This window comes from Trifolium pratense, linkage group LG3, assembly GCF_020283565.1.
Source record: "Trifolium pratense cultivar HEN17-A07 linkage group LG3, ARS_RC_1.1, whole genome shotgun sequence".
Taxonomy (NCBI): domain Eukaryota; kingdom Viridiplantae; phylum Streptophyta; class Magnoliopsida; order Fabales; family Fabaceae; genus Trifolium; species Trifolium pratense.
The window spans coordinates 49122386-49226703 of record NC_060061.1 but is presented as its reverse complement, the minus strand read 5'-3'; the positions used below and the strand labels follow the sequence as shown (position 1 = coordinate 49226703).

Sequence of the window (104318 nt, the reverse complement as noted above, 5' to 3'; positions counted from 1 at the left end):
GCCTATAATAATTTGCAATTTCAATATTAGATAAGTATCGAGATACAACAATACATTGTTATTTTTAGTCAAAAAATAAAATAAAATACATTGTTATTTAGTATCCAAATTAAAAAAATAAAATCCTTTTCTATTATAGTAATAATATGAGATAGTTGTAGCCTTTCCATTACAACATGACTCCAACATAATTGAATTGCCTCCAACCTTCTTCAAAAAGAATAAAATCGACTTGCATCTGTCCACAAATTCTTCGCCATACTTGTGGCGAGAAACTGCAAGTAAAAAATACATGATTGATGTCTTCAACCTCTAAAAAGCAAAAGACACAACACATTATATTTCATGTGTGTTAACATTGATCCCATTATAGCTAAAGCCACTTTTTTTGAAGATCTTTGAAAGCTCCCACCAAGTTGATATCAATATCAGCAAAAGGCATTCGATTTTGAATAAAAAATATAAGAGTATTATAAAATTGAGTTGGCACACGTAAACCCACTTAAAATTATAAAGTGAGTACCTTAAAATTCTACCATTGCTGAGTCATTATTTTAATTTTAATTATTTAAAATAAAACAAACAAAATACATAAATTTTTTATCTTCTTCATCATCTCTACACATGATTATTCATCACAAAAACCAAATACTTCAACCAAAAAACCCAGAAATCCACAAATATATATATATATATATATATATACACATCAACAACATGTTCAAACATTATCCTTAAATATTTGTCAACAACATGAATCTTATCTTTATTCTCCCGTAAATATAACAACATTTGTAAACAAGTTTTTCAACCTAAGCACTTTTCTTTTGTTTCTTCTTTTCCTTCCATTCTTTGATATTAGCAGCTATCTTTGCCTTCACCCTTTTCTCAAATCCAGGATATGGTTCATATCCAATGGTTGATTGGAGGATCTACAAAACAAAATTAATATCGTCAACGTTGTTTCAATTCCAAAAGAAACCACTCCAGAGACGAAAAACGCAAACAATGAACACGTAATAGTATTTGATAAACAAAGTTCGGCCAAAGCAGCTGCAGTTCTTTTGTATTACAATTTTAAGCTTGGGGTTTATAGCGTATAACTTGTATTTAAATACTACAGTCTAAATTACAACATTATCCTTGAACCATTTATTTATCAGTAACTATGAGAGATACCTAACAAGAGCACTATAAGAAACAGATGATTACCTCAAGAACCACGAAGAAAGGAGCCATCAGAAAAGCTTGAGCAAGGTTGTCCAATAGAGCTGGTGCACGTTTCTGATAGAAAAATGCTACTATAAGATAAATGAATTCTGAAAATCTATGAATTATTATGCTTTTCAATGATGGAACAATCATTTACCTCAAACACTCCATGACCAATAAATTGTCCTGTCCAACAAAACAACTGAGCAGCTAACACAACCTGAAAGATCATATTCATATATAATTTAGTCAACATGCCTTTCCATATGCCTCATGGCATTCTTAAAGATTAAAGACATTGATGCTTAAAGGGAAGAACTAATCCACTTAATTAGCACCTAACACTTAACATGACTACATTGGTAATAATTATAAATGATGTAATAATTAAATGTAAGATTATGTGTTAGTGTCGTGTTGAGTCCTGACACGTGTCAGACATCAGACATGCCTTTAATCTGAGGTGTCAGTGCAGCATTGCTACATATCTTAGAACCCTATAACACCCAAATCCCTAGCAGATAGTAACAATCTTCAGGGTTGCTGAACTAAGTTCAACACTTATAAATTCCATCTATTCCTATCAGATAGAAAAAGTGAACTTAAAATGATTTTTTCTATCTAATGATCCAACTATTCAACAAAATATTGAAACAAAAAGAAAAAGGAATTCACATTATGATTCTACCCCATAATACTGGAATATCGCTTCTTAACACAATTTTCTTACTGACAGATTTCACAAATATGCACAAGAGTTACCAACATCAACATGTAACTATTAATGATTGAAGCAAACAGCTGAGACTAAAAAGTAACAACAACGATGATCGATGAACTATAGAAGCATTGACATCAACACCATATTAATTAAACATAGGAACAATGGCAGACTTGAATCATAGCAGGGATCAACTAAAAGTTTAAAACAAATTGTGGGAAGCAGCATTTTGGTATTCAAAATTGTAAGATTCAGATGATGTTCCTCAACTTTGTTAAATTAACAATTTATTACCTCAAAATCGGACCCTTCAACAAAATATATCTTTAAAAACTAATAGGGAATAGCTCCCAATACAGATTTGAACTCTGGTTCGTCGTATAAGGAATAGCTCTTTCCACAAAACTCAAACCAGTCGATATCAGCAAGATTTCTTATTTTATATAACAATTGTGTGTTTCTTGAAATTGTATATAGGATGGCCAAGGTAAAAAATGTAATAATAATCTATGTTACAACTAACAACTCTCTAATTACACAACTTAAAAGTAAATTTATAACTATCATATACTCAATCATAATGGGATCAGATAAAAAACATAGTATTCTATGAAGCACCAACACCTGACACGACACAAGCACGTCGACACTGCTAATATAAAAAACTTAGGACACCGACACCGCTACATGTGCATTTAAGTTGAGTAAGTTATTTCATTAAAAAAATTAAAACAATATACAATAGTATTTGACCTTTATTAATCCATCTACTATCGAAAAATTGAAATATTGTATTCAAAATGTAATCTCTTTAATCCCTTGATCAACATTATTGTTTCGACACATCTTTAATCCTATGTCTAAGGAGAGTAGAAGTTAAGAAACTTGTCAGACATGTGTTGTACGAGTAGACGTCTTATAGGTGTCGGATATCGATCCAAGGAGTGTTGGAGTAAAGGGAAAATTTTTTTTTTTGACACCTGCCTGATTTATCCTACTGAGTGTTGGACACTACGACACGCCTAATGAGTAATCATAAAGGTGTCGGTGCTTCATAATTAATACAACCTCCAAACATGAGTTACACGTTACAAAAAAATGTGTGATGTACAACAAGCATGAGTTTAACACAGTTACTAGCTGTCATCGTACTTCATTATCAGCATATGCAATTGTACCTACCTAACATTATTATTGTACTTTTTTTAATGTTGAAAAACAGTTCCAAAATTTATCATCATCATCATAAGAAAGAAACACAAACCGAAAGGTTCAGAAAACAGCCAGACACATTTCACATTAATCTCTAAATAATTGGAATTAATTAGCTGAAAATCACTAATTAGAAAGAAAAAAATTGTATGCATATGTAATTGTACATCACTTTTTAACTGTACTATATTTATAGTAAACAAAAATTGTACTTTTTTATCTGATGTTGGCAAAAACTGTACTATATTTATAGTAAACAAAAACTGTCAAATACCTCCTAAAATTTTAAAATTCGTCAAATATCCCTGAAATTTAGTAAAAAGTCAATAAAATTGCCCTGGCGTGGACTCTGACTGGTAGTGCCAGTATAAGGGACAATTTGATTGACTTTTTAAAATTTCAAGTATTTGCCTATTTCCAAATTTCTTCAGAAATATTTGAGGAATTTTAAAATTTTAGGGGTATTTGACAGTTTACTAATTGGCAAACATTTCCAAATTTAGCTTATAAGAAACAAATCAAAGGTTCAGAAAAAGTCAAATTAAGTTTCACAACAATCACGTTAACCTCAACATAACTAAAATTAATTAACTAAAAATCACTAATTAAAAACCAAATTTCATTACCAGCTAGAAAAATAAATATCAGAACTATATAAAATAAATAAATAATGAAAGTACCTTCCAAGCGATATCGTAGCCGATGAAATTAGCTACGAAACTTGAAGAAACCCAACAAATCAAAGTAAGAACCGCAGCAAAAGAACCGGATTTAAAATCCAAAGCAGCATAGAAAAGACCGTAGAAAACAGCCAAAACAAAACCAAAGTTGAAAACAAGAACAGATGGAACAAAATTAAGGAGTGTTTGGGAAGGTGAAAAAATAGGAGGTGTAAAATAGAGAAAAAGAAGTGCTGTGAAGAGAATTGGCCAAACAAAGATTATATGAATTATTATGTTTGTAGGGTTGCTATGATAAGCACCGTAGAAAGAAAAGTGCTTTTCCAGATCTAATAAACCCATTTCTTTTTTTTTTTTAAGTGAAGCAAAGTTTTTCTATAATGTTGTTATTTTTTTTGTGTGTATTGTTTTTGTGAACATTTATTTATTTATATACTATTTGATTCATTCATATGGCATGTGATGATGTAGTCATTTTTGCACACGTATTTCTAACAAAATTTAATGAATTCAAACCGTGTCAAAGTTTTCTACTGTTTTGTTTTTTTGGTAAAAATAGTAAATAAGTTTGTTTTTTGGAAAAAGTTTTAGGAGAGTACATCCTAATCTATTATTGTCAAAGTTTTAGTACATCTTAATCCATTAAGAAATTATTATACTGCTATATAAATTTATTGTTGACATAAAATTTATTGCTTTTTTTTAGAAATAAAATTTATTGCTTTTTAAAAATAGTATTTGTTTATTTTTTATGATAAGAAAATAATAATTGTTAAATTATTGGCAAGGAATTATATTTGTTAAGTATTAATTTTAGTTGAACTGTATATTATATTTTTTTAATAATAAAATCATTAAAAATATATTTTATTAATGTTTTCATAATGTAATAATTCATTTTAAAGATATTATCATTTTTATCAATTCATTATTTGGAAATGGTTATAACTCTCTAGTAGTGAAGTATTTGTATCGTAAAGCCAATAAATGTGAAGAGGTGTTAGTGAATTTGAGTTGTTTTATGAATGGAGACATTGTTTTTTATTAGAGATTTGTCCAAGTCAAGTTAGTCACTTGTTAGCACCTTCTGTTATAGAGGTTGAGATCCCTCGGTCGATTTTGGTGCAGTTTTCTTTTTTGAACTTAGACCCTCTATATAATAAGAAGTGAAATTTTATTAAAATATTCATATAAAAAAATTTATTAAGAAAATAAATATTTTATTTAAAGAAGACCTCATATGGACTAAAAAATCCCTCTCTGAATGGTTTGGAAGATTTACAAAGGCAATTGTTTGCTTGGGCTATAAGAAAAGCCAAGGATATTACACTTTGTTCTTCAAACATTCATAGGGAGGAAAATTGACTGTACTTTCAACGGAAAGACAACTACTCAAAGAGAAGATATCAGTTGAGTTTGAGATGAAAGACATTAAACTACTCAAGTTTTTCTTGGGAATTGAGGTTGCATACTCAAAGTAATGAATTTTTATCTCTTCGAGAAAGTATCTACTCGATCTTTTGTAAGAAACAAGCAAGCTTGGATGCAAACCTGCGAGTGTTCCTTTTGAACAAAATCACAAGATGAGCTACGAGGAGGAAAGTGCCAAAGTTGACAAGGTTCGGTATCAAAGGCTAGTTGGAAATTTGATTTACTTGACACACACTAGGCTAGATTTGGCGTATGCAATCAATATGGTGAGTCGATTCATGCACGATTTAAGAGTGAGACACTTACAAGTTGTAAACAATGTTCTACAATATCTCAAACCCACTCCAGATAGACGACTCTGGTTTAAAACCGGTGGAAGCCTAACTATGGAGGTTCAGTGAGTGATGGAAGATCTACTTTACACTTTAGTACCTTCTTGTGTGGGAACATTGTTGCGCGGAGGAGCAAGAAGCAAAATGTAGTTGCTCGATCAAATGCTAAGACAATAAATTTGTGAACTATTATGAATGAAACTTGTGCTAGAAGATTTAAAGATAAAGTATGAAGCCATATGAAGTTGTTTTGTGACAATAAATCAGCCATCATTACATTATTATTGAAATGCATTAAAACTTTTTTTCTACTGCAAATATATCAAATTTTGCTTTTGGTACTTAATATTTTGTGTCAAACCCTGCATATATTGATTTATGTTTCTGTTTCCAGAGGAATGATCTACAACAATAACATTTATAAACAAGTTTTTCAACCTAAGAAATTTTCTTTTGTCCCTTGTTCTGCCATTCTTTGATGTTAGCTTCTATCCTTGCCTTCACCTTTGTCTGAAATCCAGGATATGGTTCATATCCAATGGTTGATTGAAGGATCTACAAAACAAATCAATATAGTTTATCTAGTTTCAATTTTGAAAGAAACAAGTTCAGTTCAGAGCACAATGACAAACAAATTACCTCGAGAATCACTAAGAAAGGTTCGATTACAAGAACATGAGCAAGGTTTTCCAATACTGGTGCATGTTTCTGACAGAAAAAATGATACAACATAAATGAAATGTGAAAATCTATGCTTCATGTTTTGAATGTGTCAATGCATCATGCTAGTCAGTGATGGAACAATCATTTACCTCCTCAAACGCCGCATGTCCAATAGACCCTCCAATTAAACCAATCAACTGAGTAGCCAACACAACCTGTAAGATTATAGTCATAATTTAAGTCACCATTCTTTACAAAATATAACTACACACTAGCTCTATCCCTTGTTATAAACAAACATTGCATTTATCTAACAACCAATAAGGATAAGCTACATAAGTAGATTAGTATGTGATATCCACAAACTAACGTTTAGTTCACATGTAAATCTACATATGTGCCTTGTTATGATTGGTTGGGTAAATGCCCTCAATTATGTTCACCGCATAACCAAACAAGTGCAAATTGTTAACCCTCCAATTTTTAACAAAAGAGAATATGTATAAGTTCAACGGACAGGTCTAACAAAAAATCTGACTCTTCCAATATCTCAAATTAGTCATTGTCTCTATCTAAAGTTTCTCAATTTGGTCTTTGTGTGAACATCTGGTTCACTTAATGTCAAATAATTTTCTATCTTTATCCACTTCCTATCAAAATATCAAAATAGTCCCTAACATTTTCTACTTGCTCTCACATTATTCCATGTCTTTACGAATTTTTTTTTATCAAATAGTCACTGATTTAAATTGATCATAGACTACACCTATGTTTTTGGTTTCACAGTGCATGCATCAGAATCACGGTGATTCACATTAGCTTCAGCAAAATCACGGTGAATTACCGTGATTCTTGCATATCTACCGTGATACCAAACATAGACTACGTGCCACTTCAACTGTGTTGTGTGATGTTATTGTCCACATGACACTAACATTCCACCTAACACATTTAATAGTTTTAGAAAACACAGAATGACCAAATTGAGAAACGTTTAGTATTGAAAGAGATCTAATTAAAAGCATGTTACAAATTTAGTGGTATACTAAAAAAATTGTTCATCCCAAATTAGATGATACTTTTTTCTCACAAACATACAATTAAAAATAAGAAATATATGTAAATTAACAAAAGTACCTTCCAAGCGAGTTCGAAGCCAAGTGAATTAGCGACGAAACTAGAAGAAACCCAACCAAGAAAAATGAAAACAGCTACAAAAGAACCAGCTTTAATATCCAAAGCAGCGTAAAAGAGAGCATAGAAAAGTGTAACAATGAAACCAAGATTGAAAACAAAAACAGGGTGTATAAAATTAAGGAGTGTTTGGGAAGGTGTGAAAATAGGAGGTGTGAAATAAAGAATAATAAGAGAAGTTAAAAAGAGAGGCAAAATAATGATTATATGAATTGCTACGTTTAATGGGTTTGTATGATAAGTTCTGTAGAATGCAAAGTGCTTTTCCAGATCTATTAGACCCATTGTTTTGTCACACGATGATGTTTTTTTTTTTGTTTTGTAGTGTGGACAAAATGATGATTATGTGTTTTTATATTGATTGATTGGTTGAATGAGATTTAGAATGCTTACTCGTATTTGGTTTGGTTTTGATGTTTATTTTTGGTTAGGTTTGGACATTTATTATATTTCAATTAAATCCTATTTATTGAAGGAAAAAACGTATGAGTTATCTTATCTTATTTATAATAAAGTCATTTATATTTTTGTCAAAAAATAAATAAAAATAAAGTCATTTATAATGTGTTCAATTTAATTTTTTTTTGGTCGAGTAGCCTATTGACTAGAAATTACACCCTTAAAGTGGATAAGTGGGATGACCGGAATTCGAATCCTAACCCTTGCATATATAATGCAATGTCGCTACCAACTGACTTAAATAATGAGACTTTTAGCTTTACACTTGATGACAACAATGGAAAAGTGAAGGTAGATCACTTTATAGGTGAGATGATGACGAAGTCAATGTCTTAAAGGTTTGAGTAAAAATATGGTATTCAACTCACGTGTATGGTTGTTCTTGGTCCAAGGTGGATGATCTTCTAGTCTCTGCCTCATGACCTTGTACTGAAAGTAATCTTGACCAAATGTGTTTAATCAGTGTGTCTGCCGTGGTAACGACGATATAAGGGCCCGTTTGGTGCGCAGGATAGCATAGTGACAAGATAGGATATAAAACAGGATAAGGATAGGATAAGATAACAGCAGGATAACAGTTATACTCAGTTATCATATCCTGTGTTTGGTGCACACATGATAACAAATATGATAACTATTATATTTTGTTTTTAATACATACTTGCTCATAATAATATGATAAGATATATAACATATTTAATTGACAAAATTACTCTTGTAAAACAATTGTTATTTTTTTAAAATTATTTTGTAATACTTTAAATTTTATAAATAAAAAATATAAATAAGTAATCAAATAACTTTATATAATTTAAAATAAAAATCATGAGAAAATAATCAAGTTTAATTTTTTATATGAATCATGATCAAATAAATAACTCAATAATATATACATGTTAGATAAGCCAAATAAATATATGATATATCTCATACGTAAATAATAAAACTACTATTGCAAAAGAATTATATTTAATTTTTTATAAAATTTAAATTAATATCCCTATTTGTCAATTTTTTAATAATAATTTTACTTTAAAATATTGTAATTTTAGTAAAATTTTGATTTTTTAGAATATATAAATTACAAAATTACCCCTGTGAAAAAATCACATATATATTTAAAAATTAATTATTTAATTATTTATATTTTATTAATTTTATTTTATGTATTTTAAAATATATTTTATAAAATAAACCAGTAGTTTTTTTTTCTTATCCTATCCTGCTGGTAACCCAGCTCAAATTCAGGATAAGAATTATAACTAGAGAGACATGATAGGATAAGCTTCAGGATTAACTTATCATATCCTGCTGTATCACCAAACACTGGATTGCGGCAGGATATGATACAGTTATCCTATCTTGTCTCTTATCCTGTGCACCAAACGGGCCCTAAGTGTATATGAGTGAAAAAGTATCTCCTAAGGGAGATATTATATTTGAATATAATGACTCATGTGAGAGGTTGTTGTATAGCAAGTGTGATGTTAGAAGTCTCATGTTGTTTGAAAAAATGAAGATCGAATATTTTATAAGTGAGATGACCCATAAATATAATGTTTTTAACCTAACAGCGGTATATAAAAGTGGTCAAGCTTCTAACAAAGGTAGCCACAAGAAATTGTTGGGGCGAGTATGATATGAGTTAAATACCTACAAACATAATATCTTCAAATTTTTTATAAATATTTAATGTCATAATTATTTGTACAGTTGTTTTTGGCCTAACGTGGATAATCCTCCTAACTCTCCTCATGATCCTAATAATTTTGTGGCAACACAATCATCAATATAGCTCATAACATAATTCAATTTGATCCCTAACAGAACATATTGAGATACACCAACATCAAAGAGAAAAGTTGGGTAATGAATTGATGACTGTATTCCTTCTTTTTTTGGTTACATGACTGTACTGTATTCCTTCTTATGTGCAAACAAAGTGTTTACCAACAAATTGTGCTAACAGTGTGTATTATATGGAGCAATTTTGTCAAATTCTGCTAACCTTGAGATTAGCACACCAAAAGTGACTTTATTTATAAGTAGACTCCTCATGTCAACATAAATAATAAATTTTGAGGCAACTTTCTGAATTGGACATTTGGGCTAACCAAACCCATTATAATGTCTATTAGGGCCGGTTTGGTGCACAGGATAAGATACATGATAGGATAATTGTATCATATCTTGTCTCAATCCAGTGTTTGGTGACACAGCATGATATGATAAGTTAATCCTGAAGCTTATCCTATCCTGTTTCTCTAGTTAAAATCCTTATCCTGAATTTGAGCTGGGTTACCAGCAGGATAGGATAAGAAAAAAAATCGTTGATTTATTCTATAAAATATATTTTAAAATAAAAAACTAAAAATTAATAAAATAATTTGATAGTAAATTAATAATAAAATAATTTTTATATATATATATATATATATATATATATATATATATATATATATATATATATATATATATATATATATATATATATATATATATATATGTGTGTGTGTGATTTTCTCATAAGGGTAATTTTGTAATTTATATAATCTAAAACATCAAAATTCTCCTAAAATTACAATATTTTAAAGTAAAATAATTATTCAAAAAATTGCAAAATAGGAATATTAATTTAAATTTAACAACAACTTAAATATAATTCTTTTGCAATGGTAGTTTTATTATTTACATATGAGATATATCATATATTTATTTAGCTTATCTAACATGTATAATTGAGTTGTTTATTTGATCATGATTCATATAAAAAAAACTTAATTTGTTTATTTTCTCATGATTTGTATTTAAAATTTAAAGTTATTTGATTACTTATTTATATTTTTATTTATAAAATTCAAAGTATTACAATATAATTTTTAAAAAATAACAATTGTTTTACAAGGGTAATTTTGTCATTTAAATATGTTATGTATCTTATCATATTAGTATGAACAAGTATGTATTAAAAATATGATATAATAGTTATCATGTTTGTTATCCTGTGTGCACCAAACACAGGATAGGATAACTGAGGATAACTGTTATCCTGCTGATATCCTATCCTATCACTATCTTGTTGTATATCCTATACTGCGCACCAAACGGGCCCTTAAGATATACTTCATTCTTGACCTCACATTCATCAGAATTATCTGCCAACTTGAGTTTTTCATCCCTCAAAATACTACTATTATTGTGAGATTCTCTATCCATCATGTCGGAGATCATTTATGTTGAGCTTAAAATTTTATGGGTCCTCTCACTTATAAAGTATTCAACCTAAAACTTTTCAAAAAAATGTGAGACTTAACTTACCTCACACTTGTCGTAATACATCATACATAATGTTCATGTTTGTTTGCAACAATTATATTCCTTTAATTTTTTACTCCACCCAATTTATCTCCTATTTTTCATCAAAATAAAAGTGTAAGGTATATCAATGTTATCAATGACAATACAACAAATTGATATAGTCTCACTCTCATGTAAATCATTATGTTTCTGTTTCCAGAGGAGTGATCTATAATAACAACAACATTTGTAAACAATTTTTTCAACCTAAGAACTTTTCTTTTGTTTCTTGTCTTGCCATTCTTTGATGTTAGCTTCTATCCTTGCCTTCACCTTTGTCTGAAATCCAGGATATGGTTCATATCCAATGGTTGATTGAAGGATCTACAAATAAATAAAAAAAATCATTATAGTTTACCTTGTTTCAATGTTGAAAGTAACCAGTTCATAGCATGATGACACACAAATTACCTCAAGAATCACGAAGAAAGGACCCATTAGAAGAGCTTGAGCAAGGTTGTCCAATAGAGCCGGTGCACGTTTCTAACAGAAAAAGAAAAATGATAGAAAAAAAAATGAAATGTCAAAATCTATGCTTCATGTTTTGATTTTTGAATGTGTGTATGCATCATGTTTTTCAGTGATGGAACAATCATTTACCTCAAATGCACCATGGCCAATAAACTGACCAATCCAACCAGTCAACTGAGCAACCAACACAACCTGAAAGATTATAGTGATATAATTTAAGTTTAAGGTTTTTTTTTTTTTTTTTTTTTTTTTTTTTTTTTAATGTGTCCCAAATTCATTTCCCATTTTTCAAACGCCTCTTTGTTAAATTTAAAAGGCGAGACTTCAATTCTCAAAGTTCAAATTACATTAACTTTTTTTTTATAAGATGAAATTACATTCATTAGTTTCTAAAAACTATTTCGCAATTACATTCATTAATTTATTTATGATAATATATATTGAATGAGGGCGTGCTTGTGTGTGACTATGTGTGTGGGGACATGAACATATTTATATTGGGGTCAATGGATCAAATTATGTCATTATTAGTTAGTTGCAAGAAAATGAAAGAGGCTGACCCCAATGTACTATGTGTAGATCCGTGTTTAGGATGATCTCCCGAACTCTCCTCATAATCAACGATGTTTTCTCACAAGAGTACGATTTAAAATCATCAAATATATATATTAATATATTAATTGCATTCACTAATTTATGATAATATACATACACATATACACCATATAAATTGAATGAGGGTGTGCTTGTGTGAGACTATGTGTGTGGAAACATGAACATATTTACATTGTGGTGGATGAATCAAATTATGTCATTATTAGTTGAAAAAAATGCGAAAGAAGTGGGGTCACCTGACCCCAATATATTGTGTGTAGATACGTGTTTGGGATGATTTTTCGAACTCTTCTCATGATCCAACTTTGTTTTCTCACAAATATATGATTTAAAATGAAATACATTAATATATTAATTAATAAAGTACCTTCCAAGCGAGTTCGAAGCCAAGGAAATTAGCGACGAAACTAGAAGAAACCCAGCAAAGAAAAGTGATGACAGCTACAAAAGAACCAGCTTTAATATCCAAAGCAGCATAGAAGAGACCATAGAAAACGGTAGAAATGAAACCAAGGTTGAAAACAAAGACAGGGTGTATATAATTAAGGAGTGTTTGGGAGGGAATGAAAATAGGAGGGGTGAAGTAAAGCAAAATAAGAGCAGTGAAAAGGAGAGGCCAAACAAAGAGGATATGGATTGCTACGTTTGTTGGGTTGCTATGATAAGCTCCATAGAATGCAAAGTGCTTTTCTAGATCTAATAGCCCCATTTTTTTGTTTTGTATTGTATATGGACAAAATGATTATATGCTTATATTGATTGATAATAAGATGCAAAATGCTTGAGTTGAATTTAATTCAATATTAGTAATATTGTATATTGGTTGTTAAGTTGCTTATCAGAACGCACGTTTTGTTTCTTTCAAGGTTTGGGAGAAGATGCTTATGCATTGACTTTGAGCATATAGTCATTTCCATCTCAGATATCTATTACATATTAGGTACCAAAATGAGAATCATACGTTAGACAAGAATCGAACCCCTAGCTGCTTATTTACGGGGTTTAAATCTCTCGCCACTTGAATCAATCCATCACTACTTTTAAGCTAAGCTATGAGTAAAAAATAAACTTAATAGGATTGATAAGTGTGATGTTAATTACTAACATGACATCTAGAAAAGATGTATTTGAATTAGGTTTAGCTGGTGCCCATATAGCTTAATGAAGGTTAGTCGAACTAAAGACAACCGAATACAAGTGGAACAAATATTCCTTAGGTTAGTTATGTGAAGTTCATGAGTGCCAGAATCAATCAAAAGTAGGTGGAATCGAAAATTCAGGGTCGATGGACACAATTCATGCTTTTCGTAACCACTTAAAATCAAAAGGATGGCATAATTTGAAGTTGTTAGTTGAATTATCGGTTAACTTTCAAGTTCAACAACAAATTCGACACACCTCCTATAACAAACATTACAGAAAAGTTCAGTCTGTCACAAATAATTGGCATATGCACTTTATGCACGGGACGCATCTCAATTGATCAACTTAGAAATTCAACCAAATTAAATAATTAAAGTGTGATAATAGTGAAATAAGAACAAACGAAAACAATTAGAAGCGTAAAGACTATAGGAACAAAAAAAATATAGACGAAGATTTAAAACAACCAAAACAAGGTGTTTGACATGGTGGTACTCAAGGACAAAACTTACGTATAGTATCACAAGTGTTGTTGGTACTGTTCCCCAATCAAATTACAACAAGTGTCTTGCTGTATCCAAGTCACATGCCAGTCAGTTTCTATTTTCAAGGAAAACAAAACAAATGAATGATACACCCCAATTTGGGGGGTGAGCGGCCATGAAAAGCGATTGCAGAGACCGAAAACCTCACACCGTTAGTCTGTTATCATCTAGGAAAGAGCAATACAACTACTTTTTACGATGGTGGCAGTGGCAAGGTTATAAAACATATTCATGGTGACAGTGTGGTTATAAACGTGATTTGAGAGAATGGTGTGAGAGTGTGAGACCAAATTGCACACATTATAGTTGTTTAATGAGTTGAGATTCACGATGATTTCTGTGAAAAGTTGGTCTGTAGCAGAATTGGAAGAGAATTCATTGGATTCACTAATGTTTGCTGTTTCTCTATTTCAAATAAGTCAATAAAAATCGAGAAAACAGAGCCGCTTCGTTAAAACAGAGCCGCTTGGAAAGTGACGTGACACGTGTTATAATTTAATTGGGAACAGTACCAACAGCACCTACGGTACTGGACCTAAGTTTTGTCCGGTACTCAATTTAACCCTTAACCACAAATGAACATCATGTTAATTTCTTCTTCGTTTTGAATTACGGAAAGGCGCTCACCATAATCCCATAAATTCAATACTAGAAGATCTTCAAGAATTAAGATTAATCAAGGTAAAATAAGCAGACAATTGAACTTATAACATAAAATAACTTCAATGCAACATTTAGTTTATGTTTTTCGTGCCCCACAATTGAGTTAATGAAGCCACTAATACAATCATTTAAATACCAATTTCATTCAATCAAATAACATCATATTCAAAAAGAGAAGACAAAGAATTATGAAATTCACTATGAACAAATCAAATAGAACAAGATTTCATAAATTAAACATCAATAATGTCTACATCCAATGATTGATTAAGAAAGTTAGCCCCTTATTGAGACAAGAGAACTCATGGAAAACAAGGTTACAAAAGAAATAACGAGATAGAAAACTTAAAGATGAAGCAAACAAGTGAGAAAGCTCTCAAATTCTTCTAATTTTTCTCCCATTTTTTGTCTGTCTTGGAACCTATGTATACCCCTGGTTCAAATCGGCCAACCCTCTTTTCTCTAACCCAAAGCATGCCCGTCTGAGTGCTTCAAACAGCCACAAATTTTGCTCAATTTGGCTCACTAATGAGAGTTATAGCCCATTAAGTGAGGAGAACGACTCAGAAACTTGAGGGGGAGGTCTGTTTCAGCTATAGATTTAAGTCGAATCTGACGAAGCTTGTGAGACCCAAAATTATAGTCATTTATCTTAAATTTACATGGGCACAAAGATATAAAAATCTAATATTTGTAGCTCTATATATGCTTTGTTGAAGACACAAAGGTCAAGATGAGAAAAAAATTCAAAAATTAATAAGGAATTTCATTCGTCATCACTGTCAGACACAACTGTCATTCGCCGATGAGTGGTTGGCTTTTTCCTAGGAGGAGAGTCTTCATCAGATTCAAACCCCCTACTTTTGCCTTTACCTTTTGAATTATTACTCTTTGGCTTCAATTCCTGCAGGTAAACATCGAAATAGTATTGAAACCATAATAATATTAATTGATAATAACTTATAACATTAGCGCATGCCTGTAGGTGGCAACCTAACAGACGTTTACAAGAAAAATAAAACAAAGGATAGTGTTAGGATACCAATAGAGTGAATAGAGACAAGCAATACCGACACAAAGTTTAATAAGGAACTAGCAAACTCAAATGAACATGGAAATGCTAAAAGTAATATTCAAGGATTAAATTAGAGTCTAACTCCTCCTAGAGCACATGGCTGAAAGATGGTCCTTTGTCACTCTACCAAAAATAAAGAAAACCGTTGCCTCTCCTATTCGGATATAACCACACTCCGTAATATCAGCTTATCAATAACATAAAGAGATTTCACTAAGGGAACAATTCACTTTAGAGGGCAAAGTAATCTCAATAAAAGATGAAAAAATCAACAGTTGATAATAGGCAATTCTTAAGAAATCATGGATGTGTTAATATATCAACCGTTGATTTTCACATCAAAGGTTAAGATATCTTTCCTCTTGGAAAATAAGAAAAATGTCATATAATATCTTGTAACTATACTCATAGGACAGGTTTCTAACCATACTCTCTAAAAAAAATTAAACCTGATGACCTAACTTAAACCAACCCGAATGTGATCGGGTTGGTTCGGGTTAGTCACCCATTTTCTGAAATCCATAGCAATCAAATTTGATTGGTTTGGATCCGATTAAGGGCAATGGTGCACTGACAGGAAGTAAATTGAAAATAACTAGAAATAGCGACATGGAATCTAACGTCAAAGACAACTATTTTATAACAGAATATTCAGTACCTCCCCTTCTTCCTCATCCGAAGCATCATTAGCTTGAGCCGGTTCTTCATAATCTTCTTCATCGTCCTCATACTCTGGCTCACTGTCCTCAACCCTCTTACGAGGCCTTTCTTCTTCCTCGTCATCCTCAGTTTCATACTCAGACTCCTCTCTCTCGTCATCTGAGTAACCGATTGAGTGCCGTGAGGATTTTGCTGGTGGAAAAGATGACTTGCGAGGGATGCCCTTTGGTCCTTGTGACTAGAATTCCAGATAATAACCCTCATTAATGTTAATGCAAACATAATCATCAACATGCACAATTTCTAGAGACAAAATAAAAATACCTTCTTAGCGTTCATAATCCGTTTCTCGGCTCGGGCTTCTGCTTCCAAATCGTCCTTAAAGTTACGCTGTGTACGACGAGAGTCATAATATTCTGCTTCATCATCCTGAATAAAGGGAGCATTGAAAAATAATGGAATTGACACGGTATAAGTTGGCAGATACGCTTAGAGAATATTGCCGCAAATACATAATAACATCTAAAAGACAAACAGTTTCTCCAGGAAACAATTCATAAATCTATCTACCTCGTCCAAAGCATCCTCTAAAAACCCAGGAGAAAGTTGACGCCTCCTATCAGTTGGAGCATATTTCCGATTCACCTTTTCACGCTTACGGTTAAGAAGTACGTTAGCCCTGATAGTCTGACTTTCAGCCTGAAAATGATAGGGAAATTGGATTATTATATTTGAGACATAATACAGGTATGTGACTAATTGGTATTTGGTATGATTGATTATACCTTTTCCTTTTCCTCTTTTTCCCTCTCAGGATCAATGTCTGTAACACAGTTTTTAACTTTATAAACCTTCCTTTGCCTTGAGTCAACAATAGCCGTCAACAACCGATGAGAATTCGATGACAAGGAAGATGGCATAAATCTCATTTTCTTATTTAGCCTTCCTTGTGATTGCAGGATTCCCTGTAAGCAAGTACACATAGTCCATTGAGGGGAAACAGTAAATCATCGAGCACGTTATGAGAATAATGAAATTCACCTTTCCATGTCTAAGGAAAAGATGTGCTTGATCATGCTGGGCATCCTGCACTGATATGTCAAGAACTTCATTCCCAATTAATAACTGAAGGCTGCCATCAGACCACCTTACAAAGCGAGCATTACTTTCAACCTGATCATGCACAATATTTTTTTACTACAAAATAAGTGATGTAGCACAACTGAAATAATTCTTCCCTTAAAAGGTTGAAAAACAATTAACAATAAATAAGAACTCATGAACTCAATTTGCCAACACTCTTAGTCAAAAACAGTAATGCAAAAGAATACATATTGCACATTCCATAGGTAAACTTTCTGCACCCTATAAACAGTAATATATTAAACGTCATTTCATTACTAGGCTATTTGTTATCTCAAACTATATAAGTCAAACCATTAACAGATATTTAAAGTTAAATGCACTATCTAAATATGATTCATGATAAGACATTATAACATTATCTGATCCATGTAATTGACCCAGCTTAAGGGGAAAAGGTTTAAGTTGTTGTCTACTAGTCCAACATGTGTGGAGAAGACCCACCGGTAAGTAAGGTAGACAGGATGGAAAATAGACCATTAGCAAAAGGAAGAGGAATACAAAAAATGGGTGACTGTAGTAGCATGCAAAACAAACTACGATAGTACAATTACTTACAGATGTTGTGCCATCAGGATTTGTGACTTTCCTCCAACGTACAATATTGTTCTCCAAGCGTATGCGTTTCTTGTTTCCAAATTCATCAGTTACAAAGGTATCCTCTTCTTCATATGCTTTAGGATCAAATGGTTTTGGATCGACACCCATGATATTGGAAACTTTAATCATGTTCATCTGCCACAAAAATGAGGGACGGTTACAGGAATGCATATCATATTATAAATGTGTTCTATTTGTAGTTAGGTTCCAATAGAGTGACGCTACCATATGTCAAAATCTATTCAACCTAATCTTTTTTATTGTAATCCAAATTTTGTTCAATTATCATTCACCAAACATAACATCAGAGATTTACCAAAAAACTTCCCTAAAAGATATATTGATGTTCCTTTAAACATTTCAAAATCCAGACATTCACTGGTCCAAATGCTAATTTTAACAAACAAAAAATGTTAAGTATGCAAAATAAGACTAGAAACTAAATGTAGTAACCAGTCTCATTTAAAATAAAATAAAAACAAAATGATGGCCTCTCACACAAGGCAGACCTTATCAGGAAGAGCAGGTGGCGGACGTAATGGAATCTCTAACTCCAACGGTGGCCCAAGTGGCTTCTCTTTAATTTTCATCTCAATGTTGTCCTCCCCTGATTCATATTGATGATCTTCATCAGCAAGTATATCCTCTGGTCTCAGGCTCTTCCCATAACTCCCTTCTTCCTCCTCCGCAGGATATCTCTACAACAGGAAATCAATTGGATGATTAATTAATTACTAAAATTTGAACAATTTAGAGATAAATGAAATACATGTCACTATTGACACCTTAAAACTCACATTTGAATCTTGTTCATTGTCCTGCTGAACTGGATAAGCCATATCCTCTTCTTCTTCATCATCAAAATCACCAAATACATCACGAATTTCTGGGGCAGAATGCACACCAAGAGTGTGATCTTTGTCATCTCTGGGTGACCCACTATATATTTTTTTCAAAAACAATACAATTTCTCAGTCTCAATGTCGCACAAATTTATACAAAAAAAATATGAAGCTAAATCTTGGGTCAACAATAATTTTCTCTATTCCATTTGATCCTCTAATTTACGATAACTTTTAAAAACAAGCCTATCAACACAAACAATATAAAACAGAACAGCACAGCCAACACATCCTATAAATCATACTCAGACGCAGATAATACACATTACAAATCTATACTACTAATAAAACCCAGCTCAATTAACTACCACGTAGCCATGCTGTCTCACCATCATCTTATCTTCTTCTATACCACTCGTCAATTTTATTGTCGATTTTTTCCACGTCAACAGTGCTTGCGCGGGTTCTCTCAATAACATAACAATATAGGGCACACTATTTTTTACACCCTCCTTTTAGCCACTACACCAATACGTTCCATATATTTATTTCTAGAATACCCGGTATTGTATTTGTAGCAAAAACACCAATACCGAAAACAACACCCAACAAAATATTTCATCACAAATGCAAAAGAATTAACAAGGGGTCCATTCGGATTGGCTTATTTTTGAGCTTATGCAAATAAACAAACTTTTACGTATTATTCATAAGCTTGTCAAGGTAGTTTGTGAAAAAACAGCTTATGAAGATACAATTTTCGCTAGTAAAAACTTATGAATTAACATAAAAGTTTATTTATTTGCATAAGCTATTTTTCATTAAGCTCGAAAATAAGTTAATCTAAACGGGCCCAAGGTTACCCTAGCAATTGAAAAATATTCAACACTACATAAACAAAGAGTACTAAAATCATAATAAAAATATAATCACACACAGCAAAAGATAAAATACCTTATACTTCTTCTAGCTGCATCAACTTCTTCTTCATCATCATTTTCATTGAATTGATTATCCTCAGATCCACTTTCAACAACATCTCTACGCTTACTGGTAACAACTCTCTGACTATAATCATCTTTGGCATCACTATCTGTATCCCTAGCTTCACTTTCTTCTCCTCTTTGATCACCACCCTCAACTTCAACCTCTTGAGAAATCTGTTCCCTCTCTCCTTCACTCTCTACTTCTTCTACCTCTCCTTGCCCTTCAACTTCTCCTTCTCCTTCCTCACCTTCTTGCCCTAACCCTCCTTCTCCTTCATCCTGCAATAATAAAGTACAAAAATACAAAAATTAGGTTTTTAAATTGTGAAATTATGAAATTAGGGTAGATCAAGTGAAATTTAAAGGAGAATTTGAATTTGGGAATAGAAATTGTGAATTTGTAATTGAATTAGGATGATGAATTCTTACGGAATTGAGTTGAGCGTTAGATTCATGCTCGGATTCGACTTCGACTTCTTCCTCTTCCTCTTCCTCAGATTGATCTCCGAAGAGATTCTGCATCATCTCGTGTCGCTTTTCTTCTCCTCCCATTGTTCTGCGATCTCTGTTTCTCTGTTTGGGTGGGAAAAGGAGGGGTTTTTCGCAGCGCTTTGAGCAAAGAATATGTTTTTGTTCCTTTCAAAGAGAAAACATATTATTAATATGGATTAGGAGATAACTATATTAGTGATTAAACGAGTTAATTAATTTTTTTTATTTGGTAATTGATTAAAAGAATTAATGATTAGCATAGTTTTAACTTTTTCACCTTACACAATTTTTTTTTACACCTTACACAATTTTTTTTTCTTCACTATATAGATTAGGAGATTTTGCAAAAAAAAAAAAAATAGATTAGGAGTTTTTTTTATTACATATATAGATTTGGAGATAGTATATTTTAGGTGGTCATCTAATATTTAATCTTTTTTTATTTTATTTTTTTGACTAAATCTATTTTTTTATTACATATATATAGATTAGGAGAATTTTATTGGCCCATTTATATTTGAAGAAAACTTAGGTCAAATACCATACATTTTTTTGGTCATGTTCTCCACTTAAAATTTGATACATCAATAATATTTTTCATGTCAGTTTTAACAAATTGTTCTCCACTTAAATAAGATGTTGATGTGTCAAATTTGTAAATTTACGAGTTGACACATAACACGTCTTTTTTTTGTTACATTACAAGAATGGATATATATGTTATTGAGGAAAAAATGAAATCATAAAACAATATTAGTGATAAGTTTTTTATACCTCGATCGTCATTAATAAAAGTGTAAATACAAATAGCACTTCAAATCTACTATTGTACAAATACTACTTCAATAAAATACTTTATACATTATATGATTGAGAGATTGTGTCTCGTATGTATACACAATAAAAAATCTGTTATACTGCTCAATTAGTTTGAGCTAAGAGTTATAGGTGGTAAGGTGTAAAAGGCCTTGAATACTAGTTCCAATTGAAGCAGAAAAACACTAACATTAACAACTAATTACTAATTAATTTTCTCGCTGTTTTTTTTTTAAAAAATCTAGCATAATAAAATTGATCGACATTGAAGGAGTATATTTGTAAATGAGGACACATTGGTCATTTATACAATACCGCGCAAATCCATTTTGTTGGAGGCACATACATGAAGGGTGGTTCTTCATTCTACTCTTATCCACTCTATCCCATATATGTATAAGGACCAGTAATATCAACTCCTTTTCAATTAAGCACTTATTTTCAAAACCATGGCCGAAGCTATAATTGGTTTTACTGTTTTCAATTCACATATTCATAGTTCATGTCTTCAAACAAAAAGATTTGAAGTGAATCCATCTTCAAGATTGGTAAAGTAGTTCTTAAAATTTTCATCTCTTGAGATTCACTTGCTATAGTTTCAAAGCTGAAAAATGAAGGTGCATATATGTTTTTCTTTTGCAGCCTAAGCACACTTCAAACTCTACCCTTTTTCACAGGTCACTGCAGGTAAGCTTTTGAACTAAGGGTTAGCAGTTATCATCTCTATAGTACTAATGTTTTTGATCAAATTCGAAGGCGTATCTGATGTCTGACACATATTGTCAGTATTCGACACATGTGACTATATTCAATTAATTCAATTTTCCAAATTGTTATCAGTATCGCAATGACCGTATCTGTGTTGTATCTGGTATTTGTGTTGATGCTTCATAGAATATTATCTGTGTGGCATTAGCAAAAACCATGTTTAGTTTAAATTTTAATGATCATTTGTATTTGTAACTAAGGTCTTAGATGGCAAGACAAAAAGAGCATCTTTGTGTAAAGTAAATGGTTTACCAGATATTCCACTGATGGCAATTCTAGTAGAACAATTGGAAGGACAAAGAGATCTTATAACTGAGAAAACAATTTGGCATCTTAGTGATCAACAAATAAAAAATGTTTGTAAGTGGCACATAACATATTATAGTCCTTTGTCAAATTTTTTTTTTTAATGTTTTGTTGTTACCCTTATGATTTTAAATTTGATTTCTTATTGCAGATGCTTGGTACATAATGTTCACCGTTTGGGGAGTCTTATTCTTTGGTTCCATGAAGGTAAAAACCACTTTACCTGTCCTCACCCGCTAACTTAGCTCAGTGATAGGGACATCACATTATTCATGCAGAAATCGGCATTCGAATCCCGAACACCCCATTTTACCTTCTATTCATGTGTGGTCATTGTGGATAGATATAAATTCAATTTTTTATATGATTTTGTTATGGTGTATATTGGTGAATGAAGTTTGAACATGTTTGATGTATGATTTAGGACCCATATTACGATTCAGACACATATAGAGAAGATGGAGGAGATGGCACTGGAAACTGGATATATGAGAAGGTATTTCTTTTTCATATTACTTTATTTTTTATGCACTACCAAATGCATCAAATAGGGGAGCAAAAATCAAACTCTGTATACATATAATAATTGTTTTTACACATTGCTCACACATAAAAATTACACTATTAAAAGATGGATTTTCTAGTAAGAATTACACTATTTTTTGTTTTTACGAAAAGAATTACACTATTAAAAAAGAGAGAAATGATTTCATGACCCAAATGAGATATTCTGAAAAAACTTTGGGAAGAAGAAGAACAACAACAACTTTTATTTTTTTATACAGATGAGGGCTAAAGCCCAATAAGAACAACAATTTCATATTTCAATTTCCGGTATTTTTTTGTTCCACATGGATGTAATCAACACTAATTACTTCTATAATAGAGTCGAAATTAAGGAGGAACATTTTAAATTGTGTCTATTTTTATGGTTATGCAGCAAGAGGTATTGGAAGCAGAGGCCAGAGAAGCTCTGTGGAGAGAGGAGTTGATTGAAGAAATAGAACAAAAAGTTGGAGGGTTGAGAGAAATTGAAGAAGCAGCAAAGAAGGAGGAGGAACTTGTTAAATGATTTCTTTTACTATAATAATGCATGCATACCTTTGATTCCAACATTAACCAAATAATCCTTCATTAATATGTATATAATAACTAGACCACATAGTTGGATTGGATCCCTCATTATTATGATTTTCTACGGTAACTGAATTTTGTTTTGTTCATTAATCGGTTTTTTATAGTAGAGAAAGAGGGTCGAGCCCAAAAAGAAAAAACTATATGTTTACACGAACGTTTCTAGGTATGCAAGTTTGGGAAATGTCATCCAATGTACATTAATCAATTTTTTAACTTCTATTAACTAGATCACGAGAGTAAATTCTTATGCTTCAAATGTACATTAAACCAGATCATATATAACTTTATAAGCCAATAGATTGGTTATTCAACCACAATTGTTTTAGAAACATGTGATTTTTTATGTCGACTCCTCGCTACCAATTATATTTGTAACATCTTCCCACAAACTAACATATCCTTGTGGAAACCTTCAAAGAGGAAATTGAAAAGAGGTTTCTTATGTACGAAAAGTCTGATATAACTATGTTGTTGGCAAACCTTAATTCAATAAAGTACGTATAAGGATAAGCTGCAGATACAATGCCTCAAAAAGAACAACAACATAAATAATTTAAACCAGGTAACAATAGTTGTTTCTTTTGTGGAACTAATTAAAGGGTATGTAAAGAAGCATTACTTTAACTGTCAAACATAGGATGCTAAGAGAATATACGTTTCTTAATTTAGTTTGATTTGAGGTTAATTTGACTTTGGTCCATAGACACACATGTTGGATATATTTCGGTGTCACAACTCATAATTCGGTATTAAGCTTGAGGTTTCCAAGGTTATGTAAATAGTGCGGGTGAAATCATGTAATAAAAAAAAAATGTCCAGACACCTCGCCAGATTTCCTAGTGCGGAAAAAAAAATAATCCAATGCAATCCAAGAAGATTTGGATTATATATTCGCTCAACAATAATATAAAATCGATGACATGTTTACTACATTAAATTGTACACCATCAATAGAAGCACAATGGTGAAGCTAAAAAACTAAAGGATAAAATTCATTAAAAAAAAAACAAGAAAACTAGCAGATTCATAGTACTACCTTCATGGTAGAAGACGGCAAAAGAAAATGAGAAAGCCTTAAGACCGCGTCTTAAGGCTTTCTCATTTTCTTTTGCCGTCTTCTACCATGAAGGTAGTACTATGAATCTGCTAGTTTTCTTGTTTTTTTTTAATGAATTTTCTCCTTTTGTTTTTTAACTTCACCATTGTGCTTTGATTGATGGTGTACAATTTAATGTAGTAAACATGTCATCGATTTTATATTATTGTTGAGCGAAAAATTCAAATCTTCTTGGATCACATTGGATTATTTACTTCTTTTTTTCGTACTAGGAAATCTTGCTAGGTGTTCGTACTTTTTTTTTAGATTGAGGTTAAGATCGAATTATATTACATGTTTTCACACCCCACAATTTTGCATAGTCTTAAAAATCATGTAATTTTATGTAAAAAAAACATGTAATTTTACAATAAGGAAAGCATTTATAAAGAGAAATGATAAATTGACATCATTGTTTGAACAACATTTGCGACAACACATAGAGAGAGAAAAACCAAGAGAAACAGAAAAAACAAAGTCACTTTACTAATGATGTTCAAATATCGGTACTCTACTGATAATAATCACAAGTTTAAGATATGTGAGAAAAAGATTCAATTACGGTTCACATTAAAGAGGAGAACGTACATAAGTTCTTGAAGATCACAAAGTTTAAGATAGATTTGGACTCCATCGGCCCCTAAGGATATAACTAATCAAGTGAATCACAACTTTTAAAATTATAACATATGTATGTAAAATTCAACAAAAGAACATAGGAGAGAGAAGCAGAAATAAAAATTACCTCCACAATTTTTTTGTAGCTCAAAATCTTCACGACTTATTGGTTCATGTGTGAAATCTAACATTGATGATCAATATGAGATCAATAGAACGTAAAAAGAGAATTAAGTTGATGTAAATATAAAGAACAACAAAGGTAGGTTGTGGGGTTATACATATTGAATAAAAAAAGATGTGGAACTAATTAAAGGGTATTTAAAGAAGCATTAATTTAACTGTCAAACATAGGATGCTAAGAGAATATACGTTTCTTAATTTAGTTTGTTTTGAGGTTAATTTTACTTTGGTCCATAGACACTCATGTTGGATATATTTCGGTGTCACAACTCACAATTCAGTATTAAGCTTGAGGTTTCCAAGGTTATGTAAATAGTGCGGGTGAAATCATGTAATAAAAAAAAAGTCCAGACACCTCGCCAGATTTCCTAGTGCGGAAAAAAAAATAATCCAATGCAATCCAAGAAGATTTGGATTATATATTCGCTCAACAATAATATAAAATTGATGACATATCTACCACATTATTACAACATCAATCAAAGCACAATGGTGAAGTTAAAAAACAAAAGGAAAATTTCATTAAAAAAAAAGAAGAAGAAAAACTAGGAGATTCATAGTACTACCTTCATGGTAGAAGACGGCAAAAGAGAATGAGAAAGCCTTAAGATCTTAAGGCTTTCTCATTCTCTTTTGCCGTCTTCTACCATGAAGGTAGTACTATGAATCTGCTAGTTTTTCTTGTTTTTTTTAATGAATTTTCTCCTTTAGTTTTTTAGCTTCACCATTGTGCTTCTATTGATGGTGTACAATTTAATGTAGTAAACATGTCATCGATTTTATATTATTGTTGAGCGAAAAATTCAAATCTTCTTGGATCACATTGAATTATTTACTTCTTTTTTTCGTACTAGGAAATCTTGCTAGGTGTTCGTACTTTTTTTTTAGATTGAGGTTAAGATCGAATTATATTACATGTTTTCACACCCCACAATTTTGCATAGTCTTAAAAATCATGTAATTTTATGTAAAAAATAAAAAGAAGTAATTTTACAATAAAGAAAGCATTTATAAAGAGAAATGATAAATTGACATCATTGTTTGAACAACATTTGCGACAACACATAGAGAGAGTTGGAGTTTTTGTTTTTTGAAAAAAAAAAACTTAAAAAAAACCAAGAGAAAGAGAAAAAACAAAGTCACTTTACTAATGATGTCCAATTGTTATAAAAAAAATTGATGTTCAAATATCGGTACTCTACTGATAATAATCACAAGTTTAAGATATGTGAGAAGAAGATTCAATTACGGTTCACATTAAAGAGGAGAACGTACATAAGTTCTTGAAGATCACCAAGTTTAAGATAGAATTGGACTCCATCGGCCCCTAAGGATATAAATAATCAAGTGAATCACAACTTTTAAAATTATAACATATGTATGTAAAATTCAACAAAAGAACATAGGAGAGAGAAACAGAAATAAAAATTACCTCCACAATTTTTTGTAGCACCAAATCTTCACGGCTTATTGGTTCATGTGTGAAATCAAACATCGATGATCAATATGAGATCAATAGAACGTAAAAAGAGAATTAAGTTGATGTAAATATAAAGAACAACAAAGGTAGGTTGTGGGGTTATGCATATTGAATAAAAAAAAGAGTGTGAAAGTGAGTGAGAATTGATAAGAGGTGGCTTCTCTTTTTATAGGTGTAAGTGTTGTAGTGTTACTCCCTCGAGTACTTAACACAGAAGGAAGTTCACTTTTTAGATACATTGAAATATCAATGTATTTAGTCTATATCAAAGACCGGATACATTAATATTTCAATGTATTTAAAAAATGAACTTCTTTTTATATTAAGGACTAAAGGGAGTATAAGATAGTGGTTGTGGTTGGTATACATTAATTATTAAGGTATTATTTTATTCAAATTATTACTATAATAATATATAGTATTAAATTTGAATTTAGTCAAAGAAAGAGAATTATTAAAAAGGAAGTTAATCAAAAAATAATATAAAATATAAAATTGGTCAAAGTATTAAATATGAACTTTTTTTTGGTACAATGAACATATTTATTTTATATCTTTTGTTTATAATTTATGATATCAAATTATTTTATGGAAAAATTTGATAACAATATTATACTATTTTTAAATAGAAATTACTATATATTTATTATATAATATCTCTGACTTCCTTATTAAACTCTAAAGTTTGACTGAGAAGTGAGAACTCCATGTAAATAACAACAAGGTATGGTTTTTTCTTTTTTTATTTCATTTAAATATATCCTCAGTGCTTTATATTAAATCACTTATCATTGATATTTTTTTTTAGTTTACGATGAGCTGGGAATCGAATCCAGAACCTATAGCGTACTACCAAAATCCCTCATCAATAGACCAAATATAGTGAATTCTTATCATTGATATTTTAATAATTATCATTGATTCTTATCATTGATATTCCTAGAGAGTTTTCTTCTTGTTGTTTCAAAAAGGGGTGGTTTTGGGTTGTTCTTTGACCCGGAATCACCCATGTGCATCTGTTTTCCTCAGCTTTAATCTAAATAAGTGGTTTTCACACATATTAGAGTTCTCTTGTTTTATTTTGTGATTTCTTTGCCTCAGTGCGTCTCGTCTTCGTGCGGTGTTTGTTTCTTTCTTGTTTTTTATGGTGTTCGTTTGGTTCAGATTGACAGATCTACTTTGATCAACTACAGATTCAATCAATGACAAGGTAATCAACGATGAAGATCCAAAGACATGAATATTTTGATAACTTTTATTTTGTCACATTATTTGTAGGTCTGAGTATGCCGTTTTATGCTATTAACTTGATGATGTGAGTTTGTTCCCAAGTTCATCCTTTTCGTTTTTAGCGCTATTGAATTTGTGCTTGTATCTGATTTATCTCTATTTGAATGAATGAATATTATGTTTTAGTAAAAAAAAAAAAGTAATTGATATTTTTTTGATAATCTTTGCGGAGGGTGAGGGTCCAATTCTTTCTTAATCCTCAAAAGACAAAAATCTCTTCAACTCATGCTGAAGGAGAAGATTAATGGATTAATACGACTCATCGCTACTAACTATATTTGTATTGTATCCTCTTCCCACAAACTAACATATAGAGCAAAATATGTTTAATCAGTATATAATCAGAAGATCTCTAATTTATTAACAATAACCGATTATCCCAAAAACTTAAGTTGTTAGGATAATCGGTTATTTGACATGGTATAAGAATCTCTTTGACTAAGTGGTTTAAAGTTTGATATTTGCTCCCCTCACTTTCTAATTAAAAAGTGAAATTTAAGCATATGGTAGGTGGACCTATGGATTATCCACGTTTCAAGTCCAAGTGGGCTCTTGCGTGAGGGGGCGTGTTAGAAATAATATAAAATCATTGATATGACTCTATCCCAACAACTTAAATTTTTGGGATAATCGGTTATTTGACAAATACTTATTCCTTATCTCTAAGCAATTGCATAAAAGAACAACATATATCTAGGTCCAAATCCAATCTCCATTCTCATGGATAATTGAATTCTAACATCAATTCACATTTGATCAAGATATGAAAGCATTAAACATAAGATCTATTGATTGACATAACATCCATACAAATTCATGAGATCACTACTCAAATTAAGATCCAATTACATTGAAATCAAAGTCATCTCAAAATACCTAATCAATAGGATCTAGTGATAAAGGAGGATCTAGCAAGGGATAGCATGGATCTAATCTTCATCATCAATCTTCAAGGAATTTGGTGCAAGCTTCAATGGAGTTCTCAAAATCTCCTTCCAAAAGTGTAATTTCGTAACTGAATGGCCAACCCTTGCCCAAGTGCATGAACTACAGACTTTTGCACCTCATGCACCAGTTTTTGCGCATCACGCGCAAGTTCCACAGGTCTGACGTGCCATCATCTGATTAGTCTTTTTTGCGCCTTATGCACCAATTTTTGCACAAATCCCAACAACCACACCTGTTTTCCTTCTCAATCCTTGAATAACAAGTAACTCTAACTTGATAGTATTCTTCCTCAATTGTGAGCTAAAAAGCATCCAAAAGGCTCTAATATCACTCAAGTTGGCTTAGAATAACATCTAATTAGTTTCTTTAGTTGCACTTAGAGGATATTCAATTTACGCCAAAAGAATTCATCAATGCCGTCGTGGCTATAGAATATTTTTCACAGAACTCGCTTCCTCATGTGATGACTTGAAAAACAATATACAATCATCTAAAGTATGTTTTTTAATCAAATATTATAGTTAAATAAATATATTAGATAATTACACATTAATAAAATATATGAGAAGATTTTTTTGAAAAATATATAGCATTAAAAAATTTATATATAATTCTTGTATATATAAAAGTGAACAGATCCTTTAAGAAATTATTAATTCTTTTATAATTCATCCATAATTTTGTGACATATTTATTTGTAAATTGTATGTGTTCCGTTTGTTATATAATCGTAACAAAAAATTAGAATTTAATAATCAAATGGGGATGTAGCTCAGATGGTAGAGCGCTCGCTTAGCATGCGAGAGGTACGGGGATCGATACCCCGCATCTCCAATATGCCTATTTTTTTAATTTTACATTTTCATAAGACTTTTTTTTATGTAATAAATCATGTAATTTTTTGAACTATGTATTACTCAAATGAATGATGAATTTTCCCTAAGCTATGAATTGAACTCAAAACTTTAATTAAATTGTTTTTCTTTAATTAAATTGTAGGATTCAAATGAATGATGAACTCTCCCTAAATATTTTAACCTGCTGGATGCCCAAACTATATGAATTGAACTCAAAACTTTAATTAAATTGTTTTTCTTTAATATAGGTAGGGATGTCCATTTGATTTGTAAATGGGCCGGGATCCTATGAGGATTGTCCCGTTTGAGACCCAAAGACGGGAAATTTTTCTCCACGGAAATGGGATGGAGGAAAAAGTTCTCAGAAAAGAGGTTTAGGGATGAAGATGAAATTTTATCCCCCACTGTACGAAAGCTCCATCTCCGAACACTTTATTAAAATAATTTTTGCATGTGTATTTTAAAATACTTTATATGTTATATTTATTTATATTTTCTCGCAATGCATGAATAAATTTAATTTTGTATGATGTTTATTATTAATTGTCACAACCTACAATCAGTGACGGAGCCAGGATATTTCAATAGTGGGGGCACCAAATATATAAATTTGTAACATTAAATATATAATCTAAAAAATCTTTCTTTTTATAGATAGATCTAATTTTATATTCTCACATTCATCAAGTGCTTAAGGTTAAAATTGGAATAAAAGATAAAAAGTTATAAACTATAAGCTCAAACGATACTTGAAATAACATAGGAAAAATTATAAGTATGAAAGAAAAGTTTTTTTCCAAACACAATTTTATTTTATCAAACAAGCTTATGGGTCCGTTTGGAATAACTTTTTTTTTTAAGCTTATGCAAAACGACTTTTTCAAATAAATAAGTTTTTATATGTTATTATAAGTTTTTTTTTTTGAAAACTTGGTATCCAGCTCAAGAACCGACTAATTCGAGAGAACCAATCTCACCGCCCATTGCGGAGGGTCCGTTTAAAGCTGAGTTTTTATTTTTTAACTTTGTATATATGGACCAACCCACCGAAATTGGCACGAACCTGAGACCTTGAGAGGAGCAAAGTCCAAGGTCCTAAGCTAACACCACTAGACCAACCCAAGTGGATATTATTATAAGGTTGTTAATTAGTTTATGAAAAATAGCTTATAAAAATACAGTTTTCGCGTTAGTGAGAATTTATAAATTAACATAAAAAATTATTTGTATAAATTATTTTACATAAATTTAAAAATAACTATTTCAAATGAACTCAAAATTATAAGTTAGTTTATTTGTGTTACCAAACAAACACTAATATTGCCTTGATGATGACTTGAATTGAGCCTAGTTACTTTTCAAGATGGGTGAATGTGGGGGACTAGTTAAAATATCAACACTAAAAATTACTAATTGATGATGGGTGAATGTGGGGAGTAGCATATAAAAAAATTTCTCAAAAAGTTTGTGCAGACAAGTGCCCACATTACCCCCTTCCTGCCTCCGTCCCTGCCTACAATACTCACAATATTGTAGGTAAAAAAAAAAAGATTTATTGAAAATAATAAAAATTAGATACTTTTTTTAACGTCAATGGATCCCTGAGAAAAAGGTCGGGATTTGCAGAAATGTGGATGGGATAGATGAAGAATACTTTTGAAAGCGGATAATAAAAACCGAATAAAAATTATTTTAAATGATAAAAATTGTGTGATAAAATACTCTCCATTTATTCTTCATCCTATTGATATCGCTATTCGAACATGAGTTTGTTTGTATGAGTAATTAACTAAGCCGGATGCCACAAAGTTTAAGAATCTGAATACGTGTAAATTAACTGGAAAGCACTTGCCACACAGCTTTTAGGCGTTGGAATTGAGAATCTCAATTTCCATCATATAGGAAAAAACAAGTGATATGATGCTGCTGCCACGTGCACTTTTAATAGACACACCACAATTGACTTCATTTCTATATATGTTAACAACAATAACCCAACACGTTTATTCTTAGTGTCTCACTGTTGTGTTTCTCTATTGAACTTACACAATATTTTCCCTATTCTTTCCACCGATTATACAGTAGTTCTTTAGAATTTTCTTGTTCTTGTTCACTTTATCTTTCAACAATTATAATTGCTCGTGTTTGTACTTTGTATCTTTGGCGATCAAAATTGTTGTTCCTTAAAAAATGGCGAGGGAAAAGTATCAATGAAAGTGACACTAATTATTGTTTTGCAAATTGTCTTACATTACAAAGTTGACTCTTATCATGAGTTAAAACATCATATATACACTTCATTTTGAAAAATATATACAGTATATTTTAAAATAAGTAGCTCCAGGGCTGTCACTGCACCCTGATTGGCCAATGCTGTCATCTGCACCCTGGGCACGACCTCTGTGCCTCACAAGATATGTGCCATGTATCGCTTGGCTGTTGGCTTGTTAGATTTCTAATATGATTTTTGAATGGTGAAGCAGTAGGCTCCAAAACCCCAGATTAAACGGACAAAGATATTGGAACCTAAAGATAAGGAAGAGGAACCAGAGAAAGATGAGGATGAAAACATCTTATGCAATGTATGTAGTATGCATTATGGCCAGGACAATTTTTGAATTTTCTGCGATTTTTGTGATTGTGATACCACTTCTCATAGAAATCACATAAAATCCAGAAATTATCATGTCTGTAATGCTTACTAGCATAAGATGTTTTCATCCTCCTCCTCCTCCTCCTCCTCCTCCTCCTCCTGTTCTCCTCTTCCTTATGAAGAGGTTCTAATGTCTTTGTCGGCTTAGCCCGAGATTATGAATCCTGCTGCTTCACCAGTCAAAAATCAATTAACCGGGTGATAAAAGAGAACCACAAATATCATAATATTACTTATAATTAGAATTGAATATTTATATCCCCTCTTCACAAATTTGGAGTACAATTACAAAATTACTTTCCTTTTAAACGATGGATTCGAAAATTAAAACAAAAAAGTGAGAAAACATTTATGCCACTATCACACCCAGAATGGTACTACTACTAGTAAATATGAAATTCACACAATCCACACCAGACATAAAAAAACTGCAACAAAACCAGGAACACATAATACATAGATAGATCCCTACTCATTTGTCTGCCAATTATTAGGATCAAATTTCAAGGATATAACTCATCAAAGTGAAGCATAAACTTTTAAAATTATAAAATTTCGACGATGAAAAATTCAACAAAGAACATAGGAGAATAAAGAAGAAATAAAAATTACCTCCACAATTTTTAGTAGCACCAAATCTTCAGGCTTATCGGTTCATGTGGGTGAAATCTAACATCGATGATCAACATGAGATCAATGGAACACAACATCATATCATTCATTGAATTTGGTAGCACTTTTTGACATGGAAAAACGTTGGTACACCGTTGCGTCGATCGTGAGAGAGTTTTTTAAGAATTTGCTTTTGCTTCCACTATACACACTTTTGTAGACATACTACTTGGCTTCTTCTTTTTTTTTTTGTAGACATACTACAACGGATTATACACACTTTTGTAGAAATAATGTTTTTAATGGAGCCTTTCCGGATGCTTCCAAACTTATAGATGATATTAAAACTTTTTCTTGATTTTGGTTTAGGGATCGTTTTGGCCGTAAGTCATCTCTCTCTTTTTTCTGAATGGTGTATAGAACCTATTGTGTGTCTTCAAAGTATACTATAATTTACTTTATATTGTAAGGGATTGAGTACCACTTTGTCCTCTTTTTCTTTTATAATATATTGTTTGCTTATAAAAAAAAAATCTTAGTTACTGTATTTAAATATGGTTAACATTATTAATTCTTATGATTCCTATGATTGGTAAATTTTGTGTGTGACCTCTTTCTTAAATTAAATACTACTTCCCCGTCTCAAATTATAAGGGAAAAAATTCAATCTTTTTGTCCCAAATTATAAAGAAAAAATTATTTTCAAGAATATTTTTTTCTTCTTAATCTTATAAAATTAAATACAAATTGCATTTAATTTTCTCTCTCTCCATTTTCTCAATAAACAACAACCAATAAAAATTGTTTTTATACATCTTTTACCATGCAACTTATTTAAAGAAAAACTCACAAAAACATATTTCAAATTATCATATTTTACTTTTTTTTTTTTAATAAGTGTGATTTGTGTTTTTTCTCTTATAATTTGGGACCAATGAAGTATGCTAAAAGGACAAACACAATACAATAATGTATTTAAGAGTCATTTAATAGTGATTCTTATTTTAGGAATAGTTTTTTACAATTTTTTTTTGGTACATATTTTTTACAACTCTACGAGAGCTAAAAACTATTTAATTGATAATATAGTATAAGGAGGTAATGATATTTATAATTTTTTTTATGCTCAATGATATTTATAAATCATAAAGTTATGATAAAGCTATTTGTTTTTTTTTTTATCAGATAAAGCTATTTGTTAAGGGAGAAAATATGTGTAAAATTGTCATGTTTGTTCTTATGATCATCTTTCTTTTCATATTTTTGGTTTCAATAGATGCTGGTAAGCTATTTTTTATCTTTTTAAAATTTTCTTCTTTAATATTTTTTTTTTTTGATAAAAAACTTTCTTCTTTACTTATTATATACAATATATTGTTCCATTTTAGTTATATTATTCTCTTTTTTCATCATATAGGGAGTTTTAAATGTACCAATGATCATGATTGTCGAAGATTGTATTGTCCCAAACCTCTTGCAAAGAGGTGTATCAATTCCTTATGTAAATGCAGTAAATTAGTGTTGGAATATTGGATTATGTACCAACACGATTCAACATTTAATGGCAGACCCAAGAGAGTACGCAAATGTCATATATGGTAGATATTTCATGAGTTGTCATTTAGATATTGAGTTGGTATCCAATAATTTAAAGTTTATTTTTTTTATTTTTTAAATTTCAAGAATGTTATAGTTTGTTCTTGTACTATAAGATGATTGTAATGAAATAAGGAAAAAAAATAGTATCATTTAGATTGTCTTCTCTTTTAATTTCAGAGATATCTCCATCGCCTTCAATTAAAACATATCAAGTTTTCTTTCCAACCTTACCTCCTTCTAGCACATGTGTACGTCATTGTCATTGGATCATGCTCTTGTACTATCCATTACTTGTGTGATATGACTGTTAGAAAACATTCTTCAATGTACGATCGTTGTTTTGATCATCAGATGTTCATATTCTTTGATTCGTTCAGAGGGTGCGGGAAACAAAGTCTTAACAGATATCCAAAAGATTGCTGACTTTGCTTCCTGATCTTCTATGTTGTCCAGAGAATGAGATGATCATCTAGGATCCAGATAATTTGTTGAGTAGTTCGAGATAGATATATTCTTCATTTGTAGTGTTCAATAGTTTTTCTAGATGATGGACAAGACGTTGACTACTTATATTCTTCTTTGATACAGATGATGATGATCCAAATCATCTTTGTCCTATTCTTTTTATGAAGTCTAGGCATGATATGTCCAGAGGATGAACATAGTGTTGACCTTAACTTCTTTTCTTCTATTGTGTTTTGTCCAGAGAATTTAAACTAAATCCTTTTGTGTAGAGGATAATGAGGGATCTTAATTTTATTTATATTTAAGCTTGTTTCTCATTCCTTCACACTTGAACCAACATTTAGAAAAACTATTCCCTTTGTTATGTTAAATGCTTGTTATCATCGAAATACTTAATGAGTGATATATAGCTTCAACACATTTTGTTCCAACAAAATATAGACAGATTCAACCAACAAGAGTAATAAGTGTTTGTTCATACATCATGTTACACTTTTTTTGTTGGTATTAATTCTCAGGTAATTTTTAGGAAAAGAGAGTCCCGATAATAGACACACCACAATTGAATTCATTTCTATATATGTCAATAACAATAACCCAACAAGTTTATTCGTAGTGTCTCACTGTTGTGTTTCTCTATCGAGCTTACACAATTTTTTCCCTATTAGCTACATCATGTCATTGTATAGAGTCTTTCCACCGATTAAGTACTTACAAGCTATAGATGCTCATTTATTTTCGAATTGTTTTGTTCTTGTTCACTTTATCTTTCAACAATTAATTACTCATATTTTTTTTTTTGAAAATGTTAACATGTGCATCAATGACACATGTTAAGAATACAAATGTAGTAATATTCTCTTGTAACTTGTGCATTATATTTTTTGAACATTAAATTTTTTTATGTTATTAAATGCAAATTTCTATTTTTAGATACCTTAACATGTGCCCTTGATGCACATGTTAACATGACCTTTTTTTATATTTTATTTTATCTAGTAGCTATTAGTTAGAGATTACACCCTTAACATAAATATGTGGGGAGTTCGAGGTTCAACCTACGACCTCTACATATAGAATGTATTGTCTCCATCAACTAAAATTAACTTACTAAGACTACTCGTATTTGTATCTTTGGCGATCAATATTGTTTTTTCCTTAAAAAGGGCGAAGGAAAATTATTAATGAAAGTGACATTAATTATGATTTTTTTTTTCTTTCACCACTAGTTTAATCTGGTTCGAGAGTCAGTTCTGTCATTAAGTGGTTTCAGCCCCTTCCGATCACAGTTGCGGAAGATCGAATCGTGGTCCTCCCTATTCAAGAGGTGTGGGAGTCATGGTGTTAGAAAGGTCAAGAAATTCAATGTAGCGTTACTGGTTAAGTGGTGTTGGTAGTTAAAAACCGAGAGGGGTGGTTTATGGCGACAAGTGCTAACTCATAAATATGAGGAGGTTAGAGGGGAGATTGATTTAGGAGGGAAGAAGGCCTCGACATGGTGGAAAGATATTGACAGTATCTCAAAAGGGTTGTTTAACGAGATAGATAATTGGTTTGAGAAGCGCTTGTTTAGAAAATTGGGTAGTAGGGAAGATTCCTTGTTTTGGGATGATCCTTTGTTGGGTGAAGGTTTTGTTCTTAGGGAGCGTTTTACCTGTCTTGCTGGGCTATCTTAAGAGCCTAGGATTTCAGTGGGGGCTTTGTACTGTAGGGGGTGGGGTGTTGGAGGGGCGGGTTGGAGCTAGAGACGTCAGTTGTTTGCTTGGGAGGAGGAATTGTTAGAAGAGTGTCGTGCTTTGTTTCATAACATTTTTTTTTGCAGAATAATGCTTCTGGCAGGTGGTTAATTATGGAGAACTGCAAACTCTGAGTCTTTTTCGATCAAGGAAGCTTATTTATCTCTGAGGAGTGGATGAGGCGCTATCGAGGAGGGACATGCTGATTTTATTTGGATCAAAAGTGTCCCTTTGAAGGTTACAGTCTTTGCTTGGCGTTTTTTGGCGGATCGACTAGCAATGAATGCTAATTTAATAAGAGAGGAATTATGAATGTTGACTCTCAATTTTGTAGTTTTGATTGTGGATGTGTTGAGTCTTAATCACATCTATTTTTTGTTTGTGAGAGCTCTCATAGGGTGTGGTGTGGTGTGCGGAACTGGTTGGGTATTCAAGGTGCTCTTCCCAACAATGCTCTTTCTCATGCTCGTATTTTCAGTGGTCTTCAGTTGCGTTTTTTGAAGATCAAAGATAGCTTTAAAGTCATTTGGTATAGTGACAATTTGGATGTTTGGAAAGCTAAAAATGATCGAGTTTTTAATCAGAAGGTTTTTTATGCGGATTTTGTGATTCATAATATTAAATTACAAGTGTGGTGTTGGTTTAAAACACGCTTCAAGAATTTTGATTTGTTCTTTTTACATGTGGGATACTAATCCCTTAATTTGTTTAGGGGCAACATATATGACGTGCTTCTCTTAAGGCACAATCTTTTTTTTTTCTTGGTGTTCTCTTTGTAATTTGACTTTTGTCTAACATCTTCATTGTGCACACCTTGTGCTAATGGGGAGTGTCTTTTTATTGTGCAATAATAATTAATGAAGACTAAAAAGTATGTCTATATAACTTGTTCTCATTTATTTTTGGATAAATACATCTAAATTATCAAAAAGTAGCATACACTTTTTTTTTGAATGACAAATATATTATATATAAAATAGAAACGAAAAAAGTACAAAAGAAATTAAGTTAAAAAAAATAAAAAAGATACCAGAAGTATACTCCACCGGTACTTAACAATCTCTAAAGTAAAAATCTGAAAAACAAAAAGATAAATAAGAATACAAAGAACACATGTACATGGAGGCACCACGAGAGATGAATACCCCATTAAAAGAGAGACAAGGATCAACCGCGAATAGGATAAAGCAATAAGAGTGCCTCTAATCCTCATGATCCATCGAGACCCAACATGACACTACAACAAACTCTATCAGTTTCAACACACTCCACTCATAAAAGAAACAGAGAGAGTCAAAGTTTTTATCTCTATATAAACCACTTTCAATATAAAAGTTTCACTCTATTTACCGGACACTCGACAGAACCCTTCTAAAAAGAAGACCAAAATTATAAACTTATCCGGTACTAAATATAACTGCAATTCAATTAACCACGATGTGTTCAATTACTTAAGGTATAAGGAATCTCTTCGATATTTTTCACACCCATGTCATCTTTTTGTTCATTTTTAATTTATTGATGATGCATCTTTTCATATTCTTCTTTTTATGAGTCATCTTTTTGTTCTTTACACATATGAAAATTAGCTTGCAGTATACTGAAGATAAAAGTATATATTTTGTTCCATACCGATGAATTGAACAAGACGTAACAAACAAACAAGTGCCAAAGTATAGCAGTACTGCTGATCTCATCAGAAAGTACTATTATAAGAACACTTTGGGAAAAAAATTTGGTCCTTTTTATAAGAAACTTTGATCAATTTTCAAATGTTCTAAATGTTCAATTTCACTTATGCCCTTATTTATTATGAGAGATAATTTAAAAATAAGTAAGTTAGTTGAATAAAAAGTAATTAAATAAGGGTAAACATGGAATAAATTTAAATTTATAAGAGTATTAAATGAAAATAACTATGTTAAATGTGTTTCCTTAGTCTGTGTGATTTTTTCAAAGTGTTCCTTATAAAAAGGAACGGGGGGAGTAATATTTAAACAAATTAAAGTTTAATTTCTTGTAGTTCAATTGCGGCTATTTTTTTTTTTTTTTACTTAGTTATAGTTTTTATATATCCTTTATGTTTTTATTTATTCATTAAATTTATCTCTTCTTCATTTCAAAATCATTTTCGGTCCTTCATATTTTCATACTTTAAAATGATGTATTTTATAATGTGATATACGTGAATTGATGATATTAAATGATCAAAAGTCATAAATTTTTTAAAAAACTTGTCAAAAATTTCAATTTCAAGTTCAAAAATTATTTTATTTTTGTAATTTAATTGTTTTACAATGATAATTTTGTCATTAAATATGATATAATAAAATGATATTGATATGTTTGCTATTATGTGTTTATCAAACACATGATATGAAATTAATTAACTTTTATCTTATCATTATTATAATTTATATTATATCAGGTCTTTAGCATCCTGTGCACCAAATAAGTCTTATATTTTTATGTATAATATATTCATTTTAGTCTTTTAAACATATTTGAAAAAAAATCATTAATTCAAAAATTATGAAAATGAAAAATATTTAAACATGTATTGTTTCAACATATACTAAAACTATGATAATTTTTATGCACTAAAATGTGATTATAAGAAGTAGAACATATTTAACCTTATAATTATTAGGAAAATATTAAACGGTGTTCCTGAGACATTAGTTGAGTATATAAATAAATAATTTTTGTTTTAAATTTTTTTTTTGAAGAAGTTAAATTAGTCAACCCAAATTGACACAAGAGAGAATCAAACCTGAAACCTTAAGAAGAAGCACACTCCCATACCAGGTCTCAAACCAATATCACCAGACCAATCCAAGTGGGTTATTTGGTTTTAAAAACTTGTGTATTCAATATCTTAAAAATGTAAAAAATTCTCTTATCAACATTAATTTTATCAATTATTTTATTTTTTAATATATTTAATAAGTGCACTGTTTAGCACAACCCCTTATTAATTATTATTATGTTGCCAACCGATGAACCTACCAAGTTTTTTGAGCAAGTTACAACTTACAACATGGACTAATTGAATTGTGAAGACTGAAGAGGTTGTTGTTGTTTTATTTGTGCAATAAATACTGGAAAATTCAAACTTTGCTAACACAATAGTATATGTGAAAGTAAAAATACAAAACCGATTAGTTATCTTTGAACTTTGAATATGCTTTTGGGCGGTGCAATATGTTTGGTGAAAGTTTTCAATTAGCACTTGTTTATATTTATTTGACTTAAATGCAGTTTTACTCTCTATATTGAATAAAGCGGAATTTTACCTTCCTATTTTAAAATCCAGAATTTTGCCCCACTATTTTATATATTTTTATATTTTGCCCCCCTCCTCAAATTTTGTACAAAATCTGCTTATGAGCCTCAACTTCAAAGCTTCTTACAGAATTCAATTTTGTTCAATAATTCACCAAACTAGTACCAAAATGATGTAATCGAGTTAACTTTCCACAGAATCAAACCCACTAAATTTGGAGTTACAAAGAGAGATTAATTACCATTTTAGTGAAGGTTTGTCCAAATTAATTATCGTATGGACCTAGTATTGGTATTTTCGTCATGTCTCTCACCATGTAGCTCCGTTTTGAATAGTATTTATTTGTCCAAAAAGTTAATGAAATTATCCTTGTTGGAATTTCAATTTCATCGAATTTTGAGTTACGAAATTCCGGATTTTAAAATAGGGGTAAAATTCCAATTTATTAAAAATAGGGGATAAAACTGCATTTTTTTTTGGGTAGAGGGGTAAAACTGCATTTAAGCCTATGGTAAAACTGCATTTATGTTGGTTCTAGTCGAACTAAATAAGATTACAATGTCTTGAGTTCGAGTCTTGTGAATAGAAAAAATGTCATCGGAAGAAAACACTTCATAAAAAATAGTTAACTACTCGATTTTATGGTAAAGATTAATCGGTGATAATTCAAGCTAATAATTAACATGGTTGCCACAATTGCATTTTTTTCCACAACCAATAAATATCTGATTCACTGGACCATCTAATTTGGTTTGGGGATCAGTTATAACATTAATTGGTTACAACTCTCTTCCGATCGTTGTTGCAGGTGATCTTTTTCTACTAAGTTCAGCGTCAATCACCACTAGACCGATTAACAATTAGTTCAAGAGCATTTTTTTTTTCATTCATAAAATTAGACATCAGACATTTAACTACTCCATCTATCCCAAAATATAAGGAAAAATTGGTCAAACAAAATTGATATATTGTCCAAATTTTTAATTAAATACATTAAATTTTATTGACCAATTTTCTCTTATATTTTGGGATTGAGGGAGTAGTGTTTAAGGAATTATTAAGTCCTTTTTTCCAATTTCTGTTGGTGTGTTTCAAAAAGTTATTTTAGTTTGCATGGCTAATAAAACATGGGTCATGTACTCCCTCCGTGATATTATATAAGCAAAAAACTTTTTTTTAGGTTTATTGCTTTATTAATGTATTTAGTCTGTCACGGAGGGAGTACCTAAATAGGGATGATAACGGGCGCCCATGAGCGCGAGTTTGACACTTACCAAACCCACACCCGAAATCATCACCCAAACTCAAACCCAAAGGTTGTTCGGGTGGCAAAACAACACTCACGCTCACACCCATTGAGTTTGAGTTTTTTCCACCCAAACTCAAACCTGCAACACATTTGAAAATAATTTGCAAATGTAAGAAATTAAATTCCAACATAGACTTTGAATTAAGTTACAATTAAAATTAAGGTCTTCCAAGGAAATTCAAACATAGACTTTTAAGAAATTACAATATAGACTTTCAAGAAATTAAATTACAACTAAAATTAAGGTCTTCCAAGGAAATTGAGGGAGACTATGAAGATAATTAGGTAGTTATAAAATATTTCGGGTGGGTGTATGAATTTCGGGTTTGGGTTTGACTGATATCAATCCCACATCCATATTATCGGGTGTAACCTGAACCCAAACTCAAACTCAGTCAAATCGGGTTTCACCCCTTGACTTGGATTTAGGTTCGAATGAGTATCTCGGATTTGGATTTTTTGTCATTCATATACCTAAATATAAAAATTTAACGGTGATACAAAATATTAAATGTTTAAATAGTTAATTACATAATTTTCGAGAGGATATCTGCTTCATAAAATATTTTGCTTTGAATATGAAAAAGTTATGGCCGTTTTTTCGGTTCTAGTAATTTAATCTCAAAAAGTTGGTTAATAAGAATATTATTATTAAACTAGTAAAGGTTAGAATATCTAATTTAATATTTGCCAGAAACTTTGACATGCATGTACGGACGTTCTTTCTTAGTCCTCAAGAGTTAATATACAATGCTTTTGAAAAAAATTGTGTATGTTCACACACACTGGTAAATAAATTGACCAAATTCAGTTATTGATGACAAAACACTGAAACTGAGAATTATGTGAAAAACAGAACTAATTGATGCTCTTAATTTACTACAAATTTAAAGGGAAACTATTTATTGTTAAAAAAAAAAAAACTGTTCTCGACTCGTTGAGACTTACATGTGCAAGATGGACGGTTAATTTCCATTTCCTATAAAAAATAGAGGTTACAACTTACAAGTATTAAAGTTTAAGTGCATAAATATTAAAATGATGTCACTAATTCTAAAAAAACACACATTTATATATTTATTTATATTAAAACTATAATAATGGACATTTCCATATATTTTGAGAAATGGAGAAGATCTCAACTCTCAAATATTACACCGATTTAATTTAATTTCTTTTCAGTATAAGAAGTTCAATTTTAAATTTTAATCACATATGTGTCAAACTTTTAGCAAACTTTAGAATAGAAAATAAAATAAATATTCATAAGTGAGAACTCAAAACATACGATATCAATATTGTTATATTAAACTCGCAGTGATATTTTTTAGTGTGTAATATAGAGAAAAATGATTAAACAAAAAAAAAACGTAACTAAGTTTTAATGAGAGATCATTTTTACTTGTTTAGACATGGTGTAACGTTGTTTTCATGTCCTTTTTCGATTGTTGTATCTATAAATTCTTATAATTTTTTCTTGCACACCTTATATCAACGGAATTAATTATAAGTTGATTAATATATTTCATTTTTGCTTCTTAAAAAAATGAGAGAGCACTTTTATCGTATAATTTATCCCTCCTCTTCCTAAGAAGATGCACCCATTTGTCTTCAAACCCAAAATAAAATAAAATAATCAAAAGCACATGGTTTACGAATTAGTATCTTGTACTTTGCATGATAAAACACGAAATTGATGTACTTGGCGGTATTAGGTCCCCACAATTCACAAATGTGTCCATTCTATAACGTTGGACGTTTGGTTAATTAAACAAGAATACTCTTTGCTCCCTTTGAAGTTTGGATACACTACTATAATTGCATGACACACTTATAAATCTCTGCCGTTCAATTTTAATTCAACGATCGAAATTGTTTAAAGTTAAGTTATTGACTATATAATCCAAACCGTTGATTTCAAATCAACAAACAAAATCGTCTATCGTATATAATTAACTACGTCAACATCTTACCGCACACGATCCAAGTCCCTATCCCAACATTCATCTATTTATACCTCCCACATGCTCTTCTTTTTCCTCACAACTCATATTTTCTTTGCCTCTCTCATTTGAGGCATTATTAATTCAATTAACACTAGGATTTTTTCTCCATACTCATCACTTTCTCAAGAAAAAAATGGCTCTTTTGGGTCTTCTCTTGGTTGGATTAGTTCTCTCTCTAGGATCTACTGTCTATGCATCAAATGATGGTTGGATTGATGCTCATGCTACCTTCTATGGAGGGGGTGATGCCTCTGGCACAATGGGTTAGTAATTAGCACTTTTTTTGTGAAAATTATCTTGGGGTGATATATTTTGAGTCACTAATTAGACCCAAAATGAAAATTAAAACACTCAAATTTTATAAATTAACTATGTTTAACGGGTATTCTGAAGACACTGTTTAGCATGACGCTTTAAATTTTATAGAAATAAAAATATATTTATTTATACACTTTTAATGTGTACAAGATTAATGGATTTAAAGTATAATGTATAACCTTAAAATATTTTATGTTTTATAATTTTTTAATGTGATTTTTGTGCTTTAATTATTGTAGGTGGAGCATGTGGATATGGGAACTTGTATAGCCAAGGGTATGGGACTAACACAGCTGCTTTAAGCACTGCTTTGTTCAATAGTGGATTAAGTTGTGGAGCATGTTTTGAGATTAAGTGTGTTAATGATCAAAGATGGTGTCTTCCAAACTCAATTGTTGTCACCGCAACAAATTTTTGTCCACCAAACAACGCACTTCCAAATAATGCAGGTGGGTGGTGTAACCCTCCGCTTCACCATTTTGATCTCTCTCAACCTATCTTTCAACAAATTGCTCAATACAAAGCTGGAATTGTTCCAGTTGCATACAAAAGGTACTTAAATTTTTCCTTATTTTTTTCAAGATTTTATACTTTTATAATTTTCTACATTTTTTTCTATGAGTAAAAATTATTTATTGATTCAAGAAGGATATACACAATTATGTGTTCGACAGTTAGACTGGAAAATACAGGAGTATATGTGTAATTATAAAATATAAAAACAATATATAAAATTAAAAGGATTTTTCACACCGCTAGACCTAGTGGACTATCAAATTTCTTTTATATATCCCATAAAAAAACAAAAAAAATACTTGAATATATTAAGATTAAGACTAGATGTATTTCTTTATTTTATAAGAAGACAAGATATATATATATATATATATATATATATATATATAGGGGAGGGATCAAATTACACCGGTGTAACATTTGAGTAATGTTACACCGCTCAATAACGCTTTAACGAATACAAATTTTACAAGATCCACCGTTGGATGAAAAACTTATATCGTATAGATCATCCATGTTGAATTGTATAAAAATCTAAAATCGTTTGATGTGTTTTTGAGATAGATCAAGATTAACGGTATTCAATAAAAATGCATAAACCATTAATCTTGATCTATCTCAAAAACACATCAAACGATTTTAGATTTTTATACAATTCAACATGGATGATCTATACGATATAAGTTTTTCATCCAACGGTGGATCTTGTAAAATTTGTATTCGTTAAAGCGTTATTGAGCGGTGTAACATTACTCAAATGTTACACCGGTGTAATTTGATCCCTCCCCATATATATATATATATATATATATATATATATATATATATATATATATATATATATATATATATATTTTGGTAGAAAGAAGACAAGATATATTTAACATGTTCTTATTCTAGGAATATATTCCCTTGCCACGGTGACGGCACTTCTTTATCTAATTGTTACCTTATTTTGCCACTTTATTTGATTCTCTCTTTTTGTTTTCTCTTTTTAATTGTTGATAACACGTATAGGGTCCCTTGCCAAAAGAAAGGAGGCATAAGATTCACAATCAATGGTCATTCATACTTTAACCTAGTACTAATTACCAACGTTGGAGGTGCTGGTGATGTTACTGCTGTTTCAATCAAAGGTTCAAAAACTAATTGGCAACCAATGTCCAGGAATTGGGGTCAAAATTGGCAAAGCAACTCTCACCTTGACGGACAAAGTCTCTCCTTCAAGGTCACTTCTAGCGATGGTCGGACTGTGGTCGCTAATAATGTTGCACCCGCTGGATGGTCCTTTGGTCAGACCTTCACCGGTATTCAGTTCTAATTGGATCTGGTACATTAGTGCTGATACAATTAGTTAGAATATTATAAAACCATTAATATTTTTGTTATTGGGTATGTTGGCTAGTTAAAATTAAGGAATTATTCTATATTTGTTATACTTAGTAGTAGTATGATACAATATATAATATAATAGAAAAATATCAAAAATAATTTTGATATATAGGAATGAGTTTTAGAGGCAAATGAAAAGGGCTTATTTTAAAATGGTCCTGTCATTTGGGTTATGGTATGAGGCAATATATGTTATGCTCTCAATTAGAAGGCAGAGGTGGATGTTTGTTTACAATTTACCACCCGCCAGAGTCTTTTATTTTATTGTATGGTTTGTATTATGTATCAACCCCATATTAAAAATAAAGAGATTAAAATAAATTGCTTAATTTTATTTTTAACCTCTTATATTTTGATTGATTGTATGATTTTGATTTCTTATATTCTAATTCATTTCATTAGAGATCAAAGGATCAATATAATAAATATAATAGAGTATGTCAAAAACGGAAACACATAGGGTAGAAAAGAAATATCGGGGGCGGGAAGAGAAAATTTCGACAACAAGAGGTGGTAATTTTTGCAAGTTCCAAGATATAGCCCTAATATGGATAGATAGGGCCAAACAAGCCCCCGAATTTTACGAAAACTTCTCAACCCACCACAACATTTCTTGTTCACCCCCCAAAAAATTTAAAAAACGTTTTCCGAATTTTTTAAAGTGTAAATTTTACACTAAAAAATACTTCGGAACGTATTTTCTGATTTTTTTTTTGCGCGCTAGGGGGGTGAACGAGAAGTGTTATGGTGGGTTGAGAAGTTATCGGAATTTACTGGCCTCCACTCAAAGAAGACACAAAGCCCAATAACGTATGGATAGCCAGTGAGCCTTAATATTTTTATTTTTTATTTTCTTTTACTTTTTCAAATTTAAATCATCCATTGTCTATGAAAACAAAAAAAATAAATATAAATTATCTATTAAAAATAAAAAATGAATACATTTTTCATTAACCAGTTCTTTTACATTTTTATTGGTTTTTGTTTCTCCTAAAGCAAAAGATTTGTTAAATTGTTATATAATTAATAATCCAATCAAACAATTTTTCATAAACCAAAAGGGCATAAATTATATAACATATATTAAGTGTTAACCACTTTATCTATGCACAAAGGAAGCTCACAATTTAACATGTATATGAAATTAAAAATTAAAATAAGACGACAATTTTTAATTGCGGTGTTTTTCCTTTATTGTATTACATCATATCTTCACATTTTTCAAAACTCAAAACACCTTAATATCCTTAGTAAGATAATTTTAAGCTAAGTTCACTTAGTCATATAATCGCTAAGTTCGTTGATTACATTAATAGAGATCGACTATTGATTTTGCACGGATAACATATGGAATAAAGACATTCTTGATGGTCTCCTATACGCACTATTTATGATTTCTACGGATACAATTTACCCATTACCTTAGCTTGAGCGGTGAAACTCACTATTGAGTCAAAAATCTTTTTGATGCGTGTTTTAATGATAACAAATTTTATGAAATAAATAGTACTAAGTATTATGAATAGTGATATAGTAACATTTGCACTTAAGTTTACGTTGAAAAAACATAATAACAAGAGTGAAAAGGACATAAGCGACCCATAAGTGCAAAGTATCTAGAAATCAGAATAATACTTCAAAATGATACATCAGAATAATACTTTAGAATGTTACACCCCATACCCTTCATAATGAAAGATGAGTATGACTCTCACATAGTTATCAGACTATTCTCAATTATGGTGTTCAAAATGGTCTCAAGAGCAAATATGAGATCAATATTCAAGACCAAAACTTTGTTGAATCAAATTTCAAGTAGCAACAAACTAGAACAAGTTCAAAATACTCATTCAAGACAAGATTTATCAATTTCAGAATGATAATGAAGGTCTTAATAATGAATTTCAAAATGAACATGAGAATGAACTTCAGAATGATCAAGGTTCCAACATGAAAACAGGGCCGTCTTCGAGTATTTAGAGGTCCCGGACAAATAATAAAAATGGACCCTTAATAGAAACATAATTAAATTTTTTTAAAAAAATATTATATTTAAATCGTAAACAATTTCTTTTTTTTTTTTTTTTTTTTTTTTTTGCGTTGACACAATTCAATAGTTTTTTTTTCTTTGTTTTGACGTATACACAATTCAATAGTTGTTTAAAATTTAAATGGTCATTTTTTGTCAAAAAAAAAAATTTAAATGGTAATTTATTGAAACAATATTTAATATTGTTGGTTCAATTCCCTCTTTTTTTATCACTTAAAATGAAATAAAAGGAATGTACCAAAAAAAAATGAAATAAAAGGAAAAAAATGTCTTTGGCTCAACATGAACTATAAATAATAGATCACTTAAAATAAAACTAAAAAACTATTACATGTGAAATTCGAACTCAACACCCACAACACTGAGATTCCCACACGTGCACGGACCACTAGACCACTCTTCATTTCATGAAAAAATTTCTCTGAGAAAATACTTAAAGTAATATTTTAAATGATAGGCTTGAAAAAAATTTTGAGGCTCCAATATTTTGGAGGCCCTGGGCTGGGGGCCTGGTTGCCCTGGCCCAAAACCGAGCCTGCGTGAAAAAGATAAGAATCATAATTTTATGATCATTGGAACAATCTTTAAATTTCATTTTTTTATCCAGAGTCCAGCTAGGTACTTGCATGCTTTTTCCTTGAATCCCGGATAATGATAACAATGATTTATTCTACTGTAATTAGATTTGAAAGAAACTTGCAATTTGTGATTAATTTTAAATTTATATTCACGAGTAATTAGTTACCCATTGATGCTACTTATTCATAAACCCGTTTTTAAGAAGATCAAATTTAAGAACAAAATCTAAATACACAAGAAAATGAAGAACTCAAAGATAAGAATAACTTATTAAATGATGCACAATTTCTCATCACTAAAACAATATTTGTTGCTTACATATGACATCAAATGAAGAAATTCTATGTCTTCACTTTCTACTTATATTAAGCTCTCAACATGTGACATTAGGGTTCATAATAGTTATGTCACATTAGAAAATATTTGTACTCTAACTCTGCGATTAAAATGTAATATTTCTATCAATTGAGTTGTTCATAGAGACCAAACAATTAGTTTTTTGTTGTTGCATTTTTGCGTTTTTTTCTTCAATTTTTACACTACTTAAATTTTATTAAGTAATTAATTAATTTATTGTTCAATTTAGTTATATAGTCCATGTGGAAAACAAAAATAGATATAGAAAAAAATATTAGCCAGCCAGATGTCTACCAATAATTGGATGACTATGATATTTCAATCTCTCCTAATCTCCCATATATCATCCACCTTAGCATTTCATGACCCCACGGAATCTTTTCTCAGCCAACAACAATGAACAAATAGATTTGTGGATATAACAATCAGATAAAAGGATAAGCCAAAACAAATGCCAACCATCCGATCCTAAATATCACACCAACCAACGGTAGATCACAAACAGAGAACAACAACCACATGAATGCTCCTCATAAGCCATACTCATTCTCAAAACAAAACCATCAACAACATTTTCATCTTCCATTTTCACTCTTTTTTTTTTCTTCTTTGTCATTGCTACCATTATTATTAGTAGTAGTTGATCATGGCCACTGTTACTACACAGGCTTCGGCTGCCATTTTCCGGCCATGCGGTTTGAAATCGAGGTTTCTTGCCGGTTCTTCTGGTTATAAATTGAATAGAGAAGTGGCTTTTAGGCCAGTTAAGTGTTCACCTTCTGCTTCTTTTAAGGTTTTTGCCAAGAAAGGAGAGTGGTTGCCTGGCTTGGCCTCCCCTGGTTATCTCACTGGCAGGTATGTAAATCTAATAGACACTATGTACACTGGACACCGGACACAACACTGACATAAATAGGTGCATGCTACACAAGTGATAATTTGAGAAAATTATAGTGATTGAATGTAACATATGTCAGTATTATGTTAGTGTTGGACAACAGATACACTTACAATGTTCATACTTACACATCATTCAATTGTTAATGATTGTTAAAAGTCACACATCGGGTATGACATATCACATGTCATATGGTCTGAACATGAGTTTATAATTAGAGACAATTATTCATATATTATTCAAAGGTATCCGACTCTTCTAAAATGAGTAAAGTATAAATCAAGTAAATCAATATTTGTTAATTCAACAAACCCGTGTTTGTTATGATGTACCTGTAATGTTCGCCTTTAATTTATTAATCAATATATAGTTGATAATACTCACTTTACGCCTTAAGTTGAGTTGTTCATTTTAGAATAGCCGGATCATTTTAGAATATTAACCTAGTGGTTAACTTTGTAATTTGTTTGTTTTGTGTTATAATTAGTCTTCCCGGAGACAATGGATTCGATCCATTGGGACTCGCAGAGGATCCAGAGAACTTGAAATGGTTTGTTCAAGCCGAGCTTGTAAACGGACGTTGGGCCATGTTAGGTGTTGCAGGGATGTTACTTCCTGAGGTCTTAACCAGCATTGGAATCATCAATGTTCCAAAATGGTATGATGCAGGGAAAGAAGAATACTTTGCTTCATCATCAACACTCTTTGTGATTGAGTTCATTTTGTTCCATTATGTTGAGATTAGAAGATGGCAAGACATTAAGAACCCTGGTAGCGTTAACCAAGATCCTATCTTTAAGCAATACAGCTTGCCAAAGGGTGAGGTTGGTTACCCTGGTGGAATTTTTAACCCTTTGAACTTTGCACCAACTTTGGAAGCTAAAGAGAAGGAAATTGCCAATGGTAAATGCTTTTTACTTTCTAGTTATAGCTTAAATATTGCTTAAAACTCTTTTTTATCGAGTCAGTCAATCAATCATAATCATTAGATCATTGACCATGTTTTACTTTAATTATAACTACCTAACACATGATTGATTGTGATTTACTGACTGTGTAAAACCTTTTACACTGACAGTATATCACGATTAAACTCATTTGAATTTATTTCCGGTACAAATTGCATTCGTTTTAAGTTACTACTTTTAACAATATACTAATATAGCATGTTTATGGAATCATCGGTCTCTTATCAGAGATTAAGTCTATGTTTAGAGTCAGGGTGGATACGTCAGAATCACGGTGATCCACCGTGATTTCACAGAAGTTACCCTATGTAGCGTTTGAAAAATCACCATGGATTACCATGATCCTGGCATACCTACCGTGATACTGACATACCTACCATGATACCAAACATTGGCTAAGTGCATTTTTTGGAATTCTAAGTGATTATAAATTCTTTTACTAAAATATATTTAATCTATGTATTTTTACTTTGAAATTATTGAGTTAAACTTGTGTATATGAAATGATTGCAGGAAGATTGGCAATGTTGGCATTCTTGGGATTTATAATTCAGCACAATGTGACAGGAAAAGGACCATTTGACAACCTGTTGCAGCACCTTTCAGACCCATGGCACAACACCATTGTCCAAACACTGAGTGGAGGAAACTAAAATGTTTGTTGTATCCAATGACATGAAAGCCTATGTTCTCTTCATGTAATCCTTAATGGATGAATTTTGAAAGACATTTTGGCATGATTGTTAACATCCATAATCTATTTTCATGTACAGAGGAACTAAGATGGTTTTGTATTGTTAATTATATTCTCAAGCATGTTAACTAGTGTCCTCGGTGATATAGTCTTGTCGTTGGTTGGCTGTGATAACGTTTTATGCAGGTGTTTGGATTCGATCTTAGGTTTCCATCCTTCGCCCTCTCCGTGTTTTATCCGTGTGTTTGGATTCGATCTTAGGTTTCCATCCTTCCTTCCCTCCGTATCTATCTGCACTTGTCCACTAAGCCACTCATCTATTAGAAATAAAAGCCTATTATTAACAAGCAATTAAACTTCTAATACAACAATATTCAAAAGCATTTAAATTTTCTACAAGATTAAATTTCATAAACTATACTATTAACCACACCTCTTGCTCCAAGTATTGTGGAACCTAGTTTCTCTTGAAACTTATATATCTTCACTAGTACAAATATTACATATTACTTAACGGTTTTACATCAGTGGAAGCTATGTCAGATGTGAAAAGGAATATGGAGTAGTGTTTACATCTGGTATCAATATCCACATAAGTGAAAAATACATAGAGACAACTTTTTACATCTGAGCTTAATATCCCCGGATACAAAACTAAACGCGGTGGCAATCCTGTAATTATTTCCAAAATTCTCTAAAATATGTATACATCTGGCCCATAATATGCTCAGATGTAAAAAGTATTAAAGTATTTTTTTTTAATGGAAATTATTATAAGTCACGACATAACAAAAAACACCTCATCTTCTCTTCAGCCACGCACGCGAAATCGAAACCAAACCTAGCCTTCATCTTCTCCGTTTCAGCAATCGGTGATTCTTCGCTACCTCACTTGATCTATCGTTCACTCTCTCACTAGATCGAACTCATTCTCTCTCTCTCTCTCCCTATCACACTCGTTCTCTCTCGAACCCTAGCCTCCAATCCCTTTCACTGAATCACAAATTCAATCCCTAATTGAAGAATCAAGGCTTACTGAACCCAAATCGAAGATCAGTGAAACGATTAAGGGTTGTTACAGAGTCATAATTGCACCGCCTCTGCTCTCGATCTAAAACTAGTGAGTTCTGACGATTAAGGGTTTTTACGTTTTAGCATATGCTTATCTTTCATTTTAATCTTTGATTTTGATGATTAAGGGTTTAATCTTGTGTAATTTTTTTGTAATCTCTTCTACTTTTGCTTTTAGTGTTGTGAAAATTTGATATTGATGTGAACTGGAAAATCTGAGATTCAAGTACTTTCAATACCTTAAGACAATAAATTTGACATTTAACAAAAATTTGCTTCTATCAAAACTTTTAAATTTGTTGTAGATAATAAGATAAAAAAATAGTATTATGTCACCACTAACCATTACATAGATGTTCAATATTTGTGCATCTTGTAGGCTATAAAGGTGGAAAATATGATAAAGCTAAATGATGAATTTGATTACAAAAGCTTATCAAGAAGGATAGACATATAAGTAGGTAAACTCATTATGCAACATGATAGACAGCAGAAGGCATTTGAGGATGAGATTGAAAGCTTAGGTACTGAAGCACAACATCTGATACTTGAGGCTTAAAGAAACTTTGTAGAATCATTGGAGGTTGGTCCCTTATTGATTTTTTATGTTTGTCATATGTGTTGAAGTTTGTATGAAGGATGATTTAGTATATATAGCATAACTTAATTAATTGCCAACAAAATCACCTTATCACTTCTAAGTGTGTTAGATTTATTTGAGTTGTCTTTACATAGATTGCCAAGGTATCCTTGTCTAAGTGTTGAAATTTGTGGTATTGTAATGCTTGTGTTTGTGTTTTGTGTCTTTGGGGGCCTAGCAGAGTTTTACCAAACTGCTAATTTTAACGCCATGTGATGTGATTGACCACAACACAATGAAAATTTCCTACAGTTACTATCTCAGCCATTGGATGCAGGTTAAACCGTATATTTTTTACTTCAGAATATGAATCGTATGATCGTCATCCGGTGACTGATATAGTGATCGCAGGATATTTTGTCGGAGTCAAATCAATTTGCTTTATTAGTTTCTTTATATGATATTCATTCACTTGATTAATTGATTACATTTCAAAGGTTTGTTATTCTTGAAGTTTAACAGTTTAAGTAATAATATATTAATGTAAAAGTGATGAAAGTGTTTATTTTAAGATGAATTGGATTAAGAGTAACTTGAATGCTGATTGCTATGTTATTTAACAGATGATGATAATTGACTCTAAATTACCTTATCCAAGTGGAACTGCTACAGGTGTTCTTATTAATGGATTCCATACTCCTTAAGGAAATGTCATGGCCAAGTATGATTACGAGGCCGATTATGTTTGTGTTATTTGTCTTCTATATTTGTAATTTCAAGATGAAAACATATAAAACTAGTTTGGCATCTTTGACAGGAAGTAACTTAAGGTTTTCACGCAATTCTTCTCACTCAGTTTGCTTTGGTCTTTCTTCCAATGGTTCTATGCTGGTGGAGACCAATGTGGATTTGGTAAGTTTCCTACTTTCGGGTGGAAAGCGTGGAAAAACACGTGTGTGCTTTGATTCTATCTCTCTTTTTTTTAATAGGCAAATGTTAGTATATTAGTGTTATGTTAGTATTTTCTCTTTTGTCAGGGTTGAACCGGTCCTTTAACTTCAACTTCTGTAACTCTCTTTTTAGTTTTATGAATCAGAACTATGAAACATTTGTCGATTGTATTGATTTGAATGTTTGATTTTTTTGCGGATTTTACTTTGATTTCAGCATGACTTATGTTGGAGCAGGAATGATCTGTTCTCATCTTGTCAATTTATCATTGTTTTTCGGTGTTGTGGTTTCATGGGGCATTATGTGGCCATTGATCAGAGTACTTAAAGGAAGTTGGTTCTCTGAAAGTTTACCGGAGAGTAGCATGAAGAGTCTTAATGGTTATAAGGTCTTTGAATGAACACAAATTGAAGGACACACTATTAGAACTAACATGATTTCAGTTTTGATTTTTTTCCATTTTAAGCCTTAACTTTCCTTTATTTTCATGATGCAGGTTTTTATTTCCATTGCATTAATCCTTGGTGATGAACTCTACAATTTTATCAAAATTATATATTTTAGTGCCTTTTTATCTTCTCTTTATTTCTTGGTTTTGTTTCCCTTTTCTATTATGTTAATGGTGTTTCCCTTGTTGATGACTTTCTATATATAAAGTCTTAGTGTATGGAGATTGTCCATTTCTTGTTTCATACCTTCTTGATTTTTCAGCATCAACCTCGGGAGTAGATGGGAGCTTGTCGGTATCTAGATTTCCCGTTGATCATGAAATCAATTTGAGGATTTATTTGTAGATGGATTCTGTTGTAAATTCAACCAATGAGGTGTGAACAATCTTTCTTTTTTTTCTTCATTAGTTTGTCATTGATTGTTAGGTAGGAGTAGGAATGTAGACAAGAGAAATGGGAAATTGATAAAAACAAACAATGATAACGGTCAATATTATTGAATGATTTAGGATTCTCCTCATATGGCTTTGCATAAAACAGAGCCCTTGCTCAAATCACTAACCTGGTCCTAGAAATGTTAATTTATAAACCACATGACTAGTTCCCTTCTTAACAAGAGCTAGTATTAAAAAACTTGACCACATACATGCAAGGTTCACTGGTAGTGTAAAACTATATGTTCATTATAGGTAGTCCATTAATCAAGAGCTTGTTGCTGCGTTTTTCTGTTTTGGTTTTAGCTCGGCGTGTTGTGTGTGTTTGCAACTTTTTGGTGTGCTCGTTTGTTTGGGCTCCTTGACCCTTGTAACTTCCTAAGTACTTCTTGTAATAAGTGGCTGAATTAAGTTATTTACATATTGTAGGTGTTCAATGATCCCACGACATTAACAAAGGAGGAGCTGTATGATTTGCGAGACCGCTGGGCAACTTGTTTTCTTGACCTATATAATCCTGAGGTAGATTATGATGATGCCGATGAAAAAGATTAGGAGCTAGCTAGCTAGGTTTGTGTGAAGTTACAATGGATTAGTATTAATTATGATGATGTTTTTATTTGTATTTTGAATGTTCAATGGTTGTATTTTAACGACATTATTACTATATGTTGAATGTTGAATTTTAGTATTATGTTCTTGATGCAAGTTATGTTATATTGTTGGCATTGTGGGTTAGATTTTTTTAATAAAAGAAAAGGATTTAAAAAAACGCAGGTTTTTCAAAAAAAAAAAAATTAAATAAAGTTAAGATTTCACATCTGGTGGACTTGGTCAGATGTAAAAGGTCCAATTTAATTTTTAAAAAATAATATTTGATTTTTGCCTTGGTCAGAGGTAAAAAGTGTTTTTTTACATCTGACTCCGCCAGATGTAAAACGTGTATACTTACTAAGTCTCGTGCGCCTACATCTGACATTTTTCAGATGTAAAAAGTGTTTTTCGCCAGATGTAAAAAAGCTTTTTTCTACTAGTGCTTATCCCTTATGTATGTCTACTTGGACGAACTTGGCTCTGTTTTAAGAAATAGCTTAATTTATTAAGGAGCAAATTCAATATCTAATAATGAGATTATGAGATAATTTAACTTATATATATATATATATATATGAATGATTATCCTATGGTAGCCATTCACATTATTCAAACTGATGTCTAGTTTCAGATAGTGGTCTAGATAGATCAATCAAAGTCACTATGAACTTGGTAACTAGCAGAATTTTATTTACTTTATGTTAACATTTGTAGTTTGGATAATCACTTTATGTTGGAAAATCTAATCAGTAATTAGTTTTTTAATTAATGAAAACAAAAGCCCATGTTTTGAAAAGTAAGATGGTGAAAATTTCTCCTCTCACCCTCACAATTATACTTTTACCCTTACAAATCAATTTATTTTCCAATTTTACTCTTTTATTATTTGACTTAACCCTAAGAAAATTTAAAATTGGAATACTTTAAAAAATATTTTCGGAAATTTACAGTAACTCGGTTCTTTCACTTCGAGTTTACAAACCAGAAAACTTAAATATTTTTCGAAGTAACTCGGTTCTTTCACTTCGAGTTTACAAGAAAGCTCACTTGTAGTGACAGACAAAACTGTCACTAAAAATAAAAACTTCGTAGATAGAGCTCATTCTTACCTACTTTACCGGAACTTTTTTTTCAAAGTAATCTTAAGATCAAGGTCTAAGAAATGTTGATGACCATGAATTGACTAGATGCATTCCCGTGCGGTCTTAGACCCAAGTCGAGTGCTTTCATCAAATGATGCATATGGGCTGAGTCATTCCCATCCCATGAAACCATTCTGTTTCAATAGAGGTACGAGATACGGTTGGGGGCAATGAAGTAGGTGAAGTGGTTGGATTTTGCGAGCTGTTCCAACCACTGTTGGATGTAATTCCGTTCGATTTTCATACCAAATAATCTTTTCTAAAATTTCCGGTCTTTAAATTTTGTACAAGAAATTTTACTTGTAGTAATAGAGAAAAACTGTCACTAAAAGTCCAAAATTCGTAGGTAGAGCATGTTCTAACCTATATAGGATTTGTTTTTTAAATCAGTCTGGTTTAGTGTCCCTTAATGGAAACCTTTTTTTTTTTTGTAAAATTTCCGATTTTTTAATTAAGTACGAGAAATTTCTTCGTTAGTGACCGAAAAAAATGGCACTAAACAAAAATTGTCACTAAAAGTATAAAATTGGTAGATATAGCTCGTACTAACATATACTGGAAATCTTTTTCAAATTGATCCGATTCAGTGTTCTTCAATACAAAACATTTTTTAAATTTTGGTGTTTTCACTTAAGTTTCATGAAATTTAACTCGTAGCGGCAGACCAAAATTGTCATTGAAGGTCTAAAATTCGTAGCAAAAACTGTTATGTGCCGGTGAACACATGTGCGGTCCAAAAGATGTAAAAATGAGGAGTAAAATTGAAATATTGAGTGATTTATAAGAGTGACGGAATAATTATTGGGTTGGAGGGATTGTTAGAGGGTGCACCTTGTTAGAGGCGATGTACTTGAAATCAATGCTGAATGGTGACATAAGATGGAACAAAGGAGAGAAATGAATAATAAATTAATACATGCAATAGGAACCTAACACATTTTAATGTTAAATTATTATGGTTGATCCACTATATTTAAATCAATTGAAAATAAGAGTTTAGTATTGGTGTTAGTGGGAATCTGACTCTTAGTCATTAAAGTTGACAATGATAAGTAAGTGCGGTAAACGATCGATCACTTAAGAAATACTTTCAAGTTAATTATGTGAATAACTGAAGTGTCTGAGATTTGAATCCCAACTCCTACATAAATATGTAATATTCCTACCAACTAAGCTAAATTAACAGGATATAGCGGACTTTGTTTTATCACCCCTAATTAAAGTTATAGTTGTCAAATTCTATGAGAAAGTTATAAAAACTCAAGAAACCAAAATAATTGAAATATGAATCTATAAATAAAATGTTTAACTCATTTTTTTTTAAAAAAAGAGTTTTATCGTAACTCATAAAAATATATCTGCAAATTTAGTAGCATTTTCTTGATTTGTATATAGGACTAAAATTGCTTACCGAAAATATTCAGAGACTAAAAGTACAAAAACCTGAAATTTTATAGCCTAAATTTTTACCCTTAAATTTCAGAAGTTTGTAATGGATGATTTTTTGGGTGCCAAGTGTCAAATGGTTTAAGTCCTACATAATTATGAATGGGTAATATATAAAAGGTTTGATATATAAGAGAGATGACAAATATATACTTAATGTTTTAAAGTATCGGGTGAAGATTTGGTGTTTAATTTCCTCTTTTATATGGTGTTGAAATGTTGGTCCTTTATTACTTTCGACATTCCTCCAAACTCTTCAACAAATGGAATCTGAGTTTTAGTTCGACTTTGTGGAGGAGTGAGAGTGAATTATGGTATTTAATCAACTATATAGGATGTGAGACTCACACTTGGGGAAAAATTGTTGGGTTTTAAGTGTGATATATTAATCAAGTTCTACATGGACTATGAATGAACAAAATGCTGGATATATTAGAGAAGTAAGTCATGTACCTAATGTTTAAAGTTTTGATTGGAGATATAACATCTTTCGCTCCTGTAGTTGTAGAGTATTGATCTTTTGTTACTCCTGACGTTCCCCGGGACTTCTTAAATGGTATCAAAGTTCTGATTCGACTTCTTGGAAAAGCGAGAGTGAATCATAATATTAAATTATAGGATATAAGAACTCACTCTTGAGGGAAGGTTTGATAGGTGTCAAATATGAATATTTAAGTTCCATATCGATTATGAATTAATAAAATGTTAAATAACCAACATTTGCTTTCTTTTAGAAAAAGAAAAGGGCAAAAAGGAAAAGAACAAAAAAGACAAAAGTAACTCAATCTTCAATGACAAGAGGAAAAGGATAGTGTCAATGTGTCATGTTTTAGCGTTTAAGGGACCATCCCAAACTTTCTCTTATTCACAATGTGTGGCTTGAATTAGACTTAAGTTGACAAAATATCTATGTTTTCATGGAACAGGATTTAATGCTGTCCAAAAAGGTGCAGTTTTCACACAGTTTAGATCAGAACCGTCTGATCTAAAACATGTGGCTGCTATTGTTTTAATATATAAAACTGTGTGTTAAATCATAACCGTCTGATCTATAATGAATGGCTGCGATCTGTTACTGCGTGAAACTGCGTTAAACTCCAACAGCAGGAAATCCGGATCCTGTTTTCATTATGACACAAGTTTAGCTGGTTTTGATGTATATATCCACCACCCAAGTTGCTAGACGTTAGACAATTTAGTTGTAATATCTAACATGTTTTTAATATAATTTAAATACGTGGCAAACATATATTGTAGTAGAATATTTTTAATCTTAGACTTAGACGGTGTAGATTTAAGATGCATATTTTTCTATTAGTTGCAGACAATTATATATATATATATATATATATATATATATATATATATATATATATATATATATATATATATATATATATAACTTAAATCTCTCACTACTAGACTAAATCTAATAGTTTGAAAATTTTGTAATTTAATTATTATTATTTTAGTAAATAAATAATTAATACGATTAAAAGTTCACATAAGATCTTATTTTATAATAACAAGTAAATTTCTTAGTAAATTTCTTACAGGTCCATCTTTCTAATCTTAAAAATTGTACATATAATTTGACCTTCGAAATTTTAGACGACATAATTGGTATCCGCAATAATTTAGGCTCTTAAAAATTGGTATATACAAGAATTTGGACATTTGAATATGTATATTAATGCTTGAGATTTATTTTTGTCATTCTATTCATTTTTTCGTGTGTCCTACGAATTTAACAAAATATATGTGTTCGTTACTTAAGTAGAGGATATCCTCCCAAAATATCATATCTTTATAACGTCCGCTACTTAAGTAGTGGACGGCATTTTTTTATTTTTTTTATCTTTATAACGTCCGTTACTTAAATAACGAAATGAGATGTCTTAATAGTTTTTTAAGAATTTGGCCCTCAAAATTTTGTGAAATGTGAAAAAACTCATCATACACCCTATGATATATAGTCAGCCTTGGAATATTATATTTAAGAATAGGTCGACTATTTCTTTGAAGATGACTGCTATTAGCACAATATTTAACACAAAAATTTCATATTATTTTATCTATGGATTATAATATATTTCAGATATATTTATTATATAAATACTAATATTAATTAAATTAAATAATGTGGCAATTTCTTCCTCGTTAAAAACACTTTAGTGGGGGTAGGGGGGGGAAAGCAAGGGAAACAAAGAAAATCTATTCTAGTGGCCCTGCTTTTATGCTATAGTTGTTTATAATTTAATTAGGGTGAAGAAAAAAGAGACTTTAGCTGGCAAATTATTATAATAAAGTCCGGTCCACAATTCTATCCCTTCTACCAAGGGCGCAAATATGGGAGTAACTCTTTATGACAAAACAAAATGCTTTTATTTTTTTTAAGCAAGCTAAACTCATTTCTTTTCATCAATGATAATAGAAGATATACAATTTGAAGAATGGTAAAAAATAACGGGGCTATATTGAAATACAGACGCTCTAGCTAGATTGTGGGCGATTCTATTAGCTTGCTGCCGGATAAATGCTATGGTATAATTAACATTAACAGAGAGAATGGACTTACAAGTTGACAAAAGAGTACCTAGTTCATTCTCATATCTATAATCATTAGTAATAACATTAACTACCGTTTGACAATCACTTTCAGAGATAACCCTCTCAAAACCATTTATCATAGCAATTAACAAGACATGTTTCAAAGCAGAGACTTCACATTAAGTTGGTGTTACTTCAAAAGGGAAAACCATAGTGTAAGCTTGAACAAGAGAACCATGATTGTCACGGAAGCATATACCAATGTACATTGCATTTGAGCCAATTTTCTTCACTAACAAAATGCTTTTATTAGTTGTTTTAAATTTGATTTTTTTTTGTCAAGTAGTCTAGTTGCTAAAATTTCATCCTTTTAAAGTGAAATAGTGGAAGTACCGGGGGTTCGAACAACGATCCCTATATTTTACATTCAATGTCTCAAACAACTGACATATGCTCACAAGGACTTAAATTTGGTATTTGATATGTTAGTGGAGTAAATCCTAACGTTCAATTGGTCACTTCTCAATTTTTAGTATATATATTTGGAACGGCGTTTTTTAGTACATGTATTTGGAACGGCGTTGTGTTTTACAAAATTGTGGCACGAAATCACATCAACATGGAAACTTGATTTTCTAATTTCTTCATTTGCACGACACATACTCATTGAGACGTACGATTAATAGTTCTACTGTCAAACCAAACATTGCATTAGTGTATGTGAGTTGACTCTTACCTTTTTCAAACGATAAAAAAAGTAAGAGTTTTTATACATAGCAATGATCTTTCTTTCTCATATCTAGCAAGTAATTTAACATATACATAAAAATGTACATTAACTCATTCAACAAACTAAAGCACATAAAAAAAGCACCTATTCATAGTCATAGTGTCACATAAAAAGAAAGACATCACAAAATTAGTTCCCCTTTCTTGTGCTGAGACTCCCAACCTTCACTTCATACAAAGGTAAACAAGGCTAATCAAATCAAATGATCATTGATGAGAAAGATGGTCACTGTCTCAACAGATGAAGTGACTAACCTCAATTCTCATACACAATACACTAAAGGGTTTTTTTATTTAAGAGTTTTCATGAAAATTAAGTGATCTAGCCAAAGCTGCAGGGTTAGCCAACAACATTGGAGAAGTTTGAACATGATGTTTTTTACCATCATTCTTTGATTGAAATGCTTTAATCATACCTCCCCTACTCACACCTTCATTCTTAATTCCAAGTGTTTCCCATATTGAACTCTTTGCAGCTTCATTTGGATCATCAATTCTCAATGTTTTTGGAACCAAAACACACCCATTTCTTTGTTTTGGTGATTCATCATTTAGCAAATTGTCTTGTTTATCTATGTTTTTGTCTTCATCCCTCGAATGCTTCCCGAGTGTTGGAGATTTCGGACTAGAGTTCGGAGACATAGGAGTTGTCGCGGAAGTATGAGATGTAAACAAAGGAACATTCCAATTGCCCGGAACACCACAGTTCCAAAAAGGATTAGGGTAAAATGACATGGGAAATCCCGGAGGATACAAAGTTTGCGGGGAGGGAATTGCGCCGGTACTCCAAGGATAAGGCCAAGGAACACTAGTCATACATGGAACTTGAGGAATGAAACCATTATTTTGTTGTGGTAATGATTCTTGTGACATGTTTCTACCACTTTCCTCTATAGATTTCGAAACTTTAATAGAAGACGCGCTCGAGCATTGGTCGCCATTAGTTTGAGTGTTGTTAAGACCCTTTTTCTCTGATGGATTGAAAACATTTGACATTGAATCACAGATTTGTGGATGATCCAATCCAAAGCTTAGGACTCTACCATTGGTTTTAAAATTTTGAAGATGATGAGTTCCGTTCGGGGAAATGATTCTCGCTGCATCAAGAGCCTCAGAGATGGTGATGTGGCGATAATGTGAAGATGAATTGTTCTTGTTTTTTCTTCTCCCTGCACCAACCGGAACATTCCTCATGGTTCCACCCGCGGTCCAGTATCTTTGACACGCCTTGCAGAAATAGCGCGGTTGATTAATGTTGTAGTTGTTGTAGTAACAGAATTTCGTGTCCATGCTATTGCAGCGTGGACACGGGAGTAATTTGTCGGGTTTTTTTAGTGTTTTGTCTTCATTGTTGTTTGTGCTTTGTTGTTCGTTTTCGGATTTTGAAGTTTCTTCATCTATTGAAGGTGTTTTTGGGTTTTGAATTGGCTCAGCTAATGTTGTTGGTGCTGAATTGTTGTTGTTCTTGGTGTCTTCAGCATTTGGAGGAGGATCAGCCTCTTTCTTTTTCTCAGTATCATTTTCTGCTCCATGATCCTATTAATTTCATACAATGTTCTCTTGTTAATAAAATTGTGTACCTAAAATAAAATCCAAGAGCCTAAATACATAATTTGCAATTTTCATTTCAAATTGCATCATAAGAAGATTATGTGTTTTATCTTGTAATTTTAAGAGATTAAGTTCAAATAGAGGCGTAAAATGAACATTAGTGTTACTTTTATAGAATTGTATTATAAGAAAAACAAACTAAAATGTTAGTCTCTACAAACAAAAATGTCAAGGCTCGAATAATTAATCTATATAGTGGTGTGCAGCCGCAGGGTTACACCAAAAAAAAAAAAAATTGTCTGTCATTTTAGTTGTCAAATGTGTTAATAGTTAGTCAAATTAGTTCTTAAAATTACATACAAAAAAGACATTTAGAAATATTTTGCAACTTTGATACATTCAGAAATTATAATATCAGCCTTTCACACATTCAACGATCAAAATGGCTTTATCCATATTTTAATTGAAAAAGTAAAATTACATCATGTATAAAGATAAAGATTTATAAACATAAATTAGATCTAGAGTCAATTGAGATTTCAAAAATACAGACTTAAGTAGAAGTAGAAGTAGAAGAACTGTTCTACTGTATACTGCTTTTTAAGCATCTGACTAGTCAATTTATTTTAATATTTTTTTGGAGAATTTATTTTAATGTTAAATATAAACAGCCTGGTATATATTTGACTGAAATAATTTAGTATATGATTTTCATAAAAAATAAACCAATCAACAAAAACAAAAAACAAGAAACCTCACTTCAACTCCTTAACAAAGGAAGGAAGATACAAAACATATAAGGAGCTAGGTTTTTTAACTTAATGCAAAAAATTAATAAAAAATTTAATCAACTCTGTTTTCAACACTCTGTTTCAGAAGTTTAAAAAAAAAACATAAATATTTTCAAAAAGAGGCTAAATTTTGGAACATGGAAAAAATCAAAATCACATATGTAAAAACTTGTAAAAAATATTTAAAGAAAAACTCACAATAGTTTCTTTTCAAACGAGGCAAAACTCAAAACAAGCAAAGAAACTACAATAAGATCAAACAAACAAATCACCATAATTAATTGCTTAATTCAAAGATGATCATATATCATGAAAATACCATCCAACTCAACTTATACTAGCTAAACTATTTTCAATAATACTATTGACTTTTTCAATAAACACAGCAAATTGATACTCGTAGTACATGTTTAGTATCATAGTTGATTTATCGAACTATTACTGATTTCGAAAAATCAACTATTTTACCAAACATGAACGATACATAAAACAAAAAACTTTCTATGTCTCCTAAATCTTATAAAAAACTTTAGTATTCATAATAGCGCGTGTGAGTATTTTAATTTTTTAAGAAAATTATACCTTCTCAATTTCTTCTTCTTCCTCATTATCAGATTCACCAAAGTCTCCCTCTTCCACTTCTTCTACATCCATAGCCGCCGGCGGCGAAACATTTTCATCATCAGCAATAGCAAGAGCTTCAACTTCCCCAGGAAAGAGAATCTTCTTGCCAAATAGCTTAATTGCAGGATCTTTATTTTCAATCATTTTTTCTAGATCCAAACAGAGCACAATAAAACAAAAACAAAATGAAAAAAACGCGCGAGACGGTTAAGGTGCGAGACGGTTAAGGTTTAAGTTCGTTATGTTACTGAAAGTGTTTCGGGTTTTTCGAGGAAATTTTTTTGCAATGAAATGAGTGCACGACGAATTGGATTTTGATTCGTTTAAACCAAAAGCAGTTTGCCACGTCAGCATTGAGTTTTGATTATTAGCCACAAGTTTTTGTGGCTTGGAATAGATTTTCTTTTTCAAACTTCTTTTTGAGGATTCTCTATGTTGTATTTAACTTTTCGTGCACCCTACTTGTGGCAAGCCACGTCATCTTTTGATCATTTTTTTTTATAACATTCCGGTTCCTAGAAGAAAGACGTTATAGTATTTTAGAGTTCGACCGTGAGGTAACTAAAGTTTGGTCAATAAATGATCCGTATTTTTACTTATTCATAAAATTAATTGCTTTATCTTAAATTTTTCAAAAAAAAAAAATTCACTTTATCTTAAAATGTTTTGATCACTCTATCATGTTTTTTTTTAGGAAAATACTAAACAGGACACTCGGAAGTAAAAATAGTAATTTGCCATTGGACCTTGTGCAATTAACTCTTTAAAAGTTTTCAAAAAAATGTTATTTTTTATTCAAAACTTTCTTTTTTTTAGTTTCCTTAACCAATGTCCGAAAACACGCGTTAGCATGATTTTTTTTTTTACTTAAAAATTATAATTTAAAATATTTTAAATAAAATTACATACAACCTTATAATATAAAATACATTATTGATATAACTTCTGAAAACAATTTACTTTGCACTACACATTTTGGTCGAACAAAACTCAGTATCACGTCATTTAACCTTATATATAAACAATCCTTAGCAAGTATGTCTAAATCCAGCATTTGCCATCATTTCACTTTTATTTTATCACTCAATCAGTTACTTAACTATTTTTATCAAGGCAACCTTATATCCTACTGGACTAGGAGACGGTCCATGAAATATTTTATCTAGGCTCAACAGCGAACGGTCCATTACATTTAAGTCCAGATAATTTGAATTAGGAAGAGGCGGGAAGAAGCAGTTCTCTATTTGAAAGGTAGACAAGAAACCTACATTTTTTTTACTAAAAACCTTATATCCTACTTGAATGCTTTTTAACGAGTAAACAATTATTTTAGTCTCTGAAAGCAGCACTCACTATCATATTAATCCCTGAATTTAACTTTCGCCAGTCATAGTAGCCCTTAATATTAAGTTTCATCCATAAATCGTTTATGGGTGCTGACATGGACTAATTGTTGACTATGTCGACCTTGACGTGTCATTTGTCTTTCAAAAACTTATGTTACCTAGCCAATGACCAAAGTGATTGTAAAATATATAAAAAAGGAAGATGAATGATGAGAGACTAAAACAACGAAAAAAAGAATAATATTGAAATCAGTTATCAATAAACACACATCAACCCATCAAATTTGAGGTTTATTTCAAAAACTACATCTTCTTCCTTTGTTCTTCAATGTCGCTAAGGCTTATTTAAATGAATGGTGTAAGATGGACAACATTACCAACAAGTTTTGGGGTGATTTTGAACGCATAAATGACACATCAACTAAAATTCAAACACACATAAATTAAAACACTTCAATTCATGAAATCCAAAAATTTACTGGCTTTGTAATTCCTTGAATCTTTGGTTTTTTTATTTTTTTTCGGATTTGAATTTTTTTTTCCTCTTCTTTGTAACACAAGAACCACAATTTTCTATAAAAAAAAAACCACAATTTTCAAGATTTAATTTTTCCATTAATGCATGCTTCAAAATTGAAAACTTCCTCAACCCCATTTTATACGTGGAATCAACTTCACGTGGAATGCAACATTGGTTACAAAATTTGAAGATGAAGAATTGATGATTGATTTTAATATTATTCTCTTTTTCGTCATTTTAATCCCTCAAAGTTTATCTTTCTTTTTTATGTACCTACCTTTCAATTTGGTCACTGGTAGTGGCGTAAGTTTTTGAAAGTCAAATGACACGTCATGGTCAACACAGTTTTTGAAAGTTAAATTCAGAGATTTATAATTTTTTTTTTATGATTCAATGATTTAATTAATATAACAACGAGTATCATTTTCAAGAACTAAAATGACTGATTACTCGCTTTTTAACTCACCGTGCCCACAAAATGAGACGTGTACTTATTGGGGAATTATAATATATGAAAAAAAAAGCAGAAAAAAGGTTCTGTGGGAGCACAAAGCTCGACTCTTTCTGTTGTCATAGCCTCATAGGTCATATATAATATTAGATAAACAAAAAAACAAAATTTTGGACTGGTTTTTAATACAAAAGCTAATGTGAGATTTAATTTATAATTAAACTAAGGGTGTTTTTGGTAGGTCCAATAAGATAGCTTATAGCTTATTAGATTAGTTTATAAGCTTGTTCGAAAAAAGAAATGTGTTTGGTAAAACGTTTTTCTTATTAGTTTATAGTTTTTTTTTGAGATGCTATTTTAAATAGCGTTTGAGTTTATAACTTATAACTTTTTATGATTATTTTTGTTTCTAATCTTTAATTTAATTTTATTATTTTCTATAAAATAAAAAACTATCCACTAAAGAGGAAAACTACCCACTAACATGCATGTTCTTTTATGTCTTTTTATATTAATCAATCATTCTAAAAATTAATTTTACCAAACACTTTAATTTCAACCAAGCATCTTTTCAGCTATCAGCTATAAGCTAGCTTATAAGCTATAAACTAGTTTATAGTTTAATTTTACCAAACAGAGCCTAAGATGTCTAAATCAACAGTAACTTTGAGTGATTACAGTTACTTTTGATAACCGATATAATGTGACACAAGTGATAGATATTTGAGTCCTTTAACTAATTGGTCCGGATTTTAGTTATCTCGTAGGTATTAATCTTTGTGCGCGGAGTATATCTTTGATTTTAAAAAAAAAAAAATTACTTTTGATAATGCTAGGGGTGGCCGCATAGTTTATTGGACCTTTTAATACTTTTGGACTATTTTTAATTTTTAATATTACTTATTAACGTTCTCTTTGTTGACAAAATTTGTTGATTTCTTATTGGATTTTCGATAGTTTAAGGTTTGTTATCCTTATCTCTTACTAGTATAAACATCTCTCATTCTAATATTGTGATTATACAATTTTGACCTCTATAATTTTTTTTAGTATTTAACTTTCTAGTTCTAGTTTTTAGAAAAAGAGGGACATGAGATAATTTTAAATTCTGCGCGAGAAACAAATTTTAGCCTGTGACATTTTTCCCTTTCTAATTGAATTGAGACCTCAAATTTTACAGTATTTGGTTCCTACATGGTAAAACGAAATGACGTGGCAATGACCATTGTTTGATCATGAGGTTTGTGAAAGCATGACAGGCATAAGTTGAAAGATAGAAAACCATTGTTAGTCATATTAATTTATGTTTAAGTCTTTATTCGTAGAAATGATATAATTGTGTGAAGCTCTTGAACAAAACCAGAATAATATTGGTACAAAAAAGAATGAGTAATAACCCAACCATAATTCAAGATAAAATGACTATAACCTTAGCCTAAAGAATAGTATGATGAGAAGGAGGAATATCAAGAATATCCACAAGTTACCTTAGCCTAATTTTTGCAAACAAAATGACACAAATTGGGATTTGAATCATCTCCTTCACTTTCCTCTACATCTCTCACCTTTCTCTCTATCTCTCTTGATTTCAATCTCACTCTTAAATATGTTGAACCATAATGGAAGAATTGAGTGTACCTTAGAAGGTTGTGATTGTTATCAAATTTCGAAGGATCATGCATTCACAACAAAGTAGCCACAAGTGACACACGGTGCACCAAAGTAGCCACAAGTGACAAAATGAGAATGGACACATGTCATCTTTCAAGTCTGAATTCATTGGACCACTTGATTTATTTAGTGGAAATTTAGTAATTAAAACACAAAAATAAATTCTTATGATGGGTAAATTTTTTGTGGGAACTCTTTATTAAGTATGCTAAAAAGACAAACACAACACCTTGACATATTTAAGAGTCACTTAATAGTGATTATAATTTTAAGAAGGATTTTTCACAACTCTATAAGAGCTAAAACCTACTTAATTGTTTCAAGGAGATAATGACATTTATAATTTTCTTTTTAAGCAGAATGATACTTATAAATCATAAAGTGATAAAGCTATTTGTTAAATACTTAAATGTAAAGGGAAAAAATATGTGTAAAATTGTCAAATTTGTTGTTATGATTATCTTTCTTTCCATATTTTTTGTTTCAATGAATATAGATAGTAAGCCTTTTTTTTAACGTATGAAGTAATAGAGGGCTACATGACATTTCGTTAAGTGTTCCCTTTTTTAACGTCTAACAGAGGGACTGATACCAAAATGCTTTCAACTGCGGGGATAAAAAACCAACACAAAAAAACTATATAGGGACTAATACAAAATGTAGGTGTAACTGCAAGGACTTATGACATATTTAAGCCTTAAAATAAACACTTGGTGGTGAAATCCACTACATACTTTATGAATTTCCCTATGAATGTTATCAACATAAAATTAGCGATGACAAAAAAATTCGTACATGTGGATATATGCGGATAAAATTAGCCACATGCATGAGACGGATAGCTTAATGGAAACCCCGGATAAAATAAACAAATATTTCAATTACCTGCATTTAATGGAGACAAATGTGGGTTCAGTACTATCCATATCCGCAGATATTCAATACCCGTTATAAATTTATAAAATTAGTTAAATATCCTTACTTAAATATTATAAACTCTAGTATTTTTTATAAAAAACATCTTTTCGTGGATGAATATTATGTTGGGATGTTATATTATATTTTGATGTTATTATAATTGGTCCTTATGTTCTGATCATTATACTATTTATATTTTGATCACCATTTTTTAATATTGGCCAATAAGAAAATAACTTTTGTTTTTAAATTGACAGAAAAAAAATTTAAAAATTAAATGTTAATATCTTTAAGTCTTTAAAAGAACCTAACAACATTTTATTTTTCAATAATCAGTTTTATATAGAAAAAATAAATCATTTATGGATATCTGTAAATAAGTGCAGGTACCTCAATGAATATCCATTAAAGTTCCTACCTAAAACTCCTCAAATCAGTGAAGTTAATTGGCATTCAACCATTTACTTTTAGAGATTAAGTGCAATTCTGATGGCACTGTTAGACCATCTCCAATGGTGTAGTACCTATTAGGTACTCATGGTACTTATTAAGTACTACCATTGGAGCACAACACATTTTAGTACCTAATAGGTACCACTTCTAATATAAGAACTCTCTCTCTCTTCTTTTTATGGGACCCACTTTATTTAATATATTCAAAAAAAATTAATTTGGCAATATTATTTTAAATTAAATTTCAAATTTTAATGATGTGGAGTTATTGATGGGACCAATTTTAGAACTTTTTAAGAAATGCTCCATTGGAGAGGTTGAGTACCTATTAGGTACTATTTTTAAAAAAATAATAAATTGATGATGTGTCTATGTGAGACTATTTAAGTACTCAAAAATGGAGTGCTCCATTGTGGATGCTCTTAGAGGCACATAACCTTGGTAATATGCAGCATGTGGGGACATTCTTAGGGAAGGTAATGCTAAGTTTGGGGTCGACCTCAAGTTTAAAAGTGATCCCTTAATTAAAAAAAACGCATTTTCTTTATAAAAAAAACCATATGTGATTTAAACGCAAAATAAAATGAAGTTTATATATTTAATTTTGAATAAAGGGAACATTGTTTTTTTTTTTTTTGAGTATAAAGGGAACATTGTTACATTGTTAAACCTAATAATTATTAAACATGAAAAATTGTCACGTCGAAACTAGAAATAAAGTGTTATTAATAAAATTCACAAAAATATTCTCCCCTCTCATACAAACACAAAAACACTCCATGCTAACAACAAACAGACACATGACAGTGACACCAACAATTCAACCCCAACTCATCCCTTCAAACAACACAACACAACACTAAAATAGTAAAATTGTAAACAACAAACTCATATCCTTCATAAATTCATCTTGAAATTGTGATTTTTAGTTTCTCAATGGAGAATGAGTTGATGTGACTATAGGAGTTAGAGCTGTCAAAATGGGCTAGTCCGAATGAGCCGGCCCGAATTGCCCGAAATTTTTCCGGACTTGGGCCTTAAATTTCGAGCCCGAATTCTATCCGGGCTTTTTTAGCCTGGTCCGACAAACCCGAAAAAAAATATGGGCTAGCCCGAAAAGCCCGTGGGCAGCCCGGAGCCCGAATAAATTATTGTAAAAAAAAAATATGAGTAATTAATGATACATTTTCAATTGGGTCAAAACATATGAAGCCCAGCCCAAACAAACAAAACACAAGCAATTACAACGTAAGTACTGAGAGTGAGAAAGCATTCAAAGACAGAACTCAAAAATGGAACCCTAAGCTCAAACGGGTCTTCCGTCCGCCGCCGTTCACCTCCGTTCGCGTCCTTTCGCCTCCGTTCGCCTCCGTTCGTCTCTGTTCGTCTCCGTTTGCCTCCGTACGCCTCATTCTAGTAAGTTGTTTTTCTTATAAACATTCTCGTAAGTTATTTGTTTGTTAAAATTAATCTTGTTGTTGTGGTTGATTCGTGAGTATGATAAATCAAACTAAATCTGCAACTTCTCTTTGATATTCATTCATAGAGTCCTATTTTGATTTCTATATAGTTATTTATTTGTCTGTTAAAATTAATCTTGTGTTTGATTCATGAGTATTCAAAATTTGAAACTTTTCTTTGATATTCATTCATAGAGTCCTATATATTTTGACCTGTCTATAGTTATTTGTATTTAAAATTAATTTCAAATGATTTCTTTTCTATTTTTTCATCCAATTCCCTCGCTTGGTCGCCATGAGAACACTGCAAAAGTATAGTAACAAAGTAGTTATAATAAACAGAGAGAAACAGAGTTTCAAGAGAAAGTTTAACATACCAGTAGTATTACTAGTAGATGAAGAAGGAGGATCCAAGATATAAATTTTATTCTGTTTGATTCATGAGTATGATATAAGAACTATTCTTCAGAGTTTCTATTAAAGTAGTAACTTAGTAACAAAGAGAAAGGAAATTACTATTTGTATAATTGATTTTATATAATTGTGCAGGAATTACTATTTGTGTGCTTCTTGCAATATGGAAATTATTAACAACAGTCCTGAAATATCTGATAATGAGGAAGAGGATAATGTTAGTCAAGCTAGAGAAGTTCCACCTCAAAATGCAGAAGAACAAGAAGTGGCTTCTAAACCAAAAAAGGCCAAGAAGCGTAAGGCTAAGAAGTCTAATCAGGATGAGCGTAAGCCTAAGGCCCTAACATCTGATTGTTGGACATATTTTGATAAAGTTGGTTTTGTAGATGGAGTAGAAAGTGCTAAATGTAAGGGATGTGGAAAATTACTTAGTGCGGCATCAACAGGTGGAACTACTCATTTGAATCGTCATAAAGACAGTTGTATGAAGTCCATTAAATATCATGATGTGGGTGATATGATGATTGGTGCTGAAGGAAAATTAAGAAAGAAAAAGTTTGACCCTAAGGCTAACCGTGAACTTTTAGCTAAAATGGTGATTACACATGGTGCACCATTTAATATAGTTGAGTGGAGGGTCTTTAGAGATTACCAAAAGTTTTTGAATGATGATTGCATTTTTGTTACTAGAAATACCATTTCCAAAGATGTTTTGATAGTTTATGGTGATGAGAAACAAAAGTTGAAATCACAATTAGCTCAAATTCGTGGGAGAGTTTGTTTGACTTTTGATTGTTGGACTGCATGCACTAATGAAGGTTTTATTTCTTTAACCGCTCATTATGTTGATTTGAACTGGAAATTGCAAAATAAGATTCTTGCATTTGCTCACATGGAACCTCCACATACTGGGCGAGAATTAGCATTGAAGGTCTTGGAAATGTTAAGTGATTGGGGCATAGAAAAGAAAGTTTTCTCTATCACTTTGGATAATGCATCTGCAAATGACAGTATGCAAAACTTTCTGAAAGAACACTTGGGAATTTCAAATAGTTTGTTGCTTAAAGGAGAGTACTTTCATATAAGATGCTCTGCACATGTCTTGAACCTCATTGTTCAAGATGGATTGAAGACAATTAGTGATGAATTGCATAAGATTAGGCAAAGTGTAGCTTATGTAAAGGTCACAGAAAGTAGAACACTAGCATTTTTTGAATGTGCTAAGAATATTGGTGATATTGACACATCAATTGGACTGAGAACAGATTGTGTTACTAGATGGAACTCCACCTATATAATGCTTCATAGTGCGATTAAATATCGCCGTGCCTTTTATAGCTTAAGTTTGCGTGATTCAAACTTTAAGTGTTGTCCTACAAGTGTTGAGTGGAGAAGGGCTGAAACATTGTGTGATCTTTTGAAGCCATTTTTTAATATTACAAACTTGATATCCGGATCTTCTTATCCTACATCAAATTTGTACTTTGGAGAAATATGGAAGATAGAGTGTCTTTTAAGGTCTTATTTGAGAAGTGAAGATCCATCGATTCAAAACATGACCAAAAAAATGAAGGAAAAGTTTGACAAGTATTGGAGTGAGTATAGTGTCATCTTAGCATTTGCGACTATTCTTAATCCTACCAAAAAGCTCAACTTTGTGAGATATGCATATTCTAAACTTGATCCAGTCACTAGTGAGGATAAGTCGAAAAATGTCAAGATTATGTTGGAAAAGCTTTTTGCCGAATATGTCAACAATGAGATTCTTTCTTCTAATCCAAGCTCTTCACAACAAATGGTGCAACCTCCTTTAGGAAGAGGACCGCTACCTTCTGTAGATGAAGTAAGTTCATTTATTATTTCTTAAATATTTATTATGTTAATTATGATTTACTTTCTTAACAATTAAAAATTGCATACCTTAAATGTTTGTATTCTTATATGATTGGATATGTTAGAACAATAGACATGTTGTACATGAGTTGGTTAGTAATCTGAATGGCTAATGTTTAAAGTTTAAAGACCTGTCGAAATTTGTTAGACATGTTGAAAGAAATTTGTGTTCTTAACTCACTTTATATTGTAGGAATTTGAAGAATTTGAAAACCAAGAAAGCACCGTCATTGGAAAAACAGAACTTGATACTTATTTAGATGAGTTGAGGATGCCTTCATCGACTTGTTTTGATATTTTGACTTATTGGAAGGAAAGAAGTCGTAAGAGTCCCACTCTTGCAAGGATAGCTTGTGATATCTTGAGTATTCCTATAACCACGGTGGCATCAGAATCTGCATTTAGTATTGGTGCTCGAGTTCTAACCAAGTATAGAAGTTCAATGAAAGATGAATCGGTTCAAGCTCTCATGTGTGCACGCAGTTGGTTACTTGGGTTTGAAGGTAAGCCTATTGAAGTTCTATTATTTTTCAAATGTTTAATTGTCCAAAACGTTTATATCTTTATTTTTAACAATCAACTTTTTTATTTTATTTTGTAGAACTAGGTGATGTCAATAATAATGATAAAGATGATGAATCCCATGAAAGTGTACAAGCGTCAAACAGTGTGGAATATGTGAACATTGATTGAGTCATTGAGAATAGATGACCTGTTTTGGGGAATTTGAACTTTGTTTTGAAGAATTTAAATTTAGTTGATTGAGTCACCGTAGAATTTGTGAACTTACTTTATAATTTCTTATTTGTATTATTAGCCAAGAGGCTTGTTTTTTTTGTTGGTGTATCAGTGTATGATCATATGGCTAAGAAATATTGAAACAAAGAAAGCATAATGTAGTAGTATAATAGCAGAATGTTGGCTAAGATCATATGGCCAATAATTATTCAACTGTTGTCATGGAGATCCCATGTTGTTTAGTGTTATGTTTCTAATGCAGGTTATAAATTAGTTGCTATAATTTTATAAATACTTGTTGCATAACTCAGAATACTTGTTATAGTATTAGTAAGGGAGGTATGCAGAATTCAGAATACTTGTTATTACCAAATTATAATTTTTATTTAGTTATAGTAAGGGTTTTTTTTTGCAGCATTTAAATACATGTTGCTTGTTGTATTCAGAATTCAAGCACTAAAAAAAAAAAAAAAACGGGCTGCCCGAAAGCCCGACAGCCCATACCAGGCCGGGCTCGGGCACTGTTATTTGCCGCCCATATTTTATCCGGGCTTTTTAGCCCGGCCCGATGCAGCCAGAAGCCCGACCGGGCCGGCCCGAAATGTGCCGGGCCGCCCGTTTTGACAGCTCTAATAGGAGTAGGGTATAGGGCGACGCCGGTTATAGGTGGTTGGCCTTCATCGGTTACTGGGTGAACAGGTGGTCCCATGATAGTAGTGTAGTGGTGGTGTGTGTCATGTTAATTTTTTTTTTTTTGAAAACTCGATATCCGGCCCTAAGACCGACTAATCTGAAGGGACCAATTCTACTGTCCATTTGCGGAGGCCCTGATTGACTATTTGCAAGTGTACAATTTCGTCAATTGAGTAATAAAAAGATATCGATCCTCAGGGATTGCGCGATTCTATCAAAGTCATCGTGTCTATAAACATACTAAAATTAACACACATTTTGGGGGTTTGTTTGAGTAGTTTGGTTTGTAAGAAAACGTTTGGAATTCAAATAGTAGACGAGTGAGGTTGGATCATCGGAACTACCTAAGCTATAGTAATCACATGCAATCAATTATATCGTATTGAATCACTCAAGCGTTACAACTAGATCAACAATATGGTGAATCTCAATCTCTTGATAAATTCACCCTATCCGTTGTCGATACTTCTCCGATCTCTCGGATGGAAGCTACCGACAACGGAGTAATTGAAAATGCGTTGATCGTGTGCTACAATCTATGTTTCAATCTCTCGACCGAAAACACTCAAATGCTTCATGAATTCATGTCGGATTCAAACTCATATTCTCATACATAACTAGATACTAAGATCATTACAAAGTTGATCAGAAATTGAATGCATTAAGTAAATTAATTCATGAAATAACACTTAGAAGAGAGATTCAATTCAATAATTAAGATTACATCAGATTACAAGCTTAATTCATCCCTAGATCCAACCTCTATGAGGGATGTAGCTCCTCATGGTCTCTTGAGTAAATCCAAGCTCCAACTTCATGAGGAAAGCTCCCATGCTGCTGAATCCCTTGAATCTATCCACTGGAATGCAGGATCGAACCTCAATTGTTGCCCAAGATCTCTGAAAAGTAGTGATGAACTCCAAAAATTCGAACCCTTTCTCAGAAAATGATTTTTCAATATATACTGATTTCAACCACGCCGCGCGTCAGATCCATCACGCCGCCCGTGGTTGCTTCTTTTCCTACTACGCTGCGCGTGTAACTGCTCCACGCCGCACGTGATTAAGTCAGAGGAGAACTGATCTTCAACAAAGTTATTACGTCGCGCGTGACTAGCTCCACGCCCCCGACGTAGTTCAATTCCTCTGTCACGCCGCGCGTGGTTCTTCTCACGCCGCGCGTGATTATATCAGTGGCAAACCATCTTCTGATCAGGGTATTACGCCGCGCGTGGACAGGTCCCCACGCCGCGCGTAATAGAAGCAGGATGTGATCTTCTCTTTTAGGCTTATTACGCGGCGTGTGATGCTTCACGCCCCCAGCGTAGTGTAAATGCATAATTTCCTGCTTTCTTGTAATCTAAGTAACCTTGCTTCTGAGTTGATTTCTCTTGTTTTATTGCTTAAAAACCTCTAAAACAAGTCTAATGTTCCTTAAATAAGCATGGATTATGAGAGTGTGACAATACGTCATCAGGCCCCATTTAAAGCCAAAGTTTTTTGCTCTGTATAGACTAGCCCACTGAAATTGGCACCAGAGGGAATCGAACCTGAGACCTTGAGAGGAGCATACTCCAAGGACCCAAGCCAACACCACTAGACCAACCCAAGTGGGTTGTGTCACGTTAATTTATTTCTGATCTCTCTTCACACACGTTTCTATCCCTACCATTATTCAAGTTTTCTAATTTTCTTTTTTCTATCTTGAAAGGTTATAAAATAATGAAAATTTGGTAAAAATGAAAAACAAGATTTGTAAATTTTGTATGCAACCGCTTTACTTAGTGTGCTAAAGGGGCAAACACCATACATTGATGTACTTAATAAAAGTCATTTAATAATGATTCTAATTTTAACAACTCTACAAGAGATAAAACTATTTAATTGATGTAAGGAGATAATGATATTTATAATATTTTTTGAAGCATAATGTTATTTATACATCATAAAGTGATAAACCTATTTGTTACATGTAAACAGAGAAAATATGTGTGAAATTGTCAAGTTTGTTGTTATGATTGTCTTTCTTTCTGCATTTTTTATTTCAGCGAACATAGATTGTAAGCCAGTTTTTATCTTTTAAAAATTTGCTTCTTTACTTATTATCGAATATATTGTCTCATTTCAGTTATATACTTTTCTTCCGTTTTTCAATTGCAGCGGTTTATAGATGTAACAGAGACGTTGAATGTCGAAATAAGTATTGTCGCAGGCCTCGTGAACCAAGGTGTATCAGACACATATGTACATGTGTTGAAGTTGAAGATGTTGGATTAGATTATGTTTCCACATACTTCAATATTTAATGTAAGACCCAAAAGAGTACACAAATGTCATATATGCTAGAATATTTCGCGAGTTGTCATTTTGATATTCAGCTGGTAACCAATAATTTAAAGTTTTATCTTTTTTTTTTTTTTTTTTTAATTTCAATAATCTTATAGTTTGATCTTGTACTATAAAATGATTGTATTGAAATAAGGCAAACAATAGTATCATTTAAATTGTATTTTTCTCTTTTTAATTTTAGATATATCTCCATGGCCTTTAATTAAGATATCTAGTTTTTTTTCCAACCCTACCTCCTATCTCTTTTAAATAATATTTTTGTTACTTCTAATACTATGACTTTGAGTGATTAAAGTTACTTTTGATAATGCTAGGGGTGGCCCGCGTGGTTGATTGAGCCTTTTAATAAATTTTTTTTTTTGACAAAGAGCCTTTTAATAACTATTTTTAATTTTTTTTTGACAAAACTCGTTGATTTCTTATTCGATTTTTCGATAGTTTAAGGTTTGTTTGTTATCTTATCTCTTACTATTAAACATCTCTCATTTATAAAATGAAAGGTATGTTTATATTCGTTTATTTTAACGCAAAAAAAGAGAGTGCAAATGAACATTAAACCCAAGACATCCCAACGTTCGTAGTCTATTTTTTTTTAAACTCGATATCCGACCCAATAATCGATTAATTCGTAGTCTAAAATTTATTGGATTTGTTGCACCTTTTGTTTCTAAGTGTTGTGATTATACAATATTGACCTCAATAATTTATTTTAATATTCAACATTAACTATGTTGTGAATTCGTCTATAAAAATCACACCAATAAATAACTTGATGTGTGGAGCAATAGAACGGCAACCAAATAATTAAGCGGAATAAGCAATAATAATAATAACCGATAAACAAGATAAAGGAGAAGAAAGAACACGATAATTTGTTTACCCAGTTCGGTCCAATAATGACCTAGTATGGGGGAGAGAACGGCCCCTCCGTTCCACTATATCAAACGAGTAACTTTACAAAGAGTTCCAATTGAGTTACAAGAATTAATCCTAATTCTACCCAAAACCCGAATCTCTTCCCGTGGCCAAGAGACTCAATTTGATAAGTGTTTCCCAAGGTGTAATCAATGTCCTTTGCTCAACCCTAGAGTTATACCAAGAGACAACCCCTCTTGTTTCTCTCTAAAACCCTAGCCTTGTGTCGGCGGCAAATCCTAATTGAAAACCCTACATTGTTGCTCCCTTTCTCTCTCTCTCTCTCTCTCAATTTTTCTATGAATAAAGCACTCCCTATTTATAGAAAAATATATGCCAAAAAATTAGTAACAAATCTGTTTTAAAATAAAACAAATCCAAATCAGAATATCTTCCAAGAAAATATATTTTTTTCCCAAAAAATCTTCAAAACATCAAAGATGCAAAAAGATTCAACAAAGATTTTTCTGACTTCTTGTAACTGAGATTTCAAGGCATATCCAACAATTCTCCACCTTGCCTTCAAATCGATGGTGATCCCATCAACCACCGTGCTGCTCTCTCCATCTTGAATCTTCTATTCAAGATCACCGGATTGTACCTCCCTCTTCATCCTCGGAATGCCTTCCGCTCTCATTAAGATCTTGCATCCCACTACCATAGGATTTTAGGTAGCCCCACAAGATTCACCGCACCCTCTTCAGACTCCGAACTGGTCAAGTCCGTACCACCCTGAAGAAACGCTTGCTCCCAACTATCATCGGAATTTTAGATAGCTCAACAAGCTCCACCATCCCTCTTCAGCCCCCGGATTGTGCCTTTTCCGTCCTCCTGAAGAATCGCTTGCCTCCGACTATCCATGAATTTTTTGCGATAGCCCTACAAGCCTTCACCACTCTTCGACCCCGGAATGCCTTCCGTACTTTCGAAGTTTTGCTTGGCTCCAAACCAACCTTGGAATTTTAGGTGGTTCCACAAGCTGCAACATCAAACTCTCCTTGTATCCAACTACCTCCAGCAGTCTCACAAGTTACCAAGTCTGATCACCTGTTGCTTTCAATTGCCTCCCTGAAGATCCTCTCAAGGTCTTGCACTTCTTCAGCCACAATTGAAACATAATCCACAAGGTCTCCATGGTAATCCCCTTTGGTTCAACAATACCACTCTCCTCCCTATCTCCGATTAGATAGCCAAGAGCTAATGTTGACTGTCTACCACTATTGGAAGACTCCACCTCAAACTGAGTTTCCACCAAAGTATACCCACCATGATCTCCACCTTGTAACACGCAAGACCTCTTCAACTCCTCTGAAACATACTTCAAGTTATTGTTAGTCTCCAACAATTCCAGTTCAGTTCAACACCTAGTAAACCTTGTTCACTAGTCCAACTAAACTCATGTCACTAACAGGTCCACCCGAAGTCCCACAACTCAACCACATTATGAGAGTCACCACTAGTTATAGATGCATGACCAACTATCTTTGCCTCTAAGTTTAGAAACATACCTCACATCGTGTAAAGAAACTCACGATTGTCAAACTTCGTAAGACAAACTGAACCCATACCTTGAACCTTCAAGCTTTCCGTTTTCAAGATGAACAACTCCACCTTCAACTAGCTCTAGAGTCTCAAAGTATTCATTCTTTGACCACATGTGATTGGAGCATCCAACGTCGATGACTCAACACTCCAACGATTCCTAACTTCCACTAGCACCTCCACATAATAAAGTTGTTGTTTCAGAAGTAACCCGAGTATTATTACCACCGCCTCTCCAGGCCGACTGTCTTCGCCGTCTCCATTAACTTGTTATCTTCGAGGCACCGGATAACAACACTCCATGTTTTACCCATCATCCCGAACATTAAAATTGCTTCCATCTTCACTTTCCACAATTCCAAATTGCTTTTGGAAAGTCCCTCGATATCCGACTTAAAACCCATGGTGCTCACTTCAAATTGTTCCGATTGCCCCACGGTGGGCGCCAATTGTTGTGAATTCGTCTATAAAAATCACACCAATAAATAACTTGATGTGTGGAGCAATAGAACGGCAACCAAATAATTAAGCGGAATAAGCAATAATAATAATAACCGATAAACAAGATAAAGGAGAAGAAAGAACACGATAATTTGTTTACCCAGTTCGGTCCAATAATGACCTAGTCTGGGGGAGAGAGCGGCCCCTCCGTTCCACTATATCAAACGAGTAACTTTAGAAAGAGTTCCAATTGAGTTACAAGAATTAATCCTAATTCTACCCAAAACCCGAATCTCTTCCCGTGGCCAAGAGACTCAATTTGATAAGTGTTTCCCAAGGTGTAATCAATGTCCTTTGCTCAACCCTAGAGTTATACCAAGAGACAACCCCTCTTGTTTCTCTCTAAAACCCTAGCCTTGTGTCGGCGGCAAATCCTAATTGAAAACCCTACATTGTTGCTCCCTTTCTCTCTCTCTCTCTCAATTTTTCTATGAATAAAGCACTCCCTATTTATAGAAAAATATATGCCAAAATATTAGTAACAAATCTGTTTTAAAATAAAACAAATCCAAATCAGAATATCTTCCAAGAAAATATATTTTTTTCCCAAAAAATCTTCAAAACATCAAAGATGCAAAAAGATTCAACAAAGATTTTTCTGACTTCTTGTAACTGAGATTTCAAGGCATATCCAACAAACTATCTATTTTTTAGAAAAAGAGGGGCATGGTAATTTTAAATTCTGCCGGAGAAATGACATTTTTCGCTATTTTTCTCTTTCTAATTTTGAGACCACAATTTTACAGTACTTGGTTCCTACATGGTAAAACGAAATGACGTGGCAATTACCATTGTTTTTGTTTGATCATGAGGTTTGTGAAAGCCTTACAGACATTATAAGTTGAAAGATAGAAAACCATTGTTAGTATGTTCTCATATTAATTTATTTAAGTTTTTAATCATAGAAATGATATAATTGTGTGAAGCTCTTAAACAAAACCAGAATAATATTGCTACAAAAAAGAATGAGGAATAACCCAACTATAATTCAAGATAAAATTACTATAACCTAAAGAATAGTATGAATTGAAGAGATGTCATAGTGCTACGATATGATTAGGAAGTTTTTAAAGAGTTTTTAAATATACTTTTAAACAGACTAATAAATCAAACTCAGACCTAGAGAATAAGCATTAGACAAGCTATAGTCCGACCAAACTCAAACCTTCAATATTAGTCTTAAGCCAGAACCACCATAGTCAGTGAGATTACAAACTTTGTTCCAGGCAACAATGACCAGCATTCATTAAAAATCACTACAAAAAACACGCCGGATAGCGGCGGTTTTTTAAGGGAGGATATCATTGAATAATTACTGCAGGTATTGTTGTTTTTGATATTGAAAAAATAATTTTCTAAAAAATTGAACTGAAGATTTTATTGGCTGAGTCGCGTATACTAGGTTGCTCTCTTTAAGACGTTTCGCGGTACTGCTCAAATTGTGTTAATTTCGTGATTCAAAAATAATGCATCACCTAGTCACTTTGGGATATAAATATATACACATTATTAAAGAGAGTGTTCTTATTAATGTGGGACTTTTCCCACTTTTTTTAATTCACACTCTTTAGTTCCAAGTCCTACAAGACCAATACGTTCATCCCATTTTATTTCCAATCACAATGTTTCAACTTGCACAGAGCTATGTTCATTTTCCAACAGGTATGGAACTAAATCCCCGGACTTGTTCATGCAATTTAGAGATCTCATGTAAACCTTATCTCTCCCCAACCTCATAGAACAAAAGAAATGGAAGAAAATGAACTGACTATTGACTATTGACTATTTTATGTGAACCTGAAAATGATTACTTTCCAGTTCCAACTGTTTTGTAGTATCTCAGCACAGCAGAGTTTGCAATGCGCGAAGAATCAATGGTCATCTCTATATAACAATTTCAACAAGAGCTAGCTCTTATACTTATACTAGCTTTGGATGTCTTTTCGGGTAATATCTTGTGGCAGGGCAGTGTTGGATCATTAAGCAAAATCGAGGAGCTGTGTTTTGTAATGCTGTGTTTTGATCTTTAAAATATGTCATAAATTATGGTATTTCCTATAGTAAAGAAATCTGCCTTTTGATAGTTTGTGTTACCATGTATTGATTAAAGATTGAGTTTATTGTTAGTTTGATTAAGATCCGGCCAAGGTTTTAAATTACGGTCCGCATCCGCAATTGCATGCGGCCGCAGTATTGCTGATGCGATAGTCACCGCAACCGCATCACACCGCAATTGCGGTGTGATCTTAATTCACGTGTACGGCCGCATCGTAACCGCATCACAACCGCATTGGAAACCGCATCAGATGTTTTCGGCGATGTTCCTTCAAATTTTCTCACCAAAAAATAAAATTTATGGAACTTCCAGCTTACCCTACCTTGAGAGTTTAGTTGCATTTATTTAATGAGATTTAATTTTAGCTATTATAAATTTTGCCTTATATTACTATATTCTAATGAAGGTTTCAGTATTTTGATTTAATTTTTTTAAAATATTTTTTCAAGAGCTATGCTATATACAGCGAAAGATTTCGCTCGTGAAATTTCACGAATTGCAGTTTCCCGTATATTTCACTTATAAAACCATTTTAGTTTTTTATTATTGGTAGCATCTCTAAGTTATTGAATACTGAAAACAACTCTGCAACTACGCTATTGTTTCTCTCTGTACAAATCCTTCACTCTTGGGCAACGAAACAGATCTAACCAAATTCATCTTCTTGTTGTTGCTTTGGTTCTACAATTTTGGAGCAGATTTGCATTTATCTTTGAAGAAGAAACACTTAACACTCTTGAGCAACGAAATAGATGTAACCAGATTCATCAAATTGAAGTGATGGAGAAACAGATTTCTCGGATGAGAAAAATGGTAGTTTTGGAGTGATTTTTATACTTGATGAATGTCAGTTGAAAGAAGAAGAAAAGTAAGGGTTGAAGAGAGATGAAAATTTAAAAACCATTGGACCATAGAAGTTTTAGTACAGGAGAAAGAAACACGGATCAATTAGGAATTGAAGGGCATGAAAATGGGAACAAAAAGAAGAGGTTGTGTTGTGGAAGATAACTAAGGAGAAAATAAAATTTAATTAATTAATTAATTCGCTATGTGTGAGAGCACATGTTGAGAAAATAGAAGCACCACGTCATTCGCTATGCTTCTCGTGAAATATACTTTCGCGAAATCTAGCATTTCTCTTTTTTCAATTTTGCGGGGTTTTGAACCTCCTCTATACAATTGAATCAATTTTGCGTGGGTTTTAGCTTGGTATAAGCTAGGGCTGTGCAGAATTTACCTGACCGACCGAAACCGAAGTGACCGAAAAGCTGGAAACCGAAACAGGCAAGTTGGGTCGGTTAAACGGGTCACGGGTCAACAAAAATTGGGTCTTTGTGGGTGTTCTCGGTCGAGTCCGGTTTTGGTAAATTCCAATCCGTGTTAGCCGAAACCGACCGACATATTGGTGTTCTGTACATTATCCAATACCAAGCCCATCATAAACTCAGGCCCAATCTACAAACTATCTATTATGAAACCCTACTATATAAAGAAACACTAATTCCATTCACTCAAACAACCCTAATTACATCCACACCAGCTGCGCTCTCTCTCTCTCTGAAAGAAACCACTCACCTTGTAACTCAGTTTCATTCATCGTCGCCTCTCTTCTACCTATCTCTCCTTCATCATCTCATCGCATCAACTGTAAGTTTATGGTTTTTTTTTCCGTTCATCTTTTGTTGTATATGTTTATGGTTTTTTTTTTCGTTCATCTCATGTTGTATGTTTATGAGTTTTTTTGTTCATCTTCAAAGGAGTAATTTTTTGTTCTTTGTTCTTTCAGTTTTAGTTAATCTGTTGTTTCAATTACAATTGTTCATCTCACTCACTCTTTTTTTAGTTGTTGATTTCAAATTGATATATGATTCTGTAAAAATTAGGGTTTTAAAGTTTTTAGTTTCTTTTACAACTCTTAGTTGAAATACTAATGAATTTTCTTTTTATTTTAAACAATGAAGGAGTAACAAAGTCACTCAAACCTCCCTCAGTCTCACCGATGGACAACATTGACACAGATCTGGAAAATAAAATACCAGAAAATAGTAAGCTATTTTAACTTTGTATTTTAATTCTTTTGTTATTTAAGATTAATTTGTTCTCTTTTATACAAGTTTTGTTCTATTTTTGTTCTTTTAAGTTATTTAAGATTTAAGATTAATTTGTTCTTTTTATTGAAGATTAATGTGTGTAATTTATTTCACTCTCAGACTTTCAGTCACCATATCTTGTTGCTTTTGCTGCCATTATTGCCTATACTCAGTGCTGCTATTACTGCCTATACTGTTAATTTGAGGGAGCTTTGTTAGGAAATTGTAAGTTAACTCTAAGAAATGTTTAATCACTTCCATTCTAATTTCATTTTGTTTTGATATTGGTATTTTGCTGCTACCTAATGTCTCAATTGGTCTTTTGTGAATTAGAGGATTGAAGAAACACTTGAAAACATTACTGTTTTGTTTTATGTTTTTCTGTACTCATGTTCATGCTGGGTTTAGTTTTTGTTGTGGTTTACTTTTATTTATGTTTTTTTCTGTGGTTTACTTCTCTAAAATATTAATTCATTTATCTTTAATTTAAACACAGAAGCTGAAGGAATTAATACTCACTTATGGATGACATTGATATTTATATGGACAATGAATCAACCCAAAATTGGTAAGCAATTTATTTTAATTCATTTATGATATTATTTTAACTTTGTTCTTTTTAAGCTGTTTTTTATTTATTTATTTTAATTCTGTAGTTTGTTTTGTTTTGACAGTTATTGAAGTTTAGCATGTTTGTTTTTGAACTTTGTATTAACTTATTCATTACTTAAAAAAAATTTACTTTGTTTTTTTAATTTTAAATCTATGTTCCTTTTGTTTTGTTTTTGTTTTAGGAGGTATTGAACAATTGAGGTTTTGTGGAAGTTGCATCACTGGTTAAAAGTTTTGGTTGTTCAATAATATAAGTTTAACAATCTAAAACTTAGTTTTAACTTGTTAATTCCTTCTATTTTATTTTATTTTATTTGACAATTGATTAAGATGAGTTTTGTTTCTCATTTAAATGCAATTCTGTTATTATGTTTACAATTTTTAACTTCTTAATTCATTCTATTGTCGGAATTGCTAATCTATTGCTATATTATACTAGTTTTTAACTTGTTAATTCATTCTATTTTATTTGTTTCTCATTTGGAACTTTTTTTTTAAACAATTCTCATTTGGAACTTGTTCTCTTATTGTGTTTACTATTTTTAGGAATCATATCTTAAACTTTGATTGATGTTGTGCACCCTTTGGAGTAGATGTTGATAGATGATGCAAAATGAAGGTAAATTATGTTGCTTCTAAATTAAGAAGGCACTAATTTTGATAATGAATTTGCTATAAAAACATTACAAGTAAATGGCCCTCATTATTTGTTTGTTTTGTATCCTAGCCCAACTCAATGGTGGCTGGTGGAGTGGCTGGTGACAGTGGCAACAATTATGGAAGAATGTCAATACCAATTTTTGATTTATAATGGGCTGTAATATATTTTTAATGGTCTGTAAAATATATAATATATATCTGTATTATGTAGTACAACTAAGCTGAATTTGGTGATCAAGGTAAGGTGATCAAGTCAAGCTTAACAAAATAATATGCTAACAAAAACTGAATGTGTGAATGAGACCGTCAAGCAGGATGAATATGAAAGTGAAAATGGCAGTCAAGAGAAAACAGATTTTAGCAGTTTGAATGCTGCCAGCTTGTTGATATATTTAAATTTATCCTTTTATTTGACTTACTCTTATTTTTCTATATTTTTATCTTTTACACTATTAAAAGATATTTAATTGAATTTAAAACTCTTGTTAAAATAAAACTATTTTAGCTTTAAATATGTTTACAGATTATAATAGCTCAATTAAAATTAATTCTGCAAAAATTAAGTTCTTTTTTCAGCTCAATATGTTTTTTTGTTGATTAAATGGACAAAAAAAACTTGATTAAAGATATGTAAAAAGGCCTTTTTTGCCCAATTTTTGTGGAAGCCCAACCCGTTCTAACCCAACCCGTAAACCGTAATAACCGTTTACCCGAAACCCGCCCAAACCGAACCCAGATTCGGTCGAAATTGGGCCTTGATTTATCCCAATCGGTTTCATCTATCCTTGAGAAATTGGGCCCGAACCCGCCCATACCCGCCCGATGCACACCCCTAGTATAAGCTGTCCATAAAAACCCCCGCAGATATACTATGAGAAGCTATTAAGCGGCAGTTTTCAAAACTCCAGCTAAACAATCCGCAGAGGTTGAGAACCCCCGCTAAATGTCTAAAACCCCTTTTTTTTTGTAGTGAATGGATGTGTATCTCAATATATCATTTATTTACTCGAAAACTATACTACGTATTGAACATTTGATTTTCTTTCATACAAGAATAATATTCTTTACCCATCTCTTTCACCTTGAAAGAGATATAAGGTCGGTTTGTTTCAGCTTTAAAAAAGTGAATTTTGTTTTTGTATTTTTGAAAATAAATTTTGTAAAACCGTTTTTCAAAATATTACAAGTTTTTTTTCGTATTAGTTTTTTCTAAATTGAAACACTAATTTTGACATCATATAAAACATACATTACCAGACTTCTCAATGTAAGACGGTGCGATTGTTGTCAAATTTCGGAGGACCATTCACAACAAAGTAGCCAACATACACGAGGCTTCTCAATGTGAGACGGTGCAACATCTTTTGCTGGAGTTTCCTTTTACTTTCATGTTATGATCGTAATGGATTAGTGACATTAAATAAAATGACTCATAAACGTAATATTTTGGATAATGAAGCGGTGTCAAACTCTTTTGCATAATTGATGGACACATATTATCTTTCAAGTCTAAATTCATTGGACCACTTGATTTAGTAAAATGATGGAAATTTAGTGAAAAACAAAAATGAACTCTTATGATGGGTAAATTTTTGTGTGACCTCTTTATTAAGTATGCTACAAGACAAACACAACTCTTGATGTATTTAAGAGTCATTTGATAGTGATTCTAATTTTAAGAAGGACTTTTTACAACTCTAAGAAGGGCTTTTTACAACTCTATAAGTGCTGATTGATGCAACGAAATAATGATACTTATAAATCATAAAGTGATAAAGCTATTTGTTAGGGAGAAATTATGAGTGAAATTGTCAAATTTGTTATTATGGTTGTCTTTGTTTCCATATTTTTTGTTTCAATGAACATAGATGGTAAGCCTCTTTTTTATTTGAAAAATGCTTAATGGCACGACATAATATGTCGTGAAAACCGCACGATGCCATTAGGCGCACAATTATGTGATAGCAATATACATTAGTACATTACTGCCTACTGCCTATCAAATTGTGATTCAAATTTTCCTTCTTTCCTTATCTTTTTTGGTACATGCATGAATAGAACTGCGTGTCAAATTATTATGTTTTTTTATATCAAAGTTTTTTTTTCCAAATAATCTAATAACTAAAATTTTAATGTTAAAGTGAATAAACAGATGTACCTAGAGCCGGGTATACGGACTCAGACTTAATATTATAACTCGTTTATATTTTCTGACGGGCTTGTTCGCCCCGTTTAATATGCGGGTTTATGCGGGGCGGGTTAAATGGGGCGGGCTAGCCTGCATACCCAGCTCTAGGTGTACCCATGTTCGAACTTCAATCTTGCATTTTACATGTAATATCTCTACTAACTAATACATGCAATATCTCTACTAACAGAGTTATTATTATACTCATGGAGACAAAAAAAAATTATTATAAACATTTTCACAACTGTTTAACGGTGTCTAATTTCATTCGAAGAATATGTTGGCGTTATTTAATCATCCAACAGATAAATAAGCTATCTTTCAAATATATTAAAAAGAAGAGAAAAGAATATAGGAAAACTTGGGGACTAGACCAAAATGCAAGTGGGGTCATATAAGGAACCAAGTGAAGAGAATATGTGAACGATTTTTACTATCATTTTGCGGTGACTAATTTTTTTTTTGCAGAATTCGTGGAAGGTTTTCACATGTCAAAAGTAAGGACCAAAAGTTTTGATGAAATATATTTAAGAGATCAAAATTTATTGAAATCTAACTTGGACCAATTTTTTTTATTGATATCTATTTGAAATGTTTGATGGTTTACAAACAATTGTATAATACTGTTTTTACTGTTTTTTTTACGTAACAATTATATAATATCTTTTTTCTGATAAGGGCTATCATACTAAAGTATATGGAAATAATAATAAGGATGGTAGTGCGCGCACATGTCGTGCAAAACCAACGACATTGCCGTCGTACCATTTAGCATCACTGTTTTTATTTTATATTTATTTTAATTTTATCTTTCTGAAATTTTCTTCCTTGCTTATTTAGTTATATTCTTAGCTTCTCTTTTTTCATTACAGGTACTTATAAATGTACCGCAGATTATGAATGTCGAAAAATGTACTGTCTCAGACCTTCTGTACCGAGGTGTATCGATTCTAAATGTAAATGTGTTCTATTATTGGAGTAGATTATGGCCTCATATGATTCAACATTTAATATCAGACCCAACAGAGTGCATGAATGTCATACATACAAGAATATTTCATGAGTTGTCCTTTAGTTATGGAGTTGGTATCCAATAATTCGAAGTTGGGTGCTGTTAACATGTGTATACAGGACACATGTTAATGTATTTAAAATTAGAAATTTGCATTTAATATTACAAATAAATTTAATGCTTAAAAGATATAATACACATGTTTCGAGAGAATATTTCTATATTTATATTCTTAACATGTGCCTTAGATGCACATGTTAACATTTGCCTTCGAAGTTTTTTCTTTTTCTAATTTCAAGAATCTTATAGTTTGTTCTTGTACTAAAAGTATTCATTCTTGTCCAAAAACTTTAGTCTTTTCAGAATTTTGCACATCATTTAAGAATTATAAAAATTGATAAGTTAAATTTTTTCTATCCTGATGACTTTATTTTTTTGAAGAAGCTAAATTAGCCCACACAAATTGGCACCAGAGACAATCGAACCTCAGACCTCAAGAGGAATACACTCTCAGGTCCCAAGCCAATACCAATGCACCAACCCAAGTGGGTTTCCCGATGACTTTATTAAAAAATAGAAAATTCATTTAATAACGTTTTAGCTTTTGTAAGGATACAAATGGTTAAATATTATTAATTGTACCTTGATTTCTTAAAAAAAATCAAAATTTTGGGACAAAAATAAAAAGTTAAAAAAACCAAAAATTTAGGACGAATGAAGTATTATTTAGATTGTCGTCTTCTCTTTTAATTTTATACATATCTCCATGGCCTTGAATTAAGACATATCAAATTTTCTTTTCAACCCTACCTCCTATCAAAATATATTTAATATTTAAGTTCAAAAATAATATTTATGTTACTTCTAAGACTATAACTTTATGTTTATGTCATAATATTGTTACACTTGTGTTTTTTCTCGCACTTCAATTTATATATATATTTTTTATATTTTAATATTTTTAAACACTCTTAAAGAATTTGTTGTCTTTTAAAAGATTTATCATTGATGGATATTTGGCAAGTATACCAAAATCGTCAAGTAATAGTAATAGTAAAAAGATTGTCTCCACAAGAATTGTTCTAACATCAACAAAACAATTTTATTAAACTTATATGTTGATTCAAAGTTATGCAAATGGGGAGGTTTCAGATTGATGATGATTGAACAAAAATTTATAATACACGACAAGCGATTATAAATTGTTTGAATCCTCTCCTTCTCCATATCTGGTAATTAAGGATTTTGGTTAGTACAATCTCTTGATTCTCCATAATACTGAAGTGTCTTAGGTCTACTAATATTCTCAAAAGCTTAAAAGAACGCCAAATCATGAGTTATACTAACTAATTCAATATCTCTAGAATAATTAAATTAGAAAACATTAATTCTAGATATAGTTATAACTAGACGCCAACCCGTGATATTGCACGAGATTTGTAGAGTATCATATATGATATTAAATGTAGTATAATAATAATTTCAAAATAAAAATTGAAAAAGAATAAAATGAATTCAATGTATTCTGATGATAAAAATAAAAATATTTAGTATAAAAATGAATATAGATAAATAGTTTAAGAAAAAACATCAGAAAGTACTAAGCAACAGAAAAAATCAACAAGTACTAAAACATCATAGACGAAACTTGAAACTAATAGTAATGCAGGGGACACTTTATAATACTAAGACACTTTAGTAATCCAATTGGAAATGATAACAATTAAAATGCATTTTGGTGCTTTGGTAATAGGTGCTTTGGTAACGGATGAAGCTTCTGTTTTTTTTGAATGGCAATATATATATATAAATAACAAATGAAGAAAACGACAATCGAGTCCGATACAACAAAAGAAATACTCCTCAAATACAACAAAAGAGAGGGAAGAGAGGGAAAAAGCAAACAATACAGCAAACAAAAAACATCAATGGCAAGCACACTAAAAGCACCCGCACACCACACTCCATCTGACCTAGAAGAAGGCTCCAACTCAACCAGAACGAAAGGAGAAAAAGCACAGCCAACCGAAGCAGAGCCTGACAAGGAAACCCCTATCCACCTCCACTATCTGGTCCATCATAGGGAGGGTTCCACTCCCCACTCATACAAAGAGCAGGGTGAACGGGGGTCTTACTAGAGAATCAGATCCTCGATGAGTGTTTGACCCTATCCACCAGCTCCTCAACCAAGAAGGGCTTCCCTAAGAAATCACATCATTGCGAGACTTCTAGATAGACCACAGAACACATTGCTTCATTTTTTAATAGTCCTTATTGAAGAGTAGGCCATCCATTAATATCATATAATTTGACGTGATTGTCATAAATTTGAAAGCTATATGATTTGATTTTCTCAAGTATAAAAGTTAGAGATCATAGGGAAAAATTACAAGTTGGGAGATTGCTAACCAATATAGAATTGAAATCTTACTAAATTGAAAATGTTTGATGAATTTATGCCTACATAAAGTCAAGATCTTTTTATAATTGCATGAAAAAGAGGCCAGGATTTTTTTTATAAAAAGATATATATTTGCGACGGTTCAAAACCGCCGCTAAAGAGATATATAGAGGGACGACAGTTCAAAACCGCCGCGAAATAGTTCAAAAATTGCAGCTCTGTTTTTGCGTATGACGACGGTTTTAACCGACGCAAAATTGTTTACGACGGTTTGTGTGGCAGTTGACAAAACTGTCGCAATATAAGGCGACGATGCCAGGATTTGCAGCCATTGGACAACCGTCGCGATGTGGTGTTGCGGCGGTTCATAACCGCCGCTAATAGCCTCTAGAACGGTCGCAAAATTCAATTTTTTTTTGTAGTGAGACAAGCTAATCATTGTGAAAAATGAGTGTGGCTAATAGTAACTTGTGTGTTTTTAAAATATTTCTTTTTATGTGGCTAGTAGTAAATGAGTGTGTATTTATCCTTTTGTAGGGCATGGACTGCTACAAATGAAGTAAAAAAGGAAGATCGAAACTAAGGAAGAAGTAGCGTCACGTCTTGCTTTGTAAAAATTGATTTTGAATGACTATTAGTTTTAATAACTTAGGAATTATTTACAATCATATTCCTTGTGTATTCTTGAACACATGTTTTCTAGAAAACATTAGTCACGGTTAAAGCTGTTTTTAGCTATGGTTTTGACCGTGGCTAAATGGCGAATTTTTTGTAGTGGCGTAACAATGAGAGTAATCTAATTTTGTAGTATTTGAAATTACACTTTTATATATCTCTTTGTACGGGTGGCAAAACGAGTCCAACCCGCCGGGCCGGTCCGTTTATCCCATCATTTTTGGCGGGCTGAGCCTAAGTTTTGAACTCGACACCTTTAGTTGGCCCGTCCCGCCGAACTCGCTTAAAAAGCAGGGCGAGCACGGGGCAGCTCGCGAGTTATATAAAAATATAAAATCTATTTTTTTTAGTAACGAACTCAACCCAATAAAATACAAGATTTATTTGAAGTAAATTTATGTTTTTTTTTCTTCTATTCATTCATATGACCGGTGTCAAATTTATAATTACTTGTTGCCACTTTACTCTCTTATTATCGTTCTTGCTTCTTTTTGTCTTTTTAGTGTTGATACTCATTCTTTTTCTTCACCGGGTTTCTAGTGTAACTTACTTTTTTTATTCTATTACTTGAATCAACATCAGATACGGTGTAGTTCATATTTTTTTCCGATTCATTACCGTAAACACATAGTCAAATACTTTGTTGATACTTATAGAGCAACTACATACATGTTTATAAGCATATAATCAATGGACTTATGATATAATTCATTGATGATTTTGTTTCATAAGTTACATTCATGTTTTTTAGCACCACAAGTGTCAAAATAAAAAATAATTTTTTTTTTGTTTGACGAGCCGGCCGGCCAACTCGCTTGTCCGCCATTAAACGAGACGGACTGTGATTTTATTGACCATCTAAATTGGCTCGGCTCGTCCCACTTTTAGGCGGACTTAAGTGGGCCGAACCTAAATGGGCGGGCTTGCCCACTTTACGACCCTTGTCTCTTTGTGAGGATTAAAATAAATATATAAATACATGTTACTTAAATGTTTATGTAATGCTGTTATCCGTGTGGCCAGAAAGTATAGCCATGAATGTGTCAATATGAAATTCGTTGCCTATTCTTTTTGGCAACACGTAAAGTAGTTGCCTGAAACAAAAAAACCCGTGGTCTAATGTAAAGGCGTCAGTTACAGACCGTGGCCTAAAATCAGTCAAAAACATGTGGTTTTTTGTTGTCATAAAGCCACGATTTTTTGGTTTTCGTGGCATAAAGTAAAAAAACCGTGGCATTCGAGAAAAGACCACGACCGCATACACCACATCTAATAAACTGTGGAATAACATTAAAAAATCGTGGCCTAAGCTTTAGGTCACTGTATTTTGCCTTTGGACCACTCATTTTGACATGTTGTCTATAATAAAAAATATTGCAGTGGGTTTTAGATTTTCTATAAGTTAATTGAGACACATTCATTTAACATTTTGATTATTTATTTATATATTAAAAATTTGAGGAACTAATTTTATATTACTATATTATTTGTTTTTAGTATTTGACAAGCAATTGGTTATTAGTTAAATTATTTAACTAAGTCTTACGTTTCAGAAATCTTTTATTTTTTATTTTTTAAAAGGGATGAACATAAAATCAAATTTTGACTAATTAAGTCAAAATTGTATCTTCCATGTCATGCTACAACATGATCTCATGTGGTCATTAGTGGAGAAACTTAATACTCAAGACCATACATTCATCAACCTTTACAATAAGCAATATTTGAGTGTATAATAAGTTTTTTTTTTCTTTTCTGATTTACCTTTTCCTATCTTGAATGGTTATAAAATAATGAAAATTTAGTTAAAAAAATAATGAATTTATATGACTGATACATTTTTTTTGGGGGGTACAGACTGATACATTTTTTATATGACTTCTTTATTAGTGTAGGACAAACAAAACGCTTTGACGTACTTGAGAGTCATGTACTTACAATTATAATTTTAAAAAGGATGTCTTAATTACAACTCTGTAAGAGCAAAAATCTATATAATTAATTTAAGGAGATAATAAGATTTATAAAGTGATAAAGTCATTTAAATTTGTTACATACAAAGTAGAGAAATATGTTAGAAATTGTCAAATTTATTTATGTTATGTTTATCTTTTTTTTCATATTTCTTGTTCCAACAAACGTAAATGGTAAGCCATTTTTTATCTTTTTAAATTCTATTATTTACTTCTTACAAAGTATATTATCCCATTTTTATTAAATTTTTCTTTTGTTTTTTTTTAAATTACAACAGGCTATAATTGCAGAAAACATTATGATTGTCTAAACAAGCGTTGTATCGTGCCTCAAGAACCGAGGTGTGTCAATGGCTATTGTAAATGTGTTTCACCAATGCACATAGGTCATGTACCCAAATAATTTGTATTTTTTTTTTTACAAAAATAATTTGTATTTAATGTCGGACCTAAAAGAGTATATTAATGTCCTCCTATAATATTCTATGGGTTGTATGTCATTTAGTTATTGTGCTGGTACAAATAATTTGTTTGTTTGTTGTTGTTGTTTTTTTTTTTTTTTTTTTTTCTAATTTCAAGAACCTTGTAGTATTTTTGAATTTGTACTTTAAATTGATTGTAATGAAATGAAATAAGGCATCAAATAGTATTATATATATATGGGAGTTTTCAAATGAGAGAAGTTTTAAAATGAGAGGGCGAGAGAAATTATTTTATTTATTTATTTTTTGATAAACAGAGGATGAGAGGATTAAATCTCAACCCTTAAATCTAAATGAATGGCTGAGATTGAAATATCCAATAAAATGCTCACGTGATTTCTTTTTCTTATTGACGCGCACCCCTTCATCTTCATCCATGCGTTGTTCCAAATTTTCACACCAATTCACGGATCTTGGTTATTAATTTTACGATTCTGCTTCTTCTGTTTCACACAGGCTCCACAAATTAATTATCCACAGTTAAGTTTTCTGTTCTTGACAACATGGTTATTTTTCTTAATTTATTAATCATACAAAATCTTTGATAATTAGAAGATGGGGCCATGGGTGCGCAGCACTGAAAAGCTCTATTTACTCGCTCTGTAAAATATTTGGAAGAAAGCGTTGGCCAAGATCTGGAATGAAAAGATTTGGAAGAAGAAAAGAATACGAGCCAGAGAGAGAAGATGCACAAGGAAATGAAAAAATTGCCTACGGTTTTAAAAATGAAAGGCCACCCTCTCATTTTAAAACTCCTCCTCTCATTTGAATGCTCCCTTATATATATATATATATATATATTTTTAATTTAGACATATCGAATTTTTTTGTTATAAGAATATATTTAATATTTAAGTTTAAAAATAATTTAATGTTACTTCTAAGACTATGATTTTATACTTAGGTCATAATGTTGTTACACTTGTAATTGTAACTTTTTATCACACTTTAATTTATATTCTTCTTGGGTTTTGCCCTTCTTTTCTACTAAAAAAAACATTCCTCTTACCTTTTAATATTTTTAAACCGCCTCAATCAACTAAATTTTCATTTGTTTTTTTGCCTTAAGTCTAGTTCGGATTCATTTCCCGAACCAAATATCCATTCAAAATCTATAATCTTATCGCTAAAGTTCGGAAACAAGAATCAAACATGTCCTTTATACACATCATCTATTACTTATTGTACTTCACTTTGTCTTCTTCATTTATACTCAACCTCATTTTCTCTCAAATAGTTTACGTTTTTAGTTGGATTTTGGGTCCAAAATTACATTGAATCTTTTCACAAAATATTTCTACACTCATTTCATGTCAAATATAAGGTAATTTGCAATTTGAACCAATCATTTTGTGCATTCATATTTTGAACATTCGTAATATATATTGATACAATTCAAATTCTTTATTTCAAAAAAGATGAGGTTCTATATTAACACAAAAAAAAGTGATTTATTGTTTTATCTACATATCTTTTTATGTTTCTTAAATATTTAAAAAAATTACAACTTTGTAACCAAAAAAAAAAATTACAACTTTACTAAAAATTTTGTATAAAAAGAGTAATACAGAAAAATATATTATAACTTTTTTTTTTATTTTGTATACCAAATTCATTTTTTTCCGTTGACATACTTCTTAAAAATGTTTCACTTATTATACCAAAAAATTAATCCGTGTTTAATATTTTAGAAGAAACTTTAAATAAAATAATGGTTTTTCTAGAAATATTTTATCATGGTGAAACAATTGTTTTGAAAGTAGCTTTTATGTATTTTTTTTTTTAAAATCCAAACAGTTTTTACTTTATCTTTAAAGTTATATTTTTTTACTTTAAGCTAAAAGTAACTTCCAGGCCGGTTGAAAAAAAATCAGGTCAAACGCAATTCGTTGACAATATAAATGACCACATGATGTAAGCAATATATTTGAGTGTATAGTATAATAATATTTTCTTTTCCTTTTGATTTACTTTTTCTATCATGAACGGTTAAAAAATAATAAAAATTTAGTACATAAATTGAATTATATGATTGGTAATTTTTTTATAGGACTTGTTTATGAATATAGTATAAACAAAAGGCATTGATGTATTTAAGAGTAATTTAATCACAATCATAATTTTAAAAAAGATATTTTACAACTCCTGAAGAGCCAAAAACTATATAATATTTGATTTGATGTAATGAGATATAAGATCTATGAATTATAAAGTGATAAAGTTATTTTTTACATGCAATTAAAGCAGGTAAATATGTTTGAAATTATCAAAAAATTTCATATTATATTTATTTTTCTTTCCATATTTCTTATTTCAACGAATGTAAATGGTAAGTCATTTTTTTTTCCTTTTCAAATTCTATTCCTTGCTTCTTATGCAATATATTATTCCAATTTAATATTTCGATTGGTTATAGTTGTAATTCACCACCAGTTTGTGTCGACAAGCATTGTTACTTACCTAAAGTACCGAGGTGTATCAATACCCGTTGTAAATGTGTTGACTTGAGGTTTTGGCAAGATGTGGATTAAACTATGATGCTTTAATTAGGTCCTGTACAAAAAATTTTGAATTTGAAATTTGGTTAGAAGTGAAAAGATGTCACATGCATTTGTGTCTTAGATGGTTTGGTTAGAAAAAACATTTTTCCATTCAAAATGAGACAAATGGCTCATGTGGCTTGGTTAGATTAACATTGCTGGTTTGAAAAAACACTTTTCCACTCACAATGCCCCAATTGGGTCATGTGACTTGGTTGGATTAGCAAATGGTGTATACATTAAATACTCTCATTTGGGACACATTACAACAAATTAAGTAAGGATATTTCGGAGTTAACGAGAAGAATAAATTTTCTTATATAGATTAGATTACCAAAAAATACTCCTTCATATATAAACACAAAAACATTTCATGCTAACAACAAACAGAAACGTGATTGTGACACCAACAATATATCCAACCCCCAACTAATCCCCTTCAAACAAACAACACAACACTAAAATAGTAATAAAGTAAACAACTTCATCATTGAATCGTAGCTTTTAGTTTCTCAATGGAAATTGAGTTTATGTGAATATAGGAGTAGGGTAGGACGACGCCGGTTATAGGTGGTTAGCCGTTGTCAGTTGCTTGGTGAATTGGTGGTGCCATGACGGTTGTGTACTGTTGGTGGTGTGTGGCATTGTAAATTCTTTCTGATTTCTCTTCACACGTTTCTATCCCTACTTTTATTCAAGTTTTCTAATTTTCTTTTTCCTATTTTGAAAGGTTATAAAATAATGAATGTTTACTGTTTAGTAAAAAAAATAATAATGAATTCTTATCATTGGTAAATTTTGTATGTGATATATTTATTAAGTGTGCTAAACGGGTAAACACCATACATAGATGTGTACTTAAAGTCATTTAATAATGATTCTAATTTTTTTGAAGGATTTTTACAACTCTATAAGAGACGACAACTATTTAATTGGTGTAAGGAGATAATGATATCTATAATATTTTTGTTTAAGCATAATGATATTTTATACATCATAAAGTGATAAAGCTATTTGTTACATATAAAGGGAGACAATATGTGTGAAATTGTCAAGTTTGTTGTTATGATAGTCTTTTTTTCTGCATTTTTTTATTTCAACAAACATAATTTTTAAGCCAGTTTTTATCTTTTAAAGTTTTCTTCTTTACTTATTATCGAATACATTGTCTCATTTCAGTTATATTTTTTTCTTCTCTTTTTTCATTACAGCGTATCATAGATGTAACCGAGACGTTGATTGTAAAGAAAGATATTGTCGCAGGCCTCGTGAACCAAGGTGTATACTTCACCAATGTAGATGTGTTGAAGTTGAATTAATGTTTGATTAGATTATGTTCCCACACACTTCAATATTTAATGTAAGACCCAAAAGAGTACACGAATGTCATATATGCTAGAATATTCCGTGAGTTGTCATTTCGATATTTAGCTTGTATCCAATAATTTTTTTTTTTTTCTTTTTCTAATTTCAATAATCTTATAGTTTGTTCTTGTACTATAAATTGACTCTATTGAAATAAAGCAAAAAATAGTATCATTTAGATTGTTTTCTTCTATTTTTATTTGTGATCCACTCCATGTAACAAAAACCAGTACATTAATATTTAACATGAGAACATCAATATAATGGATATCTGACCAATCGATCAACAACTATTAGCAATCTACCACATAATCAGCTTCATCCGACAGTTATATTAACCTATATTTGCTTGTGATAAGTTGAACAATATGAAACACAGTAGTGAGTACAAATAGAAAATATATAGGATATGTAAAAGGAAGATTTCTGAATTTTCTAGCATGATAGCCGACCAACTAATAACATACAAGCAAACAGGAGCAACTAGATACATTAAAATATGGTAAATAAGATTTTACCCCTGCAAAATAGGCTAGTTTTGGTTTATGCCCCGTAAAAAAAAAAAAAGATTAATCCCTTGTAATGTGAAGATTCTCTGGTTTACCCCCCTTATGGAAAATGTTCACTTAACATTCCGTCTTTTTTCCCCTGTAATGTTAGCGAGTTTTGGTTTACTCCTCTGACAGACCATGCCACGTCATCAATTTTGTGGAATCTTAGGTCAACATTTTTCATGAGGGGGGTAAACCAGAGAATCTTTTTCATATTACAGGGGGTAATCCATTTATTTTATTGCAAGGGGATAAATCAAACTCGCTGATGACAGTCAATTATATGTTTTTAGTAGTAATTTAGGGTAGTTTTATTAGCAATTGAAGCCCAAAAGCAAGCAAATACCTGGAAAAGTGAAGATACTTGGCCCAGAAGCAAGAAAAGTGAAAAAATGTAATAAACAACGCAAGCCATCGTACCTACGATGAGATCCAGCGTGGCGAGATGAGAAGACGGTTTAAATTGAAGAAAATCTGCAACAAATCTTTCCCATCATACCACGATGACTTGTCATCGTGGCACGATAGAGGCGGTTGAAGAAAACAGAAAATGTGGAGTAAATCTTTCATCGTACCACGATACAATCCATTGTGGCCACGATGAGGCAAAATTACACGCCATCGTGGCCACGATGGGTGCGATGGACGCGCAAAAAAACCCAAAACCCAGCTGAAAAACTATAAATAGAGCCCGTCTCAATTCCCTCTAACAACACAGACAGCGTGGTTATCGATACAAACGGATCAATGATGTAGACACCCTCCTATGAAACTAAGATTCACTCTTGCTTAAAAGCTTACGAGCAAATCACACACACCTTAAAAACTAACTCTGTACTTCAAAGCTTAGGAGAAGTTCACAATTACAACTCAATAAACTCAGGTCCTAAGCTTGCATCAATGAGATACAAGAAAGGCTCACAATTAACAATTAACACTCTAAAACCCCAAGACTCACGCTTTGGAATAACTCGGTTTTAGATGCTCAGAACCATATGCTTGTCTTCCTATTTATAGCAGTGAAATAGCTTGGGCTCCAAGTCAAAATTAGGTCTCCAAAACCTTGCAGCAGCAGACATATTTTTGAATCAAATAATATATTTTGTAAAGTTATTACATTCCTTTAGAAAATAGAACTAGAATTCGGCTGCCTTCAGAAACTAATTGACCATGTGCACCTTGTTGTATAAGTAACCACGAAATAATTCTTCAAACAAATCTTCAAAAGATTGAATATAAAATAATAACGCTAGCTGGCGCGCAGTCAGATCACACAGGTGTTGTTTCAATATGTGTGTACATCTGTCTCAACACTTAATGTAAGCACATATTTCTCAACACTTTAGCTAAAAGATATTTTTACAAAATGTAGACAACATACAAAAATCCAACACCTTCAAACAAACAACACAACACTAAAATAGTAAAATTGTAAACAACAAACTCATATCCTCCTTGTGATTTTTAGTTTCTCAATGGAGAATGAGTTGATGTGACTATAGAAGCAGTGTCTAGGGCGACGCCGGTTATAGGTGGTTGGCCGTCATCTGTTGCTGAGTGAACATGTGGTCCCATGATAGTAGTGTAGTGGTGGTGTGTATCATGTTAATTTATTTTATTTTTTTTTAAACTCCATATCCGGTCTTAGGATCGACTAATTTGAGGGGACCAATTTTACTGTCCATTTGCGGAGAAAAGTGATTTTCTAAGGTGGAAAATGAACAAATGAATTTCTCAGGAAAAATAGAACAGAAAGGGTAATGGAAAATGAAGATTGAGAAAAAATTAAATTTTCTCGAGAAAATTGCAGCGGAAAATTTTCAAGTTAATAGGAGAATATTTCACATTAATCACATAAGGTAATAACTATGATTTTTTTTTATTGGCAAATAGATAAATATATATATAACGGTTAAAACAGTCAGAGTATAGTGTAGGAGTACCAGAAATACTCAAAAACAAAATAAAAATTTACAAAAGGAACACCAGAAAGGACTCCCGGAAAGCAACAAACCACCAAAACCACTCGGAGCAGCCATCAAAAAGGGGGAAGGGAAAAGCCAACAAAGAGCGGACACCTCAAGAGATACAACTCAACAGGAACCAGAAGCATTCCGACACCGCATCATCACCTTGCTTTATTGGACCAACACAAGATAGGTTGAACCTCCCACTCGTGAAAAGAGCAGGGGCTATCAAGGTTTTTACCTAGAAACCATTTTCAGGATGAGACTTTCACCCTATCAACGAGATTATCAATCGTTGGAGTCCCACCCGGCAAAGATAATATCATTCCGGGAGGTCCAGATAGACCACACAACACAGACCACACAACATCATGCCACATAAGAAACATACCTAACCTAAATGAATGAATGAATGAATGAAGTGTACAATCTTTCACATTATTATTAACTTGAATTTGTGACATAAACCTAAGGTTAGTAGAAGATAGTATAGTTTAAGTTTTGAAACAAGTATGAACAAGATAATTAGCAATAGTAGTTAGTTTGATATTAACCAACCTGTTCTTCAAGTTTGATATGCTTGGAGAATAACTTGACAGCACTGCATTGTTTAGTAATGGAACGAAAGCCTTTTAAAAGGTGAATGGATCTTAAAGCAGAGTAAGAGATTATAAGAACTGAGGGGCTATCGGGAGGGATTTTACCGCCGCCGCCGCCGAGTTCACTTTCACAAGCAAGTTTGTTCTCTCAAACTAGATCTTTTGCATAAAAAATTATTTTCCAACAATATTATTCAAATGTTTTGAGATACCTTTTGCCATCTTCAAAGGTTATAAAATAATAGAAATTTAATAAAAAATAATAATAAATTTACATATGATTGATAAGTTTTTATGAGACCTCTTTATTTAGTATGTTAAATAAAGGGACAAACAAAACATATTGATGTACTTAATAGTCATTTAATAAAGTTTTAATTTTATGAAGGGTCATAAGAGCTAAAAGAAAACTATTTAATTGATGTATGGAGAGATAATGATATTTATAAATTATAATGTGATAAAGCTACTATTAGTCAAAAAAAGAAGCCATTATACAAAGGGTGGAAATATGACTAAAATTCTTAATTTTGTATATGTCATGAGTATCATTCTTTCCATATTTATTGTTTCAATGAACGTGAATGGTAAACCATTTTTTTTTTCTTTTCAAATTCCCTTCTTTATTTCTTACACAATATATTATCCCAGTTTAATTACATTCTTCTATTTTCTTTTTTCATTACAACAGGTCTTGAATGTAGAAATGATTATGAATGTCTAAACAAACGTTGTACAGTTCCTTTTGAACCGAGGTGTATATTTTATAGATGTAAATGTATTCAAAATAATTTTGATTTCTTTTGAATAAAAATACTTACCCACTATGTACCAATATATATATATATATATATATATATATATATATATATATATCCAAAAAAAAATATGTACCCACTTGATTTGCATTTAATGTCGGACTAAATATACACACGAACGCCCTTCTAGGATATCCATGAGTTTTCAGTTAATTGTTTTTTTTGTAATGATGGAAATAAAATTAAATAAGTTATATCTATGTCTTTAATTTAACATTTAAATTGAAAAAGAAAATTAGGTTACTTCTTATATATATATATATATATATATATATATATATATATATATATATATATATATATATATATATATATATATATATATATATATATATATATATATATATATATATATATATATATATATATATTGCTTTTAATAGATATGAAAAACAAAAACTATGCAGATCTTTATTTATTATTTATTTTGGTGTATCGTCTTCAAGTTAGAATATTCTTCTACCGGTCTCTTGTTTAATTTCCTTATTCCGTAGAGAAATGTGTTATTAATCATTTCAAAATAAAACTTGTATAACTAAAGTTAATATGATTGCATGATTTAAAACTAAAAACTATTCTCACTATTTCATAAAAGCATAGCAGAAGATCGAATTATATAATCTCAAAACCTAATCAAATATTAATTAATAAGGTCTCTATACAAGACGAACAGAGATCAATAAAATATATTGTTGATCCTCTTACCAAAAAAATATATATATATTGTTGATCCCTCTAAACAAAAACCTTTCATTTTTAGTACATTCCACTATTTTTTATTCCCGAACTTTAATCCCTTAAGATTGCATTGATGGATCAGCTAGCAAAGATGGTGAGCTTGATCTAGATCCCGTGCTCTCATATTGTTGATGATTCAAAATTATATATAGAAACTTAACAATAATATGTAAATTAAATTGTTTCAATATATATATATATATATATATATATATATATATATATATATATATATATATATATATATATATATATATATATATATATATATATTCCTACCAACCCCGATACTCTACATATAAAATACAATGTTCCTACCAACTATGCAAGTATCATTAGATAGATCTTATGTTATGTTTCATATACCGACTAGTGTAATCACTTTTAGCAAGCCATAACTTGACCCTTTTAATAAGCTATTTTCATCACCCTTGTTAATCTCTTCACCGTGATTTTCAATTAACAAGCAATATCCCTAATTGGTTCCTGTCCTGCTGTTAAAACCATGATCTTTAAATTGTCGATTGCAGTCTTGGGATGCTCGGTGCACCCACACTGTATAAAAATTTGGAGTAGTCAAGACATCGGTGTCTTGGGAAAAACATGCATAGAGAAAATAAAAGAATACAATGACAATTGACAACACAAGCATATAATCAGGGACGTCTCCGGGTTTTAGGAGGCTCTGTGCAAAATATAAAAGTGACTCCTTAATATAAAAAATTTATTTATTTTTTTAAAAAACTGTCGATTTAAATTACGTATAATATAAAAAAATCAGTTGTTGGGAAAAACAGGCATAGAAAAAATAAAAGAATAAAATCACAACACAAGAATATAACGTGGAAACTCCAAACCGGAGAAAAAATCACGGCCGTTGTCAAAACCGCACAGTACACCTACACTCTCCAAAACAAATACATAACTATATCTCACAACACTCTAATAAAAAATTACAACAGAAAAACAAAAAAGTCGGATATAAGTTTAAAGTGCACTGACTGGTGCATTGAAACAAGGAAACTGAGGTCTCTATATATATAGCATTGAGCTCCGGCACCATCCACTTTTCTAAGCAATGCGGGACTTCTTCAATATAATTGTCTTGACCTTTCTTTTCTTCATTAACAATGTGGGACTTACATTGCAATCAATCCCAACATGGCGGTGGTAGCAGTAGCGACAAAGAGTTTTCTTCGGCCGTTTTAGATTTTCTATAAGTTAATTGAGACTTATATTGCCTAGGTGCGGGTACGTTAAGGTGCCCGATACTGGTACTGGTACGATGTATACAACATTTTTAGACAAACTAATGTACGTATG

The 104318-nt window shown here is 31.5% G+C and overlaps 8 protein-coding genes, 9 long non-coding RNA genes and 1 other non-coding gene across 19 annotated transcripts; 10 read left to right on the top strand and 8 right to left on the bottom strand.

Moving 5' to 3' along the window:
• Window positions 1-673: 673 nt before the first annotated feature.
• LOC123915828 (2-hydroxy-palmitic acid dioxygenase MPO1-like) lies at window positions 674-4292 on the bottom strand. The gene is made up of 4 exons (XM_045967082.1): window positions 3826-4292; window positions 1370-1432; window positions 1213-1284; window positions 674-932 (listed from the first exon to the last, which is right to left on the bottom strand). The coding sequence occupies exons 1-4, from the start codon at window positions 4165-4167 to the stop codon at window positions 813-815; spliced, it is 597 nt and encodes a 198-aa protein (XP_045823038.1). The 5' UTR covers window positions 4168-4292; the 3' UTR covers window positions 674-812.
• Window positions 4293-5766: 1474 nt separating this feature from the next.
• LOC123915827 (2-hydroxy-palmitic acid dioxygenase MPO1-like) lies at window positions 5767-7860 on the bottom strand. The gene is made up of 4 exons (XM_045967081.1): window positions 7389-7860; window positions 6401-6466; window positions 6228-6296; window positions 5767-6143 (listed from the first exon to the last, which is right to left on the bottom strand). Exons 1-4 carry the CDS (start codon window positions 7728-7730, stop codon window positions 6027-6029), a joined length of 594 nt encoding a protein of 197 aa, XP_045823037.1. The 5' UTR covers window positions 7731-7860; the 3' UTR covers window positions 5767-6026.
• A 3456-nt stretch (window positions 7861-11316) lies between these two features.
• LOC123915826 (2-hydroxy-palmitic acid dioxygenase MPO1-like) lies at window positions 11317-13235 on the bottom strand. The gene is made up of 4 exons (XM_045967080.1): window positions 12715-13235; window positions 11862-11924; window positions 11673-11744; window positions 11317-11585 (listed from the first exon to the last, which is right to left on the bottom strand). Exons 1-4 carry the CDS (start codon window positions 13054-13056, stop codon window positions 11469-11471), a joined length of 594 nt encoding a protein of 197 aa, XP_045823036.1. The 5' UTR covers window positions 13057-13235; the 3' UTR covers window positions 11317-11468.
• Window positions 13236-14901: 1666 nt separating this feature from the next.
• LOC123913953 (protein LEO1 homolog) lies at window positions 14902-20665 on the bottom strand. Its single transcript, XM_045964894.1, has 11 exons — window positions 20434-20665; window positions 19973-20283; window positions 18974-19115; window positions 18686-18874; window positions 18135-18311; window positions 17475-17606; window positions 17219-17398; window positions 17004-17132; window positions 16758-16862; window positions 16432-16671; window positions 14902-15602 (listed from the first exon to the last, which is right to left on the bottom strand). The coding sequence occupies exons 1-11, from the start codon at window positions 20554-20556 to the stop codon at window positions 15465-15467; spliced, it is 1866 nt and encodes a 621-aa protein (XP_045820850.1). The 5' UTR covers window positions 20557-20665; the 3' UTR covers window positions 14902-15464.
• A 947-nt stretch (window positions 20666-21612) lies between these two features.
• LOC123918705 (photosynthetic NDH subunit of subcomplex B 4, chloroplastic) lies at window positions 21613-23609 on the top strand. Its single transcript, XM_045970829.1, has 6 exons — window positions 21613-21860; window positions 21955-21999; window positions 22281-22440; window positions 22538-22593; window positions 22811-22882; window positions 23327-23609. The coding sequence occupies exons 1-6, from the start codon at window positions 21762-21764 to the stop codon at window positions 23456-23458; spliced, it is 564 nt and encodes a 187-aa protein (XP_045826785.1). The 5' UTR covers window positions 21613-21761; the 3' UTR covers window positions 23459-23609.
• A 1754-nt stretch (window positions 23610-25363) lies between these two features.
• On the bottom strand, window positions 25364-26913 carry LOC123913725. Its single transcript, XR_006811697.1, has 3 exons — window positions 26853-26913; window positions 26696-26747; window positions 25364-25421 (listed from the first exon to the last, which is right to left on the bottom strand). It is a non-coding gene; the product is annotated as an uncharacterized LOC123913725 (long non-coding RNA).
• A 2986-nt stretch (window positions 26914-29899) lies between these two features.
• TRNAA-AGC lies at window positions 29900-29972 on the top strand. The gene has a single exon. It is a non-coding gene; the product is annotated as a tRNA-Ala (tRNA).
• A 13717-nt stretch (window positions 29973-43689) lies between these two features.
• Window positions 43690-46228, top strand: LOC123917898 (expansin-A15-like). Its single transcript, XM_045969810.1, has 3 exons — window positions 43690-43924; window positions 44219-44531; window positions 45513-46228. The coding sequence occupies exons 1-3, from the start codon at window positions 43795-43797 to the stop codon at window positions 45814-45816; spliced, it is 747 nt and encodes a 248-aa protein (XP_045825766.1). The 5' UTR covers window positions 43690-43794; the 3' UTR covers window positions 45817-46228.
• A 3020-nt stretch (window positions 46229-49248) lies between these two features.
• Window positions 49249-51577, top strand: LOC123913542 (chlorophyll a-b binding protein P4, chloroplastic). The gene is made up of 3 exons (XM_045964322.1): window positions 49249-49728; window positions 50259-50674; window positions 51253-51577. Exons 1-3 carry the CDS (start codon window positions 49520-49522, stop codon window positions 51390-51392), a joined length of 765 nt encoding a protein of 254 aa, XP_045820278.1. The 5' UTR covers window positions 49249-49519; the 3' UTR covers window positions 51393-51577.
• Window positions 51578-51972: 395 nt separating this feature from the next.
• On the top strand, window positions 51973-55463 carry LOC123913543. Its single transcript, XR_006811650.1, has 5 exons — window positions 51973-52553; window positions 52884-53087; window positions 53708-54423; window positions 54532-54859; window positions 55348-55463. It is a non-coding gene; the product is annotated as an uncharacterized LOC123913543 (long non-coding RNA).
• Window positions 55464-61420: 5957 nt separating this feature from the next.
• LOC123916286 (cyclic dof factor 1) lies at window positions 61421-64821 on the bottom strand. The gene is made up of 2 exons (XM_045967706.1): window positions 64364-64821; window positions 61421-62975 (listed from the first exon to the last, which is right to left on the bottom strand). Exons 1-2 carry the CDS (start codon window positions 64547-64549, stop codon window positions 61734-61736), a joined length of 1428 nt encoding a protein of 475 aa, XP_045823662.1. The 5' UTR covers window positions 64550-64821; the 3' UTR covers window positions 61421-61733.
• Window positions 64822-76722: 11901 nt separating this feature from the next.
• Window positions 76723-77490, top strand: LOC123917370. Its single transcript, XR_006812438.1, has 2 exons — window positions 76723-77021; window positions 77122-77490. It is a non-coding gene; the product is annotated as an uncharacterized LOC123917370 (long non-coding RNA).
• A 6328-nt stretch (window positions 77491-83818) lies between these two features.
• On the top strand, window positions 83819-86100 carry LOC123916372. Of its 2 annotated transcripts, XR_006812117.1 has the most exons (6): window positions 83819-83971; window positions 84286-84369; window positions 84535-84639; window positions 84911-84982; window positions 85573-85645; window positions 85754-86100. It is a non-coding gene; the product is annotated as an uncharacterized LOC123916372 (long non-coding RNA). The 2 variants fall into 2 exon arrangements; XR_006812118.1 differs by lacking the exons at window positions 85573-85645; window positions 85754-86100 and adding an exon at window positions 85209-85278.
• A 6761-nt stretch (window positions 86101-92861) lies between these two features.
• On the top strand, window positions 92862-94472 carry LOC123917755. The gene is made up of 2 exons (XR_006812549.1): window positions 92862-94109; window positions 94214-94472. It is a non-coding gene; the product is annotated as an uncharacterized LOC123917755 (long non-coding RNA).
• Window positions 94473-96402: 1930 nt separating this feature from the next.
• On the top strand, window positions 96403-98508 carry LOC123917757. Its single transcript, XR_006812551.1, has 2 exons — window positions 96403-96746; window positions 98169-98508. It is a non-coding gene; the product is annotated as an uncharacterized LOC123917757 (long non-coding RNA).
• A 31-nt stretch (window positions 98509-98539) lies between these two features.
• LOC123917759 lies at window positions 98540-99261 on the bottom strand. The gene is made up of 2 exons (XR_006812552.1): window positions 99220-99261; window positions 98540-98661 (listed from the first exon to the last, which is right to left on the bottom strand). It is a non-coding gene; the product is annotated as an uncharacterized LOC123917759 (long non-coding RNA).
• A 1516-nt stretch (window positions 99262-100777) lies between these two features.
• LOC123917756 lies at window positions 100778-101616 on the bottom strand. The gene is made up of 2 exons (XR_006812550.1): window positions 101399-101616; window positions 100778-101236 (listed from the first exon to the last, which is right to left on the bottom strand). It is a non-coding gene; the product is annotated as an uncharacterized LOC123917756 (long non-coding RNA).
• Window positions 101617-101796: 180 nt separating this feature from the next.
• LOC123918050 lies at window positions 101797-102274 on the top strand. Its single transcript, XR_006812683.1, has 2 exons — window positions 101797-102026; window positions 102131-102274. It is a non-coding gene; the product is annotated as an uncharacterized LOC123918050 (long non-coding RNA).
• The last annotated feature ends 2044 nt before the right edge of the window (window positions 102275-104318 follow it).

Bases quoted from the DNA above. Each gene is read 5' to 3' on its own strand.
- LOC123915828 (XM_045967082.1), bottom strand. From the start codon at position 4,167: ATGGGTTTATTAGATCTGGAAAAGCACTTTTCTTTCTACGGTGCTTAT. The intron at 1,433-3,825 runs GTACTTTCATTA...ATGATCTTTCAG, and splicing joins GCTACGATATCGCTTGGAAG to GTTGTGTTAGCTGCTCAGTT. The intron at 933-1,212 runs GTAATCATCTGT...TTTGTTTTGTAG, and splicing joins CTTTCTTCGTGGTTCTTGAG to ATCCTCCAATCAACCATTGG.
- LOC123915827 (XM_045967081.1), bottom strand. From the start codon at position 7,730: ATGGGTCTAATAGATCTGGAAAAGCACTTTGCATTCTACAGAACTTAT. The intron at 6,467-7,388 runs GTACTTTTGTTA...ATAATCTTACAG, and splicing joins GCTTCGAACTCGCTTGGAAG to GTTGTGTTGGCTACTCAGTT. The intron at 6,297-6,400 runs GTAAATGATTGT...TTTTTCTGTCAG, and splicing joins GACATGCGGCGTTTGAGGAG to AAACATGCACCAGTATTGGA.
- LOC123915826 (XM_045967080.1), bottom strand. From the start codon at position 13,056: ATGGGGCTATTAGATCTAGAAAAGCACTTTGCATTCTATGGAGCTTAT. The intron at 11,925-12,714 runs GTACTTTATTAA...ATAATCTTTCAG, and splicing joins GCTTCGAACTCGCTTGGAAG to GTTGTGTTGGTTGCTCAGTT. The intron at 11,745-11,861 runs GTAAATGATTGT...TTTTTCTGTTAG, and splicing joins TTGGCCATGGTGCATTTGAG to AAACGTGCACCGGCTCTATT.
- LOC123913953 (XM_045964894.1), bottom strand. From the start codon at position 20,556: ATGGGAGGAGAAGAAAAGCGACACGAGATGATGCAGAATCTCTTCGGA. The intron at 19,116-19,972 runs GTATTTTATCTT...AAAAATATATAG, and splicing joins GCAGCTAGAAGAAGTATAAG to TGGGTCACCCAGAGATGACA. The intron at 16,672-16,757 runs GTATTTTTATTT...CTGGAATTCTAG, and splicing joins GGATTATGAACGCTAAGAAG to TCACAAGGACCAAAGGGCAT.
- LOC123918705 (XM_045970829.1), top strand. From the start codon at position 21,762: ATGGCCGAAGCTATAATTGGTTTTACTGTTTTCAATTCACATATTCAT. The intron at 21,861-21,954 runs GTAAAGTAGTTC...TTTCTTTTGCAG, and splicing joins TGAATCCATCTTCAAGATTG to CCTAAGCACACTTCAAACTC. The intron at 22,441-22,537 runs GTAAGTGGCACA...TTCTTATTGCAG, and splicing joins TCAACAAATAAAAAATGTTT to ATGCTTGGTACATAATGTTC.
- LOC123917898 (XM_045969810.1), top strand. From the start codon at position 43,795: ATGGCTCTTTTGGGTCTTCTCTTGGTTGGATTAGTTCTCTCTCTAGGA. The intron at 43,925-44,218 runs GTTAGTAATTAG...TAATTATTGTAG, and splicing joins TGATGCCTCTGGCACAATGG to GTGGAGCATGTGGATATGGG. The intron at 44,532-45,512 runs GTACTTAAATTT...TAACACGTATAG, and splicing joins GTTCCAGTTGCATACAAAAG to GGTCCCTTGCCAAAAGAAAG.
- LOC123913542 (XM_045964322.1), top strand. From the start codon at position 49,520: ATGGCCACTGTTACTACACAGGCTTCGGCTGCCATTTTCCGGCCATGC. The intron at 49,729-50,258 runs GTATGTAAATCT...TGTTATAATTAG, and splicing joins CCTGGTTATCTCACTGGCAG to TCTTCCCGGAGACAATGGAT. The intron at 50,675-51,252 runs GTAAATGCTTTT...AAATGATTGCAG, and splicing joins AGAGAAGGAAATTGCCAATG to GAAGATTGGCAATGTTGGCA.
- LOC123916286 (XM_045967706.1), bottom strand. From the start codon at position 64,549: ATGATTGAAAATAAAGATCCTGCAATTAAGCTATTTGGCAAGAAGATT. The intron at 62,976-64,363 runs GTATAATTTTCT...TGAAATTAATAG, and splicing joins AAGAAGAAGAAATTGAGAAG to GATCATGGAGCAGAAAATGA.